A 144,179-nucleotide genomic window follows, 5' to 3' on the forward strand; every position below is an offset into this window, starting at 1 on the left:
AGTAGTTGAACCGTGAACGCCGACCTGAGATGATTTGTACGCACGGGGAAATGAGTCACACAGCACGCCTCTCAGTGGAAACAAAGGGTAACGCTTCAGTCTCAGCCTCGCATGCGCTGTGATAGCATCGTTTGTTGGTGATAGTGCTTTTTTTTATTGATAATATCAGGTAATACACTGAACTTTATATCATTTTGGTAGCCATTGCTCACCAAAAAGTTACGCAATAGTTGTACAAATGTTGCAACCTAAAAGTTTGCGATTTACGAACAAAATAAGGACTACAGACTAATAATAAAAATAAACAATGGACCACATGGCATAGTCTAGTGTTGGCAGAGTGTTGGGGCATGGCTTGGGGTAGTGTTGGGGTACAGTCTTTATTGTTTTGGAAGCCATAAAGCAAAAAATGTTACGCACGGCGTTTATTTTCTTACTTTACAAATTACTGTTTTGATAAATGTGCTTAGATTTGTTTAGTATATGCTCTTCTTGTTTTATCCTGTTCATTTTGTGTTTAAATGCTAAAAAAAAAAAAATCATATTTGGGTGTTATTTTTTGTGCCCAGGAACCAATTAATTGGTTTTCAATTATTTCTTATGGGGAAAATTCGATCAGAACTCTAACTTTTTAGGATTTGAACCCGAGTTCTGAATGGATTAAGTTTGAGTTCTACGGTACAACTGTAATTATTTTCATATTGATATCATATACATACACTGTTAATTGTAACTGTTTTGTTTGGTACAGAAAACATCAGTGTATTACTCCAGAAGCAAAGGGACTAGTTGGCAGAAGAAAGTATGGCAAACTTTAATGATGACTTTGGTGCACCATTTGAATCCCATTTGGAGCGTGACATAAAGAGAGGTAGGAGGAGGTACATCATGTACCATGGTACCACCCTGACAGCTGCATATAATATTCAAAAACACGGATTTCGGCCATCCATCGATGGCATGCTTGGACCTGGAGTCTATGTCAGTCGGAGCTTTCGGAAGGCCAGAGTCTACCCAAAAAATCTACCCTACAATGAGCAGCGAGCTGTACTCAAGCTGAGGATTCGAGTAGGAAAAGTAAAGAAGATCGACCGGCAGGGACACCCCCTCCAAAAAACCTGGCATGACCATGGATATGACACAGCCTGGGTGCCCCCCAACTGCGGAATGGTTCCTAGCGGCTTGGAGGAAGATTGTGTTTGGGATCCCAGCAGGATTGAAGTTTTAGAGATAATCCCAGTATAGTTCTTTATAATCTTCTTATCACGATTGCGGCCGTGCTGAGCGGCGATCGTGCGGGTAGGCAGGTAAGGAGCAGGCAAACTGGCAGGAATCAGGGCAAAACTTGGAACAGGTAACACGAAGACTACCATCACCAAACCACAATAAACTACAATCAACTACAATGACGGACAGGGGACACAAGCAAGACCAGGACTTAAATAGGACAGGACCAATCAAACTAAGCAGACACAGATGGAGACGATCAGGGAAGTACACGTGGGTAATCAGGGGGCGTGGCACACACGAGGAGCGGACGAGCTGGGCATGACACTTCTCTTGTGGAACACAAATGTCATTTTGGAAATGTTAATATAATTGTATTACTCATCTTTATTCTCGGTCACTTCCTTCTTTTTAACAGTTTAAGGAATGCATTGTTCTTTAAAACTTAGTACATAAATGTTTATTTTGATCAAATACAATAATCTTCTGTGGAGGTTGGTTTCTTTAATAAGACGCTGTTGATCTTTGATTAATCATAGGAAAAATCCATACAAGCATCCAGTTTTATTCAATTATATGGATGGATGGATGAAAATGGAATATATGTATGAATGTAGGAAGACAATAATAAAAAACACAATATGAACGACTTCTTTTTGTGTACCGCAGTGAAACTCCAGGTGTAAACCTGACGCAACCTCTCCACCAATGCCATATATGGGAATGAAGTGGGTACATTAGATGGTATATTATCTACTGCACCTACATCTCAGATAAAGGATCTTCATTATGGCACTAGTATCCAAATTTCTTTACTTGAAAATAGCTTTATAGGTTATGTGTGTGTGTCCTTAGACAATCTTAGTGTTTTGTGTGGCACCCTTATAACCATGTTCATGGAGTATCACCTATTTCACCCCTCCCACTTGAAAATATATAAATTTGAATAAATAAACATGTATAACTACTACTGCATATATGTTCTCATGGTTATACCAGAAGAATCTTGAAAATTAAATAGTGTAACCATGTATCTCAGTGTGTTCTAACTTTCAGAGGTTCTTCTGTCTTTGTTTAACAACCCCTCCTTTTCCACATTCCTCTGTGGTCCTTATCTGATCTTTGTGGTCCATTAGCACTTCTTTGTGCTCTATTATTATGCATTAAAACTGAATTAATGTGGATGTTATCAATTTGGGAGAGCAGATCAATTGGGATAAGCCACACCAACCAAAATGTGTGACTCCCAGATGTTCAATTTAAATTGGTATGACCACAAACTAACGGCCACATCTCTAGGGTAAGATGTGCTGTTTGAATGTGAATATGTAAAGTAATGTCTGTACAATTTACCCAAAGTGTAACATCTGTTGAGGTGCAACCCAAAACACCTATACCGTGTACTGATGTGTGTCAGTAACATACACAGTGTAAGAAGTTCTTAATTATTTAATACAGATGGTATGAGGTGGAAAATCACTCCAGATTCCAAATCTGGTCAGTGGTTACCATGAAACTGTATGTATCAAAAGTTACACCAGTTTAATGAAAATCATGAGTAAAGGGGAATCAGTCTAGTCATAAATACCAAAAGTACTGAAACAGACACCCCTCTGAAAGCCGCCAACTAGATGATCAGCCATTACTTCAGGTGTCAAATTCCTGGTCATCCGTATTTATGAACTTTTGACCATATAACATGGCACCTCAGAACAGAGCAGGGGGAAGAAGAGAGAGGAGCAGAGGAGAACATCAGACCCGCAGAGGGAGGAGAAGAGAAGCCCCGGGAGAAGAGCAGCCCGTGAGAAGCCCTCCTGAAGCCTGCCGGTGAAGGCCTGCTACCCAACAGAGAACTGCAACCAAGACAGAGCCTTTCACCTTAAAGCTTCACAAGGAGAGAGAATCCAAGGGGCTCCACTCCAACAACCGCTCCAGACGCCGCGCCTTCTTGGGTGCTACCATTCCCTCAGCTCATCACCTCTGCGACCGACTGCCAAGACCCCCTCCACTCTGCTAACAAGTAAACCAGCTTCCTTTCATTCTAACAACCTAAGCAGTTCTGTTAACCTGCTTTATGACTTTAGGGTCGTGTTTCCAGAAACTGTGCTTGCTTTGCAGAACAGTATTTCCCTTTTAAGGTTATCCATTTTAAATCTGGTCACTGCATTTTCATGTTACATTCTGTTTAGTTCTATCCCGTTATTTCGTGTTTGTTGTTTATGTTAAGTGTAATGTCTGTCTTATGGTAGTTGTAGTATTAGTTAAATGCATGTCTTTTACACAACTTCAGCCTCCGTTCATTGAGTGCTCGCAATAGTCCCTGCCTCTATGCGATCTGGCTACTAAGCTCTGAAACCTCAAACTCGCCTGAAATATCGTGAGACTCTCTCTCATCGGCTGTGAGGGGAGCTTTGCTACTGATCGTTGACAGTACATTACCTGGTGATGCAGCTTTCTAACCCAGGTTATGAAGCGATAAAGTTTTACATTAACAGACTCACAGGAATTTGTAAATGAGTTTGGAGGGACCATTTGGCATAACAATTAGTTAATAATCATCAATAATTTAATAAAATTTTATTAGTTTCAATGTATATTGGTGGAGATATTAAAATTTACCTGAGCTAATTTATTCTTACATACATTCTTACATACATACAACGTTCATACATGCAAATATCCCTGGCGTGTTCTGCGCTGAGCCCCGCCCCCACCTCGGATTCTCTGATCACGTGTCAATCATGCTCATTCCAGCCTACAGACCTCTAGTCAGATGCGCCAAACCCGTCCAGAAGCAGACAAAGATCTGGCCCCCAGGAGCCATCTCTGCTCTTCAGGACTGTTTTGAGCGCACTGACTGGGACATGTTCAGGGAGGCTGCAACCTACAGTGACTCTACTAACCTGGAGGAGTACATGACTTCGGTCACTGGCTACATCAGCAAGTGCATCAATGATGTCACCGTCTCCAAGAACATCACCACACGCTCCAACTGGAATCCCTGGATGACTACGGAGGTGCGCATGCTGCTGAGAACCCATGACATCGCCTTCAAATCAGGTGACCAGGCTGCCCTGAGAACAGCGAGGGCCAACCTGTCCAGGGCCATCAGAGCGGTGAAGCGTGCCCACGCCCAGATACTACACAGCCACTTCAAAGACACTGGGGATGTTCGGCGCATGTGGCAGGGCATCCAGGCCATCACCAACTACAGGGCATCTCCACCTGCCTGTGACGGTGAGGCCTCCCTTCCAGACGTGCTGAATAGCTTCTACGCACAGTTTGAAGCCCAAAACATCATGGCAGTGAGGAAGTCCATCCCACCTCCCAACAACCAGGTGCTCTGTCTGACTGGCTGATGTGAGGAAAACTCTGCTTAGAGTTAAGCCGCGGAAAGCTGCTGGACCAGACAACATCCCTGGTTCTGTGTTCAGAGGATGTGCAGAACAGCTGACTGATGTTCTCACAAACATCTTCAACATCTCTCTGAGCACCACAGTCATCCCAACATGCTTCAAAACCACCACCATCATCCCCAGGCCAAAGAAGTCTTCAGTGTCCTGCCTCAATGACTATCGTCCCGTTGTACTCACGCCCATCATCATGAAGTGCTTCGAGAGGCTCGTCATGAGGCACATCAAGTCCCTACTGCCAGCCTCACTGGACCCCCTGCAGTTTGCATACCGTCCCAACCACCACCCTTCATCTGGCCCTCACCCATCTGGACAAAAAGGACACTTATGTGAGAATGCTGTTCATAGACTTCAGTTCAGCATTCAACACCATCGTTCCTCAGCATCTGATCGGGAACCTGAGACTGCTGGGCTTAAACACCTCTCTCTGTAACTGGGTCCTGGACTTCCTGACTGGGAGACCTCAGTTAGTCAGGATCGAGAGCAACATCTCCAGCACCATCACGCTGAACACGGGAGCCCCCCAGGGCTGTGTGCTCAGCCCTCTACTTTTCACGCTGCTGACCCACGACTGTGCAGCAATGCACAGCTCAAACCACATAATAAAGTTCGCCGATGACTGTGGTGGGTCTGACAGCGGGAAAGATGAGGCAGCATACAGAGAGGAGGTGCGACGGCTGACGGACTGGTGCAGAGCCAACAATCTTTCTCTGAACGTGGACAAAACGAAGGAGGTGGTTGTCAACTTCATGAGGGCACAGAGAGATCACTCCCCGCTGAGCATCGGCGGCTCCTCGGTGGAGATCATCCAGAGCACCAAGTTCCTTGGTGTCCACATCACGGAGAACCTCACGTGGACCCTCAACACCAGCTCCATTACCAAGAAGGCCCAGCAACATCTCTACTTCCTGTGGAGACTGAGAAGAGCGCACCTTCCACCCCCAGTCCCCAGCACGTTTTATAGAGGGACCATAGAGAGCATTCTCTGTGGCTGCATCACAGCCTGGTACGGGATTTGCTGCGTCTCGGACCGCAAGACCCTACAGAGGATTGTGAGGACAGCTGAGAAGATCATTGGGGTCTCTCTCCCCTCTATTACGGACATCTACACCACTACACCATCTAACCATCAGACTCCTGAACCGGAACTGAACGCAATCCCCCCCCCCCCCCCCCCCCACACACACACACACACACACACACACACACACACATCTTATTTATTGCCTCCCAACTCCTTACTCTTCTATACCACGGCATTTTTGCACAGCATTTTTGAACATATAATCTTCGCTGCTACCATACAGTAACTTAAATACTGTATCCAGACTGATACCACCATTAATTTGCACTGTATGTTGTCTTGTCTTGTCAGTCTGCACTGTTATGCTGTCCTGTCTGCACTTATGATGTTGCTCGGTCTTTGTCCTACTCTGTGTTGCACCATGGTCCTGGAGGAACGTTATCTCATTTCTCTATATACTGTGTGTATGGTTGAAATGACAATAAAACCTACCTGACTTGACATGAAGCAGACACGGAGAAGGCCCGGACCCCAGACATCCAGAGGCCCCCCAGGGCATGGGAGACCCCGGAGGACCGCCGCAGGGAGAATAGCAGCCCCTCACCCAGAAAAGGGCAGAGGAGAGCTCCGGAGGGAGGCCATCCAGCAGCCACAGTGCAGGAGCCCCAGGGGGCCGTGGCGGCGAGCCCGCAAGCTCCGCCAGCAGCCGGCCCCACCAGGGCAAACCAGGCCCTGGACCCAGAGATCCAAGGGCCCCCCCACCCCCCAGCAAGGGCCCAACAGAGCCAGGAGGACCAGATCCCGCCAGGCAACCGCCGAGGGTGAGCCAGCACCCACCCGAGCACCCAGCCCCGGACATCGAGAACCACCAACGCACCAGCGGCCGGGGGCCCCATCCACCGGCAGGGAGTGTGGCGGGGGGGAATAGAGCCCGAGATGTTCTCAGGTGGAGTCTAGGACCCAACCTGACACGTGTGTATAGACAAACAGGCACACACATATACAAGCATACGTTCCCACCCTCATGCAGACATAAACAAATATTTACACATTCACCCAACATAGAGACACACAGAAATGAACGCTGTACACATACTCTCACTCCCCATATATACTCTATGTGGACCCCATTTTTTCCTCTGGCGAGGAGAACAGAAGATCACCCCGGACCCCGCAGCAGCCGAAAAGCCCACCAGCCCAGACCCCGACCAGCCCCCCCAGCCCAGCCGGAACCCCGGCCCGGAGGCAGAGCGCCCCCAGAACCCCAAGCCCGCCCCGGATCTACCCAGGAGCAGCACGGCCACCAGGCCGGGAACCTACGTCCGCCGGCACAGGTTCCCTCAGCAGCTCCGCCTGCAGCCACCAGAAGGACCCCACCCAAGAGCCACCAAAGCCCCACCCAGGCCAGGACCTCAGTCCCAGAGCCGAACCCCCCCAGCAACCCACCCCCAGACGCCCCAAGCCAATATGCCCCCCCTATGCCAACGACACTGACTAAAGCAGGACAAAACCCTGACCCCCCACCCCCACTAGGTGATGGAGCTGATCAAAGGAGCCCAGAGAGATTGATCTAGTGTGGCGGCAGAAGCTGTATCAAGACTAATATGGTTTAACAAACTGTCTCTATATTGGTTGATATTAAGGTTATTTTTATTTTTACAGTTCATAAGGACAGTCTTCTTAGCAATGCATAGGGCGGTGAAAGCCATGTGGGTTGTGTTAAAATCTGTAGTGACACCATCTAGGTCGTCCAACAAGCAGACTGAAGGGGATGCTGGAATGGTACATCTCAGACACTTTGATAAGTCTTCACAGATCCTGAGCCAGAACATCTGAGAAGGTGGACAGAACCAAAAAGCGTGGATGTAACTGTCAGGTGTGTCGCCTTGACATTGTGAGCAGTTGTTAGAAGACGTAAAACCCATCCTGAACATCCTATGCCCTGTATAGTGCACTCTATGCAGGATTTTGTATTGTATTAACTGTAAACTGGGATTTCTAATCAGTTGAAAGGTTTTTAAACATATCTTAGACCAGAAATTGTGGTCCCAGCTGACTGATAAATCTGCCTCCCGTTTTGCAATGGGAAGGGATATTGATTCATCCATTTTAGAAAGTGTCCTGTATATTTTAGACAGTAATTTTGCGGGGGGGTTAGATTAAGGAATTCTGCCACACTTGGTGGTATTTGTAATTTGATTTGATTAAACCCTAATTTCTTTTTTACTATAGATTTAACTTGTTGATATTCTAAAAATTTGTTCTTGTTAATCCCATGTCGTTTAACTCATATGTCAAAGGGAATAAAGTCTATTCCTTCGAATATATGTTCCAAGTATTTAATACCTTTACAACTCCAATCTGGGAAGTTTATCATATTATTATTTAGTACTACATCAGGGTTGTTCCAGATGGGAGTACGTTTGCATGGGATTAATGAAGACTCAGTCGCTTTTAGAAACTCCCACCACGCTGTCAGAGAAGAGCTGATACTGATGCTTTTGAAGCATTCGTGTCGTTTAATGTTTGAGCTAATGAATGGTAGATCCGAAATCTTTATATTATTGCATAGTGCTTGTCCTACGTCTAGCCAAGGTTCATCTAAGAGGGTATGTTTTAACCACCCTGAGATGTTTTGGAGCCTGTTGGCTAAGAAATAGTGGTGAAAGTTAGGCAGATCTAGTCCTCCTTTGTCCTTAGTCCTTTGCAGTGTTTTAAGCTAATACGTGGGGGTTTATCTTTCCAGAGGAATTTAGAGATGGCGGAGTCCAGAGATCTAAACCAATCAGGTGGTGGTTTGCTCGGGATCATTGCAAATAAATAATTAATTCTTGGCAAAACCACATGATATGGGTAGGGATATCCATCTAACCAGATCATCCTCTACTTTCTTTAAAAGTGGGATATGGTTTAGTTTAGTTAAATCAGCCAGCCTAGGTGAAACATTAATACCTAAATATTTAATATCTCCAGAGTGGGAGAATTATTCTGGAAGGAGCAATTAATTGGAGAACTGTAGATTTTAACCAATTTATCGAATAATCTGAGACTCTTGAGAAAGAGTTTATTAATGTAATTACCTCATAGATAGTGCTTTGTTAATGCTGGAGAAAAAGTAACACATCATCTGCATAAAGACTTACCTTATGTTCTATATTCCTGCATTTAATGCCTTTAATCACTATAGCCTGTCTAATTGCTGCTGCTAGTGGTTCAATAAAAGTTGCAAATAGTGAGGGGGAGAGAGGGCATCCCTGCCTGGTGCCCCTCTTGAGACAGAAACTGGAGGATGTTTGGTCATTCGCCCTGACATATGCTGTTGGGGAACTATATAATATTTTGAACCAGTTTTTGAAAGAGTTTCCGAAACCAAATTTGCGTAAAGCTGCAAATAAAAAATTCCAGTTAACTCTATCAAATGCTTTTTCTGCATCTAGAGACAATATTGTAATTTGAAGGTTTTTATTGCATGAATAGTCTATCAGGTTAAATAATCTTTGTGTATTTGTTGATGAGTGTCTCCCTTTTATGAAACCAGTCTGGTCAGGATGAATTATGAGAGGGGTTATCTTCTCTATTCTTTTTGAGAGAGCTTTGCAGATTATTTTAAGGTCAACGTTAATAAGGGATATTGGATGATAGCTGGTAGGCAATGTAGGGTCTTTGCCTGGTTTTAGCAAGAGACTAATGTTAGCAGAATTCATATTTGGTGGTAGCCTACCATTTTCCCTGGTCTCTTGCAACATTCTGTGGAATGTTGGTGCCAGAGTTGTCCAGAATTCTTTATAGAATTCTGCTGGAAATCCATCTGGACCTGGAGCCTTTTTATTGGGCATACCGTTCAGGGCTTCCTGGAGTTCACCTGGTGTCAGCGGAGAGTCCAGTGCCATCACTTGATTGTCTGATAATTTCAGAAGGGTTATACTATCAAGAAACTGATCAATTTCGCCTTTAGATGGGTTTATCTGTGGTGGAAACACGGAGCACGATGTCGATGACGGACCTGGGGATACGTACTCTGACGTGGACTTAAATACACAGGACTGAATGAAACAACAAGAAACATCTGATAACGTCGGGGTTCATATGAGGTTAACGAGGGGGGCGTGGCACACAGGAGGATCGTACGAGCCTAGCGTGACAATACAGATAAATTATATTAATCTAATCAGAAAGTCTAAAAATGAAAAACAATCTGAATATTGTATCCTGATTTGATGCGTTTTTACCTGATGTATAGACATAGTGCTAAAATGTTCTGTCATATGTGGTATTGAGATGGTATCTTTTACTTTGTAATAACTGTCTGAATTTTTGTTTGTTCATGTTTTGTTTAATGTTCTGTCTGTAAAATATATTACCTGTTCTTGTTGAGCATTGGAAATAAAAAAAATGTGTGATTCAAGTTTTTAGTTTGACTTTTACTTCGTTAAACCAGTTAATATATTTTGATGATATTATAAAATTACACTATTTTGTCTTTGACCCCCCCAGATAGCTTGGATCCCCCCATTTCTAAATTTCTCAAATCGCCACTGTTAATGGTTTAAGTGTTACTGCAGTACCGCTTTTTACACGCACGATTATCCTGAATGTGTGTTATAACCGAATTACGGTTATTGTTACTAATTATTAAGTCACATAGATAATATCCCCCCAAATGTTCCCCCTATGATGTGCCGCTGAGTCCGTGTCCATTTTCTTCTGCATGAAACGGGGCTGATCATTTCCTGCCTGTAAACGAAAGTGAAATTAAGTGTCGGGATTTTAAAGGCAGTGTCGCCATTTTATCAAGAAACATTTTATCAAGATTCTGGAATAATGTAAAGATATTATATGTTTCAAGGTAAGATGAAATTAATAATAATACAATTGATATGTTTAACACAGCCTACATATATAGCGGAATTTAAAATTTTCAATATAATTAAACATTAAATATACGTCCGTACAGCACAGTAGGTTACGTGTATCAGAAGAGTTTTCGAATTAACATCAATAATATTGAATTACTTACGCTCAGCCATGAGTTCGCCTAATATACTGTGCTGCGTAATTATGGACCGGGACGTAGGCTGTAATATTTTGAAGCTATATTAAGTTTTTCTTTTATTAAGTGTTGGGGATTAATGCCAGTGTGCCGAAACATCCGGGTTAAGCTCAATGCTTAACATTTTATTAAATCAAAGGTTTTACTACTGATCTGTTCTGTGTTCTCCAATCTGAAATGTGCTGCTTAATTGTAGTCATACTTTGTAGTTGTATTTAAACTGTTTAATGCAAATAGTACGCAAGTCTGATTTTAAAAATCGGCAAAGAATAAGTCAAACGCAACCCACAGCGCAGCTGAATTACAGAAGGTAGTGTGCATATATATATATATATATATATATATATATATATATATATATATATATATATATACACACACACACACACACACGTGCACACAGGGTTAATTGTGTTGTGTGCGTGTGTGTGTGTGTGTGTGTGTGTGTGTGTGTGTGTGTGTGTATAAGTATGAGCTCTTTATTATCAGTCCCGAAAAGGGCGCAGCAGAGTCAGCGAGCAGGAATGAATCACACATCGCGGACACCGAGCGGAGTAAATACGGAGGGGGGGAGTGGGGGAGGTGACACATTTAACACCTGTTAATAAACACACGGTGTGATTTTAGAGACACAAACTTTTTGAGCAACGTTTCCTCTTTTCCCTTGGGAGAAGCAAGGTAATCAAGCGTCCATTTCTCCAGAGAACGACAAGACAAGACAGGTGTTCTAACTCTTTCTGTGAGAAGTTATTCTTGAAAAACAAGTTTTATAAGTGATCAATGAAAAACATGTTTGTGCAGTTCAACCATAGCACAATAATATTATGGGTGAATCGTGGACGACGTATTTGAATCTCGGGATGATTAGTCCATACACGATCAGAATCAATCCGTACATCAATCACCCCATATGTATGTCTACTGGGGGGGGGGGCAGAGGTTGGGGCCACTCCGCCAAACCGTAAGTAGTGGAGCCGAACATGCACAACAAATCATTAACAGTAATAAGCTAGAAAGAGATCTCTCAATGGAGGAGTGAGAGTGTCAGTGTGAGAACGAGTTGAGGAAAAAATAGGAAAATCTTTGTGACTTCGACATGGTTAAAGTATATTCGGAACTGTTGTAATGGCGATTTGGATTTGTCATACTTTTAGGTCCCTTGAAAATCAGTCTCAGAATCAGAATCAGAATCGCGTTTATTGGCCAAGTATGTGAGCGAACACATACAAGGAATTAGATTCCGGTCGATGGTCTCTCAAGCACAAGAGTGTAAAAACAACAATCTACAATATGAATATGTAATATGGATTTATATTTATAAATATAAAGGTAAATGTTAAAAAAATGTATAAAAGTGTTATTTGTACTTATAATATGTTTATACGATTTATAAATGTAAATATATTTATGGATACATTCATATATACATACACACACATATACACATAAAGTGTGTAAATGAACAATACGACATAGTAAGCAATGTAAATCTTATATACAGAAAATACAAAGATTACAGAAATATATCCCACAGACTGTACATAGAGTGCAGTTGCAGTGCTGTAGGTGTTTAGCAGTGTGACAGATCAGCTGTTTAGGAGGGAGATGGCGAGGGGAGAGAAGCTGTTCCTGTGTCGGGTGCCCTGGTCTGCAGGCTTCTATATTGTCTGCCAGAGGGCAGCAGCTCAGAAAGTCTGTGTCCAGGGTGTCCGGGATCTGTGATGATTTTCCTGCCATTTCCCTGGATCTTGAGAGAGAGACAGATCCTGGATGGAGGGCAGGGGGCACCGATGATCTTTCTGCTGTCCCTACGGTCCGCTGCAGTCTCTTCCTGTCCTGTTTGGTGGCTGCTCCATACCAGACTGTGATGGAGGGCAGGGGGCACCAATGATCTTTCTGCTGTCCCTACGGTCCGCTGCAGTCTCTTCCTGTCCTGTTTGGTGGCTGCTCCATACCAGACTGTGATGGAGGGCAGGGGGCACCAATGATCTTTCTGCTGTCCCTACGGTCCGCTGCAGTCTCTTCCTGTCCTGTTTGGTGGCTGCTCCATACCAGACTGTGATGGAGGGCAGGGGGGCACCGATGATCTTTCTGCTGTCCGTACGGTCCGCTGCAGTCTCTTCCTGTCCTGTTTGGTGGCTGCTCCATACCAGACTGTGATGGAGGGCAGGGGGCACCAATGATCTTTCTGCTGTCCCTACGGTCCGCTGCAGTCTCTTCCTGTCCTGTTTGGTGGCTGCTCCATACCAGACTGTGATGGAGGGCAGGGGGCACCGATGATCTTTCTGCTGTCTGTACGGTCCGCTGCAGTCTCTTCCTGACCTGTTTGGTGGCTGCTCCATACCAGACTGTGATGGAGGAGCAGAGGACAGACTCAGTGACTGCAGTGTAGAACTGGATCAGCAGCTCCTGTGGAAGACTGTACTTCCTCAGTTGTCTCAGGAAGTACATCCTCTGCTGGGCCTTTTTGAGGATGGAGGAAATGTTGGTCTCCCACTTCAGGTCCTGGGAGATGGTGGTACCCAGGAACTTGAAGAACTCCACAGTAGACACTGGGCTGTCTGATATGGTGAGGGGGAGCAGTGATGACAGACGTCTCCTGAAGTCCACTGTCATCTCTACAGTCTTGTACGTGTTCAGCTCCAGGTTGTACTGACTGCACCAGAGTACCAGCCGCTCCACTTCCTGCCGGTATGCAGACTCATCACCATCCTGAATGAGTCCAATGATGGTGTCGTCTGCAAAGTTCAGGAGTTTTACAGCTGAGTTCCTGGAGGTGCAGTCATTGGTGTAGAGGGAGAAGCGCAGTGGGGAGAGGACACATCCTAGAGGGGCACTGATACTGAGGGACCGTGTTTCAGAAGTGACCCCCCCCAGCCTTTGCTGCTTCCTCTCTGTCAGGAAGCTGGTGATCCACTGGCAGGTAGCTGGTGACACGCTGAGCTGGGAGACTTTGGAGGAGAGGAGATTAGGCACAATGGTGTCGAAAGCCGAACTAAAGTCCACAAAGAGGATCCTGGCATAAGTTCCTGGATGGTCGAGATGTTGCAGGATATAATGCAGCCCCATATTCACTGCATCATCCACCAACCTGTTTGCCCAGTAGGCAAACTGCAGGGGGTCCAGCTGGTGTCCTGTAATGTCCTTCAGATGGGCTAAAACCAGACGTTCAAAGGATTTCATGACCACAGACGTCAAGGCGACAGGTCTGTAGTCATTCAGTCCTGTGATGGTGGGTTTCTTGGGGACGGGAAAATGGTGGAGCGTTTGAAGCAGGAGGGAACTTCACACAGCTCCAGGGATCTATTGACGATGTGGGTGAAGATGGGAGCCAGCTGATCAGCACAGGTTCTGAGGCAGGAGGGGGAGACACCGTCTGGTCTGGGGGCTTCTTGGATTTCTGTTTCTGGAACAGCCGGCTCACACCCGCTTCATGTATTCTGAGTTCCAGGGGGGAGGGGGGGGGGGTGATAGGTGTGATGGAGGTTGTGGTTTTTGTACTGTACTGTGTAGATGTACTTTGTTTAAGTACATCTGCCCTCCCCTGGTCTGCTGGAATATCACTGCTGTATACATGCACCCACTGCAGTCACCGATCCGCCTGTCGATCTCCCGCTCCATCCTTCCCTCACTCGTGAACAAGACCCTGAGATACTTAAACTCCTCCACTTGGGGAAGGACCTCCTCCCCGACCCGGAGAGAACACTCCACCCTTTTCCGGCTGAGGACCATGGTCTCGGATTTGGAGGTGCTGATTCTCATCCCAGCCGCCTCACACTCGGCTGCGAACTGCTCCAGTGAGAGCCGAAGGTCACGGTCCGATGAGGCCAACAGAACCACATCATCTGCAAAAAGCAGAGACCCAATCCTGAGGTCACCAAACCGGACACCTCAACGCCCTGGTTGTGCCTAGAAATCCCATCCATAAAAGTCTAGTGACCCCCGTCCAGGGGAGGGAGAACGTGAATCCATGTTTTTACTCATCATAAGGGGTCAAATGAGCCGCAGTTCGTCTGGTTCCTCACCCTGGACCTGTTTGCCTTGGGTGACCCTACCAGGGGCATAAAGCCCCGGGCAGCTTAGCTCCTGGGATCATTGGAACATGCAAACCCCTCCACCACCATAAGGTGTCGGCTCCAGGAGAGGATGTTTATACATATATTTATAAAAAAAATGTGGCATTGAAATTTTGCACTAAACCTCTTTACTATGTGTAATTCTACACATGGAACATAACAGAATGGAGACACAGTTCATCAGTTTTATGTAAAAATGGTGAGTACTTGATATTGTGTATTTATCTATGTATCTACTTACCCTTCATGTTCACAGAGGCCCCAGCAGGAATCATCTGGTCTGGATCAGCATAGAAATGGATGGATCTGCTTCTGAAATGCGCCCCCCTGTGGGGTGTAACAGAAAGAGCCCTGAGAGGTAACAGTGTTACAGCCCACTAGCATGCATGTCTCTCTGGGTCTATAGTCAGGCCATAACATAAAAGTAAACTGGGCTCCTAGCTAGGGCTGGTCAGTGGGCATCACTTTAATATGTGTAGCTTAATAAAAAGACCTCGCCATCTTCTGTCTTCACCGTCTTCTTCCACAATCAGCCAGTTCTTTTATACTAGAGGCGAGTAACAGACCATCCCTCCCATCCAAAATGGCCACATAACAAAACTAAACAAACAAACAAAAACATATATAAACAGGTAAAAAGGAACATCAGTCAAGTGTAGTTGTGGAGGTTTTTAACGGTCATACTAAAAGTTTCATATAATATCTAAATTTTAGATGAGACAATTTCCTTAAAAGCTGACTGTAAATAAGTCTGTTTATATCAAGAGCTACACAGCATATCAAAGTACATGAAGGCAGAGCAGAAGGCTAAACAGCAGTGTGATGCCGTCCCCATTGTATAAATTATATTTCTACCATGAGGGTTTGTTTCCTCTCGCTGCCCACAGTGTCCTGATGGAGAGAGCAGACTCCCCTGTACCCAGCTGTGTTTCCCTGAAGAGTGACGCGTCAATGGACCCCCCACCCCACTTCAGAGAGGGACCTTTTCATGCAGATCAAAGGTAAATGTGCATTTAAACAGACACTGTTAATGACATTCAGACTCTCAGTCAAATGGCACAGAGACACATACAAGCTATGAGGAAATAACATATTTATAATGAATGCACCAAATTTTACCTTTAACAGATTCCATCACCTTGAGAATTTAAACAAAGGTTTTGTCTGTATTCTATATAAATGACATCTGAGGTAAATGGATGAGGATTACTGTAACACCTGACTTCCTGCGAGCTGGAATTGGAAGTTATTTAATCGCAAAGTGGATTTTAAATTTCAGTCCTCAGCACAGAGCTGGAAAAAACTGGTTTGCCTGTTTCCCCCCCTGCATGTCCATTAAAGAATGACTCGACAATAGATTGTCGCCTCGTGAGACGGATGTTTCTGTTTTGATAACAAATAATTTCACTCCCATGAATTCATTAGATCAGACTCAGACGAAGGCTTCAGTTTAACATGTTTAATCGAACTGTGGCTTGAACAATAAACTATCATCAGACAAAAAAAGAGAAAGACTATTGGTTCCTTTACCAAAGGTGATGTTTAAATACTTGCTGATTCAGATCCTAATTAATGTGACACTGTAGTGGTTCTCATCCCCTGACTATAAAATAAGATGATTTGTTGATCCCAGGGTTAAATTCTCTTGCGTTCAGCAGCAAAGTGCACAGATACAAACATACAATGTAAAACAAAGACGACGTGCAAAGACAGCAGATATAGTGCAAGTGAGTAAACATTTATAGAAGTAAACAAAATTTCTGTAGATTAACAAGTTTAAGAAGGACACAGTGCATAATGAAAAAATCCTGAAAATACAATATTGTTCAAGAAATAAATAGAAATGTATATTATTTATATGATTATAAACAGAGAGCAGCTTTTACCACATTAAAAATGGGACATTAAGGCTGGCTGTGGGGACTGCACATCGACAGCAGGCATTGTGGTGTCTAACGTCAGCAGGCAGGAAAGATCCCCAGTAGCGCTTCTTAGCTCACGGTGGGGGAATGAGCCGGTGGCTGAAGGTGCCCCAAGATAGCGCCCCCTGGAGCCTCGGCTGGGTTATGGACCGGGCCAGTGGGGCCAGTGCCCTGGGGCCTCAGGACATTAGAAGGTGTGAGTGGCAACATTTATAGTGCAAGCCATGAAATGCGCCCCCCTGTGGGGTGTAAGAGAAAGAGCCCTGAGAGGTAACAGTGTTACAGCCCACTAGCATGCATGTCTCTCTGGGTCTATAGTCAGGCCATAACATAAAAGTAAACTGGGCTCCTAGCTGGGGCTGGTCAGTGGGCAGCACTTTAATATGTGTAGCTTAATAAAAAGACCTCGCCATCTTCTGTCTTCGCCGTCTTCTTCCACAATCAGCCAGTTCTTTTATACTAGAGGCGAGTAACAGACCATCCTTCCTATACAAAATGGCCACATGACAAAACTAAACAAACAAACAAAAACATATATAAACAGGTAAAAAGGAACATCAGTCAAGTGTAGTTGTGGAGGTTTTTAACGGTCATACTAAAAGTTTCATATAATATCTAAATTTTAGATGAGACAATTTCCTTAAAAGCTGACTGTAAATAAGTCTGTTTATATCAAGAGCTTCACAGCATATCAAAGTACACGAAGGCAGAGCAGAAGGCTAAACAGCAGTGTGATGTCGTCCCCATTGTATGAATTATATTTATACCATGAGGGTTTGTTTCCTCTCGCTGCCCACAGTGTCCTGATGAAGAGAGCAGACTCCCCTGTACCCAGCTGTGTTTCCATGAAGAGTGACGCGTCAATGGACCCCCCACCCCACTTCAGAGAGGGACCTTTTCATGCAGATCAAAGGTAAATGTGCATTTAAACAGACACTGTTAATGACATTCAGACTCTCAGTCAAATGGCACAGAGACACATACAAGCTATGAGGAAATAACATATTTATAATGAATGCACCAAATTTTACCTTTAACAGATTCCATCACCTTGAGAATTTAAACAAAGGTTTTGTCTGTATTCTATATAAATGACATCTGAGGTAAATGGATGAGGATTACTGTAACACCTGACTTCCTGCGAGCTGGAATTGGAAGTTATTTAATCGCAAAGTGGATTTTAAATTTCAGTCCTCAGCACAGAGCTGGAAAAAACTGGTTTGCCTGTTTCCCCCCCTGCATGTCCATTAAAGAATGACTCGACAATAGATTGTCGCCTCGTGAGACGGATGTTTCTGTTTTGATAACAAATAATTTCACTCCCATGAATTCATTAGATCAGACTCAGACGAAGGCTTCAGTTTAACATGTTTAATCGAACTGTGGCTTGAACAATAAACTATCATCAGACAAAAAAAGAGAAAGACTATTGGTTCCTTTACCAAAGGTGACGTTTAAATACTTGCTGATTCAGATCCTAATTAATGTGACACTGTAGTGGTTCTCATCCCCTGACTATAAAATAAGATGATTTGTTGATCCCAGGGTTAAATTCTCTTGCGTTCAGCAGCAAAGTGCACAGATACAAACATACAATGTAAAACAAAGACGACGTGCAAAGACAGCAGATATAGTGCAAGTGAGTAAACATTTATAGAAGTAAACAAAATTTCTGTAGATTAACAAGTTTAAGAAGGACACAGTGCATAATGAAAAAATCCTGAAAATACAATATTGTTCAAGAAATAAATAGAAATGTATATTATTTATATGATTATAAACAGAGAGCAGCTTTTACCACATTAAAAATGGGACGTTAAGGCTGGCTGTGGGGACTGCACATCGACAGCAGGCATTGTGGTGTCTAACGTCAGCAGGCAGGAAAGATCCCCAGTAGCGCTTCTTAGCTCACGGTGGGGGAATGAGCCGGTGGCTGAAGGTGCCCCAAGATAGCGCCCCCTGGAGCCTCGGCTGGGTTATGGACCGGGCCAGTGGGGCCAGTGCCCTGGGGCCTCAGGACATTAGAAGGTGTGAGTGGCAACATTTATAGTGCAAGCCATGAAATGCCCCCCCTGTGGGGTGTAAGAGAAAGAGCCCTGAGAGGTAACAGTGTTACAGCCCACTAGCATGCATGTCTCTCTGGGTCTATAGTCAGGCCATAACATAAAAGTAAACTGGGCTCCTAGCTAGGGCTGGTCAGTGGGCAGCACTTTAATATGTGTAGCTTAATAAAAAGACCTCGCCATCTTCTGTCTTCGCCGTCTTCTTCCACAATCAGCCAGTTCTTTTATACTAGAGGCGAGTAACAGACCATCCTTCCTATACAAAATGGCCACATAACAAAACTAAACAAACAAACAAAAACATATATAAACAGGTAAAAAGGAACATCAGTCAAGTGTAGTTGTGGAGGTTTTTAACGGTCATACTAAAAGTTTCATATAATATCTAAATTTTAGATGAGACAATTTCCTTAAAAGCTGACTGTAAATAAGTCTGTTTATATCAAGAGCTTCACAGCATATCAAAGTACACGAAGGCAGAGCAGAAGGCTAAACAGCAGTGTGATGTCGTCCCCATTGTATGAATTATATTTATACCATGAGGGTTTGTTTCCTCTCGCTGCCCACAGTGTCCTGATGAAGAGAGCAGACTCCCCTGTACCCAGCTGTGTTTCCATGAAGAGTGACGCGTCAATGGACCCCCCACCCCACTTCAGAGAGGGACCTTTTCATGCAGATCAAAGGTAAATGTGCATTTAAACAGACACTGTTAATGACATTCAGACTCTCAGTCAAATGGCACAGAGACACATACAAGCTATGAGGAAATAACATATTTATAATGAATGCACCAAATTTTACCTTTAACAGATTCCATCACCTTGAGAATTTAAACAAAGGTTTTGTCTGTATTCTATATAAATGACATCTGAGGTAAATGGATGAGGATTACTGTAACACCTGACTTCCTGCGAGCTGGAATTGGAAGTTATTTAATCGCAAAGTGGATTTTAAATTTCAGTCCTCAGCACAGAGCTGGAAAAAACTGGTTTGCCTGTTTCCCCCCCTGCATGTCCATTAAAGAATGACTCGACAATAGATTGTCGCCTCGTGAGACGGATGTTTCTGTTTTGATAACAAATAATTTCACTCCCATGAATTCATTAGATCAGACTCAGACGAAGGCTTCAGTTTAACATGTTTAATCGAACTGTGGCTTGAACAATAAACTATCATCAGACAAAAAAAGAGAAAGACTATTGGTTCCTTTACCAAAGGTGACGTTTAAATACTTGCTGATTCAGATCCTAATTAATGTGACACTGTAGTGGTTCTCATCCCCTGACTATAAAATAAGATGATTTGTTGATCCCAGGGTTAAATTCTCTTGCGTTCAGCAGCAAAGTGCACAGATACAAACATACAATGTAAAACAAAGACGACGTGCAAAGACAGCAGATATAGTGCAAGTGAGTAAACATTTATAGAAGTAAACAAAATTTCTGTAGATTAACAAGTTTAAGAAGGACACAGTGCATAATGAAAAAATCCTGAAAATACAATATTGTTCAAGAAATAAATAGAAATGTATATTATTTATATGATTATAAACAGAGAGCAGCTTTTACCACATTAAAAATGGGACGTTAAGGCTGGCTGTGGGGACTGCACATCGACAGCAGGCATTGTGGTGTCTAACGTCAGCAGGCAGGAAAGATCCCCAGTAGCGCTTCTTAGCTCACGGTGGGGGAATGAGCCGGTGGCTGAAGGTGCCCCAAGATAGCGCCCCCTGGAGCCTCGGCTGGGTTATGGACCGGGCCAGTGGGGCCAGTGCCCTGGGGCCTCAGGACATTAGAAGGTGTGAGTGGCAACATTTATAGTGCAAGCCATGAAATGCCCCCCCTGTGGGGTGTAAGAGAAAGAGCCCTGAGAGGTAACAGTGTTACAGCCCACTAGCATGCATGTCTCTCTGGGTCTATAGTCAGGCCATAACATAAAAGTAAACTGGGCTCCTAGCTAGGGCTGGTCAGTGGGCAGCACTTTAATATGTGTAGCTTAATAAAAAGACCTCGCCATCTTCTGTCTTCGCCGTCTTCTTCCACAATCAGCCAGTTCTTTTATACTAGAGGCGAGTAACAGACCATCCTTCCTATACAAAATGGCCACATAACAAAACTAAACAAACAAACAAAAACATATATAAACAGGTAAAAAGGAACATCAGTCAAGTGTAGTTGTGGAGGTTTTTAACGGTCATACTAAAAGTTTCATATAATATCTAAATTTTAGATGAGACAATTTCCTTAAAAGCTGACTGTAAATAAGTCTGTTTATATCAAGAGCTTCACAGCATATCAAAGTACACGAAGGCAGAGCAGAAGGCTAAACAGCAGTGTGATGTCGTCCCCATTGTATGAATTATATTTATACCATGAGGGTTTGTTTCCTCTCGCTGCCCACAGTGTCCTGATGAAGAGAGCAGACTCCCCTGTACCCAGCTGTGTTTCCATGAAGAGTGACGCGTCAATGGACCCCCCACCCCACTTCAGAGAGGGACCTTTTCATGCAGATCAAAGGTAAATGTGCATTTAAACAGACACTGTTAATGACATTCAGACTCTCAGTCAAATGGCACAGAGACACATACAAGCTATGAGGAAATAACATATTTATAATGAATGCACCAAATTTTACCTTTAACAGATTCCATCACCTTGAGAATTTAAACAAAGGTTTTGTCTGTATTCTATATAAATGACATCTGAGGTAAATGGATGAGGATTACTGTAACACCTGACTTCCTGCGAGCTGGAATTGGAAGTTATTTAATCGCAAAGTGGATTTTAAATTTCAGTCCTCAGCACAGAGCTGGAAAAAACTGGTTTGCCTGTTTCCCCCCCTGCATGTCCATTAAAGAATGACTCGACAATAGATTGTCGCCTCGTGAGACGGATGTTTCTGTTTTGATAACAAATAATTTCACTCCCATGAATTCATTAGATCAGACTCAGACGAAGGCTTCAGTTTAACATGTTTAATCGAACTGTGGCTTGAACAATAAACTATCATCAGACAAAAAAAGAGAAAGACTATTGGTTCCTTTACCAAAGGTGATGTTTAAATACTTGCTGATTCAGATCCTAATTAATGTGACACTGTAGTGGTTCTCATCCCCTGACTATAAAATAAGATGATTTGTTGATCCCAGGGTTAAATTCTCTTGCGTTCAGCAGCAAAGTGCACAGATACAAACATACAATGTAAAACAAAGACGACGTGCAAAGACAGCAGATATAGTGCAAGTGAGTAAACATTTATAGAAGTAAACAAAATTTCTGTAGATTAACAAGTTTAAGAAGGACACAGTGCATAATGAAAAAATCCTGAAAATACAATATTGTTCAAGAAATAAATAGAAATGTATATTATTTATATGATTATAAACAGAGAGCAGCTTTTACCACATTAAAAATGGGACGTTAAGGCTGGCTGTGGGGACTGCACATCGACAGCAGGCATTGTGGTGTCTAACGTCAGCAGGCAGGAAAGATCCCCAGTAGCGCTTCTTAGCTCACGGTGGGGGAATGAGCCGGTGGCTGAAGGTGCCCCAAGATAGCGCCCCCTGGAGCCTCGGCTGGGTTATGGACCGGGCCAGTGGGGCCAGTGCCCTGGGGCCTCAGGACATTAGAAGCTGTGAGTGGCAACATTTATAGTGCAAGCCATGAAATGCCCCCCCTGTGGGGTGTAAGAGAAAGAGCCCTGAGAGGTAACAGTGTTACAGCCCACTAGCATGCATGTCTCTCTGGGTCTATAGTCAGGCCATAACATAAAAGTAAACTGGGCTCCTAGCTAGGGCTGGTCAGTGGGCAGCACTTTAATATGTGTAGCTTAATAAAAAGACCTCGCCATCTTCTGTCTTCGCCGTCTTCTTCCACAATCAGCCAGTTCTTTTATACTAGAGGCGAGTAACAGACCATCCTTCCTATACAAAATGGCCACATAACAAAACTAAACAAACAAACAAAAACATATATAAACAGGTAAAAAGGAACATCAGTCAAGTGTAGTTGTGGAGGTTTTTAACGGTCATACTAAAAGTTTCATATAATATCTAAATTTTAGATGAGACAATTTCCTTAAAAGCTGACTGTAAATAAGTCTGTTTATATCAAGAGCTTCACAGCATATCAAAGTACATGAAGGCAGAGCAGAAGGCTAAACAGCAGTGTGATGTCGTCCCCATTGTATGAATTATATTTATACCATGAGGGTTTATTTCCTCTCGCTGCCCACAGTGTCCTGATGAAGAGAGCAGACTCCCCTGTACCCAGCTGTGTTTCCATGAAGAGTGACGCGTCAATGGACCCCCCACCCCACTTCAGAGAGGGACCTTTTCATGCAGATCAAAGGTAAATGTGCATTTAAACAGACACTGTTAATGACATTCAGACTCTCAGTCAAATGGCACAGAGACACATACAAGCTATGAGGAAATAACATATTTATAATGAATGCACCAAATTTTACCTTTAACAGATTCCATCACCTTGAGAATTTAAACAAAGGTTTTGTCTGTATTCTATATAAATGACATCTGAGGTAAATGGATGAGGATTACTGTAACACCTGACTTCCTGCGAGCTGGAATTGGAAGTTATTTAATCGCAAAGTGGATTTTAAATTTCAGTCCTCAGCACAGAGCTGGAAAAAACTGGTTTGCCTGTTTCCCCCCCTGCATGTCCATTAAAGAATGACTCGACAATAGATTGTCGCCTCGTGAGACGGATGTTTCTGTTTTGATAACAAATAATTTCACTCCCATGAATTCATTAGATCAGACTCAGACGAAGGCTTCAGTTTAACATGTTTAATCAAACTGTGGCTTGAACAATAAACTATCATCAGACAAAAAAAGAGAAAGACTATTGGTTCCTTTACCAAAGGTGACGTTTAAATACTTGCTGATTCAGATCCTAATTAATGTGACACTGTAGTGGTTCTCATCCCCTGACTATAAAATAAGATGATTTGTTGATCCCAGGGTTAAATTCTCTTGCGTTCAGCAGCAAAGTGCACAGATACAAACATACAATGTAAAACAAAGACGACGTGCAAAGACAGCAGATATAGTGCAAGTGAGTAAACATTTATAGAAGTAAACAAAATTTCTGTAGATTAACAAGTTTAAGAAGGACACAGTGCATAATGAAAAAATCCTGAAAATACAATATTGTTCAAGAAATAAATAGAAATGTATATTATTTATATGATTATAAACAGAGAGCAGCTTTTACCACATTAAAAATGGGACGTTAAGGCTGGCTGTGGGGGCTGCACATCGACAGCAGGCATTGTGGTGTCTAACGGCAGCAGGCAGGAAAGATCCCCAGTAGTGCTTCTTAGCTCACGGTGGGGGAATGAGCCAGTGGCTGAAGGTGCCCCAAGATAGCGCCCCCTGGAGCCTCGGCTGGGTTATGGACCGGGCCAGTGGGGCCAGTGCCCTGGGGCCTCAGGACATTAGAACCTGTGAGTGGCAACATTTACAGTGCAAGCCATGAAATGCACCCCCCCTGTGGGGTGTAAGAGAAAGAGCCCTGAGAGGTAACAGTTGTTTCAGCCCACTAGCATGCATGTCTCTCTGGGTCTATAGTCAGGCCAAAGGGCACTTGGCAGACGCCAGCCGCCTGGGGCACTTGGCACGGTTTTTCGAAAGTCTTACTGAATGTGTTGTCATAGCAGCACATCCAAATCCTCAAACCTGCTCAGAGCAGGTTTGTTCTGCATAAACAGGGATTAGCTCACAGACTTAATAGTGTCCGTGCGTGGAAATGGGTTCAGTCATGGCCTCGCCATTCATATACGTAAAATCAACAAACACATACATACACACACAGACTCATACATACAAACATATATATATATATATGAATGAAATGTTGTGTCTGTACTTCACTTTAACTTGTTCCCACATCCTGCATGATTGTGCTTCTATTTTATCTGTAATTATGACAATAAAAGAATAATGAAACATTGGAACCATAATACTACATTCAAGTGATAAATACAATAACTAAAAACTACTTACACATTTAATTTGTCGGACACTTTTTGCCAGCCGTCTTTTCTGGTTTGGGTCACTTTTGATGTGTTTCCTTTAGTAGATACTAAATCTTTGAATTCATCATACTCCTCTGTAGCATTCCCCTCGGATTGATGGCCGAAAGACTTGACTGATGGTTCACGATTTATTTAAAATAAATTAATTACCAAAAAAAAACGTAGCCAGCGTAAGAGCTTGTGCCTTTACCAGGGGGGTGCTTAAACCATGTACAACATATGATAAAGCAAAAGACAAACACGTTCTCCGCTTAGCTTAGCTTAACGATGTTCTGGTAACCAAAAAAAACGGAAGTCCCTCAAAAAAAAAGGGGGTCCCACTAAATAAAACTACATAAGTATAAATGAATGTATACAAATGAATACAGAATACAAACGTACATTAAAAAATATGCAATACGCCACTCATTATGTTTTGTAACATTAATTAGTCTCATGTCAAACCTTGGGGTTATTTACACTCCCACCAAAATTACGTGTGTTCCAAGCAATACCCACAAACACAAATAATTTTCAAATCTGTATCATTTGGAAAATAAAGCATAAACATCAGTGAAATGTATTTAAGTAGCTTCTAATAACAAGACTAACCTCTGCACTGGACGTTCTAGCACTGACAGCTTACCAAGGCGTTCCCCTTTCTCGCTAAGTCTCTTATCTCCTATACACATTTTACCCTTTCTTACCAGTCCATCTTCATCAGTCACAGTCTCTGAAATCCGTCCCAGTTTCCATTCACATCTGGGTAACAAGTCATCCACAAGCATCACTGTATTTCCCGCTTGTACATTTCTCTTCGGTGTGTGCCGACGCTGTCTTGCAATAATAGATGCAATAATAATGTGGAGATACTCCCTTTCCAGTGACTCCAAAATTGTTCCGCCAGATACTGTACTCTGCACCATCTCCTTTGTCCATAAAGTTCCTCCCTAACAAACTTCCCTGGTAGAGGTGGAGCCATGTTGGACTGTGGTTCCATACTATCAGGGTTGCACAGGTTGTGCACAGTAAGTGGGCGACTGTTGAGTATAGCCATGACTTCATAAAACAACGTTCGCAGAGAAGTACCGTTGAGTCTGCAAGAGGCCAGTGATAATGTGGAGTTCAACACACTCCTTATGGTCCTTATCTGGCACTCCCACACACCTCCGGCGTGACAGGAGTGAGGTGCGTTGAAAACAAAATCACAATGTTTTTCGGATAGAAAGGTGGTGAGTCTGGGAGTGTCAAGTTCTTGTAAAGCTTTGTTCAATTCGTTCTTTGCCCCCACAAAGTTGGTGCCTTGATCACATTGGATTTGTCTAACAGCACCACGAACTGCAATGAAACATCTCAGACCATTTAGGCACCAGTGGACATATCCTCTAACATTTCACTATGGATCGCTCATGAGCAGAAACAAGTGAAAAGCAAACCATATCTTTTATGCTGCTTTCTTCCCTCTCTAGTGGTAAAGGGACCAAACAGTCCATGCCACACTATGAGAAAGGTGGGGAGGGCTCTACACCTTCCTTTGGAAGGTCACTCATCCTTTGACCTTCTGGAGGTCTTCTGAGTCTCTGGCAAGTGACACACTGCCGGATAAAAGATGCAACTGCTCTGCTTATTCCAGGAGTCCAGTAGCCATTGGATCTGATTTCATTGATGGAAAAGCCCTCGCCTTGATGTTTTACTCTTTCATGATAATGACTAATTATCAGCTTAGTCACATGATGGTTTTTTGATAAGATCACTGGGTGTCGGAGTAAGTTGGAGAAGGATGATCGACTGAGCCTTCCTCCCCCCCTGATTCTGCCATCTGCATCTAAAAAGGCATCTACTGTAGGTGCTGCACCTTGGGATGATCTGGCAGCCGACCTCCCTTTTTCAGTAACGTTATTTCTTGCTCGTATACCTGCCTTTGGAGGTGTTTGACCATGACACGCCCTGCACTTTCCAATGCACTTACATTAGCGAGTCCATTTATTTTTCCTTTAACTCATCGTAAAAGGCATGAAATGGCCTTAGTAGCCTGCAACCATGATGAGAACTCGGACAAGCGGTCAGCAGCACTACACCCCTGTATGCAGTGTTCCAGTTCTTCACACCTCTGGATCACCTATGAGAGGTTCCAATACTACATCTGTTATTATCGATATTTCCTGTTTCCAGAGGAACACAGAGCCACCAAACCAATTTGAGGAAAACAACTCATTTATGGTTTTCCCTCTAGAGGCAGTGTCTGCTGGATTCTCTTCCATTGAGACATAAAGCCATTGTTGAGGATTTGTATTGTGGCGAAATGTCTGAACCCTATCGGCTACAAACGTGTGAAAGAGTCATGCATCATTATTTATATTGCCCAGAACTACTTTGGAGTCAGTCCAGAAGAACTCCTCCACATTCAAATAGCTAAGCTCTTCTCTAAGCATATTGCTGACTGTAATTGAGACTTCTGCCACTGATAATTCTAGTCTTGGTATGGTGGTCACCTTTGTGGGAGCTACACGGGACTTTCCTATGATGAGAGCACAATGGACCTTTCCTTTCTCATTCTTGACTCTCAGATAGGGGCACTGACCATACTCTAAGGTGCTTGCGTCAGAGACGTGGTGTAACTCTCTCTTCACAACCCTTCCAAAATTGAGAGGTAAGTAGCATCTATCTATGTTCATAGTCTTTAACTTGACAAGGTCCCTTTGCCAGCTCTCCAGCTCCTCTGGCAGTGGGTCGTCCCAGCCAGTACCTTGGCGACACATTTCCTGGAGGATCCTTTTCCCTTTAAGGAAAAATGGAGCAAGGAACCCAAGAGGATCGAATATAGAAGCAGTGGTAGACAGTATTTCCCGTCGTGTCATTGGTGGTTCCTTTAGAGTGATGTTAAACTTAAAGCAATCACTTTCTGTGTTCCACTGAATCCCCAGCACTCGTTCCAAGGGGCTGTCATTGAAAGTGATTTCCTTTGCCTTACCATCTGTAGCACGCTCTGATGAGGGTGTGCTCTGTTAAACAGCATTGGTGTTTCACACAAACTTGTGAAGATGAAGGCCACCCTTTGCACATACCTCTCTTGCCTCCTGTGCTAACTGAATGGCCTTCTCCACAGTTTCTATGCTTGTGACTCCATCATCCACGCAGAAGTCTCTTTCAATAAACTGGGACCCTAATGGATGAGTGTCTGCTCTCATTAGCTAAACGTTTAAGTCCATAGTTTGCACAGCCAGGAGATGATACTGCTCCAAAAAGATGTTCCTTCATTCAGTATCCTTCATTCATAGGAAGTGCAGATAGTTGCGGTCGTTCTCCTTGACATGGAACTGATGAAACATTTTGTCTATCTCACATGTCAGAGAAATGTGATGCTGCAGGAACCTTATGAGAACGCCAGTTAGATTATTAATTATGTCTGAACCTGGAAGTAGATGTTCATTTAGGCTGGTACCATTGTCCTTTGCAGAGCAGTCGAACACAACACACAACTTATCTGGCTTTTTTGGATGGTAGACACCATGGTGGGGAATGTTCACCATGAGTGCCAAAATCATGGACCTCTTCAGCATCACTTCTCTCAATGATATCCTTCATGTTTGCAGTGTAATCTTGTTTATATTTCTCATCCTTGCAGAATGTATGCCCTAAATGTCTGAGTCTGACTTCAGCAAGCTGCTTGTTATCAGGTAAATGTGGCCGTTGTATAAAAGGAAGTGGCATTTCATAACGTCCTTGGTAGGTTTTCTTTATACCTTCCTTGAGCCTGTCCAGGATAATTAGATCCTCTTGAGAGTTGGCCTTAAACTCTCCTCTGACATCCTTGAAATCCAGCTCCAGGACTTGAAGTATATCTGTTGGTGTTATTAGACGCAGCTCCTGTACCGCAGCTCGGTGACATAAGACAAATTCTGCAGTTGTATCAAGCTAAGGTGTTGAGCAGCCAACGATACTCCATCCTAAGTCTGTCAGCACAGCATATGGTTCATTGTCTCCACCTAGTATCACCTGTCTAGGTGGCAGCGATCTTGAACAGTTGTACCCAATTAAGAGTCAAACATCACAGCTGAGGAGGGGTGGTATCTTATCAGTTATTGCAGCAAGGTGAGTCCAGCGTTTAGCAGTTTCGTGCGTTGGAATGTGATCACGATTGAGAGGTATGCAGTCTTTGGTGTATGCAGGAGGGAGATCAATGTGCACCGATGAATTGTAACCCCTTACACAGAGTCCTGATACTCTTTCACTCTTCATCACCATATTCTCTCCCAACATGGTGGTGAGTTTCAACTGCACTGGGTAAGTGTCCATTTGTAATTCATTGCTCACCTCTTTGTCAGTGAAAGTGCTGTCACTGTGCGCGTCTGATAAAGCATATGCGAGTTGTTCCTTTGCTGGATCTTTGACACAGGATACCCACACAGGTACAATCATGGAGGTGCTATGTGACTGTTCTTGACTGGTGGCATTAAGTTACATAGCAGCTGTAGTTTCCTTACATTGCTTGTAGCTGTGATTATATCAGGCACAGGTTGGTCTCTACTTCCATTCTTCTCATAGCTGTAATCATGAAGACTAGTGGGGCGCCTTCTCCTGCATACCTCACAGCTATGGCGACGACGGCATTCCTTTGCACAGTGACCTGGTTTTAAACAAGCATAGCTCAGCTTATTGTCCTTTACATATGTCCATCTGTTCTCAGGAGACGTTTTCATAAGATCAGGACATCTGTGGAGTTGATTCTTGTTACACTGGCATCAGATGCATGGAGCCCATACTCTCTCGTTAGTTGATGTCTCTTTATCCCTGCCAACAGTGGCTTGAGTGCTGAGAACATTAGCCCTGTTTCTTTTAGGTTCCCTTGTGATTATTTTATCCTGGTGTGAATCCACTGAGTGAAGTGCATGTAGGCAGGTGACAGGATTACATGCAATTTCTGCCTCAATTGATATGAATCTGGAAAGATGGGAATTTGCCACCTTCCATGAAATCTACCGTAACCCGACGATTCCAGCGCAATGCTAACTAGTCAGGTAGCTTCTGAATTAATGTTTTATTTTCCTCACAGTCACTCAGTATGTCTAGGCCCTTTGCATGATGAATGGCTGACCGTATCACAGACCGTATCGCTGACCGTATGGCTGACCGCATGGCTGACCGTATCACTGACCGTATGGCTGACCATATCGCTGACCGTATGGCTGACCGTATCATTGACCATATGGATGACCGTATGGCTGACCGTATCGCAGACCGTATGGCTGACCGTATCGCTGACTGCATGGCTGACCGTATGGCTGACCGTATCGCAGACCGTATCACTGACCATATGGCTGACCGTATCGCAGACCGTATGGCTGACCGTATCGCTGACTGTATGGCTGACCGTATGGCTGACCGTATCGCAGACCGTATGGCTGACCGTATCGCTGACTGTATGGCTGACCGTATGGCTGATCGTATGGCTGATCGTATCACTGACCGTATCGCTGACCGTATGGTTGACCGTATCGCTGACCGTATCGCTGACTGTATGGCTGACCGTATCGCTGACCATATGGCTGACAGTATTGCTGACCGTATGGCTGATCATATGGCTGATCGTATCACTGACCGTATCGCTGACCGTATGGCTGACAGTATTGCTGACCGTATGGCTGATCGTATGGCTGACCGTATGGCTGATGGTATGGCTGATCGTATCACTGACCGTATCGCTGACCGTATGGTTGACCGTATCGCTGACCGTATCGCTGACTGTATGGCTGACCGTATCGCTGACCGTATGGCTGACAGTATTGCTGACCGTATGGCTGATCGTATGGCTGATCGTATCACTGACCGTATCGCTGACCGTATGGCTGACAGTATTGCTGACCGTATGGCTGATCGTATGGCTGATCGTATCACTGACCGTATCGCTGACCGTATGGCTGACAGTATTGCTGACCGTATGGTTGACCGTATGGCTGACCGTATGGCTCATAAGCTTATTCCAAGCATCTTTGCATGCCTCATCATCACTTTGGTAGAACGTGCCCTCAAGACATTTATGAGCAGGACCACTGATATTTTTCTTAAGGTAATACAGCTTATCTGCTGAAGAGATACCTGTTCTCTGAATGAGTACATAAAGGATGCCTTCCATTCACTAAAATGAATTGGATCCCCGTTAAACACAGCAGGCTCTGGCATTGGGAGCCTGTTAACGGCTTTGCTGTTCTGAATAGCTTGAGCCAGGTAAGACACATCAGTGAGGGATGGTGTTGTGACATCATGCGAAGGCTGATGTCTGTCATAGGTGCTTTGTGTTTTGCAGTCAAACTTAAAGGTCTGGCCATCCATCCATCCATCCATTTTCCAAACTGCTTATCCTACTGGGTCTTGGAGGGTCCGGAGCCTATCCCGGAAGCAATGGGCACGAGGCAGGGAACAACCCTGGATGGGGGGCCAGCCCATCGCAGGGCACACTCACACACCACTGACTCTCACACGCACACCTACGGGCAATTTAGCAACTCCAATTAGCCTCAGCATGTTTTTGGACTGTGGGGGGAAACCGGAGTACCTGGAGGAAACCCAACGACAACATGGGGAGAACATGCAAACTCCACACACATGTGACCCAGGCGGAGACTCGAACCCGGGTCCCAGAGGTGTGAGGCAACAGTGCTAACCACTGCACCACCATGCAGCCCCCTGGGTGTGAAAAAAATTTCATAAAGCAAAACACAAGCACGTTCTCCGCTTAGCTTAGCTTAACGATGTTCTGGTAAATGAAAAAAACGGAAGTCCCTCAAAAAAAGGGGTCCCACTAAATAAAAGTACATATGCATAAATGAATGCATACAAATGAATACAGAATACAAATGTATATTAAAAAATATGCAATACGCAACTCAATATGTTTTGTAACATTAATTAGTCTCGTGTCAAACCTTGGGGTTATTTACATCCTCTAATAAAAGGTTCTGCTCAGATTGCGTGAAAAATTGTGCCCTGTTTTTTGACGTTTTGCAGAACCCAATGAGAGACTTGCCGATCAAGGTTTCTAGACTCGATGTATATGGGCTGTTCAAGCAGCGCAGGCACGTACAATCATCTCGGATGAATGGATCCAGCTAGACTAATCTACTACACAGCTGCGTTTGAAAAACCGATTTATTCCAGATAAGTTTCACTGGCATTAACTCATCCAGGATGAGGCATCTGATCTCGGATGATTTAAGCGACGTACGGAAAATACCCCACGGGCCTCAAGGGGGTATTCCATGAAAGTAGCTAAATAAAGCCAGACTTTCCCGAAAAAGTCAAACTAGCTCCATCTCTGAACGTAGCCTCATGTCGTTTCACTAACAAACAAACAAATTTATTTTTGTATAGCGCAGTATCACGACATAACATTGTCTCAAAGTGCTTTACAGCATCCTCACCCAAAGCCCCCAGTGAGTAAGACATAGGTGACAGTGGCAAGGAAAAACTTCCAAGAAGGAAGAAACCTTGGGAGGGACCAGACTCAAAGGGGGAGCCCATCCTCCAGGGGCCGGCAGGGAGAGTCGAATAGAAGAGATGGTTAAGTGCCAAGTCACATTGTCCAAGTCATGAGATGTGGAAGATGACACAGGCAGAACGGCGAGCTGGATGCAGGGACATCTCTGGTAGTGGCGATGTCACATGTAGCAGGGTGTGCTGGACATCTTGGTAGACTGAGGTCTCCAGGCAGCACCCCCCAGGAGGAGTATGGGAAATAAAATGCACAATTAGTTAAAGTAGAGGAGGCTATAGGCAGTGCTAACAGTTAGGTGAGTGCAATATGAAGTGCAAAGTGCAAGCTCCGGCAGATATGGCAATGGCAGCATAAGTAGGAGGGAGAGGCAAGTGGGAATGCAGGCATGGGGAGTCCCTGAAATGTCAGCACTCCAGTTCCACAAGGGGGTGTGAAGCCAGAATGACAGGCTGATAGTCCAGTTTATCCAAAGCCAATGGCACCAATCATTTCACACAGTTCAGCTTTAATTAATCAAAGCTCATACAAGACAGACTTGCATAGTCTCACTTAGTGCGCACAGCAAAGATATTTAAGACACTGAATGAATGGATAAACGACAGATTGACCGAATGAGTGGGAAAGCGTGTAAAACTAGAGCAGTGTTTTTTTCCCGCGGCAGAACAAACGCTGCTGATGGAGCTGTATGAAAAATACAAGGATGTAATCACTAAAAAAGGCAAAACTGTGGCCATAAACACAGCCAGGGAGTTGGCTTGGCAATGAATTGCAGGCAGACTAAATGTGTAAGTTACGTAAATGTCCAGTACAGTGGCATGGTGGTACAGTGGTTTATGCTGTCGCCTTACACCGCAGAAGTTCCTGGCTCGATCCCCATAGCCAACGGGGAACCTTCTGGGTTGATTTCATGTGTCATTATTACTGTATAATGTTATTCTGCATTATTTAATCTCCATAAAATACTTTCAGTCGCATAAGTGTGAAATGTTCTGCACAAATAACCATATCTTGTCTTTGCTATTTTACTAATAAACTTTCAAATCAGACAGTGACTAAACAAAATATAAAAATATCTTCCTGTTCATATTATTTTAACATTTTTTTTTCAGTTTGAGTCATTGCATTTCATGTTTGACCTTTCTAACACGGGTACGCTTTTACTTGAATCATTTTACAATTAATTGGAATGTTGAGTTTTGGAATGTGATTTTTTTAATAGGCTTTATTATATTTATTACATGACATTAGTAGTAAGATTGCGGAATGTCGTCTGATGAAACGATCTATTGGGAATCTGTTTAACTAAGTGAGACAGTTAACCTGGTCTGGATCAACCTTGTTCACTCACCTAAGTTACCATGGCAGCTAAGCAGGGATTAATGTAAGACACGTCGATGGAACGGAATTCCCACTAAAATGAGCCAGACTTGTCGAAATAGGTCAGACTTTCCCTTAATCCTGCTTTGTGTGACACCCCCCAGCAGTCATGGCCCACAGCGTTATGGATGCGGATGGCGACCCAGAGTGTTCCGACTGAGGCTGTGCTGACGTTCACTAGCATCCGGTCTGAGTATGCAGATGGAGGGGGCCGCATGAGTCAGAACTCTGACCTGGAGGTAGCCATCGAGCTCCTAAAGCGCACAGCCCCCCCAGGCCCTGTCAGCTCTCAGGCTGCCTGCCCTGCATGCGCAGCTGGGCAGTTATGCGGCTGCAGATAAGAGGTCAGGTGTGTTCCTCTGCCAGACTCTGCCCCCCCAGGCCCTGTCAGCTCTCAGGCTGCCTGCCCTGCATGCGCAGCTCGGCCAGTTACACGGCTGCAGATAAGAGGTCAGGTGTGTTCCTCTGCCAGACTCTGCCCCCCCAGGCCCTGTCAGCTCTCAGGCTGCCTGCCCTGCATGCGCAGCTCGGCCAGTTACACGGCTGCAGATAAGAGGTCAGGTGTGTTCCTCTGCCAGACTCTGCCCCGCCAGGCCCTGTCAGCTCTCAGGCTGTCTGCCCTGCATGCACAGCTTCCCTCACTGCTGCTAGCTGACAGACAAACGATGATCCCTGAAGCAGTTAGTATTCTGTAATACAGTAGGACATTCTAGAGGGAGTGGCGCACGCTGATGACATCATGCACATTATGTCCACTGGGATGGAGAACATGTGCACGATGATGATAAGTTTAATGTTTCGCCATACAACCCCAAATCAGAAAAAGTTGGGACAGGGTGGAAAATGTGAATAAAAAAATAAAGTAGTAATTCACAAATGTCCTTAACTTTTATTTCATTGCAGACAGTATGAACACAAGATAATTCATGTATTTTTTGGTCAACATCATCTGATTTGTAAACAAACATCCATTCTTGCCATTCAGGCTTGCAACACATTCCAAAAAAAGTAGGGACAGTACAGCATTTACCACTTTGTACATTTCCCCTGTCTTTTAACAACACTTAAAAGACGTTTAGGCATTGAAGAAATCAAGTGACTAAGTGTTGCAGGTGTTAGTTTGTCCCATTCTTCCTGCAAACAATGTTTTAGGTGCGCAACAGTACGGGGTCTTCGTTGACGCATTCTTCGTTTCAAAATGTGCCAAACATTCTCTATAGGAGACAAATCAGGGCTGCAGGCCGGCCAGTCAAGCATCCGCACCCTCTTCTTACGCAGCTATGCCTTTGTTATGCGCGCAGTATGTGGTTTGGCATCGTCTTGCTGAAATAAACATGGGCGTCCCTGGAAAAGACGTCGTCTTGAAGGCAGCATTTGTTCCTCCAAAACTGAGATATACTTCTCAGCATTGATGCTGCCATCGCAGAAGTGCAAGTTACCTTTGCCAAAGGCACTGACACAACCCCATACCATGACAGCCCCTGGCTTTTGGACTTGTATCTGGTAACAGTCTGGATGGTCCTTTTCCTCTTTGGTCCGCAGCACACGGCGTCCATTTCTTCCAAAAAAGATGTGAAAAACCGATTCATCTGACCACAATACACATTTCCACTGCACAATGGACCATCCCAGATGCCTTCGAGCCCAGAGAAGTCGACGGCGCTTCAGGACACTATTTATGTAGGGCTTCCTTTTGGCACAGTACAGTTTTAGCTGGCATTTCCTAATGTAACTGTGTGCTGTAGTGCTTGAGAGTGACTTCCTGAAGTAGTCCTGAGCCCATGCAGTTGTATCATTTATTGATGAATGACAGTTTTTAATGCAGTGCCGTCTGAGGGCTCGGAGATCACGGCCATTCAGTTTAGGCTTGCGCCCTTGGCCTTTGCGCACGGTGATTTCTCCAGATTCCCTGATTCTTTTCACTATGTTATGCACTGTAGAGGGAGGGATGCCCAAATCTCTTCCTATCTTTCTTTGAGAAACGTTTTTCTTCATCATTTCAAAGATTTTTGCCCGCACTTGATGGCAAACTGGCGATCCTCTGCCCATCTTTGCTCCTGAAGGAGTAGGCCTTTCCTCGATGCTGCTATTGTACCGAATCATGATTGCAATCACCTGTTAACATCACCAGTTTCAAATCACATCATTATTTAGTTATTATGCCTCATTACTGCCCCTGAATTGCCCCCGTCCCAACTGTTTTTGGAATGTGTTGCAAGCCTGAATGGCAAGAATGGATGTTTATTTACAAATCAGATGATGTTGACCAAAAAATACATGAATTATCTTGTGTTCATACTGTCTGCAATGAAATAAAAGTTAAGGGACATTTGTGAATTACTGCTTTATTTTTTTATTCACATTTTCCACCCTGTCCCAACTTTTTCTGATTTGGGGTTGTATTCAGTATTGCCCCGGGTAGTGGTGGCCTGGGGACCAGCTGGTACAGAAGCGGGGGGGCAGGGATGCAGGTAACAAGCTGATAGACGCCCCCCTGTCTGACGCTCCCTGCTCACCCGCGAGTCCCAGGTTGGTGCGGCCGTGGGCCAGTCGCTCACAGAGCAGGCGGCTCCATTGATAAACAAAGCAGAGCCTTATCGAGGGGTGGGGTAGCGGGGGGGATTCACTGTTTGCTGGTTGCATAGGAAGTTATAGGGGGGGTAACCCTGTAGGTGCTGAAGGACAGATTCGGCCCATTAGCCCTGTAGGTGCTGAATTTAACCGACAAGCTATTTAACCAGTTTCTTGACTGAGGATTGTGAATCAGATGCTGGTATTTAGCTCTGCTAATCAAGTGAATCACTCTAAATGTCACTGGGTACAAAGGGCTGCATAGAAAACTGTCCTTCCTGCCTGCTGTGTCTCTGTGTGCTGGAGCCTGATGTCACTGGTTCTCTTCTGCTGTCATGAGAAAATCAGGAAGCCGCCCCAGTGAATAAAGCTTAACTTGGCAGATACATCTTTCCAAACTACAACCCCAATTCCAAAAATGTTGGGACGTTCTGCAAATTGTAAATAAAATCAGAATGCAGTGATATGGAAATCTCATAAACCTAAATTTTATTCATAAAGGAACAGAAAACATATCAAGTGTTTAAACTGAGAAAATGCATCATTGTAAGGAAAAATTTTGAATGTCACAGCAGCAACACATCTCAACAAAGTTGGGACAAGGCCATGTTTACCACTGTGTGGCATCTCCTCTACTTTTAACAACAGTCTGTAAATGTCTGAGGACTGAGGAGGTCAGTTGTTTGAGTTTTGGGAGAGGAATGTTGTCCCATTCTCGTCTGATACAGGATTCTAGTTGCTCAACTGTCCTAGATCTTCTGTGTCATATTTTTCATTTTATGGAGCATCCAAATGTTCTCAGTGGCTGGAAGATCTGGACCGCTGGCAGGCCAGTTCAGTACCCGGACCCTTCTTCTACGAATCCATCATGTTGTAATTGATGCAGTGTGTGGTTTGGCATTGTTATGTTGGAAAATGCAAGGTCTTCACTGAAAGAGACGTCATCTGGATGGGAGCATCTGTTGCTCTAGAACCTGGATATACCTTTCAGCACTGATGGTGCCTTTCCAGATATGCAGGCTGCCCCTGCCATATGTACTAATGCACCCCCACACCATCAGAGATGCTGGCTTTTGAACTGAGTGCTGATAACACGCTGGGTGGTCCTTCTCCTCTTTAGTCCAGTTGACATGGTGTCCCTGGTTTCCAAAAAGAATTTCAAATTTAGATTCGACTGACCACAGAACAGTTTTCCACTCAGCCGCAGTCCATTTTAAATGAGCTTTGGCCCAGAGACGACGTCGGTGATTCTGGATCATGTTCATATACGGCTTCTTCTTTGGATGATAGAGTTTTAACTGGCATCTGAGCATGGCAGCGCGAATTCTGTTCACTGATAGTGTTTTTGGGAAATATTCCTGAGCCTATTTAGTGATTCCATTACAGAATCATGCCTGTTTGTGATGCAGTGCTGCCTAAGGGCCAAAATATCACAGGCATCTAGTCTGGTTTTTCACAGAGATTTCTCCAGATTCTCAGAATCATTTGATTACATTATGTGCTGTAGATGATGAAATATTCAACCTCTTTGCAGTTTTATACTGAGGAACTTCTTTCTGAAATTGCTCCACTATTTGTCAGTGCAGTATTAGGGGAACTGTGACCCTCTGCCCATCTTTACTTCAGAGAGACACTGCATCTCTAAGATGCTCTTTTTATACCCTGTCATGTTACTGACCTGATCCCAATTGACCTAATTATTTGCAAATTGTTCCTCCAGCTGTTGGGTTTTTGTACCACTAACTTTTCCAGCCTCCTATTGCCCCCGTCCCAACTTTTTTGATATACGTTGCTGTCATGAAATTCAAAATCAGCCAATATTTTTCATGAAATAGCAAAATGTCTCAGTTTAAACATCTGATATGTTTTCTATACTTTGTTATGAATATAATACAGGTTTATGAGATTTCCATATCATTACATTCTGTTTTTATTTACAATTTGCACAATTTCCCAACTTTTTGGAATTGGTGTTGTAATATACCACAATGTTATTCTTTATCTGCAGTAACAGCAATTTTAATGGGAAGCTTTTCAGTCTTTCTGTTACATTTCTGTAGATGAATTGAGGACTTTATGTTTCTGCCAAATTCACAGAGATCAAATGGAAGATTGCAGTTCAGATCTACATGATAAATCGGGTTTATCATCCATATTGAAGGTTTGTATTTATTGCTGATATATATTTTCTTGGTTGTTATGTCAATTAGCTTATATTTTATACAGCTGCATAATATTAAATTCATCATGTTAAAGGAAATATGTTTTAAACTATGATTCACAAGTGAAACTGAAAAGGTTTGGTGTAAGTAGCAATAATTAACTGTTTCTGTTTATTTTAGTCGCTAGAGGAAAAAGCCATGAAGTTCCTAAAGGAGGAACTGGAGACGTTTGTGAGGCACCTAGATCAGAATTACCCAGAATGCTCTGAGCCTCAGCTGGAGGAGGACAATGACCTGGACTGTGATGGTCAGATGCAGAAGACCAGTGTTAGAGAGGTAGCTCTGAAGATCACACTGTACATTCTGAGGACCATGAAGCAAGATGATCTTGCTGACCTGCTGGACAAGAGTAAGAACTTTATAACATTATGTGCATGTACAATATTGTGCAAAAGTCTTAGGCAGGCAGAGAAAAGGATGTTTAAATGGTCTTCATGTTGGTGTAGAACTACTATAATATGTATGTCAAAGTGTGTTTGCCATTTCAGAAACTCTCCCAAAATCACCCTAATATTTGCAGAAATCGTGCAGTATATCCATGTATTTTTTTACTTGACCACTAACACACCTCATGTGGCTGATCAATATCTTCTTGAGTTTTAAACTAATTTAATTAATTAATGAAGTGAGCTGGTGGTGAAATTTAACAAATACATGGACTGGCTGTGGTGTGTCACGATCGTGTTCGCGGGAAGCAGCGATCGTGCGGGTCGGCAGGTAAGGAGAGGCAGGCAGGCAGTGATCAGGGCTAAACTGGGGTTTATTTACGACGGGACAGGAGCTTGAAACACACACCACACCGAATCCACAATGACGGACAAGGGGAACAGGTCAGACCAGGACTTAAATAGGACAAGACTAAGCAAAGTAATCAGACAGGGCTGGAAACAATCAGGGAAGCACACGTGGGTAATCAGGGGCGTGGCACACACGAGGAGCCGACGAGCCGGGTCATGACATGGTGCCCCTGAGGAGAGGTTTGGGAAATGAAAAGGGGTTTTGTGTTTTTTTTGGTTCTGAGCAGATATACATTTACTACCCAGATAAATGGCTTTAAACATTTCCTTTGGCTGCCTAAGGCTTATTCACGGTCCTGTATGCGGTGTTCCAGTAAAATACGCATGATAAAACTTTCAGTTTCACATTCACAGTCACAGGGAAATATCTGGATATGTATGTGTGAAAAGTGTGTTTTTGGAAAATATTCTTCCTCTCATACTGGTCAGGATCACGATGAGAATTAGTGCGTTTTCCTCTCATTTCTTTTCAGGAAAGCTCATGCTACAGGGATTCAAACGTAAACTTAAGAAGCAATTTGAGTGTGTATTTGAAGGGAAAGCTAAGGAAGGACAGCCAACACTTCTCAGTGAGATTTACACAGAACTCTACATAACTGAAGGTGGGACTGGAGCAGTCAATGATGAACATGAAGTGAGACAGATTGAAACAGCATCCAAGAAAAGGCGAACAGAAGATACTACAGTCAAGTGCAATGATATATTTAAACCCTTATGTGGACGTGAGACACCTATCAGAACTGTACTCACTAAAGGGGTGGCAGGTATCGGGAAAACAGTCTCTGTGCAGAAATTTATTCTCGACTGGGCAGAAGGAAAAGCAAACCAGGATGTTCACTTCATATTTGCTCTTCCTTTCCGGGACCTGAATTTGATTAAGGGTGAATACAGTCTGATTAAACTTCTTCACCACTTTGTCCCAGAACTGAAATCATTTCAATCCACTGAGCTGTTTAGGTACAAAGTCTTGTTCATCTTTGATGGTCTCGATGAGTGTCGCCTTCCTCTGGATTTTCAGAACAATGAGAGCTGGTTTGATCTAACAAAGAAAACGTCACTGAATGTGCTGTTGACTAACCTCATTAAGGGGAATCTGCTCCCATCCGCTCTCCTCTGGATAACCTCCCGGCCAGCAGCAGCCAATCAGATACCTCCTGAGTGTGTCCACCAGGTGACAGAGATACGAGGGTTCAGTGATGCCCAGAAGGAGGAGTATTTCAAGAAGAGATTTAATGATCAGAGCCTGGCCAGCAGGATTATCACACATGTGAAATCATCAAGGAGCCTCTTCATCATGTGCCACATACCTGTGTTCTGCTGGATTTCAGCCACTGTGCTTAAGAGGCTTTTTAGTGAGACTGACACGGGAGAAATTCCAAAGACTCTGACTGAAATGTACACACACTTCCTGATCTTTCAGACAAGTTTAAAAAATGACAAGTATAGGCTACCGACAAGTTGGTACAGGAAAATGGTGGTGAGATTGATGAAAAACCATGAAACTAAGCTTAAAGAATACAGCAAGGAATTCCTTTTAAAACTTGGTAAACTTGCTTTTGACAATCTTGAGAAAGGCAACCTCATATTTTATGAGCAAGATCTGACTGGCATTGATGTCACTGAAGCTTCAGTTTACTCTGGAGTGTGCACAGAAGTCTTTAAAGAGGAGTATGGGTTGTACCAGGAGAAGGTGTACTGCTTTGTGCATCTGACCATCCAGGAGTATCTCGCTGCTTTATATGTGTTTCTGTCAAACTCATCAGCTGACCTGCTGAAGACTGCAGTGGATCAGGCATTAGAGAGCAAGAATGGACACTTGGACCTCTACCTCCGCTTCCTCCTGGGCCTCTCAACAGACTCCAGTAAGACTCTGTTACAAAAGCTACTGGGGCCAACAGAAACCAGCTCACATAACATTAAGGAAACAGCCCAATACATCAAGGGGAAAATAAAGGAGAATTTATCTCCAGAAAGGACCATCAACCTGTTCCATTGTCTGACTGAACTGGGTGACAATTCTCTAGTAGAGGAAGTACAAAGATACCTGAATTCAGGAAACATTTCAGCAGATGACCTCTCACCTGCACAGTACTCAGCTCTGGCCTTTGTGATGCTGATGTCAGATGAGGAGCTGGATGTGTTTGACCTGAAGAAATACATCAGATCGGATAAACAGCACTGCAGGCTGCTGCCTGTGGTCAAGAACTCCAGGACGGCTCTGTAAGTGACGTGGGGATGGGAAATCATGTCTGGTCTGGCAGTAATACATGATTATTGTTTGAAATGTGTAATATATATTATATATTTCTCCTCATGGATTAATAAGTGGGTTTTATTTTGATAATCACAGCTATAGCTGATGTATAGCAGTAGCTAATCTTGACCACAGACTTTATAATGACTGAAGGTAGTGATGTCACTTTTTGTTTGTTACTACGTTTCCATTCCCATCCAGTCTGCCTTCTGATCACAGCACAGCATCCTAACCTGCTATAGAAACAGTGAGGGCTCTTTATCCACAGGGTGTATCAGTGGTATGTGAGTGTTATTGTCAGCAGGCGTGTTCATGTGATGGAGCCCAGAGCTGGGAGCTTCCGTATGACTGCTGTCTCTGGCTGCTCACTGGCGCCCTCTGCTGGCCTCAGCTGCAGCTGACTGAGGATGTGACGACACATCTAGTCTGGCAGACATAAACATTGTTTAAAATATAAAATGAATATGTATATATGTAATTTATTTCCCCTCTTTCATCAACAAGGTTCCTTTTTAATCTAGTTCATATTAACTGAAGGTAGTGATGTAGTAAAGACAAAAAAGACAAGATTTCCACGACCATCCTTTGTGTAACAAATAAGCAAAGATACAGCATCATACAGAATGGTCCAGTTTTCATTAGTATTGGGAAAACCACTCATATTTGTTTCAGTTCTGGATGCTGTAGGAAGCGTTTCTGTAAATACTGGATGTGGTGCATGACTCTTTGGGTTCGGACTCTGTGTCCATGAGCGGAAGGTCGCTGGTTCAGATCTCTTGGCCGGCAGAGTGATGTCATCGCTGAGCCCTTGAGCTGCAGGGGTGCTGGATGCTGGTCGATCCTGCGCTGCGACCCCCAAACTTCCTCTCACCTGTATATTTGTCGGCGTGTCTCTTGGAGAGCAAGATGGGAGGGGCGAAAAGACAATTTCCCCATGGGGGTGAATGAAGTATCATTATTCATAAATCATTAAAACAAAAATTTTTTCTAAAAGCCTATTTCACAGGACTGATAGCTCTCCGATTAGTGTATTGTTGACAAGGGCTGGGCGATAAGTAAAAAAATGTGTATGTGTCATTTAGTATAAAAATATCGCAATAAACAATCATTTTGAGTCCCCCCCTAAACATCGAGTGCAATTTCAGTTCAGTTCAGATTTATTTGTATAGTGTATTTTCACAACATTACATCATCTCAAAGCACTTTACAGCATCCCTGCCCAAAGCCCCCAGTGAGCAAGTCAGAGGGGACAGTGGCAAGGAAAAGCTCCCTAGAAGGAAGAAATCTTGGGAGGAACCAGACTCAGAGGAGGAGCCCATCCTCCAGGGGGCAGCAGAGGAAGCCCTAACCCTAACCAGACTGAAAGGGGGAGCCCATCCTCCAGGGGGCAGCAGAGGAAGCCTTAACCCTAACCAGACTGAAAGGGGGAACCCATCCTCCAGAGGGCAGCAGAGGAAGCCCTAACCCTAACCAGATACAAAGGGGGAGCCCATCCTCCAGGAGGCAGCAGCAGGCCAGAAGGTCGTCACAGGTAGTGGAGACGTTGCAGGCAGCAGGGCAGGCAGGATATCTTGAAAATGTGGTGTCTCCAGGCAGCACAGCCCAGGGGGAGTAGGGGAAATAAAATGTGCAGTTAGCCAAAGTAGGGGAGACTAGAGGCAGTGCAAACAGTTAGGTGAGTGCAGTATGTAAGCTCCGGCAGATATGGCTATGGCAGCATAAGTAGGAGGGAGAGGCAGGTGGGAACGCAGGCATGGGGAGTCCCTGAATGTCAGCACTCCAATTCCACAAGGGGGTGTGAAGCTAAAGTGACAGACTGACAGTTCAGTTTATCCAAAGCCAATGGCACCGATCCCCACCCAGCTCTACACCTCACACTATAGGTCTGACTGGGAGTGAGCAGTTAGCTAGAGCTAGAACTAGTGTCCCTATAAACTAAACTAAACAGGAGTGTTTTTAGTCTATATTTGAATATTGAGAATCAGCCTGAATCCCGCTCATCCACTGGAAGACTATTCCACAGCTGAAGAGCTCTATAAGAGAAAGCTCTGCAGCCTGCTGTAGCTCTTTCTGCCTTGGGTACTAACACATATCCTGCTCTTTATAATGTAAGAAAGCGAGGAGGGTTGTATAAGGCCAGCAGGTTACTAAGGTATTCTGGTGCAAAGGCCATTCAGTGTTTTATAAGTCAATAGCAGTATTTTGTAGTTAATCCGAGACTTAACTGGAAGCCAATGAAGGGAGCATAGAACAGGGCTAATATAATCACATTTATTAGTGTTTGTAAGAACTCTGGCTGCTGCATTTTGTACCAGCTAAAGTTTATGTAAGGATCCAGATGGGCACCCAGAAAGGAAGGCATTACAGTATCCAGCCTGGAAGTTATAAAGGTGTTAGTGTTTCCGCTTCATGACAGGAGAGCATCTTCCGAAGCTTGGCTAGGTTCCGTACATGATAGAACACAGCTTTAGTGATGCTTTTTATGTGAGCATCGAAACATAAATGTGAATCAACCAGAACACCAAGATCTCTGACCACTGTGTCAGGTTGGGTAGGAAGACCACCAAGGTTGAGGTTGTCAAACTTATTTTGAGTCGCCTTCGGACCAGTTAACAGTACTTCTGTTTTTCTGTGTTTAAAATAAAGAAATTATTTGCCATCCAGCACCGGATATCTAGTCGACAGTCTTCTAACTGAGAGCTGTGATGCATCATCCGGCGTAACAGATATATATAACTGTGTATCATCAGCAAAACAATGAAACACAACACCATGATTTCTGATAATATGAGCAATATATACAGTGTACAGTAGCGGCCCAGCACTGATCCCTGTGGGACACCATTGTAGGAATATTTAGCTCAGGTAAATTGTAATATCTCCACCAATATGTTTTTTGAAATTAATTACATTTGAATTAATCATTATTTAATGATGTTTATGAACTAATTGTTATGCCGAATGGTTGATTGCTCCAAACTCAATTGCAAATCCCCGTGAGTCTGTTAATGTGAGACTTACATGGGATTCACTAGTTACCAGTATCGCTTAGTAACCTGGGTTAGAAGGCTCGTCCAGCGAGCTGCATCACCAGGTAATGTAAACGATCGGTAGCGAAGCTCCCCTCACGTCCAATGAGAGGGAGTCTCACGATATTTCAGGCGAGTTTGAGGTTTTAGAGCTGAGTAGCCAAATCGCACAGAGGCAGGACTATTGTGAGCACTCAATGAAGAGGCTGAAGTGGTGTAAAACTGGAGTGATTTTCCATCGGTTTGATACCAAACATGCCATACCAGCCTAGCGGTTCACACCGAATACCATCTGTAATGATTAATTAATAATTACTTATATTATGTCATTATGTTATATTACTCACACCAGTCCCTGGTCTAAGTGGTCTAGGTTGCACCTCAATCAGAGGTTACCCTTTATACAGACATTATATGACATATTCTCATGTCATCAGCACATCTTACCCTTAGATAGGCATGGTAGAATACAAAGATCAGATAAGGACTGCTGAGGAATGTGGAAAAGAAAAGGGGGACGAAGGTTTGTCAGTCAAAGAAAAAGAATCTTTGAAAGTTAGGACACATTACAAACATGACCTGTCTGTATATTGAGACTAGTAGTCATGGGTAAATAAATAAACAGATATACAACAGCCAGACTTAAAAGAAACTTTCTTTAGGGTGTTGGGTGAGTGGTATGTAAGGCAGGATGTCTGGGGAGGGGGTTGTGTGCCAAGTCGAGGGACCCCTGTCCTTGAGGTCCACTCTGCTGTCTGTAGGTCGGTAAAACTTTGAGCAATAAAAGTTGGAGTGCTGGCCTCCCTTGTTATCTGTTTGTGTTTAAGTGTGTCTGTGTGTGGGGTCACGAACCCCCCCTTTGAGGCCTAGGCCAATGTGTGCCTCTCGTACCAGGGTAGGCCTTGTCTCAGGCCACCTGGAATTTAAGCTTTGTGATATGTGCATGTGTGATCCTACACCAGATTTAAAATGGATAACCTTAAAAGGGAAATACTGTTCTGCAAAGCAAGCACAGTTTGTGGAAACACGACCCTAAAGTCATAAAGCAGGTTAACAGAACTGCTTAGGTTGTTAAAAAGAAAGGAAGTTGGTTTACTTGTTTGCAGAGTGGAGGGGGTCTTGGCAGTATTAAATAATACCTGCTTATGTTTCTAGTAGAATAGATTACTGTAATGCCGCTGGCGGAGTGTTAACACGCACCGGTCACAGGGATCACATCTACAACGGGCCCAGAATGCCGCTGGCGGAGTGTTAACACGCACCAGTCACAGGGATCACATCTACAACGGGCCCAGAATGCCGCTGACGGAGTGTTAACACGCACCAGTCACAGGGATCACATCTACAACGGGCCCAGAATGCCGCTGGCGGAGTGTTAACACGCACCGGTCACAGGGATCACATCTACAACGGGCCCAGAATGCCGCTGGCGGAGTGTTAACACGCACCAGTCACAGGGATCACATCTACAACGGGCCCAGAATGCCGCTGGCGGAGTGTTAACACGCACCAGTCACAGGGATCACATCTACAACGGGCCCAGAATGCCGCTGGCGGAGTGTTAACACGCACCAGTCAGAGGGATCACATCTACAACGGGCCCAGAATGCCGCTGGCGGAGTGTTAACATGCACCAGTCACAGGGATCACATCTACAACGGGCCCAGAATGCCGCTGGCGGAGTGTTAACACGCACCGGTCACAGGGATCACATCACACCTGCTCTCACATCCCTGCACTGGCTTCCTCTGGCTTCTAGGATTGATTTTAAAGTTAATTCGCAAATATTTACGGGGTTTAGCTCTGTCCTGCCTCAGTAACATGACTGTAAGGTATGTCCCAGGCAGATCAGTCAGATCATCCGGCAGTAATTTACTGATTATTCCTAGAACCCGGCTGGGGAGGGAGGGGGCAGCTTTTAGTTACTATGGGCCCAAACTCTGGAACTCTCTCCCAGAAAACCTGAGAGCTACTGAATGTCTCAGTACTTTCAAAACGAGGCTGAAAACGCATCTTTTCACCACCGCATATAATTATCTATGATGATCAGTTTTATTATTTTATGCTTTTATTAATATCAGTAATTGTGGGGGGGCGGTCGCTTCCCCCAGAAGACATTGGGGCTAGAGGCCCCTTTGAGGGAGGGGCCCCTAACGAGGACATGGGTGGTTAAAGTCCTTTATGATGGTATTTTTTTAATTTTTAATTTTATTTTACTAAAACATTTTTACACTTTTTTTCACTTATTGTTATTTATTCTGAGCTTATTTAAATTTCTTTTTCTTCTTTTTAAATGTTTGCAAAACACTTTATAAACGCTGTGGTTAAAACGCTATATAAATAATGACGGATTGATTGATTCAGACACATAGATGAGAGAGAGAGAGAGAGAGAGAGAGAGAGAGAGAGAGAAAGAGAGAGAGTCTTTTTTTTTTACTTTTAACCACCTTTTTTAAACAGTTAGCAGCCAATCCTAATCACAGCCCGAAGAGTAACTCAGCGTGAATCACCAGGCAAAAACCAAAACTCCATCAGCAGAAATAATCAGAGGTAGGGCTGGGTATCGTTCCAAAATTTTCGATACCGATACCCTGAATTCGTTACCGGTTCCGAACGATACTTTTTTCGATACTTTTATTTTAAGAAATATGTTTTAACAAGATTACATAACACGTAATCTCAGAGAAACTTTGGTTTTATTTTTTCAGGATGTTTGTGACACTTTTCACAGCAGGCTTATCTCTAAGACCAATAAACAAAGGAACAAAAGCACAAAATGAACAAAGTGTAGTTAGCACAATATATCAGTGCAAACCGTTTTAATAAAGTTCAAGCCATTTTAAGTCAATCAATTTTAAGTATTTGTGAGGCTCACTGCTGCTTAAAGGTTTAGTTCACCCCAAAATAAAAATTCTGTCATTAATTATCTACAAATGAAGATATTTTGGATTTAATCCAAGAGCTTTCTGATCCTCCCATAGATAAATTGTTGAATAAAGTTCTTTTTGTTTACTTTGCACACAGAACTATTCTCGCAGCTTCATATATTTATGATTGAACCACTTATATCACATGGACTTATTTTGACTATGTTTTTGGTTCCTTTCTGGGCATTGAAAACTGCATATCCAGTAAATCTATGGGAGGATCAGAAAGCTCTTGGATTAAATCCAAATTATCGTCATTTGTGTTCTGAAGATAAACAAAGGTCTTATGGGTTTGGAACAACATTAGGGTGAGTAATTAGTGACAGAAGTTTCATTTTTTGGTGAACTAACCTTTTAAGATCACCTGAAATCACTCAACAGTTCTTCTTCAGAAAAATTAGCATGTCTGCTTTTTCAGGAGACAGACAAGCCCGCTCCTGGCTGATAATGTCCCCAGCAGTGGAAAATGTACGCTCTGAGGGTGTGGATGACGCTTGCACGCAAAGATACCTTGATGCCAATTCTGAAAGCATTGGCAGAGTATCCTTCATGTCCCACCACCAGGTTACTGGACTTGCTGAGGACAGTGTAGACGGAAGCAGTCTGTACTTATTTATCTCTGCCTGAATCCTCTCTGTAGTGCTGCTGACAGTGGTCTGCATTCTTGCTTCAACAGCCATGTCCTCCACAGCTCCTCAAGGGCAGAAAGCTTTGGCCTCTTCTATTTACAAATAAGTAAAGAAATAAAGAAAAATATAAAACTCTATAAAGATAAATGCAAACAAGCTAATAGGAAAAAATAGGATTTCTTTATATTTTCTTACCAGTGCTGTTGCAGATGCACTGTCTTCATCAGAGCTGTCATCTTGGTTACCTGCTCTCTCTTCAAGTGCCTGTTCTATCTACTCAGTCGGAGTCTATATTCAATAACAAAAATAGGTCACACATATTGATCTACAATTCAAGAGGAGTAGAAGATTACCAATATGAATTAACACCTGTTCTGAGGTCCTTTTCATTAGATCCTCCTCCAGTCTGGTCTACACTTCATTTGTCACTTTTAACTTGAATCTGGGATCTAAGGCTGTGCCCTCCTCCAAAAACTGTCTGATATTGCCATCCTTCAAGACAAAAACACTATGAGTCAATCACTGAATAATTCTAATGAAAACGAGTCCAAATTCAACAGGATTACACTGCACACCTGGTATCTTTTTGAGAGGTCATTCCAGATAGTGTCCTTGATGGTCTTTGTGAAGGAGTCCTCTTTATTCACTGTGAAGTGGTGCTGGAGTTTATTTAAGAATCTGACCCAAAGTTGGGCTCCTTTCAGCAGAGACGCAGAGGGTTGAAGTGTAAAGTATCTTTGTAACTTTGACAAACTCTTCTGCTTTTCTAAAATCCTCATCAGAAACTCTCTGCAGTCTGTAAAATATAATCACATTCTTTAGCTGGACTATAGATTCATGAGCAAAATCATTCACACTGAAAATGGCATTTAGAATAAGAACTGGAGGTGGCCTGGATGGCAGGGAACTGCTCCAGGAATTGCTCCACCATGAGGAATAAGCTATTCCACCTTGTTTTCACATCAAGGATGACCGCATGTTCTGGAAGACCTAAAGTGAGAAAGAGAAATTCATGTTTGATAACCACACACACACACACACACACACACACACACACACACACACACACAGACACACACACACACAAAGTGGCTATTTATTTGCAGAAATGTTTTACAGCATGATTTAGCAAAGGATTTTATTAACTTTTTGGCCAAAGAGTTTTGCACTATGGTTCATCTATTCTGATTTCTACCTACCGAGAAGACGCTGCTTCTCTCTAAGGACAGGTTTAGCCAGGCTGGATCTTTTCAGCCACACCACCATTGCTCGGATCCTTCCTGCCCACTGTGAGACTGAGGTAATTGTGTAAAGCTTCTGAGCAGCAATGAGAGAGTGAGCAAAGCAGCAAATATTTTTAATACTCATCTTTTTTACTGCTACATCCAGGTTTGCTGCATTGTCCACTGTCACAGCAACTACTCTGTCCTTTATATTGAATTCATCAAGAATATCTCCTATCTCTTCTGCTACAATGTCCCCTGTCTGGGATGTGTATACCGACCTTGTATGTAGGACCTTCTCTTTCATGGAACCCTCTCTCACATAGTGAACTGACACTGTCAGGTAGTGGTCCTGTGCAATGCTGGTCCAGCCATCAGCAGTCACAGCCACATCCCTCACATCTTGCAACTCTTTCTTGACATTTTCTTTTTCAACTGCATACCATGCAGGTATGAGTGTATTTGAGAGCATGTCTCGGCTGGGGGACTGATATCTGGGGTTTAAGGTGCTCATCATCTCCCTATAGTTGACATCATCAAACACAAAAAAAGTAAAATTACAATTATTTTATAATTGTTGCTAAACTTTTTTTTAAAAAAGTTTTAAAAATTATCTAGGTTAAGACTACCTACAAACCTGGCCAACAGCCTTAATGGTAATATTACAACATAATTTACAGCTTACTGTACTTACCGCCACCATGAAGCCTCCACAGTAGAAAAAGGCAGTAAACCTTTAACAATAAAATTTGTAACGGCCCTGTGGCATTCATCTTTCCTTTCTTTGTTCATTTTTACTTTTTCTGCCAGTGTAAATGGATTATCACTTGATGGTCTCCTAATTTCAGGGTCAGCACGAGCAGAGACTATAACATTAATGTGAAGAAAACATGAAAGCTAAACTGTTAATGCAGCCAAGGATAAGGACATTTAAATGTGAGGTAAACTTCATCATTTACTTTTAACCTTAAAGCATTTTAGTATCAACTTAGCTAGGTATTTAAAGTCATCGAAACAGTACATAACGTTACACAGCATACTTTAGGTCCGAAAAAGGATTAATAAATTGACCCCGCACAAACTTAAACTTAACTTTAACGGTGCAAAAGCTAAAAGTTAGCTGATTTTGTATGTCTGTTTACCTGTCGGAGCCCCAGCCATCGCGCCGTTATCCTCATCAGTCATGGAGGACGACGCTTGTGGCGGGCATGTTGCTGGAGGCCCTGAGTCAGAAAAATACTGAGAGGATGATGATGACTGCACCGGCGTGATCTTCTTGCAGTCAAACACGGAGCAACTTTCTGCTCGTAAATTAATTCCGTGTACTGTCAGGTGTTTTATCATATTTGACGTGTTGCCAGTCTTGGACGCGATAACCTTTTTACAAATATTGCATCGCACGCTGTTGCCGTCAATCATAATGTAGCCATACTTTTGATCGCTTAAACATCGTTTGCGTTAAATTTATGCTATGATTTAAAGTGTAGTATACATTACAGCCTCACATATATACTATAGCAACAACTGCAATAGTAGCCTAGTGCTGTGTGATGCAAAAATGTCGAGAAAGAGAAAGTTGACTCTTGAAGTTACCGGGGAGGAGAATGTCGGTTCAGTTTATCTACCGGCAAGTCTCCATTTCTTCTTGTTATCGAAATGACAGGTCTCGCTACTCGCTTGTCATTGGTCAGCTGTCAAAAAGACGCTTGACGTAGGACGTTCTTTTCAGAAAAGTTTAACTTTTTTCAACTTGAAAAGACGCTCTGAGCTGCAGAAAAAGACGCCGGCGGTGGCGTTTAAAAAAGCGGTCAGGACTCTTTTGAAAAAACGGTTTACTCCATAGGGTTATAATGTAAAGCAGACGCTGGCAGTTTGAAAAAAGACGCTAAGCGTGAACATAGCCTAAGGATGCCGCACATTTTCTAGCTCACTGACGTTGACAAGATTATACCCTTAGGTATCGAAATTTGGTACCGAACGAAAATGATTTTTTCGATACTCGATAGTATCGAGACGATTCAGTCGGTGCTTAAAAAGTATCGAACTCGATACCCAGCCCTAATCACAGGTCCCTTTTCGAAAACCCATTTTTTCCGAAAAACAGCCAAATTGTCCATCACCTGATGAAACACAAAGTCCACATGAACACGTGACTCCACCAGGGTCTTAAACAAGTCCAACACATCAATGTCCTGACCCTCCTGATGCAGACGTAGAGTCTTCCAAGTGGACAACATTTATCCATTCGAGGTTTGGAACATTTACAACCAAAAATAAAACAGCATCAGTGAGTATGATCCCCAGACCAGCGAGCCAGTGACCCAGCAGCCCACTCAGTGGTGCCAGTCTGACACAATGACAGAAGGTATGGAGAACAGTGTCACGCTCACTACAGTACAAACACTGAGACACAACATCAGTGAGTATGATCCCCAGACCAGTGACCCAGCAGCCCACTCAGTGGTGCCAGTCTGACACAATGACAGAAGGTATGGAGAACAGTGTCACGCTCACTGCAGTACAAACACTGAGACACAGCATCAGTGAGTATGATCCCCAGACCAGTGACCCAGCAGCCCACTCAGTGGTGCCAGTCTGGCACAATGACAGAAGGTATGGAGAACAGTGTCACGCTCACTACAGTACAAACACTGAGACACAACAGCAGCATTAAACCGAGACACAAAACTGTATGTGAGCATTATGCAGTGCAGGATTCTCCACTGGAGGTCCCCCAAACGTTTGGGAAGCCGTCTCTTATAGAGGAGCCTCCATGACGGCAAAAACTCCCCTGGAGCAGCAAATGGGCCTCCACTTCGTATCTGGCCTCCCTTTCAAGTAATGAAAGAAAAAAGACTTAACGGCAACATGGTACAGGAGTTTCTTCCCTGCCAGGGAGAACCGGATATTCAGCAAGTACCGGAAGGAAAGTATGTGACCAGTGTCACTGTGATCAACAGCCACCAACGGGGTAACACACAGTTCTGGGAAGGAAGGGCAGGTCGCACCTCGACCCGGAACCCACTGTAAATATTCCTGAAAGGTTGGGGGGAAAAGAACCTTCAAGTGCATGTAAAGGTTCCCAAGCAGCCTCACAGACCAGAACCCCACTTGGGTAGCAAGTGAGTCAGGTGACAAAAAGTGTCCAGACTCAGCATGTAAAATATGTTTTACCCTTGTGAGCCCCAACTCCACAAGTATCTTATCGACTGAATTTGTAAGTGTCAGCCGCGAGGAAAAAAAGGAATCATTAAACAATGGTTCCTCGAGGCCATAGTGGTCATTCTCCATCCATGCCACCCGGAACAAGCGCCAAGCGTTCAGCACCGCAGCATAAAAACCACTCACTCCAATAAGCTGAAGTGCATCTCCAGAAAGTAAAAACATTTGTTTATCATATGCAAGGCCTCCGCAGCTGCGGAGCAGGGCGAGGGCCACATGCATCTACAGCAGGTGTTCGGTGCTGTAAAGCAGTGTCTGTGCACACTGGAGCCTCATCCCCCTGACCTCGCTCAGCAGATGAACCAGGCCCTGCCCTCCCTCAGACACTGGCAAATGAAGAATCCCCGAAGGGAGCCAGTGGTGCCCATTCCAGAAGAAATCAGTAAACTCCTTCTGGACCTGATGCAGCAGGTCCATCGGAGGATCCGGCACCATGAGTCGGTGCCACATCATGGAGGCAGCCAAACTGTTAATCACCAGCACTCTCCCTCGATATGAGAGCTGGGGCGGAATCCACCTCCAACGCTGAAGTCGTCCAGTAATCCTGTCAACCAATCCGCTCCAATTCGTATCCATGAAGCGCTCAGTTCCCAGGTAAAGACCCAGTATTCTGATGCCATCCTTGCCCCATACACACTGCTGTGGCAGCTGAGGAGGGTCCCGCCCGGACCACTGGCCCAGCAGGTACGTGGCGCTTTTGCTCCAGTTGACGCGAGCGGAAGAGGCACACTGGAAATCGCCAAGAAGTGCTGTAAGCACCTCCATATCCGTGTTGGACCTGATAAAAACAGTGACGTCATCTGCATAAGCAGTAAGTGTAACTGTCACTCCTCCCCCAAGGCTGATGCCAGGTACCGGTGCTCCCTGGAGACGCCTTCAAAAAGCCTGAAGCAGCGGCTCCACCGCCAGTGAGTACAGCAGCCCAGACAACCCACAGCCCTGCCGTATCCCTCTGGTGACAGGAAAAGGCCTGGTGAGAGAGCCATTAATGTTCAGGAGGCTCCACACATTGGTGTACAAGAGTCTAATGTAAGAAACAATCTTTGGACCAAAACCAAAATCTTGAAGGGTCTTAAACGGAAAGGTGTGGTCCACTCTGTCAAATGCCTTTTCCTGATCTAAAGAGACCAGACCTACGTCCAAACCTCGTTCTGACACAAAAGACAAAAGACCTCTAGCTAAAAAAAGGTTATCAAAAATTGAACGCCCTGGTACACAGTAAGACTGATCACAGTGAATGATCGTCGAAACACATGTTTTCAGCCGGTTAGTCAGAGCTTTGGACTAGATCTTATAATCCACACCGAGAAGCGAGACCGGCCGCCAGTTCTTCAGAAGTCCCAGATCCCCCTTCTTGGGCAGCAGCGTTAGAACAGCCCTCCGGCAGCTGGATGGAAGAAGGCCCATATCAACACTTTCTTGAAAAACACAGAACAAGTCTTCACCAATCAGGGGCCAGAAACATTTCTATAATTCCGCGGTCAGTCCGTCCAGACCTGGTGCTTTCCCGACTGACTGCTCATGGACAGCAGCAGTAAGTTCTGTCAGAGTCAAAGGCTCTTCCAGCTCATGTCTGTCTGCGACTGAAAGACTTGGTAAGTCCCAAAGAAACTGATCAGCCACTGTCTGATCACAGGCCTCAGCACAGTGGTTCTCATGAAAGGCTATTGTGTGTTAAAATCTCGTGCTTGTCATGTGTACTACACCCATCGGGGAGGATCAAGTGGCGAAAGGGCTCTCTCTCTTCCCTGTGCTTCTCCAATCCAAAGAAATATGCGGTGGGGGCGTCCATATCAGTCTCCTTCGTATAGCGGCCCAGGCCAACGCTCCAGCCCCTCTCTCCACCAGAAGGTCTTTCAACAGGAGTCGGTTCCTCTGCAGGGCCTCAGCATCTCCCACCCTGCCAGGCTCTGCTCCTGTGCACAGCCGCAAGATCTCATCCTCCAGTCTTTTAAACCAGTTCTGTAGTTCAGTCTGGAAATATGCAGCATAGTTCTGGCAGAAGAGCTTAATTTGCACTTTTCCGACATCCCACCATTGACTGAGGGACTTGAATTGTGATTTTTTCTCCCTCCACACCTCCCAGAAGTAGAAAGATCGTACAAAGTTGTGGTCCTGAACTAATTTATTACTACAACGCCAGTAACAATGTTGGGAGGAGAAATCAGTGCAAGAGAAAGTGACTCACATCACTGTGAGTCTCTTGTAAAAACACAACATCTACCTTTTTTACAGCAATATAATCAAACCACGCAGCTCTTTTAGTAGCATTGCGACACCCGTTAATATTTAGCGAGTCAAAAATCAATGAAGCCATAAAACTGGTAAAAAGAGCTGATAAAGGACAAGAAACATAGAAGATAAACCCTCTGTACTACTAGCGGTGGCGTAACACACTCCTAACAGTGCTCATCAGCTTCTTTAATCTGCACCGCTTCTGTTTATCAAGCTCGTCAAAAGTACATTTCCTCATCGCCATCGTACATGAAGCTAAAAACAGTTTCAAATCAGGGAAATAGCACTCTATCTTAGGTTTTCTCTGGCCTTTAGTGCTGTCCAGAAAGAAACAGATCTGCTCAAGAGAGTAAACCTTGGTCCTACCTACAGGGGTGCTGGAGTCCATGGAGGCCTGTGAGTCTTCCAAGTCATCAGCCAAACTCTCTACGTCCTCATACAGTAATCTTTATCAGAGTCACTCACCGCGCCGCCGCCAGCAGGCCCTGCTGCATCCGGGCCCGGCTCCTCTGTCAGTCCGCCATCCTGGCGTGGCTCGGGAGCAGGGGGCAGTGACTACAGGAAGGGGGGGCTCGTCCTCCCGGTCCCCACGGTCTGAGTCCAGGTCCGTTACTACAGTATCGGCGCCCCTGCGGTGCTCGGTGTCCCGCACCAGCACCGGGGCCTCGCACCCCTCCTCGCGCTCCCCCGGGGGGGGGTCCCCTCGCGGGCAGGCCTGCCGCACATGCCCAAAACCACCGCACGCAAAACACTTCACACTCTCAGAGCTGTTAAAATCATATAAACTTTCCCCTCCACTGTGATCTTAACAGACACGTCCAGGACCTCCTGCGGCGCTTTAAGAATCATAAATGTTTGCTGCCTAAAAGACAGGAATCATCCTAATCAACTTCCCGTAGCACCCCAGAATGTTAGACAGTAGTTAATTTCTAATAAATGGGGGAACATTAGATAAAATATTAAACATAAATAAAAAACATTAGATTTTTTTGATGGGCTTGATAAAGGCAATACCTGTACGAATTCATCTTTAATGTTGAGACCACTTTCTATGAGGTCATCAACTATGGAAACATCTTTTAAAAAGATCACAATAGCTTTGTTCATTCAGGAAGCTGAAACAACATTAGCGGCTCCAACTACTTCACCGGCCGCGAGCAGACAGTCCTCCACCGAGACGGCGGGGTCAGGGACACACTTAAAGCCGTGCCTGAGACTCAGACACGAAAAACTGAGTTGGGAAGCTCAAAATTCCCACCAGAAAGCTGCACTTGAATGGCTGACATTCTGGCTGCTGACTCAGTGATAGAAGTTGGTGATGTGACAATACTGAACTTACAAGAATAGCGAACGCATGGTTACTGCAATGGACAATGCTTGTGAAATTCTGTGCAATGTTTCTTTTTAACTGCTTCAGAATCTTAGGCTGGAAAGCTGAACTGAAAGCAAATCATGAATCCTTCTGTTATCTTGCTTTGTATGTAGCCTAAGCGCGTTTCCCCAGCAAAGACGATAATCGCCTCTTAGTCACTGTCAGATATCGACACCGGGATACTTGTCTGATTACGCTCATTACCGATAATATCGTCATATCACCCAGACGTAATTGGTGATTTGACATGTTCCCAGGTATAACAATACAGGGAGAAAAAGGATTTTTCTCATGGGATCAGGAATCCAAGTGCCAGTTGCTGCTGCATTAGCTGCTGGGAATGTTCACATCTCCTCCTTTCAGTGTTACGTGTCGAGTGTAGGGACACCTGGCAGAAAGATGACTAAGGACTGCACTGGAAGCACTGGTCTGACTGTTTTGGGAGGTTCACGTCCATCTTGCTGTTGATGTGTTCCTATATATTCCTGTATATTCTGTGATTTTTGGCTGGAGCTTGTACTTAATGTTTTTACCTCTAGTTTTGAGCAAAGATGCACTGACTCACAATTAGTGATCATATGACTGCAGCAGATTGTCAGGACGCACAGAACACTCTGCAGACTATAATTCATTTTGAAGTGTAAGCTGTGCTGCTAATTATACTGAAAACAAATGCTTATTGTAATGCTTTGTATTTTACTAATGTGTCGGATGTGTATATGTCTGTGTCTTAAAGTGTTTTCTGTTTCAGGCTGAACAGCTGTGATCTCATAGATAAACACTGTGAAGTGCTGTCTTCAGCTCTAAGATCAAACTCTTCCCCCCTGAGAGAGCTGGACCTGAGTGACAATGACCTGAAGAATTCAGGAGTGAAGCTGCTCTCTGCTGCACTGGGGAATTTACACTGTAAACTGGAGGTATTGAGGTCAGTATTACTGGGTATTCTACACTGTAAACTGGAGATACTGAGGCCAGTATTGCTGGGTATTCCACACTGTAAACTAGAGATACTGAGGTCAGTACTACTAGGTATTCCACACTGTAAACTGGGGGTACTGGGGTCAGTATTACTGGGTATTCCACACCGCAAACTGGAGATACTCAGGTCAGTATTACTGGATATTCCACACTGTGAACTGGGGATACTGAGGCCAATATTGTATGGTATTCCACACCGCAAACTGGAGATACTGTGGCCATTATTACTGGATATTCCACACTAAACTGGGGATACTGAGGCCAGTATTGTGGGGTATTCCACACCGCAAACTGGAGATACTGAGGCCATTATTACTGGATATTCCACACCGCAAACTGGAGATACTGAGGCCAGTATTACTGGATATTCCACACTGTAAACTGGGGATACTGAGGCCAGTATTGTGGGGTATTCCAAACCGCAAACTGGAGATACTGAGGCCATTATTACTGGATATTCCACACCGCAAACTGGAGATACTGAGGCCAGTATTACTGGATATTCCACACTGTAAACTGGGGATACTGAGGCCAGTATTGTGGGGTATTCCACACCGCAAACTGGAGATACTGAGGTCAGTATTACTGTGTATTCCACACTATAAAGAGGAGACAGTGAGCAATAAGCTAAGGGAAAGAGAGGAGGGTGTAATATTCTTTCATTCAAGAATAAGGCGGACCCCAGACTATGGAGGTATATCCAACTTTATCTCGAGAACACGTTGTCACCTAATGAATACACTTTTTAACAGCCATAGATTCACTCACCCGTGTTTACCTTTGCTCAATATATTAATATTGCCCCCTACAGTCTGGGCTGATTCTTAATATAACATTCCAACATCTACTACATTTCTCCCCCCTTAAGCTAACATATCCCCCTTAACAGTTTTTTTTTATTTTTATTATTTTTTTTTAATAAAGATATATGAACATATAAAACAGAATAAAAACTAGACATCACAATACTGAACCGTACCACCACCTTAGGTTAACCAAGACAAACACAATTGTAGTTAACAATCATAGTCCTTCAAATAACTACGTTTAGTCACAGTCCTTTGTGACCGTCTGGCCGGCGTAACTGATTTATTCGGTGGTGCCTCCATTGCTGTCCCTTGGGTTGGAATGTTTGTCGCCGCTGCTTCCCTGTTGTGTTCAAGATGTTCTTCTGGAAGACATCCATTCCCCACTGCAGCCGGATTCCCAGAGCATGTCACTGTTTCAGCTGGTGGCGTAGGCCCGACCAGTGGTTCTGTAACTCTAGGAGCTATGACATCTCTGACTTCCGGTCTAGCCAGTACCTGGTCTACATGTCTACGCCCAATGCTACCATCGCCCAACATGACTCTGTAAGACACTGGACCAGTGACTTTCACAATAAAACCTGGTATCCACTTTGGTCCATGACTGAAATTCCTTATAAGCACTGCATCCCCCCCTTGAAAACTTCTCTCTGATCTTTGCTTGTCATGATGTCTCTTTTGTACACCCTGCTTCCGTTGTATCTTAGTTCTAAGGTCAGGATGCACTAAGTCTAGTGTGAATCGTAATCTCCTGCCTTGTAACAGTTCAGCAGGTGATAACCCCGTGGTGGAGTGAGGAGTAATGCGGTAATTAAACAACACTCTAGATATTTTGGTAGTGATGTTCCCTTCACCTGCCTTCCTCATCAATGACTTAAATGTTTGGACAGCCCTCTCCGCACAGCCGTTCAAAGAAGCATGGTAAGGTGCCGAGGTGATGTGATCAATACCGTTCTTCTTCATGAATTCCTTGAATTCTGCACTCAGAAAACACAAAATTCTGCATCCATCCATTTGGAATGGGCATCCACCACAATCAAAAATATATGACCCATAAAAGGTCCAGCATAATCTATGTGTAACCTCTGCCATGGTTTACTTGGCCACTCCCAAGGATGGAGAGGTGCGGGGGCTGGCAAGTTGCTATGTTCTTGGCAAGTGCTACAGCCTTTCACTACTGCTTCAATATCAACATCTAACTTTGGCCACCAGAAGTAGCTTCTTGCTAATGCTTTCATTCTGGTGATGCCTGGATGTCCATAATGCAGTTGACGTAGCAATGCTTCCCGCCCCGGGGGCGGTACTACCACCCATGACCCCCACAATACACAACCATCTTGCACACTTAACTCAGATTTCCTCACAACATAGGGCTGGAAAACAGGGTCTGAGTTACTAGGTGGCCACCCCTGCAGGACGAACTGAACCACTCTGGACAGCACTGGGTCTTTGCGTGTCCACTGACACACTTCCTCTGCTACCACCAGTGCTACCTCCTCCATCAACAACACTCGATCCTCTTGCTCTCCCTTTTCTGATAGCTGAGGCAGAGGAAGTCGGCTCAGAGCGTCAGCGTTGCCGTGGTCTTTCCCAGGTTTATACACTATCTCGTACTCATATGCTCTCAAGGTCACCGCCCATCGTTGAATACGAGGAGATGCCATTTGAGGCACTGCCTTCATCTCATTGAAGAGAGACAGTAGAGGTTTATGGTCTGTACAAATTACAAACTTCCTTCCATATAAATATTTATGGAAGCGCTGAATGCCGAACATTACTGCCAGACCTTCCTTGTCTAGTTGTGAGTAATTGGCTTCCGCTGATGTAAGCGTCCGCGACATGAAACCGATGGGTCTCTCCTGCCCATCTGACATGCGATGTGATAGCACAGCCCCCACTCCATAAGGTGATGCATCACAGGACAGAATTAGTGGTTTCTGGCTGTCGTAAGGCACTAACACATCCGACGACTGCATGAGTATTTTAGACTCTTCAAAAGCTCTCTCTTGCTCCTCCGTCCATTCCCATTTGCTGTCTTTCCTTAACAGTTTGTGCAAGGGAAAGAGCAAGGTTGACAAGTTTGGCAAAAACCTATTGTAATAATTCAGCAGGCCCAGGTATGCTCTGAGTTCTAATACATTTGCTGGTGCTGGGGCCTTCTGTATTGCCAATACCTTGTGTGGGATGGGGTGGAGCCCCGAGGCATCCACCTGGTGTCCTAGGAACTCTGCCTCCTGTTCCATGAAGGCACACTTGTTACGCTTTAAACGAAGGCCTGCCTCTCGTAGCCGTCTCAAGACCTCGTTCAACGTTTCCAGATGCTCCCGGTCACTCTGTCCTGTCAGCATAATGTCATCTAAATAAACAGCGACATTAGGGATTCCTGCAACCAGACTCTCCATCATTCGTTGGAAAATTGCTGGACTGGAGGAAACGCTGAATGGAAGGCGATTCACCTGGAAAAGCCCTTTGTGCGTGTTAATAGTGACATATGGCTTGGACCCCTCATCCAGAGTGACTTGTTGATATGCATGACTCAGGTCGAGTTTACTAAACTTTCCTCCTCCTGTCAACTTCTCAAATAAGTCTTCCAATTTTGGTATCGGATACTGTTCAAGCTTGGAGACTAGGTTCACGGTGAGCTTGTAGTCTCCACAGATGCGCACAGACTTATCTGGTTTCAACACTGGCACTATTGGTGCTGCCCACTCTGAAAACTTCACTGGCTCAATTATGCCCAGTTTTGTAAGTCTTTCTAACTCACTCTCCACTTTCATTCTCATGGCGTAGGGTACTGGCCTGGGCTTGTAGAACTTTGGAGCAACGGCTTCATTTATGTATATTTTTGCTGGTGGGCCTCTCCAGGTCCCCAGTTCCTCTTTAAATACATCTTCATTTTGTTTCAGCACCTTCTGTAAGGTCAGGTGAGGTTGCTCCATCTTATGTACCTGTACACTGTTCCAACCCAACTCCTTTAACCATCCTCTGCCTAACAGGTTTGGCCCCTTTCCTGCTTCCACTACTATGTATAACTGCTTGACTATGTCCTTGTACTTTGCTGTAACGACTGCCCTGCCTAGTATAGCTACTCTTTCGCCTGTATATGTTTTCAATGTCCAAGAACAATCTTGCAGCTCCTGTGCATTTCCTGTTGTCCACAGTTTGCCATACTCTGACTTTGTCATAATTGTCACACCACATCCTGTATCCACTTCAAAATCCACTATTTTCCCATTTATCTCTAGTTGTGTGGTGATGGGGTCCACTTTTGTTATTTCCGAATCTTCCAGATTATGCATAGTAAACACTTCATCATCGCTGGCTTGCGTATCAGGTGATTCGCTCATGTGATGTGTTGACTGCCTTTTTTCCTTCCTACTCTCATTATCTACATTCTTATGCCTCCCTCCCCCCATAAATCGCTGCTTGCCAATGGGAGCTGAGGACTTGCACATCTTCTTCACATGACCTTTTTTTCCACAACCATAACATTTGTCATTTATGACCCGACAGTTTCGTGCCCAGTGATCACCACCACACCTATAACAAATCACTGAGGCCGCTTTGCCTTGCCCCATATTTACCTTATGCACCGACAGCGGAGAAGTATCTTTACTTATAGTACCGGCCAGTGCCGTCGATTGCAATTGCAGGTCACGAACATCTCTGTTTGCCGTTTCCATGGCTTGCGCGACTGCCAAAGCTTTGTCGAAAGTTAGCTCTGGCTCCGCCAACAGCCGTCTTTGTATGTGGTCGTCTGCGATACCGCACACCAACCTGTCGCGCAGCATTTCTTTTAACTTTTCTCCATAATTGCAGTGCTGTGCTAGTTCCCTTAACACCGCCACATACTCCGACACAGTCTCCGTCGCTGCCCTAATCCGAGAATTAAATTTGAATCTCTGGACTATTTCGCTGGGCTTTGGGTTGTAGTGACTGAAGCAGGTCCGTTAAGTCCTTATATGATTTAGCACCCGGTTTGTCTGGGCTCACCAAGTTCCTCATTAAACTGTACGTCTTGCCGCCGACCGAACTCAATAATATAGCCCTCTTCTGTGCTTCATCAGCAATGCCATTAGCTTCAAAGAAATGGTCCAACATTTCGCAGTATTCTTCCCAAGCCTGAGTCTGACCGTCGAAAGCAGTAAGTGTTCCTACCATTGAAGTAGCCATTTCGCCGCTTCCGTTAGCTTCTTCTAGGTGCTACTCCAGCTAAGATCCAGCGTTGCTGACATTTCACCCTATTCGTCCACTTCCCCGCGGCTGTCGAGTTCACCCGTTATCCTCGTCGCCAAATGTAATATTCTTTCATTCAAGAATAAGGCGGACCCCAGACTATGGAGGTATATCCAACTTTATCTCGAGAACACGTTGTCACCTAATGAATACACTTTTTAACAGCCATAGATTCACTCACCCGTGTTTACCTTTGCTCAATATATTAATATTGCCCCCTACAGTCTGGGCTGATTCTTAATATAACATTCCATCATCTACTACAGAGGGGTCCTGCCTTGTCTTAGACACTAAACTGTAATTCTTGAATTATTTATTAGAGCATCACATTTATTTAATAATTGTAATGGTGAGGTGATATTATTTATTGGGGAGTTTCTGTCTCTCTCTCTCTGCAGACTGTCAGGCTGTAGAGTCACAGAAGAAGGCTGTTCTTCCCTGGCTTCTGCTCTGAAGTTAAACCCCTCACACCTGAGAGAGCTGGACCTGAGTGACAATGACCTGAAGGATTCAGGAGTGAAGCTGTTTTCTGCTGCACTGGGGGATTTACACTGTAAACTGGAGATATTGAGGTCAGTATTACTGGGTATTCTAGATTAGATTAGATTAGATTAGATTCAACTTTATTGTCATTACACATGTATAAATACAGGGGCAACGAGATTCAGTTTAGCATCTAATCAGAAGTGCAAAGAGCAGCAAGTGCAATAAATATAGTATGTGATATGTATGGTTAAATGCAGTATGCACAGTTAAATGCAGTATGTACAGTTAAGAGCACAGTGAAGGTGGGAATAGATATATAGATATATATAATAATAGACTATAATATATATATATACACAGATGTACAATATACAGACATACAGATGCGCTATGTATGTGCTGTGATACTATAGGTACTATAATATATATATACACAGATGTACAATATACAGATATATACAGATGCACTATGTATGTGCTGAGATACTATAGGTACCATAATATATATATACACAGATGTACAATATACAGATATACAGATGCCCTATGTATGTGCTGTGATACTATAAGTACTATAATATACATATACACAGATGTACAATATACAGATATACAGATTCACTATGTATGTGCCGTAATACTAAGAGTGCTATAATATATATATATATATATACACATACCTAGATGTGCAATGTACGGGTGTGTTGTGTGTTTAGCGGGGGACTGAGTTCAGTAGTGTGACCGCTGTGGGGAAAAAGCTGTTCCTGAACCTGCTGGTTTTAGTCCGAAGGCTCCTGTTGGAGAAAGCGTCAGGCTTTCCACTCCAACCCTGCACACAGGACCAAACTACAATACAGTATATGTTGGAGAAAGCGACAGGCTTTCCACTCCAACTCTGTACACACCATTAATTACGAGACAACACACTTAGAGTTTTACTTGCACAAGGGTAACCACACTCTCTGCATGCTAGGCTACAAAGGAATGTGTTACAAAGGGTGGTTCCCCTTGGCACCTTTATTTATAGTCAATGGGGGGCAGGGGTCTTGGAGTGAGAACAAAGAAAAGACTGTGAGAGTAAGAAGAAGTTCTGGTTCTACTCAGGTAGACAACTATTTAAACACGTGCTCAGGATACGTGTAAACTAATATAATCTAAAGTATGAAGGTAAAGGAAAACAAAATAATGTATATACATATTTACACTCATTGCTGATTATACAGAAATGATAACAAATGATTACTAACAGTTTCTTCAACCTAACAGTCCCTCCTGTTTATCATGACAGTATGATCAGAAGCATCAGTATTGTACAAATTGCAAAAACACTTTCAGCACAACCGTCATTCAGATCACATCATCATCATTATTAAGAGGGCTAGACAAGGTTAGTAAATCCATTCGTTCTTCTGCAGTGTATAGCAGAAAAACAGAACTAAAAGTATTTTGTATCATGGAACGGAGGCAGGGTATAATACAAATGAAACAACAACATACAAATAATAATGTAACAAGAATGGGGAGTGAGAACTTTAGCAGTAACTGCCACCAGGACCCAGTAAGAAACCAATTCAACCATGAGGGGCCAGCATGAGGGTCTAAGGTCATGATCTTTTGAAGTTCTCGCAGACGGTCCAAGGCTGTAGTCATGTTGGGTGAGTGCACATTATCGGGAATATATGTACAGCAGGTATTATTTAAAAGCACGCACACACCACCTTGTGCAGCAGTAAGTATGTCTAAAACCATTCTATTCTGAATGACCATCTGTTTAATAGCATCTATCTCTCCATTCTGTTGCTCATTTATTATGATGGAGTTATTTATGAACAGCCCCAAACGATAATCAATAGTTTCTAATCGTAACGTATTCTTTGCTGTTCCTACCCAGGGAAAAAGAGACATTAATACTTTCTGGTCTGTAGACCAATGTTTGAACTCCTGGGGAACATCTGAACCCCAGACACTGTCATGAGGACGGAGAGAAGCTGTAGTTATGATGGACCGGCGCCTGCGGTTCGCTGGTGTAGACGACAGTGACACCAAGAAAGTATGGTCTGACACAAAGATTGGAGCGCAGACACCATACCAGTTATAGGGCAAAACGAAATATGCGCGGGGTCCACATAACCAAGCTACTCCTTGCACCCAGTAGGTGCCATTACTAAATCCACTTATGTTTACCGGGGCACCTTCTCCGTGTACTAGTATTTGGGCACAGTTGGTGGTGTTCCCCATATGATGGGTGCCGTTCATTTGGTCATAACACATTGAGTGATTAAATGTTTTAGGGTCCATGTTCAGGTGGACAGATAAAGGTAAGGATATATTTGACACTTTTATAGCAAAATCGATCCAAAACTGCTGTGCACATACGCCATTATCCAAACCAGCAGTATATGGATCTGTGTCATTTATTTTTATATTATCATGCTGATAGCCTACACCTGCAAAAGAGGCAGCACACTTTGCTTGTGACTTATTCATAGGTTTCCCATATATAGTTAATCCATCGGCATGAGATGGCATGTGGGTACAGACATAACAATTAGTTAAATTGTCTTTCTTTGCTGAATCATAAACATAACGGTACCAGTAATTTTGTAGGAAAGGATGGGTCTCATTTGTGGAGATAGGTCTCAGGTGGGAGCCGTCATGTGTCCATCTAGGTGGGCGAAACACCTGCTCTGGTGAGTGCAGAAGCAGACCAACAATTCCCATAAAGAGAATTACACCGAGAGTTACCTTACCACATCCCCACCCAATCAGAGCCATTCTAAATGGAGTGCAGATCAGCTGTTTTCTTCACCGGGTTGAGACGTCAGTATCCTATTGATTGCTGCGCCTTTGTAGCGGACTTCCACTGCTACTCCGAAGGTACAGAGGTCTCTGATACGGGCTTGATGGGCTTACAGTGACTCTTATGTATCCAGGAAGGTCGCTCTGCTATTTTCACCGCTGTTGGTGTTGTGAGCAGGACTTGATAGGGTCCGTCCCACCGGGGTGTGCTCCAATCCTTTCGCAACAGGACCTTGACCAGGATCCAATCTCCTGGCTGCAGATTATCCTGTTGAACAGAAACAGAATTTACTGGCAGACTACTGGGGTTATGTTTTTGTTGTGATGATAATAGCTTACGCATCCAATCGGCTAACGTATTTTCTTTGTCCGCTTTTCCTATATCACTCATTTCGGTTGCTAAGGGAAACGATCTACCATACACTATTTCAAATGGTGTCAATCCTGCAGGAGTGGGAGTTATTCTCATCCATAATTTTACTAGAGACAAACATTCTGGCCACGGTCTTTTTGTCTCTTCCACTGTCTTTCTGAGTCTTGTTTTAATGGTGCCGTTGGTCCTTTCCACTAAGCCTGCGCTCTGGGGGTGATAAGCGCAATGATTTTTTATCGTAAACCCGAGTGCTTGTGAGCAAAGGGACATGGTTTGATTCACAAAATGAGTCCCATTGTCCGATCTTATAATATGAGGTATGCCATAGGTAGGGAAATAATGGCCTACCAAACATTTTGCAACGGTCATTGCATCACAGTGTTTTACAGGGTATATTTCTACCCACTTAGAAAAGGTGTCTATAATGACTAGACAGTACTTCTTCCCTTGTGACCAAGATAATTCAATGAAATCCATATGTACAATTTGAAATGGATACTCAGCTGCGGGAAACTGGCCACGTTTTGGCCTTATGTTGCCTTGTGCATTGTGTTTACAGCAAATTAAGCACGCTCGACAAAATTGTTTTGCATAATCAGAAAAATTTATAGTATAAAAGTATTGTTGAATAATATGTACCATCCCTCCTGTTGAGACATGGGTGTTTCCATGGCTCACTAAGGCAGCTGTCTTGTATAAATTTTTTGGTAGGATGGGCTTGTCATTCATATAATAAGTTTTCCCTTGCTGTATTGCTCCTCTCTTAATCCAGCTCTGTATTTCTGTTTTAGGTGCATGAGTCTGTGCATCACATAGTACATCACTATCTATCAACAAGACATCTGTAACATTTAAGGCAGGTTGTTTTTGTGCAGCACTTTTTGCCGTCATGTCCGCAAAACTGTTTCCTTTAGCTATTGCGGAAGCATCAGTTTGGTGTGCCTTACATTTGCATATCGCAAGGCAATATGGTAATTGCACAACATCTAACAACCTGAGTAATAAGTTCGTATGAGTTAAAGATGTTCCTTGCGATGTCTTGAATCCTCTATTTTTCCACACTCTTGCATGGTGATGAACAGCTCCAAACACATATTGACTATCAGTGTATATTGTAAGTGGCTTGTTTTTGAAGAGCTCACATGCCCTAATTACAGCATAGAGTTCAGCCGCTTGTGCTGAACAAGCAGGGGGAAGTGCATTGGCCTCTAACACTTCAGTAGATGTAACTACAGCATATCCGACCTTGTTCTTCCCCATGTCATTTTTTGATGCTGATCCATCTACAAAAACAACCGTTGAATCTGGTATTGGGGTCTGTAAAATATCTGCTCTTGGTTTGGTTTGTTCTTCCACAACTGCTTTGCACGAATGTGGCTCTCCATCTTCCGCTGTCGGAAGAAGGGTGCTAGGGTTGAGAGGACCACATCGCTGTATTGTGATGTTTGACTGTGAAAGCAGGAGTGAGACTAGGGTCAGATGTCTAACATGTGTGAGGAATGGCAGTGGCGTCTGCAGTAAAACTAAAGAAACTGAATGTGGCACCTTCAAAGTGAGTGGGTGACACAACACTAATTCTGCTGATAATTTCACTGCTTCTGCAGCAGCTGCACATGCCTGCAAACACTGCGGAAAACCAGCTGCCACTGCATCTAATCGTTTAGAATAGAACGCTAATGGCCTCTCTTTTGCGCCGAATGGCTGTGTTAATACTGCCTTCATATACCCTTGATTTGCATCAACACATAGGGTAAATGGTTGTTGATAATCTGGCAGAGCAAGTGTCACATTAGTTTGTAACATCATTTTTAGATTTGTGAATGCCAATTCTCCTTCTTTTGTCCACTGAATTTTATCTTTCAGTGCCATGTCCTTCCCATAAATCAGGGTTTGTAAAGGTTGAACGAGTGCAGCATAATCAGGTAACCATTCCCTGCAATAATTGCAAAGTCCTAAGAAGGACATCATTTGCTGTTTAGTCTTTGGCTTTGGTGCCTCTTGTATTGCCTGTTTTCTAGTTTCTAATAACGATCGACCTTGTTGGGAGAGTTTATGTCCAAGATATATAACTTCCTCTCTGCAATACTGTAATTTTTGTTTTGATGCTTTATGTCCTGTATCATACAAATGCTGTAACACTAACAGTGTGGCTTCTTTGCAATGCTGTTTTGTATCTGAAGCAATTAATATATCATCTACATACAGTAGCACTTGACTATGGGATGGTATTTTACAGGAACTCATTGAATACCGTAGTGCCATTGTATATACATGTGGACTTTCTGAAAACCCTTGAGGGAGTCTAGTGTATGTGTATTTATGTCCTTTATAAGTGAAACCAAATAAGTGTTGTGAATCAGGATGTAGTGGTACTGAGAAAAAGGCATTACTCAGATCCACTACTGAAAAATACTTCTTGTCAGGGGACAAGGAATTTAACAAAAGGTGTGGATTAGGCACATCTGGTGCAGCATGTTGTACTATTTCATTTACTGGTCTTAAATCCTGCACCATGCGCCATTTCCCTGTATGTCCCTTCTGGACGGGGAAGATAGGAGTATTGCAAGTGGCCTCAGGAGCCTCTCGCAATATTCCTGATGCCAACATATCCTGCACTACAGGGGCTATACCTTTCTCTGCTTCAGGTTTTAACGGGTATTGTCTAACTACCGGACGGTGTTCTGATTTCACAATTACTTTGTAAGGTGGAAACCCCTTTACCAGTCCTACATCAGCGGGGGAGGACGACCACAACCCTTCCGGGAGGCGATCTAGATCTGGACATGATCCCTCCTCCAGGGTTGGAAAAATTTGTCAGGTTGGGTCCTGCAAGTGTGTGGTGAGGGTGGTTTGAACTCTCCATCCCAAAGGAAACCGCCACACATTGTGTTTTTTGTCATAGCTCCAAAAGGAGCCAGGTACGGGTTGGTAGTCATTGTAACTGTGCATGGAATCTCGTAAGAACATCTCTACATCCTTCCACTGCATCTGAGGTGGTTTTGATAGAGATACGTGTGGTGTTCCCCCTCTGAACACAGCCTGTTGTTTTTTAGATAAGATGACTGAAGCGGCAGAAAAGCCAGTAGTGGAGTTAACATATATATGTTGTAAGGTGATACAAGTGTCTTGAAGGGCATGAAACGTTTTGTCATAGGCATAATCTGGTCCTGGGGTGCCTTTGTACCACATAGTGACGTGTAAGGCATCGCCAGGCATGAACTGGGTTTGTTTAGGGGACTGCTTTTCTCTAGTTTTTCTCAATATTTCACGTGTCTGTGCTGTCCCCCCCAGATCTAGGGACCAATAATACTGTGGAGCTGACATGCCATGTATCACGAAAGTTTGCTTTTCTACTATAGCCTTCATGCCAGTGGGTGTTGCAATCACACTAATACCCATTTGTATCATAAGATCCCTTCCTAACAGATTGACTGGACATGAAGGGCTTATTAGCACTTGGGCGTGACATTCTAACTCTGTTTCCTCATCTTTTATGCTAACTGGATTTGTCAATTTATGACTTTCAGCTTGGCCTCCTGCAGTTCGGATATTTATGGAGGACGAAGAAAAGGTGACCCTTGGAGGGCTAGTGGTTAACACTGTTCTACAGGCTCCGGTGTCACATAGGCACTCATATATTTTCCCATTTATAATAAGCCTTCGTTTTGGTAGTTCTTCAAGTTGTTTTAGTGCTAGCAGTTGGCAAACTGCTTGCAAATCTATCTCTTCTGTCTCATCCTGTTTCTGCAGCTTATCTGGCTCTTTTGATAGTTCACAGGCTAATTGTCATTGATTCTCTGTGGAATTTGGGTTGTTTATAAACTTGGTTCTACATTGCCTAGCTAAGTGCCCAAGTTTTCCGCATGTCCAGCAAGTGTTATCTTGCTGTAATAAATTTCGCTGATTGCTCCTAAAAGCACCTCTCCCCCTTCCTCGGCCTCGTGACCTTCCTCTGAACCCTCCCCTCCCCGGAGGATTCATATGTATTATTGCAACAGTATCATTAGCAGCAAACACTGCGTCTGATTTCTGTTTTTGTGCTGTATGGGCGTGTTGGGCATATTCTAGGGCTTGCTGTACTGAACCAGTATTCTGATGTACCCAATGTTTATCTATGTATCTCTTCAGTTCAGGTTTTAGCCCTGTGATGAACGCACGTTTTAACTGTTGCTGATAAACTCCTCCATTTTCCTCATTATAAGGAATTCCTGAATTCCCTCTAAACACCACTCTCATCCTATCCATAAAATCCTCTGGCTCTTCTCCATCTTTTTGCTTGCATTGTGCAATTCTGCCATAATCTGCTCGTCTCATAAACACTGTCTCTATCCTTCCATGTAATTGCTGCATACTCTGTTGCAGAGCTTGTGAATTATGTGCAAGTGGTTGATTGTCTGGTCCATGACCAGTAAAGTCTCCTGCTACTCTTCCCCATTTATGATTGAACAGCTGTCTTAAACATTGTAACATTTCTCTACCATTCAGGTGGAAACTGCTCTGTAGTTCCAATATTGCTGTCCAAAATTCTGGTACCCCTTCATCAACAGGAGGTATTCCCTTTAATGCTGCCGTTCTATCTTCAGCTGTCCATGGTCTATAGACTAACATTGTTTCAGGTCCTCCATCTGGCTCTCTATTAGGGTTTGCCACCTCCACTAGGGGGCATTGTAATTCTATTTCTTCCTCTTCACTATCAATATCAATGCCTTCATTTCGCGGATGCCATCGAACCTTAGCAGTAGCTAGATCGCGCACAGGGTATAACGTAGGATCTCTACTCCTAGTTATAATGGGGGAAGAAGGAAGAGCTGATGACTTCTTTGGTATTGTGCCCGTAGCTGATGGTTGTTTTATTTCCCTTCTATCTACGGGTTGCATGGGGTCAGGCAATAGTGGTGGTGTTGGTGGTCTATTTTCTCTATGTTTTATTTTGGCCACCGTCTCATCATCTAAAGTGACTAGAGCGGCTGCAGTTAATTTATCCTTTCTATCATCCTTTTTCTGCTTTCTACGTACATCTCTTAACTTACTTTGTTCCAACCAATTATCTGAATACTTATATTCTTTTTTCCTTTTCTCCAATTTTCCTTTCTTCAAGGTTTGTAACATTTCTAGTTTTAAATTTCCTTGTAATTTTAAGATATCTGGAGTGTGGAGTTTCCCTTCAAACCCATGTTTTCTTCTCCACCTCTGATTACTTATTTGTCCTGAACCTGGTTTATATCCTTCCATAAACTTCTCATCTCCCTCTAGTTCAATCCTCTTACTCTGATTCTTTCCCATTTTTTTTTCTTTCCCGTCTCCGCACTACACAGGTCCTGGGTGGAAATTCACTGGTACGAGATATATGGGAGGACACCAATACGGCCTTCTACTACACGCTGTTCGTGCAGCGGTATCGGTTTTCAGGGATGAAACCCGTCCTTGATCCTTCAATCACCAGTACTTCTTTCCCACCAGGCAAAATAAGAAATGGACTGACAGAAGCAACTCTAAGCCTCTATAATAGTCTTAGTCCAGTCATTCACACAATACATGCATGTTCATATTTCGCTTAATTACGGCTAAGCCTAACCCCTTTTCTGCTTAATTACGGCTAAGCCTAACCCACGTCAATTGACCTGGTTATTTCGCTGAATAACCTTTGTTGTCTCACCTGTCCTGTGTGCCTGTGTTCCGCCACCGAGGTCCGTCAGACATCACCAGACGTCGAGCGCAGTTCTAACCACCGGCCTGATGACGAATTCACGTCACAGGTCTTTCTTGCACCCGTCTCCGAGTGGCTGTCGACAGACTTCGGTGTCGCTCCTCTCGGTGCGCTGGCGATGTCGTCAGGTGTCCTCGGATCCGGCTCGAAGGACCAAATAATATGTTGGAGAAAGCGTCAGGCTTTCCACTCCAACCCTGCACACAGGACCAAACTACAATACAGTATATGTTGGAGAAAGCGACAGGCTTTCCACTCCAACTCTGTACACACCATTAATTACGAGACAACACACTTAGAGTTTTACTTGCACAAGGGTAACCACACTCTCTGCATGCTAGGCTACAAAGGAATGTGTTACAAAGGGTGGTTCCCCTTGGCACCTTTATTTATAGTCAATGGGGGGCAGGGGTCTTGGAGTGAGAACAAAGAAAAGACTGTGAGAGTAAGAAGAAGTTCTGGTTCTACTCAGGTAGACAACTATTTAAACACGTGCTCAGGATACGTGTAAACTAATATAATCTAAAGTATGAAGGTAAAGGAAAACAAAATAATGTATATACATATTTACACTCATTGCTGATTATACAGAAATGATAACAAATGATTACTAACAGTTTCTTCAACCTAACAGCTCCTGTAGCGCCTTCTGGAGGGGAGGAGCTGGAAGAGTTTGTTGGCTGGATGAGAGGAGTCCTTAAGGATGTTGCGTGCTCGGCGTAGACATCTCTTCTTGTGGACATCCTCAATGGCAGGAATTGGAGTCCCTATGATTCGTTGGGCGGTTTTTACCACCCGCTGCAGTGCCTTGCGGTCAGTTACAGTACAATTCCCATACCATGCTGAAATACAGTTGGTCAGGATGCTTTCTATCGCACAGCGGTAGAAGTTGCCCAGTATGTCAGCAGACAGTTGGTTCTTTTTCAGTGTCCTCAAGAAGAAGAGGCGCTGATGGGCCTTCTTGACCAGGCTGGAGGTGTTGGTTGTCCAGGACAGGTTCTCTGAGATGTGTGTCCCCAGGAATTTGAAGCTGGAAACCCGTTCAACAGCCATGCCATTGATGTGGATGGGGTGGTGGGTGTCTCTCTTCTCCTTCCTGAAGTCCACAATGAGCTCCTTGGTTTTGGAGGTATTCAGGAGCAGGTTATTATCAGCGCACCATGCAGCTAGGTGTTTTACCTCTTCCCTGTAGTCAGACTCATCGTTGTCACTGATGAGACCGATCACCGTGATGTCATCTGCAAACTTGATGATGGAGTTGGATCCATACATAGGCCTGCAGTCATGGGTGAAAAGGGAGTAGAGGAATGGGCTCAGCACACAGCCCTGTGGAACGCCAGTGCTGAGTGTAATGGTAGTAGAGCAGTTATGGCCTGACCTGACATGCTGGGGTCTGTCGGTCAGGAAGTCCGTGATCCAATTACAGATAGAATTGTTAATACCAAGATCCCCAAGTTTAGTGATCAACTTAGAAGGGATGACTGTATTGAATGCTGAGCTGAAGTCAACAAACAGCATTCTTGCATAAGTGTTCTTATTGTCCAGGTGTGAGAGTACACAGTGAAGCGCTGTGGATACAGCATCCTCTGTACTCCTATTGCTTCGGTAGGCAAATTGGTGAGGATCCAGTGTGAGGGGCAGGCATGTCTTGAGGTGTGCCAGGACCAGTCGCTCAAAGCACTTCATAGCTATAGGCGTGAGTGCTACAGGGCGGTAGTCGTTCAGGCACATCGGTGATGAGTGTTTCGGCACTGGCACTATGGAGGTGGTTTTGAAGCATGCTGGTACTGCTGCCTGGGCAAGGGACAGGTTGAAAATGTCTGTAAAGACCCCTGTAAGCTGTTCAGCACATGCCCTAAGCACACGTCCAGGAATGCCGTCAGGGCCAGCAGCCTTACGAGCATTGATACGGCTCAGTGCATCATGTACCTCTGTGTGGGTGAGTGTGAGGGTATGGCAGTCATCAGAGTGTGGGGTTATGGTGGACTTTTCCTTATTGTCCTTGTCAAAACGAGCGTAGAAGTCATTCAGCTCATTAAGGGAGGACACGTTCATGGCTGTCTGTGTGGAAGTGCTAGGCTTGTAGTCAGAGATGGCCTGGATGCCCAGCCACATGCGACGGGGGTCAGAGTTGACAAAGTGCTCCTCCACCTTCAGTTTGTAGCTAAGCTTGGCCTTGTTGATGCCCCTCTTCAGTTCTGCCCTGGATGTACTGTAAGCCTGTGCGTCACCTGATCTGAAAGCTTTGTTACGTGCCTTTAGCAGAAGTCGCACTTCCCTGTTCATCCATGGTTTCTGATTTGGATACGTTGTGATCTGCTTCTCTGTAGTAACACTGTCAATTGTGGTGCTGATGTATTCCAGTACTGAGTGTGTGTAACAGTCAATGTTTATATATGAGTCGAAGGTGGCCCGAGAGGCAAACCTGCTCCAGTCCGTGTCCTTAAACCTGTCCTGGAGTGTAGAGTCTACCCCCGCTGGCCACACTTTGATGGTCTTTACTGTTGGTTTCACACGGTTGATTAGTGGTGAGTACTTGGGGGTGAGAAACAAAGAAAGGTGATCTGACTGTCCCAGGTGGGGGAGGGGTGTAGCTGTGTAGGCCCCAACAATGTTTGTATAAACATGATCCAAAGTTTTATCCCCTCTGGTATGGCAGGATACATGTTGGTGAAATTTAGGTAGCACTGTCTTTAGGTTGGAGTGGTTGAAATCCCCTGCTACAATAAATGCAGCCTCGGGGTGAGCAGATTGTTGTTTGCTAATGGCTGCATATAGTTCTTTCATAGCAAGCTTAGCATTAGCATCCGGTGGGATATAAGCAGCTGTTATTATAGTGGAGGTGAACTCCCTCGGCATATAAAATGGTCTACACTTAACCATGAGATACTCAAGGTCAGCTGAGCAATGTTTTCCAACAATGACAGAGTTCGTACACCAAGCCTTGTTAACATAAATGCACAGTCCTCCGCCTCTTGTCTTACCGGAAACATCAGCTGTTCTGTCCGCCCGGAGAGTTTGGCGTCCGACTAGCTCAATAGCATCGTGAGGTATACCACTGTGTAGCCATGTTTCCGTAAATATTAGGATGTTACAGTCCATAAGTCTCCTGTTGTCGGTGATCCAAAGTCGTAACTCATCCATTTTGTTCACCAGGGACCGCACATTAGTGAGGAAAATAGTGGGTAAGGAAAGCCGATGTGGTGATAGCCTTAGCTTAGCTGTTAGTCCTCCGCGTTTCCCCCGCCTTTGTTTACGGTCTCTGCGCCGTCTTCGAGCACTTCCGGTCGGCCGAGTAGCCTGCAAAGCGTCGGGTGTTCTTCTTATCTCAGGGATGAGACGAAGGCTACTGATAAAACAGTCGGAGTTGTGCAGATCTATATCCAAAAGCTCTTGTCGGGTGTAAGATGTAAAAGCGAAGCTGTTCTGAATGAACTGACCCGAAATGAGCAGAAATATAACTGCTATTTTGCAAAATCTGAAGAGACGCTGAGCCTCGCGTGACGCACGCGCCGCCATCTTGGTCAAAAATCTACACTGTAAACTGGAGATACTGAGGCCAGTATTGCTGGGTATTCCACACTGTAAACTAGAGATACTGAGGTCAGTACTACTAGGTATTCCACACTGTAAATTGGGGGTACTGAGTTCAGTATTACTGGGTATTCCACACCGCAAACTGGAGATACTCAGGTCAGTATTACTGGATATTCCACACTGTAAACTGGGGATACTGAGGCCAATATTGTATGGTATTCCACACCGCAAACTGGAGATACTGAGGCCAGTATTGTGGGGTATTCCACACTGCAAACTTGAGATACTGAGGCCATTATTACTGGATATTCCACACCGCAAACTGGAGATACTGAGGCCAGTATTACTGGATATTCCACACGGTAAACTGGGGATACTGAGGCCAGTATTACTGGATATTCCACACGGTAAACTGGGGATACTGAGGCCAGTATTGTGGGGTATTCCACACCGCAAACTGGAGATACTGAGGTCAGTATTACTGTGTATTCCACACTATAAAGAGGAGACAGTGAGCAATAAGCTAAGGGAAAGAGAGGAGGGGTCCTGCCTTGTCTTAGACACTAAACTGTAATTCTTGAATTATTTATTAGAGCATCACATTTATTTAATAATTATAATGGTTAGGTGATATTATTTATTGGGGAGTTTCTGTCTTTCTCTGCAGGCTGTCAGGCTGTAGAGTCACAGAAGAAGGCTGTTCTTCCCTGACTTCAGCTCTGAAGTTAAACCCCTCACACCTGAGAGAGCTGGACCTGAGCTACAATCACCCAGGAGATTCAGAAGTGAAGCTGCTCTCTGCTGTACTGGAGGATCTCAGCTGTAAACTGGAGAAGCTGCAGTGAGTACAGAATATGCATTTTGCACAAAAGTAACTGGACACCAAGAAAACCCACAATGCCTTTCTGCAGTTACATAATAAACAAACACAAACAGCTTCTGTTTTCTTCTCCTACTTCCTTATATCCCACAATCTTATCAGCCCTCGATCCATGCTAGAAATAATTAAGCAGTGAAGCAGTAAATATCCATTCAACCATATACTGTAATCCATGCAAAACATTTGTGTCGGTTAGCAAAGTTAACAGCACTGTTACAGATAAACATGTTGACTTTAACGTGTTATGGACAAAAAAATAATGGACACCAAACAGAATCGGAATGATTGTTAAAATGATTTTTAATAATTTAATTGTTTTCTGAAAATCCATTATGTCATGGCCCTTATTCTCCTCATTTGAATACAGTGTTGCAGTGTAAAAAGTGGATTTAAAAGTGTTTAATTTTTTTAAGGGTGGGCCGGTGTGAACTCACAAAGAAATGCTGTGAGGCACTGGCTTCAGCTCTCAGATCAAACTCCTCACCCCTGAGAGAGCTGGACCTGAGTGACAATGACCTGCAGGACTCAGGAGTGAAGCTGCTCTCTGCTGGACTGGGGGACTTACACTGTAAACTGGAGATACTGAGGTCAGTCTGACTGGGTATTCCACACTGTGAACTGGAGTTACTGAGGTCAGTCTGACTGGGTATTCCACACTGTAAACTGGAGATACTGAGGTCAGTCTGACTGGGTATTCCACACTGTAAACTGGACATACTGAGGTCAGTCTGACTGGGTATTCCACACTGTAAACTGGAGTTACTGAGGTCAGTCTGACTGGGTATTCCACACTGTAAACTGGAGATACTGAGGTCAGTCTGACTGGGTATTCCACACTGTAAACTGGAGTTACTGAGGTCAGTCTTACTGGGTATTCCACACTGTAAACTGTGGGTAGTAAGGTGAGTATTACTGGGTATTTCACACTGTACGCTGGAGATAATAAGGTGGAACATAGCTAATGATTTAAAAAAAAAAAGCAGGAGTATCTAAGTCTACAGGTTGACTTAAAAAATAACATTAGACTCGCTACAGTAAGTGGAATGTCGAAAGGAAGATTGTATTGGAGGCTAAGGATGACATTAAAAGTTTCATCCAATATTTTAACTCCAAAAGAGCTCTAAAAGGTGAAATCACTGATCTGCAGGATAGTAAGGGCCTTATAATTGAAAATGAAAATTGATATAGTAAATGAGTTTAATGATTATTTTACACGGGTGTTCACAGTAGAGGACATGATTAACTTACCACCATTTAGTACAAATACAGTGTCATATATAAACAATATACAGTCCCTCCACAATTATTGGCCCCCTTGTAAAGATTTGTAAAAAGGGTTAGAGAAAAATCCACCTTTTGGCAAAGCAGCTTCATCTCACACTGAAAAAAATGAGAAAAATCCAGCCTTTCATTGAAATAAATTTATTCAAAAAAAAACTCATCCTTCATCAAGAAATAATTATTTTCAACAAACACACATGTGCTACGATTATTGGCAGCCCTGCTTTTAATACTCTGTACAGCCTCCCTTTGCCAGTATAACAGCACTGAGTCTCCTATAACATTTTATAAGGTTGGAGAATACAGAGCAGGGCATCTGAGACCATTCCTCTTTACAGAATCTCTCCAGATCACCCAGGGTCCTCGGCCCTCTCTTGTGCACTCTCCTCTTCAGCTCAGCCCACAGGTTTTCAGTGGGGTTCAGGTCAGGGGACTGAGATGGCCATGGCAGAAGCTTGATTCTGCGGTCAGCTGACCATTTTTTTGTTGATTTGGACATGTGCTTAGGATCACCGTCCTGCTGGAAGATCCAATGAAGCCCCAGTTTTTGTTTCCTGGCAGCAGCAGCCAAATTTTGATATAAAATGTCCTGGTATTTCATGGACCCCATAGTGCCATGTACCCTAACGAGGTTTCCAGAGTTTTTGGAGGAAAAACAGCTGCACAACATCACAAAACCTCCACCATATCTTACAGTTGGGATAAGGTTCATTTCATTATAACCATCCTTCTTTTTACGCCAAATCCACCTTGAATGTTTATTGCTAAAAAGCATTTTTGTTTCATCAGACAGTTGAATTTGATTCCAGTCAAAGTTGTATATTGTTTTGCAGACTCCTGGCACTAACATTTTAAGTAACTGACAGAAAAAGCTTCTTTCTGTCATAACTTTCAAAACGTCTGTTAACATGAAGGGGGCGTCTGATGGTTTTTTGGAGACGTGGTAACACCAAGATTTTACTTTGTCTGGTAATTGACTAACAGTCATCCTTGGGGATTATTTGTCTCTCTTACGATCTTCCTCACTGTATGTGGGGGCAAAATAAACTTGGGTCCTCTTTCTGGCAGGTTTCAAACAGTTCCAGTTGATTTCCACTTTTTAATTATTGCCCTAAGAGTACAAATGGGCATTTTAAGGCGAGTGGCTATTTTTTAATACCCATTCCCTGACTTATGAAGGTCAGCACACTTCTCCCTCATTTGGTCTGTGTGTCTCTTATCTTTCCCATGTTGATGGATGACTAAGGGAATTTGGCCTCTGTGTCTCCTCATGTTTGTACCCCAGTTACTCAGGAAGTCATGGATTACAGCTTGAAGGTTCCTATTCACTCCAATCAACTCAAATATGTATAATTTACATAGGAAACATGCTTCAGTTACATTGTGTTCACTATAATTTGCAGGGCTGCCAATAATCGTGGCTCACGTGTTTTTGTTAAAAATAATTATTTCTTGATGAAGGATTTGATTTTCCTTCAAATAAATTGGTTTCAGTTAAAAGTTGGATTTTTCTAATTTTTTCCGTGTGAGATGAAGCACCTTCACCAGAAGGTGGATTTTTTCTTACCCCTTGTACAAAGGGGTGCCAATAATTGTAGAGGGCATGTATGTATAACTGAGGCTGATGTGGTACAAAGCCTAGCTAAGCTCAAAATAAAGCTGAAGGCATCTTACCTATAGTTTTAAAATAAATGAGGGTTATTATTAGCCAACCTTTAACTTTACTGTTTCCAAAATCCTTATTTGCACGTGTGGTACCTTATGATTGAAAGTATTCTAATATAACACCCATATTCAAAAAAGGGGATAGATGTAATCCAGAAAACTACAGGCCAATTACTTTAACTTGCATAACTGGTAAAGTTATGGATACAAATATCCTGGATACAAATAACATTCTGAGGGGTAGCCAACCTGGATTTAGGAGAAATCGATCCTGTTTAACTAATCTACTTGAGTTCTTTGAGGAAGCAAAAATAGAAATTAGTCACAAAATGTACTTAGATTTGCAGAAGGCCTTTGATGTTGTCCCCCTCAAACAGATCTTGCTTAAGATCAAAGCTGCAGGGATTTTAGGAACTGTAGCAACTTGGATTGAAAACTGGTTAACAGACAGGAAGCAGCAGGTAGTTATTAGAGGCACAATGTCACAGTGGGCCTGTGTTCATAGTGGGGTACCGCAGGGTTAAATTTTAGGACCACTATTGTTCCTATTTTACATTAATGATATTGAAACCAATACATACAGTAAACTAGTTAAATTTGCAGACAACACCAAGGTGGATGATGTAGCAAATACTGATCTAGCAGTGGAGAGGCTACAACGGGATCTTGATTTAATTAGCGACTGGGCTGAGCTGTTGATGCTTCCATGTCCCACTTTCACCAGTGTGGGGAAGCAATTAAAAAGGCCAATAGGATGTTGGGTTGCATCTCTAGGTGTGTGGAGTTTAATTTAAATGAGGTGATGCTAAGATTATACAATTCCTTGGTAAGACCCCACCTAGAATATTGTTTTAATGTGAGAGGGGGATATAGGGCTGTTGAAGGAACAATCAGGTTCTCTTTGGTCCGTTCAGAAATATTTCTTAAAATATATAAAAAATTATGATATATTTCATAAGCATTGCTAGGTAATCGGGGGCGGCATGGTGGTGCAGTGGTTAGCACTCTGCCTCACACTCGGGTTCGAGTCTCTGCCTGGGTCACATGTGTGCAGAGTTTGCATGTTCTCCCCATGTCGTCGTGGGGTTTCCTCCAGGTACTCCGGTTTCCCCCCACAGTCCAAAAACATGCTGAGGCTAATTGGACTTGCTAAATTGCCCATAGGAATGCGTGTGTGAGTGCATGGTGTGTGAGTGTGCCCTGCAATGGGCTGGCCCCCCATCCTGGGTTGTTCCCTGCCTCGTGCCCATTGCTTCCGGGATAGGCTCCGGACCCCCCGCGACCCAGCAGCATAAGCGGTTTGGAAAATGGATGGATGGATAATAATAATAATAATAATAATACATTTTATTTATAAAGCCCTTTACATCCCGAGATCTCAAAGGGCTACAAGTTAAAATAAAAGAGACAAAATAAACAGTTTAAAAGTAAACAATTTTAAAACCTCTAAGTGGAGAAACCAAAGGTTTTGTTAAAAAGAAATGTCTTTAGATGCTTTTTAATGCAGTCAATGGGTTGTGGTGCCCTCAGGAAGTCAGGGAGGGCATTCCATAGGCGTGGAGCAGCAGCACAGAAAGCCCTATCTCCCATAGTCTTCAGATTGGTTCTTGGTTTGTGGAGGAGGTTTGCCTGCGTAGAACAGAGGGAACGTATTGCACATTGTGGGTTGATAAGTTCTTTGAGGTGGGGGGGAGGCATGTCCATGGACGCATTGGTGTGTAAGAAGCAAAACCTTATACTCAATCCTGGCGGAGACGGGAAGCCAATGAAGTGAGTGGAGAATGGGCGTGATGTGCTCATGTTTTCGCACTTTCATCAGGATCCTCGCTGCAGAGTTTTTGCAGCTCTGCAGGCTCTGGCTGGGTATCCCAAAGAGAAGTGCATTACAGTAGTCCAGATAAAGGCATGGACCAGCTTTTCAGCATCAGATATGGAGAGAATGGGGCGGAGTTTGGAAATGTTCCGGAGATGGTAGAAGGAGGTCTTGCAGAGGTGGTTGATATGGGATTCAAAGGTGAGTTGGGGATCCATTTTTACGCCAAGATTTGTGACCGTTGATGAGGGAGAGATATTGGAGCCAGAGAAGATGATACTGGTTATGGGTGATGATTTTATCTGGTGAGGGGTGCCGACCAGAATGGCCTCGGTTTTGGAGCTGTTGAGTTGAAGGAAATTGTGATCCATCCAAACCTTTATCTCCTCCAGACAAATGGTGAGTTGAGATGGGGATGATGGGGATGATGAGAGTGGCATTGCAGGTGTTGCATTTACATGCCACATGTGTATCGTCGGCGTAACAGTGGAAGGAAAGTCCATGACGGCTGATGACCTGAACGAGCGGAGAAAGGTAGAGAATGAAGAGCATGGGGCCAAGAACTGACCCCTGGGGAACGCCACAGGAGACTGTGTGTGGCTTTGAGGTGGAGTCACCCATAGCAAGGTACTCTATCCGGTTTGTGAGGTATGATTGGAACCAGCTGAGGGCAACGTCAGTGAGTCCAAAGGTGGAATGTAGCTGATTTAATAAGATGTCATGGTCAACCGTATCAAATACAGCAGATATGTCCAGGAGAATAAGCAAGGAGGAAGAGCCAGCATCGGATGACATCAGGATATCATTTGTGACTCTTACGAGTGCAGTTTCTGTACTGATTTGACCGGAAACCAGATTGGAATTTTTCATAGAGGTTGTTGAGTTTCAGGTGGTTATGCAGCTGGATGGCAATTACTTTCTCAATCACTTTGGATATGAATGGGAGATTGGAGATAGGCCTATAATTGGAAAGGACTTCTGGGTCCAGGTTGTGGTTTTTGAGAAGTGGTCTTATAATGACTTTCTTTAAGACAGAGGGGATGTGACCAGTTCGAAGAGTTATTTATAACAGAGGTGATAAGGGGACTTAGGATAATGATATGGGTCTGCACCAGGGAAGTTGGGAAAGGGTCTAAGGCACAGGTGGAGGGTTTCATCTTCCTGATGATGTTTTGCACCTCTTCTGATGAAGCCAGAGAAAAGCAGTTTAGGCGCTGAGAAATAGCACATGTTGAAGAAATGGTTTGGATCTGGGGACTGGAAAGGGCAGAGCGAATATGTGCAATCTTGGATGTGAAATAATCCATGAAACAGTTGCACTGCTCTGCTGTGGTGCCGGGGAGTGGAAGAAGGGGTTGTGATTCGAGAAGATGGTTAACAGTGGAGAAAAGCTGTTTGGAATTTCCCGCACTATTTCTGATGGCTCTTATGCACGGTGGGATGAATAAACTGTTGAGATTCATCAGCTGCTCGGCGGAGTAACTCAACATAGAGATGAAGGCAGTGGCATAGATGTAAAATGCACGGCAGAATGTTTCTTCGCCGCTTGGCTGTTTTGCCGAAAGTACAATATGGACTTTCGGCTATGCAGCGGCGATGGCGATGGCAATGAATGGCAGCAGGCTTTCCCAGATGCGCTTCTTAATGGCCGGACAAGCAGAATCCAGGCTGACTAAATTAGGACTCAAAAAAAAGTTATATACGCCACGGTAGCAGTGGCAGTGAAACAGAACAATGGAGTCTCCAGGTGATGCTGCGCTAACAGCAACAGGTAGATGAACACAACTCAGGATGGATGATAGGTAATCCCACTAATTAATAAAATGAAAAAGTAGCCACAAGCCATCTACACTCAGATGTGCTATAATCACCCACCTTCACACATGGACCGGGGAGCCCCTTTCAGTCCTGGCAGGAGACCAACACGTGATTCCTGAGAAGTGCCGGGCGATGCGCACTCTGTCCCACGGCTGATCTCTGGTCAATGCTGAGCTCTCCCCCTTCCTTTAAACTAAATCTGGAGCAGTACGCGTGCAGACAGGGGGCGAGCTGGCCAGGGTCACCCCTCCTCTCAGGGACTGTGCTCTTTATTCTCCAATTCCTGTCCAGGTGAGGCTGTTTGCGCTTGCGGTTACGAAGCATTTTGGGCAAGGCTTTCCCTTTTCCCCTGGGAGAGAAAAGATAAGCCTCCCTTTCCCCTGGGAAAGGCAAGATAGGTGTTCTAGCTCTTTCTGTGATAAACAAGTTATATAAGTGATCAGTGAAAAAACATGTTTGTGCAGTTCACCTGTGGCACAACAATAATGTGGGTGAATCACGGTGGATGATGTAATTGAATCCCGGGGTGTTTAGTCCAAACACGATCAGAATCAATCCATACCTCAATCCCCTCATAGGTATGTCTGCTAGGTGGAGTTGGAGGTGCAGTATAATCCCGTTATAATGGAATATCGTCTATAACGGATGAGGTCTGCTGGCTGTGCACCTTTAAGAACATGCAGAAAAAGCATCAGATAAAGCGGACTCGCATATAATGGAGTGTGTGTGAGAGTGTCTGCGACAGGGTACGTGTGTGTGAGAGTGTCTGCGACAGGGTACGTGTGTGTGAGAGTGTCTGTGATAGGGTACGTGTGTGTGAGAGTGTCTGCGACAGGGTACGTGTGTGTGAGAGTGTCTGTGACAGGGTACGTGTGTGTGAGAGTGTCTGTGACAGGGTACGCGTGTGAGAGTGTCTGTGACAGGGTACGCGTGTGTGAGTGTCTGTGGAAGGGTACGCGTGTGTGAGAGTGACTGTGGCAGGGTACGTGTGTGTGAGAGTGTCTGTGACAGGGTACGTGTGTGTGAGAGTGTCTGTGACAGGGTACGTGTGTGTGAGAGTGTCTGTGACAGGGTACGCGTGTGAGAGTGTCTGTGACAGGGTACGCGTGTGTGAGTGTCTGTGGAAGGGTACGCGTGTGTGAGAGTGACTGTGGCAGGGTACGTGTGTGTGAGAGTGTCTGTGACAGGGTACGCGTGTGTGAGAGTGACTGTGGCAGGGTACGCATGTGTGAGAGTGTCTGTGGAAGGGTACGTGTGTGTGAGAGTGTCTGTGGAAGGGTACGCGTGTGTGAGAATGTCTGCGACAGGATATGTGTGTGTGAGAGTGTCTGTGACAGGGTACGTGTGCGTGAGAGTGTCTGTGACAGGGTGCGTGTGTGAGATTGTCTGGGACAGGGTACGCGTGTGTGAGAGTGTCTGCAGCAGGGTACGTGTGTGTGAGAGTGTCTGCGACAGGGTACGTGTGTGAGAGAGTGTCTGCGACAGGGTACGCGTGTGTGAGAGTGTCTGCGACAGGGTACGCGTGTGTGAGAGTGTCTGCGGCAGGGTACGCGTGTGTGAGAGTGTCTGCGACAGGGTACGCGTGTGTGAGAGTGTCTGCGACAGGGTACGCGTGTGTGAGATTGTCTGCGACAGGGTACGCGTGTGTGAGAGTGTCTGCGGCAGGGTACGCGTGTGTGAGAGTGTCTGCGACAGGGTACGCGTGTGTGAGAGTGTCTGCGGCAGGGTACGCGTGTGTGAGAGTGTCTGCGACAGGGTACGCGTGTGTGAGAGTGTCTGCGGCAGGGTACGCGTGTGTGAGAGTGTCTGCGGCAGGGTACGCGTGTGTGAGAATGTCTGCGACAGGGTATGTGTGTATGAGAGTGTCTGGGACAGGGTACGTGTGCGTGAGAGTGTCTGTGACAGGGTGCGTGTGTGAGATTGTCTGGGACAGGGTACGCGTGTGTGAGAGTGTCTGTGGCAGGGTACGTGTGTGTGAGAGTGTCTGCGGAAGGGTTCGTGTGTGTGAGAGTGTCTGCGGAAGGGTACGCGTGTGAGAGTGTCTGCGGCAGGGTACGTGTGTGTGAGAGTGTCTGTGACAGGGTACGTGTGTGTGAGAATGTCTGCGACAGGATATGTGTGTATGAGAGTGTCTGGGACAGGGTACGTGTGCGTGAGAGTGTCTGTGACAGGGTGCGTGTGTGAGATTGTCTGGGACAGGGTACGCGTGTGTGAGAGTGTCTGCGGCAGGGTACGTGTGTGTGAGAGTGTCTGTGACAGGGTACGTGTGTGAGAGAGTGTCTGCGACAGGGTACGTGTGTGTGAGAGTGTCTGCGACAGGGTACGTGTGTGTGAGAATGTCTGCGGCAGGGTACATGTGTGTGAGAGTGTCTGCGACAGGGTACGCGTGTGTGAGAGTGTCTGCGACAGGGTACGCGTGTGTGAGATTGTCTGAGGCAGGGTACGCGTGTGTGAGAGTGTCTGCGGCAGGGTACGCGTGTGTGAGAGTGTCTGCGACAGGGTACGCGTGTGTGAGAGTGTCTGTGGCAGGGTACGTGTGTGTGAGATTGTCTGCGACAGGGTACGCGTGTGTGAGAGTGTCTGTGGCAGGGTACGTGTGTGTGAGAGTGTCTGCGACAGGGTACGCGTGTCTGAGAGTGTCTGCGACAGGGTACGTGTGTGTGAGAGTGTCTGTGACAGGGTACGCGTGTGAGAGTGTCTGTGACAGGGTACGCGTGTGTGAGTGTCTGTGGAAGGGTACGCGTGTGTGAGAGTGACTGTGGCAGGGTACGTGTGTGTGAGAGTGTCTGTGACAGGGTACGCGTGTGTGAGAGTGACTGTGGCAGGGTACGCATGTGTGAGAGTGTCTGTGGAAGGGTACGTGTGTGTGAGAGTGTCTGTGGAAGGGTACGCGTGTGTGAGAATGTCTGCGACAGGATATGTGTGTGTGAGAGTGTCTGTGACAGGGTACGTGTGCGTGAGAGTGTCTGTGACAGGGTGCGTGTGTGAGATTGTCTGGGACAGGGTACGCGTGTGTGAGAGTGTCTGCAGCAGGGTACGTGTGTGTGAGAGTGTCTGCGACAGGGTACGTGTGTGAGAGAGTGTCTGCGACAGGGTACGCGTGTGTGAGAGTGTCTGCGACAGGGTACGCGTGTGTGAGAGTGTCTGCGGCAGGGTACGCGTGTGTGAGAGTGTCTGCGACAGGGTACGCGTGTGTGAGAGTGTCTGCGACAGGGTACGCGTGTGTGAGATTGTCTGCGACAGGGTACGCGTGTGTGAGAGTGTCTGCGGCAGGGTACGCGTGTGTGAGAGTGTCTGCGACAGGGTACGCGTGTGTGAGAGTGTCTGCGGCAGGGTACGCGTGTGTGAGAGTGTCTGCGACAGGGTACGCGTGTGTGAGAGTGTCTGCGGCAGGGTACGCGTGTGTGAGAGTGTCTGCGGCAGGGTACGCGTGTGTGAGAGTGTCTGCGACAGGATATGTGTGTATGAGAGTGTCTGGGACAGGGTACGTGTGCGTGAGAGTGTCTGTGACAGGGTGCGTGTGTGAGATTGTCTGGGACAGGGTACGCGTGTGTGAGAGTGTCTGTGGCAGGGTACGTGTGTGTGAGAGTGTCTGCGGAAGGGTTCGTGTGTGTGAGAGTGTCTGCGGAAGGGTACGCGTGTGAGAGTGTCTGCGGCAGGGTACGTGTGTGTGAGAGTGTCTGTGACAGGGTACGTGTGTGTGAGAATGTCTGCGACAGGATATGTGTGTATGAGAGTGTCTGGGACAGGGTACGTGTGCGTGAGAGTGTCTGTGACAGGGTGCGTGTGTGAGATTGTCTGGGACAGGGTACGCGTGTGTGAGAGTGTCTGCGGCAGGGTACGTGTGTGTGAGAGTGTCTGTGACAGGGTACGTGTGTGAGAGAGTGTCTGCGACAGGGTACGTGTGTGTGAGAGTGTCTGCGACAGGGTACGTGTGTGTGAGAATGTCTGCGGCAGGGTACATGTGTGTGAGAGTGTCTGCGACAGGGTACGCGTGTGTGAGAGTGTCTGCGACAGGGTACGCGTGTGTGAGATTGTCTGAGGCAGGGTACGCGTGTGTGAGAGTGTCTGCGGCAGGGTACGCGTGTGTGAGAGTGTCTGCGACAGGGTACGCGTGTGTGAGAGTGTCTGTGGCAGGGTACGTGTGTGTGAGATTGTCTGCGACAGGGTACGCGTGTGTGAGAGTGTCTGTGGCAGGGTACGTGTGTGTGAGAGTGTCTGCGACAGGGTACGCGTGTCTGAGAGTGTCTGCGACAGGGTACGTGTGTGTGAGAGTGTCTGCGGCAGGATACGCGTGTGTGAGAGTGTCTGCGACAGGGTACGCGTGTCTGAGAGTGTCTGCGACAGGGTACGTGTGTGTGAGAGTGTCTGCGGCAGGATACGCGTGTGTGAGAGTGTCTGTGGCAGAGTATGTGTGTGTGAGAGTGTCTGTGACAGGGTACGTGTGTGTGAGAGTGTCTGTGACAGGGTACGCGTGTGTGATAGTGTCTGTGGCAGGGTACGTGTGTGTGAGAGTGTCTGCGGCAGGGTACGCGTGTGTGAGAGTGTCTGTGGCAGGGTACGTGTGTGTGAGAGTGTCTGCGGCAGGGTACGTGTGTGTGAGAGTGTCTGTGGCAGGGTACGCGTGCGTGAGAGTGTCTGTGACACCCGAGCCCCAGTGCATTAGGTGACCTGCCCCACCCAGAGGTACAGGGGAAAAGAACCACTCCCCCAAACTAGGGGCTAGTGGAAGTGGCAGGACTGGGGGGCGAGTGAAGTCAGTATTTAATGTGAGTCGTAGAGGGGAGAGGAAAAGAAAAGGAGAAAAACGCAGGAAAGGAAATAAATAAAGACAGGATTGTATTTATATATGATGGTTGTGGATGATAGGAGCTGTAACTGTCAAAAAGAAATTAGTAAATAAAAAATTATCACTGCTTCACTGCTCAAAAAAATTAAAGGAACACTTTGAAAACACATTAGATATCAATGGGGAAAAACACCACTTATCCTATTGGGTCGCAGGGGGTCCGGAGCCAATCCCAGAAGCAATGGGCACGAGGCAGGGAACAACCCAGGATGGGGGACCAACCCATCGCAGGGCACACTCACACACCATTCACTCACGCATGCAATTTAGCAAAATGACAACATGGGGAGAACATGCAAACTCCACACACGTGTGACCCAGGCGGGGACTCGAACCCAGGTCCCAGAGGTGTGAGGCAACAGTGCTAACCACTGCACTACCATGCCACCCCCAGCAAACATACAAACAACCAGAATTCCAGAAAAGTTCATTAAATTTGAATGAAATAACAAATAAAACACTTTCAAATCACATGAGCCTACATTTTATTCACAACAGAACATAGATAATATAACAAATGTTCAAACTGGGAAATTGTACACCTTTATCCAGTTAATGAACTCATTTCAAATTTGATGCCTGCTACATGTCCCAAAAAAGTCGGTATAGGGACAACAAATGGCTGAAAAATCAAGAAAGTTTAAAAAAATTTAGCTGGGAGAACATCTAGCAACTAATTAAGTTAAATGATATCAGGTCTGTAACCTGATTAGCATTAAAAGGGATGTCAGAGATGCAGAGTCTCTCAGAAGTAAAGATAGACAGAGGCTCTCCAATCTGTGTAAGAGTGAATAAAAAGATTACTTTAAACTACTTTAGGAATACTTTAAAAACAATGTTCCTCAACGTGAAATTGCAAAGGATTTGCAAATCTCATCATCTATCAAAAAAATTGAGAGAAACTGGAGATATCTCTGTGCGAAAGGGACAAGGCCGAAGACCTGTATTGGATGCCCGTGGTCTTCGGGCCCTCAGACGACTCTGCATCACTCATCGGCATGATTGTGTCAATGACATTACTAAATGGGCCAGGAATACTTGCAGAAAGCACAGTCGGTAAACACAATCCACCGTGCCATCTGCAGATGCCAGCTAAAGCTCTATCATGCAAAAAGGAAGCCATATCTGAACATGGTCCAGAAGCGCCGTCGTGTCCTGTGGGCCAAGAATCATTTGAAATGGACTGTTTCAAAGTGGGAAAGTGTCCTATGGTCAGACGAGTCCAAATGTGACATTCTTGTTGGTAATGAAGGGCGCCGTGTCCTCCGGGCTAAAGAGGAGGGAGACCTTCCAGCGTGTTATCAGCGTTCAGTTCAAAAGCCAGCATCTCTGATGGTATGGGGGTGCATAAGTGCATACGGTATGGGCAGCTTGCATGTTTTGGAAGGAGCTATGAATGCTGAAAGGTATATAAAGGTTCTAGAGCAACATATGCTCCCCTCCAGAGGACGTCTGTTTCAGGGAAGGCCTTGTGTATTTCAGCAGGACAATGCAAAACTACATACTGCAGATATTACAACAGCATGGCTTCGTGGGAGAAGAGTCCGGGTGCTGAATTGGCCTGTCTGCAGTCCAGATCGTTCACCTATAGAGAACATACAGTAATTATCTGTGACACCCATTGTACACTGTGAGCAGGTATACAGGCCCACAGAGCATACAGATAATTATCTGTGACACCCATGGTGCACTGTGAGCAGGTATACAGGCCCACAGAGCATGCAGATAATTATCTGTGACACCCATTGTACACTGTGAGCAGGTGTACAGGCCCACAGAGCATGCAGATAATTATCTGTGACACCCATTGTACACTGTGAGCAGGTATACAGGCCCACAGAGCATGCAGATAATTATATGTGACACCCGTGGTGCACTGTGAGCAGGTATACAGGCCCACAGAGCATGCAGATAATTATCTGTGACACCCATTGTACACTGTGAGCAGGTGTACAGGCCCACAGAGCATGCAGATAATTATCTGACACCCGTTGTACACTGTGAGCAGGTATACAGGCCAACAGAGCATGCAGATAATTATCTGTGACACCCATTGTACACTGTGAGCAGGTATACAGGCCCACAGAGCATGCAGATAATTATATGTGACACCCATGGTGCACTGTGAGCAGGTATACAGGCCCACAGAGCATGCAGATAATTATCTGTGACACCCCTTGTACACTGTGAGCAGGTATCAGTACTGACTACTTTTTATATTGAGTCACATGTTTTATGTGAATTACTTTGTACTGAACTGAAGGCCAGTATTTGTCACTGTGAATATGTTGTTGCAGACGTCCATCCAGAAATCAGAGCTGGGGGAAAAGATAAGGTCCTTATTCCAGTTAATTTTTGGTACTAATATCAATGTGTCTGTCGCAGATGGAGGATTATATATTCTAGAGGTTTCTTTTTATTTTTAAGTTGCAGAATGTTGTCTCATCTGAGGAGGATTCAGTGTATTATGTGTGAGGTCCATTTTGGTTTTGATGCCGGATTCAGTTAGTAAATATTAGAAAAATTGCATATTCTCAACTCGTATTTATGGATTAAGTCTTCGAATGTCATGAAATGACTATTACTGAAAAGGAGGTGGAGATGTGTAATCCCTTTCTGTCCCCGTGAGTGATAGTGAATAGTGATATTGTGAAGTAGGAAGTCCAGATTATTCCAGATTGGCGTGTATTTACAGGCTCTGAGAGTACAGTTAGTGATTTTACTGGCTTTCCACTGGGCTGTCAGTGCTGTGGAAATGGCAGCACTGTGTTGTTAAAGCAGTTTTGTTTCTTTAATGAAACTTTGAGTAAGTCTGCATGTCTGAGATTTTTACAGTACAGCTGCTCCTGCTGTAACCATGAGCTGCTGTTACTGCTGTAGTGTGACCATTTAGTTAAGTCTTGCAGTTGATTTGCTAAGTAATAAAGAAAAATGAGCTTGTAATCCACCTTGAGATTTATTTTTCTGTAATGTGGAATGTTTGATTTTGTGTTTTTGTTTTTCCAGCAAAAATATGATATTAATGACTTAAGAATTTGAAAGAATTTTTCTGAAATTATTCTGGACGAGTAATTTAATTTTTATTGATTGAAGTGGGAGACTCATCTATTGTTTTGAATAAGGGGGTGTAGTTGAGGGTAACCAAGTCAGACAGCCTGTGGGAGATGTAGATACCCAAGTACCGGATATTTCCAGTGTGAAATGGACCATCCTGATCAGCTGAATCCCAGGCATCTTCAGACAGCGAGAATATTATGGGTTTTTTCCAGTTTATTGTGTAGTTTGATAGATTTGAAAAGGTATTAATGAAATTTAAATTTCATATATTGAGGGTTTCATAAAAACACTGTAATGGCCGGTAACTGGAGGGTTGTGTTTGGTCTTTATCAGGTTTCAATAACACTGTAATGGCCAATAGATTTCTGCAGGGTAACCATCCGTTCTGGCGATTGGTTGTTAGGCATTTGGTTGAGGACCTTATGGAGTTCTTCTGATGTTAATGGTGCATCAAGCAGAGGTGGAGATTTCAGGTGTAGGGAGTACAAATCCAGACCAAGATTTTGTTTCAACAAACCAGTTGAGTCTCTGTGACTGTGACTCTTTATATTCATCTGGTTGGTTGAAACAAAATCTTGGTCTGGATTTGTACTCTCTGGACCTGAAATCTCCACCTCTGGCATCAAGGGCATTTGCTGTTTCATTGGTTAATATGGGTAAGTCTAGATTATTTTTAAATGATTCTATATCAACTGGAACTGGTTCTTGTTCTGAGAAGTATAGGTTCTTATAAAATGTTCAAAAGATGTTAATTTTGCGTGATTATTGAAATATTTATTAGAGGAGTCACTTTTGCTTAAAAGTAATGCTTGTAATGGTGAGGTGATCTTATTTACTGGGGAGTTTTTGTCTCTCTCTCTGCAGGCTGTCAGGCTGTAGAGTCACAGAAGAAGGCTGTTCTTCCCTGGCTTCAGCTCTAAGGTCAAACCCCTCACACCTGAGAGAGCTGGACCTGAGCTACAATCACCCAGGAGACTCAGGAGTGAAGCTGCTCTCTGCTGTACTGGAGGATCCCAGCTGTAAACTGGAGAAGCTGAAGTGAGTACAGAGTGTGTGTCTGACACGCTACAGATACTTATGCATGTATGTGAAGAAGAGGCACCAATTAATAAATGGATACAACAGTACTATGTCATTCTGCTTCTCCTGTAGTGTGGATCACGGTGGAGAGTGCAGGACCAGACCAGGCTTACAGAAATGTAAGTGTCTTTGCATGTTTTTATTAATAATACCATGAATACTACTGTATGTTATGGTTGTATTCACACAATTGTTGTGATGAGTGTGGCTTTTTGCACTGTGTGTAGATGGATTTCCATGTTTGTGTTTAGGTGAGTTTCATGTCATTTTAGCCAACATCCAAACAAGAAACAAAAAATCAAAATCATCACCAAAAACACTATCAATTCATTTAATCGTTTTTAAAAATATTTTTACAAATGCTTTATAGCTGCTTGTATTATCTTGGTGTTTGTGTGGGAGTGTAGGATGGTTAAATATATTTTGAATTAGTTAAACATCTTTAATTTCACAAAAAAAGAATCCTTTGCATTTGTTCTATTTGTGGATGCCGTGAGTGTGTGTGTTTTCTGTGTGAGATTCGTTAGTATTGTCCTAAGACGGCACCTGTAGGCAGTGAGACCAGACTCTCCTCAAGTGCAAAATGTGAATTTGCATTTTTACAGGGTGGTTCTGGAACACTCCTTAATATTCATGAGAGAATATTACTGATTGGTCACTGAATCCCTTAAACCATGGGAGCCCAAACCCAGTCCTGGAGGGCCAGAGTCCTGCGCATTTTTGGGTTTCCCCTCATTTAACACACCTGATTCATCTCCTTGTGCTAATAACCACACAGCTCTTGTGCTGAATTATTTATGGTGGAACAGGGAAAGAACTTTGCTACACAGGGCACCGGCCCCCCAGGACTGGATTTGGACACCCCTGCTTTAGGTAGAAGAAACAGGCAGCACAAGTCGATGTTAACTGGCCAATGAGGTAGTGCCCCTCTCATAAATATTAATCAGCTAGCCAATCGTGTATGGCTTCACTCATGAATATTAAAAACTTCTCCTGATCCACGGTGCTAAAAGAAATTTGCGCCCGGGACACACTGGATGTGCGGCGGAAAATATCAAATTTCATTTCGGCGCCCATGTTAACAGATTAGAGCGGCCGCGTGCGTGCGCGAGATGCGGGGCTCATGCCTCGCGGTTACGGCGCAGCATCTACAGTCACGCGCGCAGTAAGCGGTTCTCTATGGAAGCGTATTGCATTCATCTGGGAAAAAAATCAATTCTGTTTTTCCGAATTAATGAGATAATAATCCCGTTTTTCAGAGCAATATTTTTCTGAATTAATGAGAACCTTCCTGTTTTTTATGATGCACGATCTGTGCCGGAATCATCGTTTATATCAGAATCCAGGTCCAAATGTTTATTAAATATCACTTTAAACATGTAATAATATTACTTAAATATTCTGTTATTGATGGCCATTTTCGAGCCGCATGCGCCGGAATTAGCGGTTTGAAGGAAAGACACTGACTTTAGTATTCATCTCTGGTGCCGTTTTGTGGTAAATATGCTTGTGATGAATATGTCTGATGAATGTCGCTGCTTTGTCATTTTTTAATTAAATTAATTAAGCTGTTAGTTTAGCTCGTGCCCATTTTGGCGGCTCTTCCCGCCGCCGTCGCGCGCCCACTTTATGTTTCATAAACTTCAGTTCCCGCTTCGTTAGGGGAAGCTGTGCTGTTTTTATATCGTACAGAAACATAAAGTACAGGCGGCCTGATGGGATTAATAATTCTTCCTCCTGCCTACAGACTCCTGCCAGCTGACGCTGGACCCGAACACAGCAAACAGCCGCCTGTCTCTGTCAGGGGGGAACAGGAAGGTGACAGGGGGGGCAGAGTGGCAGCCATATCCTGATCATCCAGAGAGATTTGACAGATGGAGCCAAGTTCTGTGCAGAGAGAGTCTGACTGGTCGCTGTTACTGGGAGGCTGAGTGGGATGGATATGGAGTCTGGATAGGAGTCACTTATAAAGGGATCGGGAGGAAAGGAGTGAGGGACTATGGGCTTGGATACAATGACAAGTCATGGAGTCTGTGGTGTGATACTGACAGTTACTCTGTCTGGCACAATAAGAAAGAGACTCTCATACCCATAGAGCCCTCAGGCTCCCGCAGAGTAGGAGTGTATCTGGACTGGGGGGCTGGTGCTCTGTCCTTCTACAGAGTCTCCTCTGATGGACTGACCCCCCTGCACAGATTCACCTCCTCATTCACTGAGTCCCTCTATCCAGGGTTTGGGGTTCATTATAGAAACTCCTCAGTGTCACTGTGACGTGCTGCTGGTTCTCCTGGCAAAAAGGTAAAATCTCTGCTTTTTAACCTTTATAATCCTTTTTACTCTGAAATGTACAGAACTGTGCAAAAGTCTTAGGCAGGCAAAGAAAATGATGTTTAGATTATCCTCCTGTTGGTGTAAAACTATGATATGATGCCTGTCAAAGTGTGTCAGCTTCGCCATTTCAGAACCTCTGCTAAAATCATCCCAGTATTTGCAGCGACCGTCCAGTGCAGCCATGTATTTTTTGACTTGACCACTAACACACCTCATACAGCTGGTCAATCTCTCACTGACTTTTAAACCAATATATTTAATTATTTAATTGAGCTGTTGGTGAAATTGAACAAAATCATGTAACTGAGGTGCCCCTGAGGAGAAGTTTGGGAACTGAAGCGGTGTTCATCTAGCCATCCAACTAGATATCAGTAACTTTTTAGAAAACAGAAGAAATTATTACTAGTTTTTATTGTGTTACTTTTAATTTGCACACGTTCTAATGTTAAATTGTGTTTTTTGTTCTAAGCCAAAGTACATTTCCTACTCAGATAAACAGCTGTAAACATTTCTTTGGACGGCCTAAGACTTTTGCACAGTACTGTGTGTTTTACAAAAAATAAATGACTGTGTTCAGTGAGCTGAATAAACATGAAAAATATTGTTTTTTATACGTTTTCTCTCTGACTAAAATGTAACTAAATGTAATCCTGATTGGGGGGGGGCTTTCCCTCTCCCCTGTAAATGTGCATTTTATATATTTATGTCCATTTACTGTATTTCCTCCCTGTACAATGACAATAAAGGCTTTCTGTTCTGTCCTATTAATGTCCTGCTTCAGCGTCACCCAAAGCATAACTGAGTAACATAATGAAACCACAGTCTGCTGGATTAAGTTAAATTCACTGTATTACTGCAGCTGAACATAACTGACATAATGACTGTCAATCAATTTGTATAATAATCATTTAACTAGAGACATAACAGACTGAAAAAAACTGGAAAATATAATTATGTCCTGGTTCAGTGGATTAAAGTAAATAAAATTATTATTAATATATTTAAATAAATAAAGAAATTTGATTTGTTAAATAATTAACACCCTTGCCACCCCCACCCCCCATTAATAGGTCTGGTTGCTCCCCCGTTGGACAGAACAGGCGGATGCCCAGGCAGCCTTGCCACCCCCACCCCACTGAAAAAGGTCTGGTTACTCCCCCGTCAGACAGAAAAGGCAGGTGCCCAGACAACCTTGCCACCCCCCAGTCACTGTAAAAGGTCTGATTACTCCCCCGTAGGACAGAAGGGGCAGGTGCCCACACACACTTGCCACCCCCACCCCACTGTAAAAGGTCTGGTTATGCCACCGTCAGATAAAGGACAGATGCACAGACCCTCTTGCCACCCCCACCCCACTGTAAATGGTCTGGTTATGCCCCCCTCAGACAGATAGGGCAGGTGCCCAGGCACCCTTGCCACCCCCACCCACTGTAAAAGGTCTGGTTATGCCCCCCTCAAACAGGACGGGCAGGTGCCCAAACACTCTTGCCACCCCCTCCCCACTGTAAATGGTCTGGTTATGCCCCCGTCAGAAAGAACGGGCAGGTGCCCAGGCAGCCATTCCACCCCCACCCCACTGAAAAAGGTCTGGTTACTCCCCCGTCGGACAGAAGGGGCAGATGCCCAGGCTGCCTTCCCACCCCCAACCCACTGTAAAAGGTCTGTTTATGCCCCCCACAGACAGATAGGGCAGGTGCCCAGGCACCCTTGCCACCCCCCACCCACTGTAAAAGGTCTGGTTATGCCCCCCTCAAACAGGACGGGCAGGTGCCCAGGCAGTCTTGCCACCCCCACCCCACTGTAAAAGGTCTGGTTGCTCTCCCGTTGGACAGAATAGGAAGATGCCCAGACACCCTTGCCACCCCCACCCCTCTGTAAAAGGTCTGGTTACTCCCCCGTAGGATAGAAGGGGCAGGTGCCCAGGCAGCATTGCCACCCCCACCCCCCCTGTAAAAAGTCTGGTTCTCCCCCGTCGGACAAAAAGGGCAGCTACCCAGACACCCTTGCCACCCGCACCCAACTGTGAAAGGTCTGGTTATGCCCCCGTCAGAGAGAACGGATAGGAGGCCAGGCAGCCTGACAACCCCCCCACCACACTGTAAAAGGTCTGGTTACTCCCCCATAGGACAGAAGGGGCAAATGCCCAGGCAGCTTTGCCACCTCCACCCGACTGTAAAAGGCCTGATTGCTCCCCTGTCGGACAGAACGGGCAGGTGCCCAGGCAGCCTTGCCACCCCCACCCCACTGTAAAAAATCCTGGTAGCTGCCCCGTCGGATAGAAAGGCAAGGTGCCCAGGCAGCCTTGCCACCCCCCACCACACTGTGGAAGATCTGCTTGCTGCCCCATCGGACTGAACGGGCAGGTGCCCAGGCAACCTTGCCACCCCCACCCCCACTTTAAAAGGTCTGGTTGCTCCCCCGTCGGAAAAAACGAGCAGCTGCCCAGGCAGCTTTGCCACCCCCCACCCCACTGCAAAAGGTCTGTTTACTCCCCCGTCAGGGAGAACGGGCAGGTGCCCAGGCAGCCTTGCCACCCCCCACCCCACTGTAAAAGGTCTGCTTGCTCCCCCGTCGGAAAAAACGGGCAGATGCCCAGGCACCCTTGCCACCCCCCACCCCACAGTAAAAGGTCTGCTTGCTCACCATTCGGACAGAACAGGCAATTGCCCAGGCAGCCTTGCCGCCCCCACCCCACTGTAAAAGGTCTGCTTGCTCCCCCGTTGGACAGAACGGGCAGTTGCCCAGACACTCTTGCCACCCCCACCCCACTGTAAAAGGTCTGGTTGTTGCCCCATCAGACAGAACGGGCAGGTGCCCAGGGTCTCTTGCCACCCCCACCCCACTGTAAAAGGTCTGGATGCTCCTCCATCAGACAGAGGGGGCAGGTGCCCATGCACCCTTACTCCTCTACCCTCAGTTATCTGTCTGACTCAGATAAATTGATACATAGATAGATACTGAACCCCTCCCACGCCCGGCTGGCAAAAGCTACTAAATTTATCTGCATGCATTATCATACATCATTATCAGACGTGTAAAAATATACACAGATATCCATTAACAATCCACCATTGGATTCATTTGCTATTACAGATTAACATTCTATAAAGTGACTGTAGTCAGTTATAATGTCTCTCTATCAAACTTCTGCCATATTTCTTACATCCACTGGATACGTCAACTGGACGCCACTAGGTGGAGACAAAACACAGATTTCTAAATAAAATCGGAGCAGAATTAAATTATAAGAAAGCGGATCTCCCTGGGATGGGCCCAGGCTCCCCTGCAACAATGACCCGCATGTGGATGGATGGACACTGTATGTACATTAGTCATCCACACATGCTGTACGGCTTTGTTTTCCGGACAGTCTGGGGTACTCAGATATGTCATAATTTTATGCGTAAATGCTGACAGTCTTGATATCATCCTTCTTATCAGGAAAAACTACTTGTGCATATAGATATTTCCCAATTTTTAGTCTCATCTAACATAAAAATTGGGAAGTAGTACAAATATAATCTTATAAATGCTGAGATTAGAGTATCTGCGATGCAGGAATGCAGGGGTTTCATTGGGGCCCTTTCTATGGCTTAGTACTGTGAAGGAGTACATGGTTAGTGCCAGGCGCAAATGAATATCTTTGATTTTGCATCCATTTGGTAACTTGTTGAAGTTGTCTGATAGTCAGTAATACATGGTTTAATTAATATGATTCTTTATTTATTACCTTATAACATCTGAAAGACACTGAAATAAAAAGCTTATTTTAGTTTATGGTCCACTGGATAAACACAGACATTACAGACGGTTTTAGAGTCTAATGCTGAATGTTTTTTGCTATCATTTTTCTGCCTGAATATGCTGTGATTGGTGCAGTGAAATTTGAGAATGTGTTTGTGGTCAGTATCATAGCCTCAGACAACAAACCAACACTGTAGCGCGTCACTGTGTTTACATGTGGGAGGGGTTCCAGTTACATAATGGACTCGTTCTAATTCAACTGTTTTGACGGAGCTCGACACACCTATACAACTTTTTTGAACACATAATGCGAAAATATCAAGTAATTGTCTTCTTAATAAACAGCATATTGCATTTTTTGAGTGAATTTCCATTCCTTAATTTATAGGCTTATAATAAATACATATACTTTCCCCTATAACGCTAGTGAGTGGATCATTGCGGAAGCGAATATATATGCTTTGTTTTCCGGCTAATGTGAATAATCTCAATGCTTTATGGATTGTTAGGGGTGCATTTTAGTGGAAAATGTTTAAAATACATGCCTCATTGCTCACAGGATTACTCTAGCGCATAACGTTGCAACTTGGACGCCTGGACCGAGTACGGTCTCTCGACTGCAGAGGACAACCTGACTGCAGGAGGGGTCTGAAAGCGCGTGTCCTCTGTCAGCATCCAGACCGCTCTACCCCAAAGCCTCATTCCGTACGGAGAGCCGAAAGGGTCAAAGCGTATTGTTTGTTTTGCGTTAATAAGCTGAAAATTGACATGCTTACGTGAACATTTTGTTTTGGCATACGGTTCATTACAAAAATGGAAAGCCCCTCACCTTGTTGAGTGTTTTATCAGAGTAACGAAACACCTTAACCTGTTAATATAAAGAAAAGAAAACGATATGATTCATAAAATTATGGCAGACTTTTTGTTCAAAAGTCCATGAAACATTGAAAATTGTTTTACTCTGTCGTTGGTATGTATAAAAAGTCGCTAATCTGTTTAGAATAAATGTTTGTTTCCAGTAAAATTCTCTGGCTTCTTTTCCGAAAAGTGGCTCTTCTCAATTCGGTTGCCGACCCCTGAGCCAGACTCACATCCACTGAGCTGGACAGAAGCATCTGTCGTGAAATTGCTAAGTAAGGCTGCATGTCTAAGCTTTTCTGTCAGTGTTCAGGTAAACAAACTATGTATAGAAATGAGGTTTTCCTTTGGATAAGCAGACAGATGAAATATCTGTGTTCAGTAATAAAACGAGTTGAATAAGTACCTCTGACTGTCAGTCTCTTTCCCATGCGCTCATGCTTTGTGTGGCTCCGCACTGCCATCTGCTGACAGAATAAAGTAGCTGCACCCAAGACATGCTAAAGTCATACGGGAGAATTTCCACAGCAATATGACATGTTCATGTTCATTATAACCACATTCACGGTGCCTCTTGCTGACAGGCTTGATTGTAGCACATTGCTTTGAGTCTTCAATCAAACTGACACAAATCTATAACATTCATGGTAACTGATATTGTATTTCTCTCCCAAAGCACCTTCTGAAGTAAGAATTGTGCTTTTGGGAAAAACAGGATCTGGGAAGAGCAGCACAGGAAATGTTATCCTGGGGGAAGAGAACGAGTCAGTGAAGATGATGCTGAAGTGGTTTGGGGAGGAAGCCCTGAAACACACAGGTGTCCTCTTCACACAGGCTGATGAGCTTAAAGAAAACCAAACCACTGAGGAATATGTGAAGGAGAACAAGGATCTGAAGGAACTTGTTGATAAGTGTGGAGGCCGAGTCCATGTCATTCACTCTAAGCACTGGAACAGAAAAGATAAAAATGCTCAGTCTGCAGATCATGGAACAACTACAGCAAGTGATGATAGAGAGGAGAGAAGCTGGGGAATCACAGGCTGTTCAGACACTGGAGGAAATGAAGAACTGGCAGTTAGAACAAAGATCATCACACCTGATCAGGAACCAGGCCAAGGGTCAGGAAGACCTTCAAGCTCTGATGGAAACCTGGATGAATCAGAGTGCAGGAGTAACAGCCTTCAGATTAAACAACTGCTGACAGCTATAGAGAACATGGTGACAAACAATGGCAGCAGTCATTACGGAAATAAATCACTGCAGGTCATAGCAGAAATGGAGGTGAAAACGACAAAAGAAGAGATGGAGGAGAGAGGAGAGGAAGCAGGGGAGTCTGAGATCATGAGAAGAGCAAGAGAGAGAGTGAGCTGGGGCATTAGGGGCAGCAGGAGCTGCTGATGCTGGGGCAGTTGGGCATTAGGGGCAGGAGCAGTAGTAGGAATAGTGGGTGTAACTGCGGGGGGTTTGGCTGCAGCAGGAGCCATAGGAGGGGGGGGGGGGCTGAAAGAGGCAGAGCTGCAGCCAGAGCAGACAGTGCAGGAGAGACTGCAGACAATGCAGCTGAAGCTGTGGCAGAGATGGCAGGAAAAACTGCGAAAGAATCTTGGGAATTGGGGCAGAGACTGAGAACAGCAAAGGAAACACCTTATAAAACACTGTAGTAGGTCACATGCAGGGAAGCAGCCGCCTGAGTCATAGATGCAAGTAAATAGCTGCTGCATTAATTATATGCAAGGAAAGAGCCGCTTCATTGGTTAAGCTGCAGGCAGGCAGGACTGTCTACTGTGACAGAAGTGTGGGGAGCCACACAAAAGCCAGTGAGACCTGGAGAATAAGCTCACACACAGCTTCAGCAGGACTCTGCTAAGACGGGATGACTCTGCCCAGCATGAATGTGGTCAACTGTGATCAAATGCTGCACGTGAATCGGGGGGTTTAACCGGCATCCTACCCACATATTTTACATACATGGGCACCGACTGGGGGCATCATGAATAATTTACTGTAAGAAGCAATGATAATAGAAGATAATAATGACAAAACATTTCTTATCAAAGTATTATTAGGTATGTAATTAATGTAATTTAAAGATGAATGTCACTAATATTATTATTGCATTTAATTTGCATATTTTGTCAAATGAAAATCTGTACTTTTCTTCAACACAACATGCAGCTTCTACCCCAAGCACAATCCACATTATTACTTAAAAGCTTATTGACCCTCTGATTCTGGTATCACTTACTTTTCAGTAATTTCAAGTAAACATTATCTGTGCTGTATTTGTATGATGAAACCAATCCTTGAGCCCAATATAAAATAACTGAAATAAACACGCAGTCATTCAAACTTCAGCACTTTTTAATTTTGTTTTGTCTTTCAATAAAAGCTGCAACATCAAATCTGGCCAGTTCTGATCTGCTTGCCATTTTTGCCTAAAAAATAAATGCTGGTGTTATCAAAAACTATGTCATATAGCTATATTACAGATTTATTACAGCCAAACACATCTCGGAGCTCCGAGGAACCTCCTTCTCCTTACATTTGGGGAAGATGGTGGCGCAGGAGGTAGTGCTATCGTTTAGCAACCAGAGAGTTGCAGGTTCGAGCCCTGGTGTCTCCTGACCCCATCACAGTGTCCTTCAGCAAGACACTGAACCCCAAATTGCTCCCGGCATGCAGGTTGGCGCCTTGCATGGCAGCCTCCGCCCCCGGTGTGTGGATGGGTGAATGTGAGGCATGAATTGTAAAGCGCTTTCAGTTCTCATAAAAGTAGAAAAGCACATTTATCATGTGTGTTTTGGATTTGGATTGTATTAGTGTGTAGTTAATCGCCTATGTGTCGCAGTAACATTTTCACAGGAATTTGGGAGATTGAAGTGTTATCCTCCTGTTGGTGTAAAACTATGATATGATGCCTGTCAAAATGTGTCAGCTTCGCCATTTCAGAATCTCTGCTAAAATCATCCTAGTATTTGCAGCGACCGTCCAGTGCAGCCATGTATTTTTTGACTTGGCCACTAACACACCTCATACAGCTAGTCAATCTCTCACTGACTTTTTAAACCAATATATTTAATTATTTAATTGATAATGGTAAAATTTAACAAAATTATGGAACGGCTTACTAGTTTTTTATTGTGTTACTCTTAATTTGCAGACGTTCTAATGTTAAATTGTGTTTTTTGTTCTAAGCCAAAATACACTTGCTACCCAGATAAACAGCTTTAAACATTTCTTTGGACTGCCTAAGACTTTTGCACAGTACTGTATATACATACACACACGCAGTTATACAGATGTATAGAGAACATGCTTGAGCGATTATGACGACCATTTTGCATGTAATGACTTATACAGTGAACTAACACCAGATGTTTTGGGGGGTCAGACTTTTCAACAGAGAACCAGTATAATATGTGACCCATCACCACGAATTGAGTCTTATTCCCCACCCATAAGAGTCACCCATAAGACTCATTTCATGGTGATGAGTCACATATATTTTGACCAACAGGTCATGAACAATTGAAAATGTAGGAATCAGCAGATGATTGTACATAATTATTCGCATGACTGAGCCAAAGCATTTGCAATTTGACCAAAAGAATGAGACTTTGCATTTATGATGTGCAAAAGGGACTCGATGATGTGGAGGTTGTACAAGTAGTTATGAGAATTTCATTTCTGATCTGAGAAATGTACCAAAGTAACTGAGAAAACGTGTAATATTGTTCTGCTGTACACTAGAGTAAACACATGCGCTGGACTATTCACAGTCCCATAGAAGAAGCTAAATCACATTTCCTCAGGTGGAATTACATCAAATAGAATACTCTGTTATTTTAGAAATCTGCTGCATGGCCACAATTCTGTGTCACATCAGCCGTCTGTCAGCTATGAGAGATGAATCTCTCCTATAATCAGCTCTCACTGTACTGTACAGATCTGTGTGGACCATAGGCTTTAAAATGTTTATGTGCTAAGGGCTCTCAAACAGAATTTCTGAAAATACTGTTCCATCCATAAAGTTTTTTGCAATTAACTTCTTTATCTTTATAATTTGCATAATTTAAAGCCTGACAGACCAGCAGTAGTTGCTGGGGATGTTCACATCTCCTTCTTTCAGAGTTAGTAGTCAGGGATGGTGTCAACCGAGCTCTCGCAGGGAAGCACAGACCCAGAGGTGCAGAACCAATTGATCTTTATTAGATCACTCAGGCAACGGACTTTCAAGGGGCGAGACGGATAGGATGGTCGTGGTCGGAAAAGGAGGTCAGAAGCCGGGGTGGTCAGTCCTACGGGCAGGCACGGGACAGGACGACACAGGGAAGGCGAGACGAGAGATCCTGGGACTGGTAGGGAAGGCAGGGCAGGAGGTTCAGGGTCGAGGGCTGGTCTGGGGAAGGAAGGTAAACAGGGTAAGGTGCACACAATGGGCAGACGGAAGCAGTAGGAAACTAGGGAAAGACAACGGACAAGAAATCGCTCTGTACTGCTATAGAACATAGGCAAATACTTCGCAACCCAAATTGCGTGTGTCACGCTTATGTAGTCTCCCGTTTTGGACTCTAATTGGACCTCTCCGTCGGTCTACACCCAGGAGGCGTGACAGATGGCTTTCCCAAACGCGATCAGTCTTAGCGAATAATAAACAAAATAATAAACAATGTAAGTAAAGAATGAGTGTGGTCTATGTGCGTTTCCCAAAAGCCTTCATTATTCCAGAATTAACAGACAAACTTTAAGTAGCACTTTGTTGGCTCTTCCCAGCCTCCACGTGAGAAAAGCACAAACTGTCAATAACAGGAAACTCGATTCCAAGTATGTAAAGAGCAAAATGCGAGTCAAATCATTGCTACATGACACATGTAAACATGAACAATATAACATATAATCAAATCTAAACGTCTGAAAACGCACAGATGGGATAACAAATTAAATTATCAGTTACCAATAGGTTGAAAACGTGATGGGGCTCTTTGTACAAAGAAACCATGGACAGCAGCCAGAGAAAGAGGAAACATCAGCTCTGCAAGGCGGCGATACAACTAATGGAGGAGGTGGGGGAACAATGGGGGGAATCACTGCCGGGATGAAAGGCTACTGTGGCCAGCAGTGATCTGGGACTGAAGTCTGCAGGAAATGGCAGGACTTCTGCAGCCTCGCAAAGTGATAACTGGGGATAAATAGGGACTGGGGATCATGCTGACTGGGCAGGGGGTCAGGAGCTGCGTCACACACACAGGACAACACAGAGGGAGCTGCAAGCACTCGGGAAAGAAAAGGGTAATTTTTCATAGACACAATTCCTCACTACGGCTTGTGGGGACTGAGCGGCTTCATATAGGATGAGGGACCCGGTCACAGCGATGGCTGGCAGCTCTTAGCCCTCCAGACGCGTCGATTGGTACACAGGGCGGTTGTTGTGCCAGGGAATGCAGTTGATCGCAGTTCTTCCTTTGCAGTACAAGGCGAATTTGATCAGTGAAATCATTCATTGTATTCATATTGCCAACAGGTATGGAATGTACTGTGAGACCTTTTGGGCTGGGTGAATGTTAAGTGGGACAAAGGTAAACTGGGACACTCATATGTCTGATACTCTGCATGGGTCTTATATCAGCAGCATTGTTACATTGCCCAAAAAAGAGCATCAGTGTGTTTTGGCCAAACTCTGTGTCTCTGTGACACGACAGCAGGCAAAAATTCAAAGGAAGAAGGATGTAGAAAATAAGGAGTGGGGGGGAGAACTGGTTACTCTACCAGCATTACCCACTGATCTAATACCAACCGCCTCCTGTTGGCATTCCTCACTTCCTCACGGGTGGTTCTCTGCTCGACCGTGGGCCTCTTACGGTTTCTATGATGTCACACCATTTGATCTTGACATCAGTCCAGGGTCTCATCCTCTCTGTCCTCAGTGCTCTTCTTCTGGCAGGACTGGGGGTGAGAGAGTCCAGTTGTTTGATGCAGTGGGTTGCTCTCACTGGATGGTCTAATTTAGAAGCTGATCATTTATGTCTGTTATTACAGTCAGTGACGCTAAAAGGTGAGCTTCAGTGAACAATGTGTGGCAGCTGCAGGAACAGAGGCACTCAGGCAAACCCAAGTGCAGAATATTACCCCCGAATGGCAGCTTTTTATCAGCAACAGGGAGACCTGGGATGGGGGAAGGGTGGGGTGGGGTGGGGGGGGGGGGGGGGGCTGAAGGGCTGTTTGCTCTGGTGGGTCCAGGCCAGTCACTGGCAACGTCAGCACTGGTGTTTTGACAGGTCGCTGCTGCCTGTATTTTGTCTGAAATTTTGTGGTTTCCTTTCAATAGGCTGTCAGGCTTGTAGAGTCACAGAGAGGCTGTTCTTCCCTGACTTCAGCTCTGAAGTCAAACCTCAGAAAGCTGGATCTGAGTTACAATCACCCAGGAGACTCAGGAGCGAAGCTGCTCTCTGCTGTACTGGAGGATCCCAGCTGTAAACTGGAGAAGCTGAAGTAGAGAATGAATATTTTATGTCGGTTTCAGTCAAGTTTATTTGTATAGCACATCTTCATACAAGAAGGTCATTCAAAGTGCTTTCCAGAAAAGATAAGAAATAAAATTCTTAATGCACAAAGTAAAATCGTACGACTAATTAAAAAAAATTAAATTAGAAGAACATGAAACATTTAAGCAGGACAACAGCAGGACAATGCAGTCCCCATGGGGGGCACCTCCCAGCCCCCCTCCCAGGTCTCGAAGCAGGCCAGGTACTCTGAGCTGATGTTCGGTGCATACGCATAAACAGTCAGACCCCCTCCGCCAACTCGAAGGGGAAGGGAGGTAACCCTCTTGCTCACTGGGGTGAACTCCAACGTTCTGGCACTGAATTGGGGGGCTATTAGCTTATTTCGCAGAGGTCACCATTTTCAAAATGAAAACGAGGCTGAGGTGGGATGAATTCCACAAAATTCTTTGATGCTAGTGTGGCATATTGTTGTGAACCAGGATGTACATCTTATCAAAGACGAGAATGTGATCAAGGTTTGTCTTTCTCTTGATTTCCTTGTAACCGGGACACTTAGAAGCTCAGTTCAAAGTTAGAAAACACACTTTTGCAGAATCATGGATTTACAGTAGTGAGGATGTATCATATAACCAAGCTGCCTCCTGCTATAATTCCTCACAGTGGGGCTGAAGATTTTTATTTTCTATGTGAAAACCCATGATCCATTTGAGGTGAAGTACCTGACTCTGCTTGGACCTAAAATATATTCATACCCCATTGATTAACTCTGTAATGTACCATATATGTTTAGTAATATGTATCCAGCATTTTCAGCCTCTCTCAGGTTAATGCTTCTGCTTGTTGCCTCCTCTGCCTCGCTTTCCATTCAAAAGGGCGGCCGTGTGAAATCAGCACATAAGCAGACCCACACCTGCCCAGCACCTCTCACCAGGGGCAAGTCAAGAGTGGAATAGAGGGGAGTCCAGCCCCTCTCACCAGGGGCAAGTCAAGAGTGAAATAGAGGGGAGTCCAGCCCCTCTGAAGCCCAACCTGTGCATATATTTAGTCGGTATCTCTCTACCTCCCCAACCAGCTCAGGTTCCTTTCCCATCAGAGAGGTTACATTCCATGTTCCTAGAACCAGAACTGGTAGCTGATGATCGGTCCGCCTAGGGCCCTGCATACACTGCCACCTGATCCACATTGCACCCAACCCCCACGGCTCGCCCTGCAGATGGTGGATACACAGGAGGGGGGGCCCATGTAAATTAGGCGCTCACCTGCTCCAAGGAAGGGTCCCGGTCTCCCCAATCTGGGCAGGGTCACATGATCCTTAGTGTTAGTGACTCACACTTTGTCTGGCCGCTCACCCAGGAACAATTTGCCTTAGGAGACCCAAAGAGGGGCAGCTCCCCCAACAACATAGCTGCTAACCTCACAGAGGGACACGAACCCTTCCAGCACAATAGTGTCAATACATGGAAGGGCCCAAACGTCACCCCTGACCTACCAACATACTGTCCTGGCTGACCTCCATCAAGAGTTACCCACTGATCTAATACCATACTGTCATGGATAACCTCCCAGAAGCATAACCCACTGATCTAATACCATACTGACATGGATAACCTCCCTCAAGCGTTACCCACTGATCTAATACCATATTGTCATGGATAATCTCTTTCAAGCGTTACCCACTGATCTAATATCATACTGTCATGGATAACCTCCATAGAGCATTACCCACTGATCTAATACCATACTGTCATATATAACCCCTCTCAACTGTTACCCACTGATTTAATACCATACTGTCATGGATAACCTCCCACAAGCATTACCCACTGATCTAAAACCATACTGACATGGATAACCTCACTCAGGCGTTACCCACTGATCTAATACCATACTGTCATGGATAACCTCCCACAAGCATTACCCACTGATCTAAAACCATACTGACATGGATAACCTCACTCAGGCGTTACCCACTGATCTAATACCATACTGTCATGGATAACCTCCCACAAGCATTACCCACTGATCTAATACCATACTGTCATGGATAACCTCCCACAAGCATTACCCACTGATCTAATACTATATTGTCATGGATAAACTCCCACAAGCATTACCCACTGATCTAATACCATACTGACATTGATAACCTCCCACAAGCATTACCCACTGATCCAATACCATACTGTCATGCATAACCTCCCAGAAGCATTACCCACTGATCTAATACCATACTGACATCGATAACCTCACTCAGGCGTTACCCACTGATCTAATACCATACTGTCATGCATAACCTCCCAGAAGCATTACCCACTGATCTAATACCATACTGTCATGGATAACCTCCCAGAAGCATTACCCACTGATCTAATACCATACTGTCATGGATAACCTCCCAGAAGCATTACTAACTGATCTAATACCATACTGACATGGATATCCTCCCACAAGCATTACCCACTAATCTGATACCATATTGACATGGATAACCTCACTGATCCAATACCATTCTGACATGGATAACCTCCCACAAGCATTACCCACTGATCTAATACCATACTGACATCGATAACCTCACACAAGCGTTACCCACTGATCTAATACCATACTGTCATGGATAACCTCCCACAAGCATTACCCACTAATCTAATACCATACAGTCATGGATAACCTCCCACAAGCATTACCCACTGATCTAAAACCATACTGTCATGGATAACCTCCCACAAGCATTACTCACTGATCCAATACCATACTGTCATGGATAAACTCACACAAATATTACCCACTGATCCAATACCATATTGTCATGGATAACCTTCCATAAGCATTACCCACTGATCTAATACCATACTGTCATGGATAACCTCCCAGAAGCATTACTAACTGATCTAATACCATACTGACATGGATATCCTCCCACAAGCATTACCCACTGATGTAATACCATATTGACATGGATAACCTCACTGAGGCGTTACCCACTGATCCAATACCATACTGTCATGGATAAACTCACACAAATATTACCCACTATAAAACTTCCCGATGTCACAGTGGAAGGTGTACATGATGTTGCTCCCGGCTGTGTAGCAATACCATGTAACGCAGCGCGAACACCTGCCAAAACTGCACATTCTATGGCCTCTAAGAGAGCGGAATTCGCCATGTTGTCCCGCATCAGCCCTATCCTGCGATCTCATTGGTACCGCCCATTTTACACAAATGGGCGTGGCTAATTTGCATACATTCTCAACATTTAGAGTCTACATTTAGATTTAACATTTAGATTTAACATTTATATTTAAGTTTTATATTTAACATTTATATTTACATTTACATTTACATTTAATATTTATATATAGACAAACCATTTATATTTACATATGATAAACAATTTCGAAAATAATTTACACAGCAAAAATACCTGATGATCCACAACACCATTGACTTCTAGCTAAAAGTCAGAAAATTGCACTAAATGTTGAAAAAGTGGCAAGTACAAAAATGTTTGCTACCTTTACAAACAGCGCCCCATACCAACTAATTCCAATAACCGCTTATCCAGTACAGGGTTATGGGACACACACATCACAGGAAGCACAGGGCACAAGGCAGAGACACCCTGGATGGGATGCCAGTCCATCACAGGGAAAACACTCACTCACATGCTGAGGACAATCAAGAGACACTAATTCACCAAACTGCATGATCTTGGACAGCATGAGGAAAACTGAGGAAACCCACAGGAACACGGGGAGAACATGCAAGCTGTACATGCAGAACCAGGAGTGGGAACCACACCCACAAGCCTGGAGGTGTGAAGTGAGAGCAGCTGGTCTGAAGTCCTGAAGGGAGCTGGAGCGCCATTTCTTTGGAACAGTGTGGAGCCGTCCTGCATTACTGCTTATCCTGTATGGGGGGGTGGGGAGCCTGGAGCCTGTCCCAGGTGGCACAGGGCAGGGGACACAATGGACAGGATACTAGTTTATAGCAGAGCACAAACTCACACATACAGACGCACACTAAGGGCAGCTTAGAGATTCCAATCGGCTGATCGCAGTTTCATGTTCTCCAAAGTAGGAGGAGAAAGCCCACATTGGAAGAACATGCAGACTTCACACATACAGCAGGAGGGACAGGAAACAAGCCAAGAGACAGAGGTTACACCCCGAGACCCCACACCCCCCCACAATCACACATACTGTTAGGATTTATTTAAAATTTATATTTTAATGCTACAAAATTATGACTGACTATGAACTTCATATTCCAGAACTGTGTTGGAATCTATGCTGACTGTAAGAATGTTACCTTACAGGATTTACCTGTTTCTGTGCCCTGTACCTACAGTAAGGAGGTGGGATCTCTGCTCCTTCAAAGCAGACATACTCACTCACATATGATTACAGTTCTAGTACATAGCAGATACTGTTGCTGAAAGTGGTGAACAAGTGAGGAACCGCAGAGCAGTAGGGCAGCAAGGAGACAACAGGACAGGAACAGGAAGATGACAAGGGACATACAGGGCAAGAGCAGAGACTGGCAAACCCTCTCTGGGAGACAGACATTCTGCCTGCCGCTTTCTTGGACTCCTGTTGATACTGGTGACCACCCCAGAAACTGGGACCAGAGTAACCGGAGTCTGGGATGAAGGAGGGACCCACGTAGCAGGACCCAGGGCAGTCCAGCAGGACATCCTCTGGATCCATCTTCTCTGGGCTGGTGGCAGCCTGCAGGCATGTGCCCATGGGACGTCAGGATAGAAAGTGGGCACCAGCAGGCCATCAGGAGATGAGGTGGGCGCCGGCTGGACGTCTGGGGACATTGAGGTGGGTGCTGGCCAGGCATCAGGGGACAGAGAGGTGGACGCTGGCCTGACATTATGGAGCAGTGTGGCAGGTGTCGGCTGGTTACCAGGGAACCATGTCAGATTCTAAGAGAAGCCTAGAGGCAACCAAGGCCTCACCTGTGTTGGACACTGTGGGTGCGGCCTGAGCGGCCCTCTGGGCCGGGAGCCTTAAGTGCGGATGTAACGACTGCAACGGCTGGCTCTCCTGGGCCAGATGCTGTAGATGCAGTGTCTTTCAATCACGAGAGCGCTTCCCTAACCATTAAGTCAGCACTGCTCACTACTATGTGTACTATTAAAAGAGGCAGTAGGGTCTTGTCCAGCCAGCTGACAAAACGTTTCCACATTTAATTGGAACGAAGGACGGTAGGAAACATCTGTATTGTGTGCAGACTTCCAATAAAACCACGTTGAAGCAAAGTCCGACCTCTACTGTGGTCCAGCCCTCTGACAACCATAGAACTAGGAGTGAAGCCTGTTCTTCTGTGCTGGAGAGCTTTGGGGAGCATGTTTTGGCGAACAGGGGGATCACAGTAAATCCCAGAGAAGCATCATGTTGTCAGACTTCAAGTGACAATGAGGACGCAGGTCGCCCTACGGCAAACGACATGGAGACGGCGGGCTCCTTTTCTCCAGAGCACCCCACCTCTGCGGGGTTCAGCACACTCACTCCATTCCAGAGGGCCCTGAGGATCTCCGCTTTAGCTGTCACACCCTCCACTTGGGAGTCCGGGGAGAGGGGGGCTATGCCATCTGTCAGAGATGGGCCATTCTCTCTGGGGAAAGATGTACTGCGGCCTGAACCAGCGACATTAGGTATGCTTGACACAAGCAGCAGTGATCGGCTGTAGGGACCTGGGGAACCTACTGGGGCTTGTCGAGTTCCGTCAGTCTGTTGGGTGCCAGGATGAACGACTCTGGGAGCAGGTGTTAGACAATAAACTGGGATTTACTGGGATCAAGATGGGAGGCTAGGGAACAAGCAACATGGAGGGCACCACATCAATGGGGAACACAGGGCCAAGAAGCACTTATACAGGAATAACAAGGGAACAGACTGGAAGTAGCTGGGAGTGTTTAACATGAGGGATGGAACGAGACGCGAGACCAACGAGCAGCAGGCATGGCTTATTAGAGCCACGTCAGGGAGGTGGCAGGACATGACGTTTGGGGCTATGGTTAGGGTTAGGATTAGGCTTAGGTTTAGAGTAAAGTGTTTGTGGCAGAGAGCGGTCAGTAGTACAAGGACACGACTACACCACCTGGGGAATTTCACCACAGGAAAAATTACTCTAAATTAAGAGCACACAAGTTCATTTACCGAATGGAGCTAGAGATGTGTTTGTACTATTAACAGTTTGTTGAAAATATAAAACAAAGAAACAAGACAAGCGCTTTAGCATCAACAACCTTAAAAAATAAACCAGCAACCAGCCTTTGGCCACTGGCTGACTAAACTCAAGCAGGAGACAGGTGTCCGGGGAAGTTGATCAAAATGGGGAATAGAGTCCCTTAAACTAACACACACACACACATACACACACACACACACACACACACCTGTGCTCCACCACACTGATCCCCACACAAATATACTTCACAAGGTGAAAGTGTGAACACCACCACCCCAGACCAATCAAATCTTAGTCAGCCAGATCAATCGAGGCAGCCACTGCTCACAGTCTCCCAGAAAATACCCCAATCTAACCAAGAATCTGAGTGTTGAAAACTATGAAGAGTGCAAACAATGAGTAACAGAATACAGGCTGTCCCTCTGTATCAGTCCCAAACAGAAAGAAAGGGCGGCCTAAAGTCTGTTAAGTCGCAAAACTAGGGAATGAAACAGCTCCAAATGCAGGAAAAGGTGCGACGATCCTTAGCGCGTTCCAAGGCTCCCAGCACATCGCCGATGTCCCACCGAGGATCAGGAGCTTCAAGCAGCAGTTGTTGGGCGACATCGGACCGACTGAGGACAAGACAAGACTGATGGAAAAGAAAAACTGACGTAGGAAACACAGCAGCCACAGTGCAGGTTCAAACTATTATTGTCTGACAAATCTGCTGGAAGAGGCATAAACTGAAGCTGACGAGCAACTGAAACTGTAATCCTGGCAACAACCGTAACTACAATTAAAACACATCAAGTAAAGCAACTGACAAGTAGCTATAGGCCTAGTCACCAGAATAACTTGCAACCACTGGAGCTGCAACACAGACACCAGAGAAACACTGCAATATAAAATATTACCATTAGCCATTTAAATCAAGCAGAGGATTACCAAGACACAGAATAAGTGTGAACCTCAGCCAGCATGCCAGCGTACCACGGCAGACCACTGCGGTGCGGAAGGGGAGTTACCGGACCGGGAAACGCCAATGACGCCTCCACACACAAGTCCTACCCGCAAAATTCCACACTGCTACAGTTGGATGGCCCTGGGATTTTTCTCCAGAACCCCAAGGCTCAATGGAAGTACCGCGAGATTCTTAAACCCTTACCTGAGGGAGGAGGCTTCCAGCGTAAGGAGAGGTTCACCAGAATCCCCGGGCTGGATGGACATCGTTCATCCTTTACCTGGGGAATGAGGCTCCCAACTCGTGGTGACTTACCCAAGCCCTGGTGCTGGATCATCATTAAATGCTTACATGGGGAAAGAGAGACCTTACCCTTGGCCTCCAAGCCTGGAAGTACCCTGAGCTCTAGACCCAAGCTTAATCCTAACCCATAAGCATAGGTTCGCAGTATGAACGGTTCTCACCTGATACCAGAAAACCATACATGTTCTTAATCTGAAAATCAGTTCATCGTTTTCCCAGAAGGTGGTAGCACATCAACACTGCAAGCTTGGCACATCCCTTTGGATACAATGAGCTATCCTTATATTTTGAAATTTTTTAAAACTTCAAATTTTAAAATTTTTTAAATCAGTAAAACAAATTGCATCCAAAAAGGATAGAATCATGACTACCCAATACCCCTTGGCACCATGTTAGTGTGAATGGAGTTTTCACTCCAGCCCTGAGGGATTCAGAGCAGACACAAAAGATTGTGAACCCATGTGTGATTTACAGTGAAAGGAGACTGAACACAACGCACAGCCTCTGTTATGACTCCACTGTTCACCATGGTTCAGCACCATCTATATTTCTATTATTTTTCTAGGTATTTTACTTGTGGTTTTACACTTAACATGGTATCGACAGGCTTGCTCCAAAGAGATCTCATTGTATTTACACAGTGACAGTAACGCTGCCTTATCTTGCGAGAGGAAGTAGCATATGGGTGCGCTGCTAACATTAGCATTAGCAAACCTAGCTGCCTAGCAGTGTTGGTAGTAACTCGTCAGTGTAATTCCACTACTTTTGTTTGCACCATGTATTTCAACATCGACGCGATGTTAATGTGATCACTATGCAACCTTTAGCCCACTGTTATTTTCCTTGATTATGTAATTATACAGGGCAGGTCAGGCAGAGGGAGCAGACGCTGATGCAGCACATTGATGACCAACCACACGTCCAAACTGCTGGCGATCCTGGCCGGCGACCCCCCAGGCAGACACACGGTCGAATCCCACCCTTATTATAATTACTTTTATATGCAGTAATTGGTAATTAGTAATTTTCAGTAGCTTGCACAAGGCTGCTGACTAGCAACGTTATTCGTTGGCTGAATCCGAAATAGCTGTAGTGCTACGATGCTGGATTGTTACAGGGACAGTGATAAATGCAGACCCCTTTATTCTGATTGCGTTAAAAATCAAATGTTTTTACTCAGATTTCATCCATTTGGTGGTGTGCTCTCTATATGCCATGTGTTGGCAAAATAGAGCAGCGCACTGAATTGTAATGCCTGTATCTTGAAACGTAGCGTGTTGTCAGACTCTCCGACACAGCTCTATGGTCCATACAGAGGAGATGAGGAACATGCAGTCTGCTAAGTCACGTGGTTACCTTTCGTTAGGTGGCTACGTTTACATGCCTTAACGCAATTAAGATGTTTTCATGTAAACAGATTAATCGGGGAGCTCATTTATAAAGGCTTCGTGTGACTGAAAAAGACGAGAAGCATTCATACATACATTTATAGGAAGATTTTGGGATTTACAAAGAAAAACGTTTTGTGAAAAAGACACAAATCTTGTGAACGAGGTTGAGAGATGCTGTTTCGACAGAATCCTGTAGAGGGCACTGTGTATGCTAAATCGAAGGCTCCAGGAATGTATTCGGCATTTATAATCATAAACAATAATAATTGAAATATTTGTGGGCAAATGGCAATTGGCTCTGAGATTAAAGTTTTTTTTAATGAATTTGTTTAAATTTTTGGGCCGGCATGGTGGTGCAGTGGTTAGCACTGTTGCCTCACACCTCTGGGACCCAGGTTCGAGTCTCCGCCTGGGTTACATGTGTGTGGAGTTTGCATGTTCTCCCCATGTCGTCGTGGGGTTTCCTCCGGGTACGCCGGTTTCCCCCCACAGTCCAAAAACATGCTGAGGCTAATTGGAGTTGCTAAAAAATTGCCTGTAGGTGTGAATGGTGTGTGAGTGTGCCCTGCGATGGGCTGGCCCTCCCGTCCTGGGTTGTTCCCTGCCTTGTGCCCATTGCTTCCGGGATAGGCTCCAGACCCCCCGTGACCCAGTAGGATTAGCGGTTTGGAAAATGGATGGATAGATGTATGATAGAATGATTAAGCTGTAGCACATTTCAAATAATATTTCATTTGTAACACATTTGTTCTCCAAACTTCTACATTTTTAACCTTTGGCCACAAGATCATCTTCTTCCTGCCAGTATCTTTTCTTTTCCTTTGATCCTCGGTTGTTGGAATCTGCTCTGCTGCTTGGAAGTTCCCTGGGGAGTTAGTGTTGGGGGGTTCTGGTGGAATGTGACCATCGGCAGCCATGGGCTGGATAGCGCTACGGTGCTCAGCCTGGCTCTGTGCCCTTCTAGGGGCTCTGTGTCCTTTGTTAGCACAAACATTTTGCACACCTGACATTACCATGCATACAGTATTTCTCGTATTTTACAAATTACAAAAACACTGATCAAAGTCTGTAGAAAAAAACATTTTATTTCATGAACTAAGTCAAATATGAATCATAAAACACAATTAAAATACTTTTTTTGAATACATGCCTCAGAAATTGCACATCCCTGATTGTGCGTTACCTTCATGCTGCCTTGAAATTTTTGATTTCTTCACTGTAGCCCTATGTTATACAATCTTATCTTAACCTTATGTTAACTAATCCTATTTTTATTTCTTAAATATTCCCTCCACCACCCCCCCTCTAAGGAGGACTGCTTTATTTACAATTAATCTAATCCTATGTTATACAAGCTTATCTTAACCTTATCTTAATTAATCCTATTTTTATTTCTTAAATATTCCCTCCACCACCCCCATTCTCAGGAGAACTGCTTTATTTATAATTAATCTAATCCTATGTTGTACAATCTTATCTTTACCTTATGTTAACTGATCCTATTTTTATTTCTTAAATATTCCCTCCACCACCCCCCCTCTAAGGAGGACTGCTTTATTTATAATTAATCTAATCCTATGTTGTACAATCTTAAGCTTATCGTAACCTATCCTATCTTTCTTATCTTATGCTATGCAATCCTATCTTATATAATCTTATCCTAAACTTATGGTGATTTATCATGTCTTTGTAAAACATAAAATGGTATACAAGTTAAGACTATCTTAATCTTATTCTATACAATCTTAACCTTATCCTATCTTAATCTTATCCTATAGTACCTTATGTTATAGAACTACATGGTAACATATCCTAATTTTATCTTATCCTAAGTATGTATGACAACTCTCGTGTAATTATGTGCTGAATCTACAGGGAAATGTAGCTATGTGCATCTGACTGATAGCCCATCTCCACACCCATCTCCTGAGCCCTGGGCATGGTACTTAGCTGCTCCAGTGCATCAATAGGAAAGATGAACTCATCTTCATCAATCCTACGCCTCTTGGTTGAATGAGTACCCTCATTATCCTCATTCTTCCCCTGTTTCGCTAAGTTAATTTCATTTAAATGTCTGTTCCAAAACTCCTGACACCAGTACTCAGTAAAGCACTTGGCGTCATAGGTCATTTTAGAGTACTTGGTTACATAAAAGTTATACAACCAATAGAATTTTTCCAGGTGAGATGAGGCGGCTACAGCCTGTGCTGGAGCCTGAAGCAGATGGGTCAGATGAACCAGGCCTGGATCTGAATATGGATGTGGAGCTGGGCTTACAGGTGTGACTAAGTGTGGGGATAAAACAGAGGAGCCCATAAAAAGAAATGGGGATGAAACAAAAGGGGAGGGGGCTGAAGACGGAAATAAAAATGAAGAGGAGGAGAAGGTTGGTGAGCTGGGCTTAGGCTCTAACCCCTTCTGTTGGTCATACCTCCTTCTTCGCCCTGACCGGCCTCCCGCCGTATTTCTACGGCGGCCTGTGCCCTGCTGACCCCTGCTGGTTGCCACCGGGATGGCAGCAGATCCAGGAGAGGCAGACGTGGTCAGGGAGCTGGCTGCCGGCGGCCTGGTGCGGCACTTCTTCCGACGGCCAGCATCACTGGAACTGGTTTGTCCTTTGGGATTATAAAGACAGGGGACAGTATATTTAATTTAAATGAAACATTATGTCACTGTACAACAACACTACATCACAACCATCACAGATATCACACTTGGCAGTCGGTATTGCACACTAAGAAAAATTCCCCCGTCTTTATTGGATACAGGAAACACACGCTTGGGAAACTTATGCGCTGGTCTTGACTTGGGCCGTCTGCGTTTCAGCAGGGGAACCTGACCTATAAAAACAAGCCAGTTTGTGCACAGATTCCCTGATACGCAGAACAACAGTGAAAAACAACACTGGAAAGGTTCATGTGCATCAAATATAGCAGCCCACTCAATCCAAATGCTGGCATCAACAACTGACTATTAAGTCAAATCCTTTACATATCTTACACTTTCCATAAGTTGCATTATTTATTCACTCTCAAGGTACCAAACTAAGATTTATGCTTTTTCTGATTACTACCGCGTTTCCCCGCAAATAAGCCCTAACATGATTTTTCAAGAAGCCCGTAATATAAGCCCTAGTTATTGTCCCATGGATTGTACGGTAACTAGAATGAGATGCGGTTATACTACGAGAAGGCTACATGGACAAGAGGCGCTCATTTAAGGACAGAGTTATTGCTAAACATGAGAGATTGGGGACACTGGTTCTACAGGAAATTGAGTTGCGAGATATTCAGGACGGAATTTGGAACTTGGAGATTTACGATGATGTTCCAGAAGAACATGACATTACGACTATATTTGAATAAACATATGCAGTATACAGCAGAATTTTGTTCATGAATAAATTCACCGTCAAATTGTTTACATGGAAAGATACTGTTAGAAGATGACATGATGTCTGTGTTTGAATAAATGTGGATTTTTTTCATGAATACCGGTAAATATACTGTAGCATGTTATACTTGGGAAAATACTACCTTAATATAAGCCGTAACGCGTCATTTGGAGCAAAAATTAATACAAGACCCTGTCTTATTTTCAGGGAAACACCGTATATTAGGACATATTCAGCTGTTACTTTAACACTTCATGATGATTTTCTCTGATGTTTAAACACAGCACAGCCACAGATTTTACTGATTTCATTATATAATGCAGTAGACATGCAAAAAGACTCCCGTATATTAAAGCTAAAGGTGAACTACTTTATTATTTAGACATGTACTTCTAAAACAAGATAACAGAACAGAAGATTCAAGAAGAATAGTCAAGCATATTCTGACTTTAACTCTTTAAGTGCTGAGTTAGTCTGGGCATCATTTTGCCATCCTTACCTCGGCCAACTGGACCGGGGATGTATTCCGGGGCGATCCGCACACTGACTGCACCTTTCGGCAGCAGCCAGTCAATCCTCTGGAGATTCACGGTGGTTTTCACGATGGACATCTTTCGCGTCTTCTCTCTTGCTGATAAACTGCAAGTCTGAGCTGCTTTAAATGTTCAAATGAAAACTCTAAACGGAAAAGAATTGTTATGATTCGGTTGCTAAGCTACGGTGGCCGATTGGTGTCAGCGCGCTGCAAAGTCTTCAAACGCTTTAATCAAATGACAAAACATACGATCTACATTTACAAAAGCGCAGAAACGTAGAAGTACCACAAAATTTTAAGACAAGCTTAAAAACATATAAGCGCTGAAAATCCGCTCACAACACAGTTGTGAAGTTTCTGGGTGACAAAGAAACAAGACGGACCAATTATGGTTTAACTGTATATCGAATGTTTACGAAATGTCGATATCTTATCAAAACAGGATATAGAATGAAACACTACATTATATCAATCAATCATTCGGTCGCCATTAAAAATATAGAATAATGTTCCTTCCTTGTTATAAGTAACACGAGAGCTGCGGTCTTGAAGTTGCACAGACTCCCAGAATTCATAGCGATAATTACGCGACCCATTCAATTAGTGGGTTTTTTGATAATTGGGAATGGGGAGGAGCCATTGGGTGCGTTCGACTTCACTTAGGTCTGACTGCAGCTGACGTGAGGGGGAGCGCCATCTGCCGGCGGCTGCAGGAGTGTAATATAATAATATAAACTGTAATATAAACTTGTAATATAAACTGACAGCAGCCAAACTAGACAACTTCTACTCCTCGTAGTGCGAGACCTGACTGAGATGGCCGCACTTCCAAAAGGGTGTAGATACATCTATACAAATATCACCTGCATGCACATTACCTCTTCTACAATAACCAACTCCTGATCCAAAGTGCTAGCAGTGAAAAGATAGCTGCCAGGAAAAAGATCAAATACATTTATTTCAAGGATTCAAAGTTTTTATTGTCATGCACAGAATACAATGCAATTCTTACTTGAATGCCTTCTTCACAGACTAGACGATTAAACACATAAAGCAGCGCAACATTACAGTAACTAACAATAAATAAACGATTAACTTATGTGTACTATTAGAGCATTTATTGAAACTTTACTTCTTTACAGGCTTTTCGGGAGAAATAGCAGATAACGTATCGGAACTTCCAGAGATACAAACGTCATGCGTGTGACTAAAATTGTTCAGCCAATAAGGGCAAAGTTGTGTCACGGAGGCAGTTCCAGTTTGTGCAGCCGGCTGAGAGGTTTTTTTATTATTTTTGTTATTGAAGCTTTAAATTACAACAGAAGTAATAGCTGACCAGTGACCATTAAGATTAACAAAACAAACAAGAACATTTACGAGACATTTACAAAATAAGCCAGGGGCACATAGTAGCGACATTTACAGTTACGCCGGCTGAAAGGTGCTGCACGATCTTACTTGCTCTCTGCACGTGCTGCACGATCTGTCACGATCGTCTTGTAGGTTTTTGTACCATGTGACTTGGTGACGTTAGGTGACGTTTTGCAGGGCCGGCTTTATGTCGGACAAAAGAAATCTAACCATGATGCAGTAATTCTAGAGGCAGCAAAGCAGACTAACCAAAGATCTCATAGTAAACAAAGGAATGTGATACTGCAGTTAAGTCTCGGAACAAAGCTTTTACAATGTTAAAAAGTACTCACAACTTTCAGAATTTGATTGAGTACAAAAAGTTGCAGGCTAACGTAAGGAGGGTAGTTAAATGAGCAAAGAGGGAGTTTTGGAGGTCCTTCTGTAATTCAGTAGGACAGGAAACTGACATTAGTAAAGTCTGGGGAATGATAAAAAAGATGCATGAGATTAAAAGGGAGTATGGATATTCAGTTCTAAATGATAATAACATAATAACAGTTACAGATGGGGAAAAAGGCAAAATGTTAGTTTTGTGGTTTTTCATTCCCTGCTAAATCAGAAGTCAGAAGCCGCTGGTGTAGATCCAAATTCAGTCTTTATTGCAACAATTAAGTTACAACCAAGGCCGGACACTTAAAGTGTGTCCAGTACTGTTTTATACCTATTTTTATATAAGTTCTTATCATTTAACAATATCTCGTCACTTAAGCATCATCATTTCTTAAACCATTCACAATCATTGTTTTTTACATCAATCCACACCCCTAGGTGATAAGTTTGTCCATCAATTCTTTTACTGTTTGGTCCCTCAGCCGAACGTAATGGTGGTGCGACCATCTCCACTTGCTTTTTTAAAAATGCTCAGCTGTGAACTTTTGGTGAGCCTGTTGCACATTGTCTAATTAGAGGGTTGATAATATATTTGTCCTTCAACATAATGATAAGGCATAACACTAATAAAGGTGGATATTCATGCATTCAGGGCTAACATAAAGTAGCTAACAGAACATTTGAGGCTAATACAAGGTGCAAATACATACTCAATTGATTACATTGTGTTGATTACATTATAATGATTACATCACGGGTATTTGGCATGCTTTTTAATAATACCGTAATGATTATATTCTACATTGTATAGTGCTAAATAATATCCCATATATTTCCCCCCTTTGGGATTCTAAAGAGTCCCACACACAATTCTGTCCATCCAGCCTAGGAGGGAGGGCTAAAACCCTAAGATGTAGGGAAATTCCACTCCCAGCCCGCCACAGGCGCGGCCCCCCTTCGGGGTCCATGGCTGACATGGCTCACAAACTATCAACACTCAGAATCAACCAACAGCAATGAACTCCCCAGGATACATTGCATATATTATCAGGAATACATAATCTACCAGGAGTACATCACCTACCACAAGCTCATTACATAAACATATACGGCTAATGCAAAGATAACTGAAAGGTTAACTGATAACACTGTAGATTACTATAACAGGCACTCTGTCATGAGCAGGAAAGTCCCAGGTGTCGTGGGCGGCAGGCAGGCTGCAGCGTTTCCAACATGGAGTATTCACAGGCGGTACGGCCGAACTTCAGCTATGGGCAGGAGCGTATCCAAGGTGTCTATGTCGCCATCCGTTTCCGTGTTGGTCCAGGAGGTTGCCGCTCCAAACGGTCCTCCCACCACTCTAGACATTGCAGCTATAGTCACCTGCTGAGACAGCGCTCTTCCCACTAGGGAGCGAACAAGAGGAAGTACACAACAAAAGATTAGTAGCAAAGCAAGAATGAACACAGCACGCACACAGAGTGCTTTCATAAGGGCTTACTGCCAACTACCCCACATATTATAGCACCAGTCAAACAACCCGTCATGTTGTCCCGAATTTCTCGCCATCTCACCCTGTAACCCCTGCAACTTTCTCATACCCTCAGTAAATGAAACATCCAGGGCTGTATTATTGGGAATAAATGTACAGCACTGATCCCCGAACAGCACACACACTCCCCCTTTTTCTGCCAGGAGCCAATCCAGGGCCACCCTGTTCTGCCAGGCCATCAGACTGGTGGCCTGAAGCTGCTCCCCCAGAGATGCGAGTGCCTCCTGAGTATAGTTGATAAACCTCTGCTGATTATAGTACAAATAATTTTTCCATTCCACATTTTTGTTAACAGTAGGCCAAATTAATATTGATTCAAACCCTGCAGCTATCTCACTTCTCACCTTATATTTCTCTGGAATGCCCCTCGGCTGGCATATGGCATCTATATACACACTGGGATCATCTTCGCAGCTCGTAACAAACCTGTGGGACCTAGAGGGCTGTTTGTCAGAGTAAATATCCACCTGGCTAGCTAACATCCCCCTAGTGCAGAGGCCTCCACAATTATTGGGGAGAGGAGGCCTCAATCCTCCCTCCTGACCACACAGCCACCACGTATCTGCCAGAGGTACGCTCTGGTTCTCTAATGCATCCAGTGGAATGACATCTGAGTCCTCTATAGGCCTGTGTGGGGGGCTGACGTCTGAGTCCTCTATAGGCCTGTGTGAGGGGCTGACGTCTGAGTCCTCTATAGGCCTGTGTGAGGGGACCGACGTCTGAGTCCCCTATAGGCCTGTGTGAGGGGCTAATGTCTGAGTCCTTTATAGGCCTGTGCGAGGGGCTGAAGTCTGAGTCCTCTATAGGCCTGTGTGAGGGGACCGACGTCTGAGTCCCCTATAGGCCCGTGTGAGGGGCCGACGTCTGAGTCCTCTATAGGCCCGTGTGAGGGGCCGACGTCTGAGTCCTCTATAGGCCTGTGTGAGGGGCTGATGTCTGAGTCCTTTATAGGCCTGTGCGAGGGGCTGAAGTCTGAGTCCTCTATAGGCCTGTGTGAGGGGACCGACGTCTGAGTCCCCTATAGGCCCGTGTGAGGGGCCGACGTCTGAGTCCTCTATAGGCCTGTGTGGGGGGCTGACGTCTGAGTCCTCTATAGGCCTGTGTGAGAGGCCGACATCTGAGTCCTCTATAGGCCTGTGTGGGGGGCCGACGTCTGAGTCCTCTATAGGCCTGTGTGGGGGGCTGACGTCTGAGTCCTCTATAGGCCCGTGTGAGGGACCGACATCTGAGTCCTCTATAGGCCTGTGCGAGGGATTGACGCCTGAGTCCTCTATAGGCCTGTGTATGCATCAAATATCATATATATCCATCCATCCATCCATCCATTTTCCAAATCACTTATCCTACTGGGTTGCGGGGGGTCCGGAGCCTATCCCGGAAGCAATGGGCACGAGGCAGGGAACAACCCAGGATGGGGGGCCAGCCCATCGCAGGGCACATTCACACATCATTCAAATATCATATATATAATTAATTAAATTTAGATTTAAGTTTGCAGTCAATTCAATTTCCACGTTTCTCAATTTTCACGTTGCCTTTTTAAACGCAATTATGTGAATTTTAAGTAAAAATGTAGAATAAAATTATATCGTGATAATTATCAATATCATTTCCTATGAAAAAAACTTTACTATTGTACAATATTGCCCAGCCATAGGCTGATTTCAAAATTGATTTACATATTGTCTGCCTGTCATTATACATAAGAACATAAGAACATAAGAACTATACAAATGAGAGGAGGCCATTCGGCCCATCAAGCTCGCTTGGGGAGAACTAAACTAATAGCTCAGAGTCGTTAAAATGTTATCTAGCTCTGATTTAAAGGAACCCAAGGATTCAGCTTGCACTACATTATCAGGAAGGCTATTCCATTCTCTGACTACACGCTGTGTAAAGAAGTGCTTCCTTAAATCCAGCTTGAAATGTTCTCCCGCTAATTTCCACCTATGGCCACGAGTTCGTGTATTTAAACTAATGCTGAAGTAACTATTTGGTTGAACAGCATCCAAACCTGTTAGAATCTTATATACCTGGATCATGTCCCCCCTCAGTCTCCTTTGCTTGAGACTGAACAGATTTAGCTCAAGTAACCGTTCCTCGTATGACATTCCTCTAAGACCAGGAATCATTTTTGTGGCCCTACGCTGCACCTTTTCTAAGGCCACAATGTCCTTTTTAAGATATGGTGACCAAACCTGCACACAATATTCTAGGTGAGGTCTCACCAAGGAATTGTATAATCTTAGCATTACCTCCCTTGACTTAAACTCCACACACCTGAAGATATACCCCAACATCCTATTGGCCTTTTTTATTGCTTCCCCACACTGGCGAGAATGGGACATGGAAGCATCAACATACACACCAAGGTCTTTCTCATGATCAGCTACCTTTATTTCAGTGACACCCATGAAATACCTGTACTTTATATTTCTGCTCCCTAGATGGAGTACCTTACATTTATCGACGTTAAATTTCATCTGCCAGGTATCGGCCCAGTCACTAATTAAATCAAGATCCCGCTGTAGCTGCTGAGCCACTAATTCAGTATCTGCTACACCACCCACCTTGGTGTCATCTGCAAATTTCACCAGTTTACTGTATATATTGGTATCCATATCATTTATGTAAATTAGGAACAATAGTGGTCCTAAAATCGAACCCTGCGGTACCCCACTATGAACGCAAGCCCACTGTGACATTGTGCCTCTTATAACTACTCGCTGTTTCCTATCTGTTAACCAGTTATCAATCCAGGTCGCTACGGTACCTAAAATACCTGTGGCTTTGAGTTTAAGTAGGAGCCTCTTGTGGGGGACAACATCAAAAGCCTTTTGGAAATCTAAGTAGATGACATCATAGGCCTTCTTATCATCAACTTCCTGAGTAGCTTCCTCAAAAAACTCCAACAGATTTGTTAAACAGGATCTACCTCTCCTAAATCCATGCTGGCTATCCCGCAAAATGTTATTGGAGTCCAGGTAATCTACCATTTTCTCTTTGATTATAGCCTCCATAACTTTACCAGTTATACAAGTTAGACTGATTGGCCTATAGTTAGACAAATTACTTCTATCCCCTTTTTTGAAAATAGGCGTTATGAAGGCGTGCTTCCAATCAGAAGGTACCACACCTTCAGATAAGGATTTTCGAAACAGTAAAGTTAAGGTTCAGCAAATAATATCCCTCATCTCTTTTAACACTATAGGTAAGATGCCATCAGGGCCCTGTGATTTATTTATTTTGAGCTTAGCTAGGCTTTGCAAAACATCTGCTTCAGTTATATATATATTAGCTATAGACAATGCTGGATAGGTAATAACTGGTAAATTACTAAGGTCCTCAACAGTGAATACCCGTGCAAAACTATCATTGAACTCATTTACTATATCAATGTCATTTACTATTATAAGACCCTTACTATCCTGCAGATTAGTAATTTCAGGTTTTAGAGCTCTTCCATCCATCCATCCATCCATCCATCCATTTTCCAAACCGCTTATCCTATTGGGTCGCGGGGGGTCCGGAGCCTATCCCGGAAGCAATGGGCACGAGGCAGGGAACAACCCAGGATGGGGGGCCAGCCCATCGCAGGGCACACTCACACACCACCCACTCACACATGCACACCTATGGGCAATTTAGCGACTCCAATTAGCCTCAGCATGTTTTTGGACTGTGGGGGGAAACCGGCGTACCCGGAGGAAACCCCACGACGACATGGGGAGAACATGCAAACTCCACACACATGTGACCCAGGCGGAGACTCGAACCCGGGTCCCAGAGGTGTGAGGCAACAGTGCTAACCACTGCACCACCAAGCCGCCCCTGTTTTAGAGCTCTTTTAGAGTTAAAATACTGGAAGAAACTTTTAACGTCATCCTTAGCTTCCAATGCAACCATCCTTTCGACATTTCTTTTAGCTCGTCTAATATCATTTTTTAACTCAGCCTGTAGACTTAGATATTCCTACTTAATTCTGTCATCATCAGTTATTTTCCATTGCTGGAACAAAGCCCTTTTCCTCCTTACTTTATACTTTATTTCCCTAGTAAACCACCTAGGTTTCAATTTCCTAGATTTATTCTTGCTGGAAACAGGTATGAAGTCCTCTTGCACTTGCAATAATGTGCTTTTAAAAAATTCCCAGGCCTCTTCAACAGTTTTGTTATTTAACTCCATCCAGTTCACAGTTTCTAGTTTTAGTCTCATACACTTAAAGTCAGCCTTCCTAACATTATATATTTTTGATTTGGACTTAGCTCTTCGAACACTAAACTTAACCTCAAATTTGACCATGTTATGATCGCTACTGTCAAGTGGTTCTAAAACGTCTAATTTACCAATCCTGTCCTGGTTATTAGAGAGAACAAGATCAAGAATGGCATCTCCCCTGGTAGGGGTGTTAACAAACTGAGTAAAAAAACAATCCTGTACTAATTCCACCATCTCCAGTTCATTTTCTGAAGAGCCAGTGACAATGTCCCACTGCATTCCTGGTAGATTAAAATCACCCATAACTACCACATCATTTTTATTGCTCATAGTCCTAATATCACTATATAACAATCTGCTTTCCTCAGCAGCTATATTAGGTGTTCTGTAACAAACACCGACAATTAGGCTATTTGAGTTTTTAGCATCTAATTTTACCCATATTGCTTCCGTAGTTTTATTTATATCAGTAAGTTCCCTTGCCTGCAAGTTTTCCTTTACATATACTGCAACACCACCTCCCTTTTTTCCTATACGATCCTTATGGAACAACGTGTAACCATCCATATTATATTCTTGTCCATCCTTTTCACTCAACCACGTTTCAGTTATTCCTATAATATCATAAGAGTCCGATGAGATAAAAGCCTCTAAATCATGAATTTTATTCCTAATACTTCTGGCGTTTAAATACAGACAACAAAGGGTAGGCCTATTACGGTGCCCACTTACAATATGATTATTTGGGGCTTTCCGTTTCCCCCCACTGACATAGTTAACTAACCTCCCTGCCCCCCCAGTCCCTAGTTTAAACATTCCTCAACTACTCTACACATACGCCTCCCCAATACACTGGTTCCCCTCTGGTTCAGGTGCAACCCATCCGGCTTGAACAGGTCCCACCTGTTCCAGAAGGTCCTCCAATGCCCCATAAACCTAAACCCCTCTTTCCTACACCATCCTTTTAGCCATGCATTTAATTTCCTTATCTCAGCTAACTTAGTCTGACTTGCACGTGGCACGGGGAGTATTTCGGAGAATACCACCGTGGACGTTCTGCTTCTAAGCTTATTGGCGACTTCTATAAATTTATCCTGCAGAACAGCCCTTCTACCCTTGCCTATGTCGTTGGTGCCAACATGCACCACGACAACTGGATCCACCCCAGCTGGGGCCAAAAGCTTATCCACACGATCTGGAAGGTCTCCTACCTGGGCCCCAGGCAGGCAAGACACCGTACGGGACCCTCTATCACGCGTGCACACATAACTGTCTACTCCCCTAATAATGGAATCCCCCACTACCACAACCTCCCTCTTCCTGGGGGGAGGGGGCTCCTCAGTGCCCAAGTGCCCACCTGCCTCCCCAGTCCGTTCTGGCTCTAAAGCTGGAAGAACCTGAAACCTGTTCGACACAGTCACCTCAGGTGATGCCGCCTCTGCAACGTGTGTACGCCCTTTCCTGCGTCTACGACCTACGGTCACCCAGCTCTCTCAACCTCTCTGCTCTTCATTCTCCCCCCTCCCGGCTAGTGGCGTACACACCTTCTCCCTAAAAGGCGTATTAACTTGCTCCTCTAACTCACTGTTGCATTGGATGAGAGCCGGTTGCTCCTCAAGGTCGCGAACCTTGACCATGAGCGAGTCCACTAGCTTACATCGCTCGCAGATGAAGTCCGACTGGACACTAACGTCCAGAAGGGCAAACATGTTGCAAACGCAACACTGAGCCGGCCCCATAATTAACTAACTCACTATGACCCCGTACTCCCAGCCCAGTAAATTTATATAGCGTATTTAACTTTAAAGATTAATTAGCGTACCGTTAAATGCAATAAAGTGCCGAGTACACTAAAATAAGTTACTTGGGTTGAAACGGAACTTAATTATTATTTTTATTTAAAATTTTAAATCCGATAAATTTACTACTACTTACCAAAAGAACTTCTGCCTGAACCAAGTATGAACTAAAAACAAAACGAAATCGAAGTTGCTCTTGGGAGGTCGAAAAACCACAAAAACCTTGCAGAATTAATCAGGATAAAACATATAAAACGATAAACAATAAAAACTATACGATTAGGAAGCAATCAGTCCCGTGTACATGATCAGCCAGAAAATACTTGCATTCATCTAAACTTTTATAAACTTTAAACTGCCTTTGCTTGCTGGCCTGTGGGCTGATGGACAAACTTGAATGCCTTACAGGATAGGATAGGATGCACACTCTTTATTGTCCATTAAATCCCTCTATCAAGTGTCAATAGGCTCCAAACAACCAAATGTAATTAAAGAAAATTTAAAAAAGGGGAAAAAATACAGAAATAACCCAAAATAAAAAAATTATAAATAAATAAAGACTAACCAAAGTAACTTAACTGTCCCCCTCAGTTATCAGTCATCAGTCAGTCATCACCCTGACTAAACTGTATAATGAGCAGATGGGACTGTCAGTACATGGTTAGATCGTGTTTAATACAACAACTGGAATACTGCATACAAGGCACAAAAGCACTGTGGGGAATAGAGCATTATGGGAACAGTAGTTCTATTATTACACCTCCTCCTTTTAGCTTAAGTCAAATGTGCTGTGTACCTTTTGACATTAATTTCTATTACTGCTATCAACAACCTCCTTCTCTCTCTCTCTTCTACTGAACTTCCCTCTTTGTTCACAAGTCCATTCTGTCAGGTGGTTTTCCAGTCAACTTGACCTAGTAACAGTCCCTGTAGGCCAAAGATGACCTTTATCAGTCTCTACCACATATGGTCTAGGAGTATCTGCAGGTCTGACGACTCCCAGCAGTCCCTTCTGTGCTAATCCAAACTGTCTGACCAGATGTCAGTTCTGCGAGAGGTCTGGAGCGGAGTCTGCGGTTGTAGTGTTTTGCCTGCTGACGCCTTCTCTCCTCATCATGCTTGCGAAAAACTTGCAGATCTGGCCATTTAGGACCCAGCTGTCCACCATCTGTCTAATCTGTGCTGTGATACCGGGCCACCATACTGACAGTGTATCTTTGGCTCGGCATTTTGTAATTCCCTGATAGCCTTCATGCAGACGCTGAAGAACATCCGCTCTCAAGGGGGGAGGTATCACAAGTCCTTCTCCCTTCATGAGAAGGTCGTGAGCAAGGTGAAAATCCATTGTGCGCTGCCAGTATGGTTTAATGTCTGGATCTAACTTACATCTCTCTGGCCATTCTGTGAAACAGTGGTTTGTCACTTGTCTGCATACGTCGTCTTCTTTCTGCACTGTCTTTATCTCCTCCAGCCTTTTGTCTCCACGTCTTTCTCTAGCTGAAGATGCCGTTCAATCAAAATGAATATTTTACTCACTTATCTTTTGGTCTTTTATGATTCCATGTGTACCACCTCCAAATTATTTTGAAGATTTGAATTTCATTGTATCCAAATTAATTTGGAACGGCAGACAACCCAGGAAACGCTTCTCAGTTTTACAGCGCACCAAATCAGACGGTGGCCTCGCCCTCCCTGATTTTAAGCTCTAGCATTGGGCATTTCAAATTAGGGCTATGCGCACTTGGACAGACGCAGGCAGTGTAGTGTCGTGGAGAGGTATTGAATCGGCTATAGTGCATCCCCACGGACTCCAGGACTTACCTTTCCCAGGGGTAGGTCTTCGTAAATCACGACACAAACTTGGTTGTATCTTTTCATCCACCTTAGCTGCATGGTACAACGCCGAAAAAGTAATAGGTCAACAATCTCCTTTATGGAACAATTTCCACTTTCTGTCAGACTATAAAGCTTTTGTTTGTCCCCCCTGGTCATCCAAAGGGGTTTTCACATTTTCTAATACGTTTGATGCGAATGTTGTGCGCACATTCCAGGACATTCAAAAAGAATACAGTCTGCCTGGCTTCTCATTTTTCTTCGACCTCAGGCTACGATCCACAATGAAGGCCTATGCTGTGCCATGGAATTCTGTCTTAGATGATCACCCAATGTTTAGCTGGATCGATCCTGTCGAGGCATCTAAAGGCACAGTCACAAACATTTACAACAATTTACTCCTTAACGTTCATAAGCCTTTGAAGATTCTGTCAAAATGGGATTTAGAACTTTCTAGGTTAGGATTCCACCCGGTTTGGGAAACAGTGCGGTCGAATCTTTGCCTTACTTCCAAAAACCATAGTCATGTACGTATTCACTTTAAAACTATCCATCGTTTCTATTGTAACCCTACAAACGGTATCTCATCAAACCTGCTCCCCATCCATACTGCAGCATTTGCAACACTGACACTACCGGTACGTTTCTACATGTTCTGGGACTGTCCAGTGACCCAACATTTATGGAAGCTTGTCACTCGTGTGTAATGTGATCTTACTGGACTATACTTTGACATGGAGCCTTGCTTACTATTGCTTAACGATGACTTGATGTACCAGTTCTCATTACGTGATAAAAAACTGTTAAAGGCAGGCTTTACAGCTGCTAAGAAAACCACACAACAGCGATGGATACACCCTGATACAAACCTGAAGCAATTCTGGATTGTCTCATTCCATTACATTGTCTATTTAGAGTATACCACTGCAAAGATTAACAAGGCAAAGCAATCACTGTAAATACCTGGAGGAATATGGCTGCTGCTCTTAAAGAGCTTCTTTGAATGGTCTAGTTTATATGAGTTTGCTGCCAACATGTCAAGTGTGAAAAGTTGTTCTGTGTTTCCTTTTCTTTTTTTCTTTTCTTTTTTCTCCTTTCTCTTGCTGCTTTTTTGTCATTTATTCTTGTGGTATCTCTGTCCTGTATGTGCCTTCTGATAAATTGACGGAATGATAAAATTATAATCACAAAAAAAACAGCCTCAACTACAACATTATACATTTTTGCTGTACACAGTATCTTGTCATGGTTGATCAAAACATGATTCACCCCTGTATTCCTATAAAGTGTCCTGTAGGGCCTGGATTAGGTCCACAGCTCTAGCTAGATCAAGGGAAGGTGCTTGAAGCATGTCTGACAGATATTTGGCTTCCCCAAGAATCTTCCTAAGAACTGCTAGAATTCCAATAAAGGTAAGGTCTACTTGTGAAAGCAGGCCCCGTGCATCCACTGATCTCTCCGCACTGCTCTCTCCATCTATCTCATGTAGTACACGCAATACAGCTGGCAGTCTGTCCATGAGATTTTTACATGCATAGTACCTGCACGCCCATCTGGTATCACTGACTTTCTGTAGCTCTCTTGGTGCATCCTGATACATGTCTTGTTGAACTGCCAACCATTTCTGGTGAACATAAGACCCTGACATGTACCAATGAAAAAAAACATGAGTTCCATGTGCGATCTTTTCAGGTATCGTGATTTTGTTGAATTGATAGATTAATTGTTGTGGCCAGCGTGCGTATATAAGATCCGGTTGTAGTTGCATGTGGGACCACCCTGTAACCGGTGACGTGACTCTCCATGTGCCAGTATCTCCTTTTTGGGTCACCCCGTTCAACAGCACGGCCATATTTAATCTCCTCCTTAGCTTCTGCTTCTAAATGGTCAAAAAGAAAAAATGCTTGATCAGCAGACGACAGAAGCCAGGCCCGCATACAAACTCGCACCTCTTCCTCTCACTCCTCAAAGCTCACACCAGACCTGCCCCCAAACATTGGACACTTCCGGTCTCTAGAAATAAAAGTAAAACGTTCAGTTTAGACACGAGGCTCGACCGAAACAGGTGGAGGTGCGGGGGAGGATTGGGTGGCAGTAGAGGGACCTGGATCTTCTGCTCGTTCCTGGTGCAAACGATCATTATCAGGCTGGAGCTGCCCCAACAAATTCCTGAGCTGCTGCACTTCGTCGTCCATAATGACAATAGGACAATAAAACTAGACGGCACAAACGAAGCCCGGCAAACTAAATTTACTCAAGATAGTAGCGGCTCCTGGGAAACTAATGCTGCTGTTTTACTTTGCCTTTCCACTATGACAAATTAAACACCAAAAAATAAAAAAAAAATCTCACCTAACCTCCCCAGGGAGCGATCAGGGAGTCACATCTGCACCATGTACTGGTGAAATCCTGCCGACTACGCCCACTCCGATATAAAAGCACACAAATTCATAATCACCACCCGGGGGACGTGAAGACCATGAACACTGCCTTTATTATTCTGCGTTCAGTTAACACTCCAAAGGAAAAACCAAACAGCAAAGCAATTACTTTAAAAATTACCCACAAATGGTACAAATCAAATCATGTTAGAATAACACTCCAATCACACAAAGAAACCCAAACCCGGCAGCTATTACCTTGGGGTGGGGGGACACACTGTCAGAAGGTACTCCACAGGGTCACCACATCACATGGCGTAGATACACACACCAGGGGGGTGGGCTAAGAAGGCAGAGCGACCACGACCATGACCTACCCCCCCCCCCCCAAACCAGATCCTCACCACCCAACACCAAGCCTCCCCAACGGCGCCCCACGGTTTACGTACAACAAACTAAACAAAACACATAAATACTTAATACTAATTAAACAGGAAACCCGAAAACAAAATAAACGATACAAAAGCACAAAACAGCAGCAATTGTAGTGGCTCAGTATCCCACCGGCTGCCTGGTTCACGCCGGTCCGGGACACTCCACCAAATCCACTGACTGATTACAAGCGCTATTAAAAGGGAACCTTAAAACGGGAACAACTGCAAGTGGCTAGGTTACCAAGCCCTCGCAAACTGCAGTGATGGAGATGCCCACAACTAGGCTAATTTAGTGAGGAACCTCCCTCAAAGGTACAACGGCGAACACCCGCCTGCTTCAGATCACAAGCCCATGTTCTGAATCACTATTCTACCAACACACAGGTAGAAGATGAAGAACTCTCCTCAAAGTAGTGCTGTCAGTTGGACCTTGTAACATGAATAATCATAGTGGAGAGTTACAATTATTATTTTAATTTGAAGACGTGAGATTTTTATTGGGGGGGGGGGGGGTCCCACTTTCAGAAACAGCCAGTGAGACTCGTTTACCTCAAACCTTCTGACCATGTGAGTCTCATTAATGAAACCGTATCTTAAGCCCAGCCGGAGCCCACCTCCCCAAGGGTACACTCTACTTTCCCAGAAAATGTCAAGATGTATTCAAATTCAACTCCCAAACCTACTGTCAGTTTTTAGAAGACACTTTCTTCAAGCAGCAGTACAGGATAAAGTCAGCATCTTTCAGGAGGACCATGATTTTTACGCAGGACAATGCTCCATCGCATGCATTGAAGTACTCCACTGTATGGCTAGCCAGTAAAGGCCTTAAGGATGACAGAATAATGACATAATCACCTGACATAATCCCTATTGAGAACTTGTGGGCCCTGCTTATATGGGAGATTTACAGTGAAGGAAAGCAGTACAGCTCTCTGAACAGTGTCTGGGAGGCTGTGGTTGCTGCTGCACAAAAAGTTAATCGTCAACAGAACAAGAAAATACCAGATTCCATGAATGGAGGACTTATTGCTGTTCAGCAGCCGGACTGCTTGGGGGAAGAAGCTATTGCACAGTCATGCAGACCTGCTCCTGATACTGCAGTATCTTCTTCCGGATGGAAGAGGGGTAGTAGACAGTTGGTGGGTGGGATGGTACCGGTCAGTCACAATGCTGGTGGCCTTACGGATGCAGCGGGAAGTGTAAGTGTCCTGCAGGCTGGGGAGGGAGCTGCCGATGATGCACTCAGCGGTCTGCACAGTCTTCTGAAGGGTCCGGACCGCTGAGCGCGTCATCAGCAGCTCTCTCTCCAGCCTGCAGGACACTCACACTTCCTGCTGCGTCCGTAAGGAGGTGGCTATATTGCTCACTAATTGATATTTCATGTCAGAAATGTTTATTTGGAAATTATGTGATGTTTGTTTATTATTCGCACTTTGAAAGATGATAATAAACAAGGTAGATGGGAAAATGTAGGTTTTTCATTTAGTTGCATAATAATTGTGCACACTAATAGTTGTGTAATAATTCTGCACACACGTGTTTTCCCCTGATAATATTCACACTCACATTTCCTTTGCATAACATTCAGGCTTCAGGTTTATTAACATTTTGGACTGACTGATGACACTATATTTGTTTATTATTGAAATTAATCCCAAAAACACAACACGCCTAATAATTGTGAACATAGTGTATTACATTGTGGGAACCAAACGTCCCCCACGATGTGATAAAAACCTTTTGCCATATAAGGACATTTTCACTCCCCACACCCCACAAACATAACCTCAATTTCATAAAAAAAATCTGTGAATAGAATCACAAAACTGAAAATACCTAAAATCTTGTATTTTGTTTGCTTACTTATGGTTAAGGTTGGGGCTGGGTAGACTGTCATTGTTGGGATTAGAGTTTTCACGATCGAAACAAATGGAGAGTCCCCACAAAGATATAATTACAAACCTCTGTGTGTATGCGCGTGTGCGTGCGTGTTTGTGTGCGCATGTGTGTTTGTGTGTGTGCGCGTTAGCGTGCATGTGTGCGTCTGTGTGTGTGTGCGTCTGTGTGTGTGTGCGCGCGTTAGCGTGCGTGTGTGCGTCTGCGTCTGTGTGTATGTGTGCGCGTTAGCGTGCGTGTGTGCGTCTGTGTGTGTGTGCGCGTTAGCGTGCGTGTGTGCGTCTGTGTGTGTGTGCGCATGTTAGCGTGTATGTGTGCGCCTCTGTGTGTGTGTGCGTCTGTGTGTGTGTGCGCATGTTAGCGTGCATGTGTGCGCCTCTGTGTGTGTGTGCGCGTTAGCGTGCGTGTGTGCGTCTGTGTGTGTGTGCGCGTGTTAGCGTGCATGTGTGCGCCTCTGTGTGTGTGCGTCTGTGTGTGTGTGTGAGTGTGTGTGTGTATACCTGGCTACAGAAGATGGATGGATGGACAGATGGAATTTGCAACCTTACTAAAGAGTAGCAGAAGCACTTCTGACACTTGAACCCTGATGATAAGTACAATTATTTATGTAAAAGTGCATCAGTTTTGTACTTAGTGGTATTTGCCAAACATGCTTGTAAAGGTGAATTCTGCCAGAGGTCAGTGCTGTGGGTTGGCTTTTGGCTCAGTGGCTTATATCACTATGCTCCTGTGACTAAGGCCCTTAACCCCAAACGCACCAGTGACTGCCTGCGTCTGCCTTCTCAAAGAAACAATTTTAAATTGTTTGACTATGGAATTTGAGCTTCGTGGGTCCAAACCTGCTTAGTCACACCGCCTTAAGTTTGCTGCTCAACTCGCCGCTTTCTCAATTGTAAGTCGCTTTGCAAAAAAATATCTCCAAAATAAAAGTAAATGCTCTTTTTTGCAGGAGAAGAAATTATCAACATGTGTTTTAAACGGTACAAAAGTGGGTCTGACCTTCATGCAGTTTCAACAAAACGTGGGTGGGGACAAGGGACGTCGTGATATAATGTGATCATACGATTACGTTTGCAGAAAAATAAAAGGACAGCGATAATGGTTCCCAGCAGCACAAACCAAAGACAATCGGATGAAAGCAGAGTGGAATATGGGAGTATGGTAGACGATCCTTTCATAGCATCCAGATTTCTTAATGTTTGCTAGGCTGAGTTTGTTTATATGGCGAGGAGCCCAGCACCAAGTTACACAAGAAAATAAGCTGGAGGAAAGCGGCAGGCAAAAGCCTGACCCAGACGCAGCCCCGGTGCACGCCGGTTGGCGGCTGGGGAAACTTGCCGCGTGTCGCCCCTCCGGCGGCTGTTTCAGCTCACGGTAGGAAGCCGCCATCTAGTGGTGCGCTTTGGGAATTGCACGTAGCGCCAAAGTTCCTCGAAATTGTTACAGTATCATGGACCTAAAGACTCATTGAGGTTTCACTCCAAACACAATATTGTGCAGTTTGGGGATTTGCGTTGGTGTTTTTGGGCTCATCATCACAGGTCCTGAGGGCCCATACATGCTGGTGCTGAGCTCTGTTACTGATATTCTTAAGTATTATTTTTAATAATTGATGCACTTGCACTCGATCTTTTATACAATGTTTTGTCGCTTTTAATCTTTCCAAGCACTTTGCATTTGCGACGCCCAGCACCGTACAGTGTCAATCTGCTTCTTCATTTGTATGTCGTTTTGATAAAAGCTTCTGATAAATAAGTAAAATGTAAGTCAATATAAATGTATATACAACAGAAACTATGGTAGATTTCTCTCTGGTAGGTCTCTCTGACCTTACTGCCCTGGGAGAAAAGCCCAGTGTAACATGGGCTAAAATGTAAATGTGTAGTTTTTTAGATCTTAATCTGAAAATCCGTTCTTCATTTTCCCAGAAGGTGGTAGCACATGAACACTGCAAAACTGCAAGCTTGACTTGTCGCTTTGTATACAATAGTGTGCTATCCGTATATTAAAAATACTACATAATTACATACATCAATCAATATCAAGAATAGAAAGATGCCCACACAATATACCAAAATCTTAAAATCCCCCTTGGCTGCATGTTACGCTGTAGTTTGGTTTGTCTAAGCTCCATACTTTCCCAGAATTACCCTGGACTGCTTCCAGTACGGAAGCCCAAAGAATCAGACACGAAGCTCACATAACTTGGCAAGAGGCCTCTGAATTACCTGAAGTGGATGGAGTTTTCGCCTCGGCACATGGGGATTCAGAGCAGACACAAATGAGCGTGAACCCATGTGTGATTTACAGTAAAAGGTGACTGAACACAATACACAGCCTCTGTAGTGTCTCCACTGTCCAGCAGGGGGTGCCACATGAAAGCTGCCCAGCAGGAGTAAACAGGTTTCCGGAGATGATGCATTGCAGTCCCACAGTCCTCTAGTCTTAAGTGCTCAAATTTTGTGGTCCCTCTATACCTTAGTCTCATAGTCCATAGTGCCCAATTCCCCTTTGCCCCACTTCCATGATCCACAAGTCCCTAGTCTCCTTGTTTCTTAGTCCCATAGTCCCTAACACTGTAGCCCCTTTTCCCCTGGTCCCCTATTCCCTTAGTCCCATAGTCTCCTAGTCCTGTGGCCCCTAATCCCATAGTCCACTACTCCTTAGTCCCCCAGTTCCTACTCCCTATTCACCTTGTATTAAGCAGGGAGCAGGATTCTGAGGCCATCTGATATGCTTTACAATGAAGCTGTGCTAAAACCAGTATATGCATGAGGGAGTTTGCGCTGCCCTGCACTAGACTGGCTGTTCCTGTAAATCACTTATATGAAAGTGCCTGTGGAACACAGATAAAATCCACATGTCTGAGGTGGCTGGCATCTGGTCTTTCTCATGTGTCAGGCCTGCGATGCAGCATTCAAACACATGGTCTCCTTTTACAGCCAGCAGGTTACGCAAACGTACCGCTCAATCGGGGCCATGCGGACAGCTGTCTGCCATCTCTGATTGGCCGTCGAGTCCACGGACCCCAAAGGTTAAACTGGACACTGGCAAGCGTGTCTGATTCATCAGATTCCCGTCTGCTGGGTTGGGCAGCATCACATTGAGGAAGAACCTCATTGTGTTTTCAGCTACCTGGCATTAGGAGCTGATTACTTCAAGTCATTAGGACTTTTTTCATAGAGATTCTCTAGCTGAACAAGTAGAGTGTTGCATTTATGAATCATTGGTCATGGGTTCAAATCCCCCAAGAATATGCATAAAACATAACCCTTCCCACTGCTGTAAGTCACTTTGGGTAAACAAGTCTGGTAAATGCAAAAGTGTTTCTACAAGTGGTACAACAGCATGCCCTACTGGTCAGATTAAAATGCTGTTTGGATATATTCCATTTCATAATGTGGCTTCTGATTATAACATCAATGTGTAATAGGAATTTATTGGAAATGTATTTACTATTTCTTTACAAATGTATTTATCTGGATGAACTGGTCCAATTGGGCTCTCTGACCTTAGACCCCTGGGAGAAAAGCTTAGTGTCCATGGGGTTAAATGTAAATGGATATTCTATGTGATGAGTAATATAATCTGGGTTAAGGACGACTCAGATGCAGTAGCTCTGGGAAAGACACAGGCTTTATTAAGGGAATACAGCAAACAACACTTGGAAGAATGATGACGGAGCTGAGGAACCATGAGAGCAGGAACATTTATACACAGTAATCACCGACGGGAGAGAGGTGTAGGAGGCTAACAGACCAGGGTGGAGAACGTCAATGATGGGATACAGCTGGGGAGGGTTAGGAGAGTTACGGGGTGTCAGCAGTGAGCTCTGCTGGCCCAATCAGGAGGAGACGGGACAGATCGTCACAAGTACTAAGATGTGATGCATCCATCTTCCAAACACTTATCACAAGGGTATCCCAGAGCCAATTACAGGAAACACAGGGTACAAAGCTGGGGTCCACCATGGATAGAATGCCATTTAATCACAAGGCACACTCACAGTTATGGAGTCCGGACAATTTACAGATGCCTGTCTGAGTCGCTGCAGGAAGAAACCCATGTGGGATAAAGAGAGCAAACAAACGCCACACAGACAGCATAGGAGAAGGATGGAAACATTCAACACTGCAGCTGCAAGGCAGCCCTGTTACCCACTGAGCCGCCCCTCACTGGATTCTCATGGTTAAAACGGGCTCAAAACATGATGCCCAGTACATTCAAAATGCACATGTGGAGGATTTCAGCCATATGGTTTTGAGTAACTTCTACACCCACGTACCATGTGTGAGATGGAGCCGGCCAGTTCCTCTTATGGTCCAATTCTGCTCATGCGTTACTAAGATTATGGTACTTAGGTCCTCCATCCATCAGATCCTCTTCTCACTGTGGTCATGCTCATCCACTCTGGACACTGTACGCTTGGTAAAAGACTCTCATCTCTGCATCCTTGGTAGTGAAACAAAAAGGGGGTTTGCTGAACTAGATGGGCTGAGACTGGAAACAAAGAGGATTGTGAGGGATCACAAATGGGAGGACTGGCATCCGGGAAGGTCACAGGCAGCAGGAAGGTTTAACATCAGTGACCGGACTGGGGCTGACGAGACAAATAGATAATTAAATGCAAAGACTAACGAGGGGCAACAAGCAACAGGCATGAATCATCAGGGTCACGCTGGTGAGGAGACAGGAGGGTCAGGCAGGTGTGATGGGTAGGACATGACAGTGGTCATGTGACACGGGCTGTTACTGTCACCATGAGGAAACGCAGGAATGTAAACAGCTTGGAAAAGGCAGCTGGTGTTTTTCTCCTTTATTTCTGTGTGAGCCTATAGTGGGTCCCGTGTTGGATGGGATCCTGTCTCTACTGCGTGTCAGTCGTAAGCGGATCACACTTCTTACCGTTAGGGTGATGCCTGTGGTTTACAGTGGCTTGCAAAAGTATTCGGCCCCCTTGAACTTTTCCACATTTTGTCACATTACAGCCACAAACATGAATCAATTTTATTGGAATTCCACCTTTTGCTGCAACTACAGCTGCCAGTCTTTTAGGGTTTGTCTTTACCAGCTTTGCACATCTAGAGACTGAAATCCTTGCCCATTCTTCTTTGCAAAACAGCTCCAGTACAGATTAGGTGGACAGCGTTTGTGAACAGCAGTTTTCAGATCTTGCCACAGATTCTCGATTGGATTTAGATCTGGACTTTGACTGGGCTATTCTAACACATGGATATATGTTTTGTTTTAAACCATTCCATGGTTGCCCTGGCTTTATGTTTAGGGTCGTTGTCCTGCTGGAAGGTGAACCTGCGCCCCAGTCTCAAGTCTTTTGCAGACTCCAAGAGGTTTTCTTCCAAGATTGCCCTGTATCTGGCTCCATCCATCTTCCCATCAGCTCTGACCAGCTTCCCTGTCCCTGCTGAAGAGAAGCACCCCCAGAGCATGATGCTGCCACCACCATATTTGACAGTGGGGATGGTGTGTTCAGAGTGATGTGCAGTGTTACTTTTCCTCCACACATCACTTTAGTTCACTGTCTTTCACACGTTGTTCTGTTCATCATGTCCCCAAGAGGGAAGCCAGACTTTCGCAGAATGGCAGCTGCTCACTGTAACATGCATTAAGAGACTGAAAAGTGCAGGTGAACATCCTGCCTGGACGCCGGCCACTGCGATGGTGTACATGAATAGGGTGAATGGAATGATATATGTGGACTTTCATGGAATATAAACTGTGAATCGCCCATCTATCCAGCAAACCCCACTATAACAGTAATACCACCCAGTCCACCCGCCTGCATCCTGAAATATCACCTGAAATATCAGGCGAAACATCAACACAAGCAGATGGCTTCCATATTAATGCAATGGGAGCAGAAACAGCTGTGGGCTGGCAATACATATATATATATATATAACTGCACACATAATATATATATATATATATATATATATATATATATATATATATATATATATATATATATATATATATATATATACATATATATATATATATATTAGGCAGTCACATAAACTTTTAAAATGATCTCCATGTTGATTTAAACCTATGATATTATGTCTCTCAAACTGTTTGCCCTTAACCGTTTCAAAATCTCTCCTAAAGTCATCCCAGTATTGGCAGTATTTTCAATATACTCATGTATTTTTTGACATGACCACTAGCTCACCTCATATAGCTAATCAGTACCTCGGTGACTTTATAAAACTAGTTTCATTAATTAATTAAGTGAGCTGGTCGTGAAACTTAACAAATACATCAAATGGCCGAGGTGAACCTGAGGAGAGGTTTAGGAACCATATTGGTGTTCATCTAGCCATCCAACAAGATATCAGTAACTTTTTGGAGAACATAAGAAATTCCTTTTAGTTTTTTTTGTTTTACTCATAATTTGCACATGTTCTAATATTAAATTTTCTTTTTCATACTGAGAAAATATAAATTTGCTACCCAGATAAATAGCTTTAAACATTTCCTATGACTCCCTAAGACTTTTGCACAGTACTGTATATATCTCAGGATTCCTAATGAAACAGGATTTATGTGTTTTTTTTCTGGTAATTGGTAATCACCTACACTACTTCATTGATGATCAGGTGCCTTTCTGTTGTTGTTGTACTAACGTGACTTATTAAGATTTTATGTTATTTATGTTTACTTAGTTAATATATGATTAATTTGATTATGTTATTATCTTTACTAAGTTACCTCAGGACCGCTGTAGGTTTTGAGTTAATAAACTGTCTGCCGTCTGCCGCCCCCTGCTGGCCAAAGCGTCGCCGCTGCGATATCAGGCTGCTGCGCTCAGTGAGCAGAGAGCGCGGATTAAGTCTGTTACTCAGTTACGTTCTGGGCAGCGCGGAACCGGGACATTAATGGGATAGAATAGGAAGCCTTTATTGTCAGTGTACAGGTAGCAAATACAATATATAGACAGAAATATAAAATATACACATAGAGGGGAGGGGAAAAGCTCCCCCCACTCATCAGGCTTAGATTTCATTACATTTTATTTTATTCAGAATCAGAATTCACTCCATTGGTACACCTGCATGTACTATGAATTTGTTTAGGCAGTTTTGGTGCATTTACAGACAACATAGAACATAAGTCAGAGAAAAACAGTCATTTTGTATGTTTGTTCAGCTTACAGAACCCAATTATTAACATACGTCACACTTCAGACAGAGTAAAAAGGGTTATACTGGTTATAAAGCAGAGATTTTACCTTTTTGCCACGGAGAAGCAGCGACATGTGAGACTCTGATACGGTAAAAATGATTCCTCCAGCACACAGTGAGCTATCCCAGCATGCACAGCGACACAGAGGAGTTTGGATAAACCCCAAACCCTGGATTGAGGGGTTCAGTGAATGAGGAGGTGAATCTGTACAGGAGGGTCAGTCCATCAGAGGAGACTCTGTAGAAGGACAGAGCACCAGCCCCCCAGTCCAGATACACTCCTACTCTGCGGGGGCCTGAGGGCGGTATGGGTATGAGAGTCTGTTTATTATTGTGCAGGACAGAGTAACTGTCAGTATTACAGCTCAGACCCCATGACTTGTCATTGAATCCAAGCCAACAGTCATCACTCCCTCCTTCCCTCCTGATCCCTTTATAAGTCACTCCTATCCAGACTCCATATCCATCCCACTCAGCCTCCCAGTAACAGCGACCAGTCAGACTCTCTCTGCACAGAACTTGGCTCCAGCTGTCAAATCTCTCTGGATGATCAGGATATGGCTGCTTTGCCCCCCATGTCACCTTCCTGTCCCCCCCTGACAGAGACACTTCTCTGTTTGCTGTGTTGGGGTCCAGCGTCAGCTGGCAGGAGTCTGTAGGCAAAAGGAAGAGCCATTAATCCCATGACGAAGCCCAGCATCTCCATCATTATCACTGTCACACCTCACACAATCACTCACACAGAACTCGCTCCAATACACACATTTTATTCCCAATATACTCATGTAGCCGCCCGAGTCTGCGGCGCTCCGGCTGCCCCCTGCGCTGTGAGACACGCCGCGCTGAGAGACTCGCTGGGGCCGAACTGCACTTTAGCCTGCGCTCTATTATTCTGTACGATACATAAAATATAAAAAGTCCATCCATCCATCCATTTTCCAAACCGCTTATCCTATTGGGTCGCGGGGGGTCCGGAGCCTATCCCGGAAGCAATGGGCACGAGGCAGGGAACAACCCAAGATGGGGGGCCAGCCCATCGCAGGGCACACTCACACACCAGTCACTCACACAGGCACACCTATGGGCAATTTAGTAACTCCAACTAGCCTCAGCGTGTCTTTGGACTGTGGGGGCAAACTGGAGTACCCGGAGGAAACCCCACGACGACATGGGGAGAACATGCAATCTTTGTCATCGTCTACTGGATATAAAATATCTTCAAACGGGATATTAAACAGTTCAATCTTGAGAAATAAATTAGCTATTTTAAACATAGAATAATTAACTGACTTACACTGGAACAGACCCAATACAGAAAAAAGTATTGCAATAATAACATCATGTAGCAAAATTTGTCAGAAGGTTTAGTAGTGACTTGGCTCGAATCGGAAGAGATGAAGAAAAGAAAATTATAAATGAGATTTACTGCTTTAACCTGCAAACCAGTCAGTTGTCTTACTGATACAGAAAAAATTGTAGGAGGTGCCTTACAGAATAAATTGTATGATTATATATAAACATAAGGCAGAAGGAGCCTTTGTTAGATTGTGGCAAAAATGGCTTGAACAAGGTGAGCAGAACTCAGCCTATTTCTTTAGGCTAGAAAGTCAGCAAGCCTATCATCAAGCTAATCATGACTATGTATAGTTATTGCAGTCACTGGATGATTAAATAAAACCAGACAGCAGTAAAACTGCATATAGTTCACAGTACATGGTAAACAAAACAAGTGGGCTTGCAGCTCTAACCAAAGCGTGTTCTTCAGAGCGCCATCTTGACTCCTTCGTCCTTCTACATTTAATGCCACAACCTCATACTAACAAGTGAGACTGGAAACGAAGGAACCGACCAAGATGGTTTTCTCGCACTGCCCCCCGGTGGACATGACCTTCAATCCTCCAGATAGATGTAAACTACGCACGCAAGTGTAGTCGTGTCGTGTGAAGTCATGGCCCTAAAGCACAGACTTAGGAGATGTTCAGTGTCACAGCCAGTTTGGGTAAAACTGCAGGTGCCGTCTTAGGACAATATTAATGAATCTGAAAAAAGTACAGTCAGCGAATAGACAAAAAGGGCAAATGTGAGGGAAGGAAGCCCCCCCCCCCCCCCCCGAACCTCACTGCTCATAGACACCGTAGCTCACACAAGATAAGGATGCAGGTAACAGGTTTTGATGAGCTGTTACTGAGTGATACCAAACGTTCCTGCTACCCAAACAAAGCGAGGGCAGTTTCCCAGCTTTCAGCATTACAGTGCATGATGACATCTAGGACAGGGGGCCCTTACCCCACTGGCCCTTGGATCCCCTGCTGTAGCTACAGCCCACACTAGGCAGTGAGGAGCAGCCCCAGTGTCAGCCATTCCTGCTCTGACTGACTTCAGGGGGAACAAAGTGCATCAAAGCCCACAGCTACTCTCTCTCTCATCTGACTCCAGTTGTGCGTCACCTACACACTGGGTCAGACAATGTGTTTAATACATTAAACTGATCTTTACTGAATATCAGGTCTGTGGCTGGAAAATCATTATTAATGACTGATTTTAATATCAAGATAAACCTTGATTTTTATGCTTTAAACTGAAATGGGGTCAAATGAAAACTATGCAGCAGCCCTGATCAAACCAGCTACTCCTACTTGCCCTTTATCAGTGAGACTAGAGCACTTAGGGAAGGAGGTGGAGCCGCCGCCTTATTTAATGGGTTTGAATTATTTTTACAAGTCAGGCACTACTTTCTGTCAGAAGGGTAATTATGAATCTGAATGAACAGAAATTACATGTGGAGTTCCTCAAGGGTCCGTTATTGGCAGTGGGCAGTGGTGGCTTAATGGTTGTTGGATTGAATCCCCGACCAGCAAGGCACCGCTGAGGGACCCTAAGCAAAACACTGCTCTCAGGGCGCTGAATTAGCTGCCCCTTGCTATGTCACGATGTCACATATGGGTTAAATGCAGAGGACACATTTCGGTGTTGTGCACTGTGTGCTGTGGTGTGTCAACACTGATCACCAATTAGAATTATAAACCTGACCGAGCCTCTTTGTTCAACATCTACATGCTTCCATTTGCTCAGATTACGGAACACTATAAAATCTCTGGAACACTTAAGGCCATGTTGTTAGTAAAATTCACAACAAATAATAATCCATTGTTATGCATTATAATCATGGCTTTAAATATTTATCAAAAGGCATAACACATTATAGGCATGCTTATTATGCATAATGAATGATGTTTGAAGCTCTCTTCTTTAGTGCACTATAAATAACTTCATAATGCATTATAATGATCAGTATAAGCATTAAGGATGCTTTGTATTGCATTATGAAGGTATCTATAGTGCCTTATAGTTGAGTGTGTCATAAAGCATTCATAAAGCGTTATAAT

The 144,179-nt window shown here is 44.3% G+C and overlaps 4 protein-coding genes across 4 annotated transcripts in view; 1 reads left to right on the forward strand and 3 right to left on the reverse strand.

Moving 5' to 3' along the window:
* Window positions 1-11,386: 11,386 nt before the first annotated feature.
* Window positions 11,387-94,621, forward strand: LOC125723380 (NACHT, LRR and PYD domains-containing protein 12-like). Its single transcript, XM_048999913.1, has 17 exons — window positions 11,387-11,392; window positions 15,047-15,148; window positions 15,678-15,791; window positions 17,512-17,625; window positions 19,345-19,458; window positions 21,178-21,291; window positions 23,011-23,124; window positions 38,349-38,412; window positions 38,594-38,822; window positions 39,744-41,490; window positions 56,913-57,086; window positions 62,580-62,753; window positions 75,751-75,924; window positions 76,377-76,550; window positions 91,311-91,484; window positions 91,599-91,645; window positions 93,274-94,621. Exons 2-17 carry the CDS (start codon window positions 15,087-15,089, stop codon window positions 93,795-93,797), a joined length of 4,113 nt encoding a protein of 1,370 aa, XP_048855870.1. The 5' UTR covers window positions 11,387-11,392; window positions 15,047-15,086; the 3' UTR covers window positions 93,798-94,621.
* On the reverse strand, window positions 63,601-72,183 carry LOC125723393 (uncharacterized). The gene is made up of 2 exons (XM_048999983.1): window positions 71,496-72,183; window positions 63,601-65,734 (listed from the first exon to the last, which is right to left on the reverse strand). The coding sequence occupies exon 2, from the start codon at window positions 65,440-65,442 to the stop codon at window positions 64,015-64,017; it is 1,428 nt and encodes a 475-aa protein (XP_048855940.1). The 5' UTR covers window positions 65,443-65,734; window positions 71,496-72,183; the 3' UTR covers window positions 63,601-64,014.
* Window positions 94,622-115,424: 20,803 nt separating the features above from the next.
* Window positions 115,425-117,825, reverse strand: LOC125723407 (uncharacterized). The gene is made up of 2 exons (XM_049000007.1): window positions 117,697-117,825; window positions 115,425-116,418 (listed from the first exon to the last, which is right to left on the reverse strand). Exons 1-2 carry the CDS (start codon window positions 117,806-117,808, stop codon window positions 115,673-115,675), a joined length of 858 nt encoding a protein of 285 aa, XP_048855964.1. The 5' UTR covers window positions 117,809-117,825; the 3' UTR covers window positions 115,425-115,672.
* A 22,795-nt stretch (window positions 117,826-140,620) lies between these two features.
* Window positions 140,621-144,179, reverse strand: part of LOC125723424 (stonustoxin subunit beta-like) — a 248,766-nt gene continuing 245,207 nt past the window's right edge. The window contains exon 5 of the mRNA XM_049000043.1: window positions 140,621-141,446. Within this exon, the coding sequence (XP_048856000.1) occupies window positions 140,914-141,446 (533 nt within the window). The 3' untranslated portion in view covers window positions 140,621-140,913. The remainder of the gene's footprint in view (window positions 141,447-144,179) is intronic.

Source organism: Brienomyrus brachyistius, unplaced genomic scaffold, assembly GCF_023856365.1.
Source record: "Brienomyrus brachyistius isolate T26 unplaced genomic scaffold, BBRACH_0.4 scaffold48, whole genome shotgun sequence".
Taxonomy (NCBI): domain Eukaryota; kingdom Metazoa; phylum Chordata; class Actinopteri; order Osteoglossiformes; family Mormyridae; genus Brienomyrus; species Brienomyrus brachyistius.

Coding starts and splice junctions, on each gene's coding strand:
- LOC125723380 (XM_048999913.1), top strand. CDS start 15,087: ATGGATGGATCTGCTTCTGAAATGCGCCCCCCTGTGGGGTGTAACAGA. Junction 15,149..15,677: donor AACAGAAAGAGCCCTGAGAG/GTAACAGTGTTA, acceptor CGCTGCCCACAG/TGTCCTGATGGAGAGAGCAG. Junction 75,925..76,376: donor TGTAAACTGGAGAAGCTGCA/GTGAGTACAGAA, acceptor AATTTTTTTAAG/GGTGGGCCGGTGTGAACTCA.
- LOC125723393 (XM_048999983.1), bottom strand. CDS start 65,442: ATGGCTCTGATTGGGTGGGGATGTGGTAAGGTAACTCTCGGTGTAATT.
- LOC125723407 (XM_049000007.1), bottom strand. CDS start 117,808: ATGTCCATCGTGAAAACCACCGTGAATCTCCAGAGGATTGACTGGCTG. Junction 116,419..117,696: donor CCCCGGTCCAGTTGGCCGAG/GTAAGGATGGCA, acceptor ATAATCCCAAAG/GACAAACCAGTTCCAGTGAT.